The sequence below is a fragment of the Gymnogyps californianus genome, chromosome 9, assembly GCF_018139145.2.
Source record: "Gymnogyps californianus isolate 813 chromosome 9, ASM1813914v2, whole genome shotgun sequence".
Taxonomy (NCBI): domain Eukaryota; kingdom Metazoa; phylum Chordata; class Aves; order Accipitriformes; family Cathartidae; genus Gymnogyps; species Gymnogyps californianus.
The window spans coordinates 641036-782460 of record NC_059479.1 but is presented as its reverse complement, the minus strand read 5'-3'; the positions used below and the strand labels follow the sequence as shown (position 1 = coordinate 782460).

General features: G+C 50.8%; 2 protein-coding genes across 3 annotated transcripts in view; one reads left to right on the top strand and one right to left on the bottom strand.

The window, feature by feature from the left end:
* OPHN1 (oligophrenin 1) overlaps positions 1-49973 on the top strand; it is a 69957-nt gene extending 19984 nt beyond the window's left edge. Inside the window, exons 2-24 of one of the 2 annotated variants that reach the window (XM_050901897.1) lie at positions 1482-1577; positions 6145-6206; positions 8948-9019; positions 18114-18215; positions 18822-18932; positions 19688-19792; positions 20790-20919; positions 22299-22399; positions 24537-24628; positions 24753-24831; positions 26150-26183; positions 27993-28055; positions 29155-29229; positions 32225-32309; positions 32671-32729; positions 34264-34369; positions 36135-36294; positions 40366-40513; positions 41832-42134; positions 44362-44527; positions 45979-46029; positions 46844-46894; positions 47281-49973. In XM_050901897.1, the coding sequence (XP_050757854.1) occupies positions 1482-1577; positions 6145-6206; positions 8948-9019; positions 18114-18215; positions 18822-18932; positions 19688-19792; positions 20790-20919; positions 22299-22399; positions 24537-24628; positions 24753-24831; positions 26150-26183; positions 27993-28055; positions 29155-29229; positions 32225-32309; positions 32671-32729; positions 34264-34369; positions 36135-36294; positions 40366-40513; positions 41832-42134; positions 44362-44527; positions 45979-46029; positions 46844-46886 (2243 nt within the window). In that variant the 3' untranslated portion in view covers positions 46887-46894; positions 47281-49973. Of the gene's footprint in view, positions 1-1481; positions 1578-6144; positions 6207-8947; positions 9020-18113; positions 18216-18821; positions 18933-19687; positions 19793-20789; positions 20920-22298; positions 22400-24536; positions 24629-24752; positions 24832-26149; positions 26184-27992; positions 28056-29154; positions 29230-32224; positions 32310-32670; positions 32730-34263; positions 34370-36134; positions 36295-40365; positions 40514-41828; positions 42135-44361; positions 44528-45978; positions 46030-46843; positions 46895-47280 lie in introns of both variants that reach the window. The other variant, XM_050901896.1, reaches the window with a different exon arrangement.
* Positions 49974-64233: 14260 nt separating this feature from the next.
* Positions 64234-122024, bottom strand: AR (androgen receptor). The gene is made up of 8 exons (XM_050901898.1): positions 121018-122024; positions 92794-92945; positions 82997-83113; positions 75961-76248; positions 68372-68516; positions 67355-67485; positions 66634-66791; positions 64234-65611 (listed from the first exon to the last, which is right to left on the bottom strand). Exons 1-8 carry the CDS (start codon positions 122022-122024, stop codon positions 65456-65458), a joined length of 2154 nt encoding a protein of 717 aa, XP_050757855.1. The 3' UTR covers positions 64234-65455.
* Between the last annotated feature and the right edge of the window lie 19401 nt (positions 122025-141425).

Genomic DNA, 141425 nt, shown 5'->3' with positions numbered 1-141425 from the left:
TTATTTTTTTAAACAAACAGACAAATTAAAAAAAACCACCCATGTACACAGAGTTGCTCTGTTACAGCAATCTTTCCCCTGGTTTGGCAAAGCAGGGGTGTGTGAGCTGGTTGCACGTTAACATCTGTGTCGTCACATCTTCCACACTTGCAGCTTCCTGAATTTCAGAAAGCGCCGTCTCCGGTGCACCCCCACAAAGGAATCTAGCCTGGGACTGTGCCTATAGCTGGAGTCCAAAATTAGGGAAAATAACAACGTAAATCAAAGTATAAAGTTATTCCTTTGCTTTTGTTTTATTGTCTGCATCCTATTCCCTAAGGTCAGGCAAGTTCAGCCTCCTTCTGTTTGTATCTCGGGTATTTGCTGTTGGAGAAAGACTAACCCCCCCAAAAAAGCGTGTAACTTTGTGCAGGAAGATGTGGTTGATGTGAGGCTGTCAAATCCATCATATCTCCCTCTTGTGCTCTGCCAGCGGGAGGAGGATTTGTTTACTCCTGCGGTGAAGCATTACCTGTGGCTGTCATAGCTGTCACTAGGTGGGTGATTTTGGCGTTGGGGTCTGCTGGGTTGTCACTGCCCCATCCCGGCTGCGCCTCCTCTGGCAGTGTCTGCAGACGCCTTCACAACAACGGAGCCACTGATGAAGCTGTGAAGCAGCCACGCAGGATGCAAAGACACAAAGGATTCTTTTGGCTAGAAACTTCTCTGGAAAGTCCAAAAATAATTTGGGCTGAGCCACCAACCACCATCAGGAAGTGTCTTTGCTTCAAGACTGAACGTTTCTTCACCAGCAGGCCAGGAGCGGGTCCCGGGGCCATCTGCAGACGCTCTGACGAGCACGGCTTGAGCCCTCCGGCTCACTGCGCTCAGCAGCACTGTCATACTTCTCTTAGGACCTGTTTGTGTCTGTGACCCCCTAAAGAGGGGCAGTTATTTTGAGCCCTATCTTTTTTCCCCACGTTTATTTTCTGACTCTACAGATTCTTCTCCCATACAATGTAAAAATTACTTTAAACAGTGACAAGCCTGTCTGACAGCCTCCGTGCTCTGAGGAGCTGTGCTGATGCATGCGTGGCACCGGGAACATCTACTTCTCTGACAACGTTCTTGCAGCGGTGGTGAATGCTGCATTTGAAGCTGCGTGTTTTCCTGCAGGGGAAATGTGTCGGTGTCTCTTCCTGTACGTAGCAGGACATGAGGCTATTGATCGGCTGTTTGTATGATTCGGTGCGTCCATTAGTATTGCAGAAGCGTTTTCAACAACACTGAGAAAGAAAAAGAAAACAAAACGAATGCTCTCTGCAGCCTCTAATGGTTATTAACATTGCAACATTTTCTGAAGTGCTTAAATTCATGATGCCTGTGGATTTTTCTAACCACCTCACTATAGGTTTGTTCCATTCAGGCTAAATTTCTAAGACTTGCCACTTCGGTATAACAATTGCAAAAATACACAGCCTTATTGCTCTGTCCTTTTCCAGGTTACTCATCGGCAGTACAGAAATTCTCCCAGACTTTGCAGTCCTTTCAGTTCGACTTTATTGGTGACACACTAACGGATGACGAGATTAATATTGGTAAGTTTTCTTCTTTTTAATGCAAACTTTCAGTAACTGAGAAGGTCTCTCCTCTAGGAATTTGCCTGAGCTGATGATTTTTAAATGGTATCAGGAGACGGGTTTCTCAGATGCCAGTCAGCTATTCCATTACAAAGTTGAACTTTAACGGGTAGAGTTTCAGATTCCCAATTCAGCGGATAATTTGCGGAGGTTTTCCACAGCTCCAGCCCTGCTCTGTGCTCCCAGGCGCTGGGGAGGACAGCGGCGTGGCGCTGGCCTCCCAGCAAGTCCTGCTTCCCAGTGCCACGGGTGGAGTGGGAGTACGTGTGGTGCTGAGTATTGGCCACATCTCCCGATCCAGGTGGGCACTGCTCCTAAACCTGCCTTTGCTCTGCTGAAAACGCCTTAGAAAAACAAAGCTGCCCCACGCTGCCCTGAAAAAGGGACCAGGCTGCAAACTGCTGGGAAAAATGAATTGCTGGTTGTGTCGTCGTATGGAAAATAATCGCCAGCCTCTGCCTTCGTGGCAGGGGAGCCTGTGGCACGAGTGTCGTACTACTTCCCGCACGTCTGTTTCGAGATTAACAATCCTGAAGCCATTTTACATCCCTGCCAGCCTGGTGCAACTGTGCAGGTTACGTAGCTCCCAGCTCCACCCAGGGAGCTAAGCCGAATGGCCTAAATGCCCTAAACCCAGCGCTTTTCAAATTAATCCTGCTCTTGGCTTAGCTAGCGCTGTTGAATGGCCGGTGCAGGGGTGTGGGTGCTGTGATGGTGGGCAGGCGTGGCAGCCGACAGGAGGGACGACAGGAGATCCTCCAGCCTCCGAGGATCTGACCCTGGCGCGTGGCACAAAACCCTGGGGGTGCCTGCCTGGGCTGAGGGGATGGGGCTGCCCATGGCGGGGTGCACAGGGCATTAGCCCGGCTGCTCCTGGGGGCTGAATGTAGAAAAAAAGAAAAAAAAAAAAAAAAAAAAAAGGATTTTGTCAGGCTGTTGTTGAAGAGCGGCTGCAAGTGTGACATTGCTGATGTCAGGTCTCTCGGCCATCGCTGAAAGGGGAAGGAAGTAAGCCTGTTCTTTGGGGTGTTTTATTTAAAGCAATTTAAAGCAGATTGCAGCTTGCCCTTCAAAATCTGATTTCCTTTATGGAAAGTCTGCAGGTGAAACCCACTGGAAATGAGTCAGCCTCCAAATCTAATGGCAATAGAGGTGCCGAATTTCCAAATGCATCTGAAGAAGGGAGGGGAAAACGTTGCCTTATAAATGCCCCTCCTGGGAGCAGAGGGATCTGAAGCAAACAGCCGCCCAAGGAAAGGAGCGTCCCTTCTCTTGGCTGGAAGGGACAAAGCTCTGATGTCCCATGCCCCTGCGCTGCCTCTCTGCCTGCCTCCACATGCTGGTCACAGGAGGGGAGCGGAGCCCGCCAGCGGTGAGCCGGTGTGGCGAGCCGGTGCGGTGGGGCTGCGGTGAGCCAATGCAGCGTGGCCACAGTGCTCGTTGGGCAAGGAAGGCTGCTGGAAATGGTAGAGGCTGCTGGAATGGGGGGATCGTAGGCAGAGGAGAGCAAGAAGAGATCACAGCAGATGTAAAACACTCCGTGGTAAAACGAGCACGTTTCCCTACTTCTGTTTTTGTTGGGGAATATTTGTTTTGCTTTTTCAAGAAGAGGTCCCTGGTTTCCCTTATGAAAAAGCCTGTGCTGTGTTCCTCCTCCTACACCAAACCCTGCAGTGCCTGCTGGGCCTGAGCCACTTTGCAAGGCTCCCTTATTCCTGAAACAGCAGCAGGGCGTTGACATCTCCGTAGCAGCTTCCATCTCCTGCAAGGGTGCCAGAGATCTGCGTGGGAGCGTAGGAGCTCATTTGATGTGCAGGATATGGGAATGAAGCAAAACATTCACGAGCACTTCTTATCGTACTTCAGGGAACGTGTTTGATCTGTAAATATAACTAATGGTACACTTCTTTCTTTTTGTGTAGGCAGACAGCAGGCTGACACTCCTGCACATCAGGTAGTGGCTTTGAACACTGCAAGTGTGAGTCAGGACACAGACGCTGAGTTGATGTTGTCTGTCCTGAGCAGTGGTTCCCACGGGGACGTTAATAGTTGCAGACGCACCCGCATTACACAGCGGCTGCAGTCCCTCTGCCGGTCACCTGTGCGGGACCCGAATCAGCAGCTCCTTCAGAGATGAACGGAGCAATGAAATCAGGTGGCGTGCTCCTCCCTCCCAGGCACGGGAACCTGAAATCCTCTGTTCTTAAGCAGCTGATGTTCCAGGCATGCTTCTGGCCGTGGCCAGCTGAGTCACTCCCAGGCAGTTCCCAGGTGTGGCTTGGCAGGCAGCGGTTGCAGGCAGCCTCCCTGCTCTGCTCTGCAAGGGTTTGCAAGCGTCGACCCAGGCCAGTAGCGCAGGTCCATCCCAGTGCTCCTGGACACCGCTGGTCTGGCAGCAGGGTGTAGCCTGAGCCACATGTTTGTGGTGCCAGGACAAGTTCAGTGGGTTGCTCCATGACTGCAGCCAGGAAATGTGTGCCTGGACTCTTCCTGTAAAGCAAGAAAAAAAACTTATAGTGAAAATTTTAGGCACTGACATTTTCCCTGTAAGTTCAGGATTGGATTCTCTTTCTCCCCGTGATAATTCCTTTCCTGGCTCGGACTCCCGGTATGTGTGTGCACTTCAGGTTTCACATCGTCCTGAGTAACCACAGTGAAAGTCAGCATGTCGGCCCTGTGGTCGAGCACAATAAACTATTAGGACATTACATGTGCCAGGCTCTGAAGCCCTCACTCTGGAAGAGAACTCAGAAGTTACTGACTCATCAAGAAGGTTATGTTTTGATGATGCCAGCTGAGGGACTGTGTCACGAGACTGTGGTTTTTCTCTTTTGTGTCTGGCTCAGCAACTGCAGAGTGAATCCTCTAACACTGGGAGCTCATACTCGCTGGCTGTGCAGCAGCGTTACGGCTGGGTTTTAGCAGAAGGACAGGTACTTCTCCTAAGGTACCGCCTGTGGATGAGGGGAGAGGGCCTTCAGCTTGCAGATAGAGCACAAATGCATCCTCTCCCCTTATCTGTGGGATGAGTTGTTGCTGTATGTGCCTTGCTGTATGCCTGATTTGTTCCCTCGTGTGTTACCCCTCCCAAGCCAGGCGTGCCGGCGCTCTGGATGCCGCCCTGCTCAAGAGCTCTGGTGTCAGCCAGGTGCTTCTGAGGTTCTTTGGTTCATTCTCAGACAGTCTTTAAATTGCTCAGCAGTGGTCAAGTGCCTCCACGTGCTTCACAGCGAGTGCAGGGTCTGAACTGCAAGCACAAGAACTCCTCTAAGTTTTACAAAGCAAGCCGTTCAGTGCTTTACATACGGCAGCGGAAGGGTGAGCGCGAGGCCTGCCGAACCTGTCCCCAGCACGGCTCTGAGCAGGACCCTGCTCCTGGCAGCTGGAAGGTGACGAGTGGCACTGTGGGGACCTTCCCCAGCTAACTCCCAGGTAGCTCCCAGGTACACTGGGGCAATCGGATTATTCCCCGCAGGCATTCAGCACACAGCCACTCTATATGCGTAGGCAGATGTTTGCCCAGCTTTGTCTTACAGCCTTCTGGAGAACTGAGACTTTTGCAGTGCTCCTCGTTTCAGTGCTGTGAGTGCTCTTCTGGTGAGAGAGGTTTTCTCCCCAGCTATAAATTCAGCCCCTTCCCATGTTCTCGTTCAGTGAGCAGAGAGAAGGGCTGAGTGTTCCCTCTTGGTGATAACCCTGTTGGTGTGGGGAGCATCAACTACTCCTACCTAGTCTCTTTTTTTTTTTTTTTCCCCAGGCTAAATAAACCTTGTTGTTTCAGTTTGTGAAAGGAAGGGTTTCATGTTATTTTTGTTGTAGTTGGACTCCAAGAGAAGTGCTGATCAATGAGATCTTTTTGTTTAATTTTTAACATTTTCGGGAGTGGTGTCAATGTCTGTGACTGTTTCTACACCTGCTGCCTTTCCTTCGTAGGTATATGGACTTTGTGCTTCTAGTCGCTGAACGTAATTGTGGTCGTTCTGAACTGTTTTCATTTCACAGACTTGTCTTGACCCTGGAAAGCATCTGCAACTCTTCCCAGCTTGGGCAGAGGTGCTGGGCCCGTTCTGGCGCTGCCAGCAGCCGTACAGGCAGGACAGGCAGCCCGGTCCTGCCCGCAGCCCCCAGCTGTGGCAGAGCCCATCCCGCTGCGGTCCCTGGTGCCGGAGGCTGCCCCTTCCCCTCGTTTGCTCCTTCCCTGCCGCCTGCCTTACTGACTTTGTAGTACAATTCCTAATGAAAGCTAATTAAAGTCATCTTCCCTTCCCAGGGCGTTATTTCCCTCATTGCTCTGGGCTGGAGGCCCTCCTCTCCAGTGCATAAATAAATACCCCTCGTGGCCAGCCTTTACCCATGGCCTTGCCTCACTCAGTTTCTGCCAAAAGGGGCCACCTCTTCTCCGTTTTTTGGCAAGCCTTTAGACAGCAATGCTGGGGGCGCAGCCAGATTCGGGTACCCTGGCATGTGTCCCATGCTACGGTGCCACATCCCAGCTCCACTGACCAGCCTCTTCTTTTCTTTACAGCCGAGTCCTTTAAGGAGTTTGCAGAGCTGCTCCATGAGGTAGAGCTGGAGAGGTCCATGATGGTAAGGTGACCTGAACTGTGCTCTGGTAATTACTGCCTCGTTGCAATGTTTAAATGCTAAATCATGGCCAAACGGTTCCATGTACCCTGGTATGAAGCTTCCCGTCGGAGGGAAGCTGGGAGCACCGGGAACGTTGTGCTTTGTACCACGTCTGGTCCACGGTGCCATCGCCGTGGGCCCCGAGCAGCAAAGGGGAGGTGTTGGGTGGGGAGGTGGAGAGGTTGTCCCACGCAGTGTCCGAAACCTCTCCTGCATGCCAGGCAGTCATGGAGCCCCAGGACCATCTGCAGTGGGTTTGCTCTGCAGAGCCAGGCGTGTCTGAGCTGGTAACAAGCTGGTTTTGTGGTGAAACAAAGTGTTAAAGAATAAGAAGCAAGATGTAGTTTTTAGCTTCGTTTTTGCCGGATGCGAGCACGCGGGTCCCCCTGTGCCCCTGCCCTTGCCGGCACAGCTCCCGCGGGGCGATGCGCTGCTTTCGGTCTCCCGCTGCGTTGTGCCCTCTGCCTCTCCAGAGCTCCTCCAGAGCGAGTGTTGGCTTCCCGTATCACTCCTAATTCCAGGAAAAACATGAAGGTTAGGCTCAGTAGAGAGCTTTTACAGCATGCCAGGAATGTGCTGCTTGGCTCTGCTTTCTTCTGCCTCGTGCAGCCATGAGAGCTCCTGCCAGGCTGCTGGCTGGGCCAGTGCCGCAGGGGTGGCTGTGCCGGCGGAACACCACTGTCCACTCTGCGGGTCTGCAGGCAGGCAGGGAACGGGAGGAAACCATTAAGAGGCTGGAGGAAAGCAGAAAGATATTTATTAATTACATCCCAGGAACAATGGCTCCTTTGGCAGTGGGTAAGTAGGTGGAAGGGATCATTTCAGGGATCATGGATGCTTTTAGGGATGCTGTCCAACTTTTCTAAATCTTTTTTTTGTCCTCCACTTGTAGGACCAGTCCTTTACAGTAGCTCACTCAGAAGGTTTCATGCTCTCACCATGTTGATCAGCTTTAAATTACAGGAAAGGGCTGTGGCAGTGTAGTGTCGTGTCCCCTTCTCTTCCCCTCTCCCTTCTCTGGAGCTCAGGAGACAGCCTGTCAGAGTAGAAGTGGGTACGGGAAGAAACGGCAGGTCGTGTCCCAGTGCTGGGGTTGAGCTGGAGCCAGTGATACAAACTGGGGTGAGTTTGCCTGTGGATTCGTGGAGAGGGAGCACCGAGCATGTCCCAGCAAAGTGTCTTTCAGACATCTGACAGGACTGGAAGAGACATGGGCAGGCTTTCCTTTTTCCCTAGCTGCTGCTGTTGTTATTTTCTCGCTGTGACAGATAACCTGCTGTCATTCCTCTTCTGGCTGGGTCTCAGGAGAAGGATAGTCCATCATTTATTTGAGAGCTGTGTTGAGAGCGCCATCAAGCCCAGTGCTGTCTGTGGTGAGAAACGCCAGACCATGAGAAAGCCACAGCAGGGAGCCAGCCCCAGCCTGCCCCAGCCCTGCCTTCTGCTCGTGTGAGTTTGGGGCCTTCCTCATGCCTTCTCTGAGAAGCAGCTCCTGCCCATAGGGCCTTGCTCAGCTCTTACGGGTTGTTGTGCTTTGGAAAACAGCTCGTTTCAGGACTGTGGCAGCCACTTTCTAGCAGTGCACTCACCAGCATGAGCATCTGCTGTGTTCACTGGGAGATGCTAGCGACTCGACACGTCCCTGCCTCTGGGACCTTACCCATCACAGCTTTGCATTAAAGACCAGGGTGGATGCTGTGGTGGAAAGCAGGGCTAGTGCAGCGGCGTGCCTGGGCGGCAGGAGGGAGTGCGGCCAGGTTGTGCGGAGCAGAGGAGCCGGCAGCAGTGGCAGAGGGGAAGCAGCTGCAGCAGCACGTCTTCTCTGCTCCCTTCCCTCCCGTTAGAGCGGGCAGGGCAGCTCGCTGCAGGCAGGAACCCGGCTGAGCTGACAAGTAAAAGTAGCAGTCTCCAGTGTGCTTTGAGAAAGTGTTTGGTTCTGGTTTGTGCTTCTTGGAGAGATAAACAAACAGCCTTGCCTCCTGGGGCTGCTCCTAGTGAGGGCTCACCCAGCAGCCAGCGTAGTTTGAACATCCATTCTCTCAGCCCTTCCCATGTCCGATAGGGACAGCGCTTCTCTTAAAACGGGATGGGTGGCAGATGCTGTCACTGACGGGATTGTCCTGCCGGAGCGCAGCCTGCGGCACAGGGGCCACGCGTGCTGTGCTTCCCTGGGGGCTCGCTCCAGCGTGCCAGCGACACAGCGCGGGGCTGGGCTGGGCAGCCAGGTCTGTGCAGTGGAAGCGCCTTACAGGCCTGTGAGGGTCTGTCCTAGCTTTATTCTGAGGCTGGAGAGGCCAGCAGGAACAAAGCCTGCCTTGGCACAGGCGGGACCGCGGGGGGACCAGTGTCCCAGAGGGCTGCTGCTCTGGCAGGCTGGTGCCCGGGGTTTGAAGGGAGTAACGCAGCGTTTCAGGCAGAGGGCAATGGCTTGCCGTGCAGGGAAGGTGGCAGGCCGGGGCAAACCTGGCTGTCATCTGTAGATGTTCCCAAAGCCTCGTGTGCCGTGATTGGGGTCTTCTGTGTATTACAGATGGGGAAAAGTGGGTATGGATGGGTTAAGTGACTTCACCTACGGACAGAGAAGTTTGCAGTCAGAGACATTAAAATCCAAGAGTTCTTGGCTTCTAGCCCTGTTCAGCCCCTATTTAGGAGAAAATTAATCTGTGTCCTGTAATTAAACTGTTTCTTTCTTTGCACTGTAGGTACAGAACGCTAGTGACTTGCTGATCAAACCTTTGGAAAACTTTCGGAAGGAGCAAATAGGATTCACCAAGGTAAGGCTTGCTTGTTTGTTTATTTTAAATTTAAACACGTTTGTTTTTTTATTACTATGTTTGAATTCAATTTTTTCTCCTGGGTTTTTTTGTTGTTGTTGTTGTTGTTAAAAAGTAGACAGTTGTTGTACTACATTTCGACTTCATGCTTTCAGAAACTTCCCCGTTCAATGCTGGCTTTCAGCTGCTGGCACAAGAGAGCCCGTGCTGTGACTTTTAGTCTGATTTTTCAATCATAAGAGGCTCCAAAACCTTTTCCTGAATTCTTTGGGTTCTCTTCTGGCCTAATTCCAGCGCTGTCTCCGTCCTGAGCAAGGAGTGCTTGTTTCGACCGGCGATCAGGAGATACTCCCTGCTTCTTTCTCTCTTCTCCCCTTTGTTCATTCAGTGCTATTGAGAATAAAATACTTTCTTCGGATAAGCGTGTGTTAGAGCAGGAGGGAGAGAGAGCAGCAGAGGCTGGCAGTCAGAATTTGATTATAGTCATAGGGCTTTTGTTATGAAATATTTAAATAAAGCATCTAATGAGTCTTTCAGATGGACCAAACTTTTAAAGAAACAAACTATAAAAAGCAAATCCTGCACATGTTGAGCAGAAAAGATTATTTTTCCCTTGTCTGCTATCAAGAAGTCCAGGTTCCACGTTACTCGGCGGCAGCTTGAAATGGGGCTGGCTCTAAACCAGCTCAGAAATGGAGATGTTTTGGAGAACACTTGGGGCTTGGATTCAGCCCAGCCCATCTGGAGTCTTTGACGTTTAATAAATACAGGATTTGAGAAAAGATACTTGATCACCATCCTGCCCTTCAGAATGCCCCTGTACAACTGTGTGTATAGAACGCCTCTCTGAGAAGCCGCAGCAGCGTGAGCATGGCGAAGGCGGTGGCCGCAGCCGTCGACCTTGTGCTGGTGAAGCTGCCTGCGCTTCCCTGCCGGGTGCAGGGGGAAAGCCTCCTCGCCTCCTTGCCGGCGGGTTTTGCAGCAGGCCTCTGTGTTATGAACACGTGGACTTGCCCCGGGCTGAGAGGAAACTCCCTCCTGATTGATGTGTCTGCATTAACAATAGGGCCAGCACGTATTTAGAAAAGAGTCATGGGGACTAGATCAAGCTTATTTTCCCCTCTGTGTTTATGGAACACTTAAGTCAAGAGGGCAACGGTCTGCAAATGTTAAGATGACAGTATTAAAGTGTCCTTCAGGCTGTTTTCTTCTCGGGTAGCCCTTAAGGTGTGTAAGAATTACTTTGTCTACAGCCCGGAGTGCTCTCTGCTCCGAGAGTGGTGCCGCCTCCCACCCACAGGTCACCTACCCTGCCTCCTGCTCCGGAGCTGGCCGGTGCCCGGCTGGCAGGCTCGTGTCTCGGCACGGTTGGTGCCGTAGCCCCGGCAGTGGGGGGTCTGAGCGCTGACAAGGATTCACCTGGCAGCTTACAGCCCTTGTTCGGTCCCGGTACCCACCCAGGGTACTCTGGGTGGAGGCATCGGGCAGTGACCGTGGCAGGACGCTGTTCAGAAGCAGTTAAGAGAGGTGATGGAGGGTAGGGATTCGTTGCAGGTGGCTTGGAGGTCTTTGTGGTTTGGCTTTGGTTTTTGTTTCTCTTGAGGAAGACGAACTGCAAAGGTGTCGGGGACACCTCGGTGAGAAGAGGGCTCTGCTGCAGCTCAGCAGAAGTGCTGGCGCACAGGGGCTTGCAGGGGAGTGCTTTGCACCCCACCGCATTTGCAGGTGCGCCCATGCTGACGGCGGATGCACAGGGAGGTAACGCTTTCTCCAAAGCTGCCCTGCATCCTTGAGTGGGTGCGAGTTTCGGAGTGAGCCCCAGCCCACTCCAGACCCTTGCCCTCACCTCCAGTGCTTTCCTGACGGGAGCCTGCGCTACACTGCTGGCCCGGGTCCTGCTGGGCTGCGTCCTCTGGGTATCGCCTCGGGCACAAAGCCTTCCTTCACTTGCCAGCCTGCAGAGCTCCTCCGGGTCATTCGCACCCCTCAGCAGAAGGCATGAAATACAAATGAGGACTCCTCACAATGGTGCTCTGTCAGCGAGGGGTCCCTCTCCATTTCTGCTGTGCCTCCCCTGACTGGCATCACCCAAGTAGATCCTTCCTGATTTACACCAGGGGGAGGGAGGCCGGGGCCAGGCTGTGGAGCAGACCGGAGACATGACACGAGAATTTGTGCCCTCTGCTTCGTTTCCCATATTTTGGCAGAGTCGCCTTCTGTGAGATGTTTTCTGTTCTCTTTGCAAGATGCTGAAGCCAGATAGGAAGAGCCTTTGAATTGGGTCTTTGTGATGACTCTGGCTGGAGAGCAGCCAGTCAGTCTGACTAAGACATCTGAGTCTGCATTAACCCGTTTTCCTGGGGATGAATGGAGTCTCCTCGGTCAGATGGTGTGCTCCCACACAGGGGAGCCCCCGGGGTGTCACTAGGACCCGCCGCAGCCGCCCCCCTCCAGCCACCTTCCCCTGCTAGCCGCAGGCCTGTGGGATCATTGCTTTTCCCGTGACTTGTTGGTAAATGTTTGTATGTGTAGACATCAAGAATAAAAGCAGAGGATCCGGGATCCGCTGAGCTGACCCATTTCTCGGCCCTGGCGCCTTACTCTGCTAGAAAGCTAAAGAGCCGGTGAGAATTCATGGCTGGGGGTGCAGGCACTGATTTGGTGAGCGTGTAAAGGAACCGGTGTAATCGAGACTGCTGCGAGTGCTAGGAAGGGCACAGATGGCATCAGGGAGGCGCAGGCGTCGCTTAAGGGAGAGGGGGCGTGGGGTGGTCTATTTTTTCATTTCACGTTAGATCATATTCATGGAGGCTAGGCTGCATGCTCTGTCCATGCAGGCTATGAACTCGGTGGATTTTGTGCTATGTGTCGTGTCTGTTCGGCAGAAGCTGTCTGAGTCCCAGGCACGCCTGGTGAAGCTGGTGAGGTCTGAAAACGAGCAGAGTAGGATGTGGGGTGGTGGAGTTCTTGACTAGCAGGGGAAGGAGGGGTAATTAGAGGGATGTGCTCACAGCAAATGGGAATGCGAAGCAGGATGGCAGGACTGGTTGTGGCCTGAAGCCCCAAACGAGCACGGTGTTACTTAGCGCACGTTCCTCTTGATCTACAGAGCTGTGCGGCAGAGCAACGCATGTGTTTTGCAGCAGATGCAGCTCTGCAGCAGCCCGAGGAAAGCCCCTCCTCGCCCTCTCGCAGGACAGACCCCCCTCGGCGCGGCGGGCCTGGGGCTGAGCTCAGGGTGCTGCCGCAGGGGCCTTGCACACGGATGGTGCTTGTCCCTCCCTCCCTGCCGGCAGCCTCCCAGCAAAGCCCTTGGCGTTCAGCTCACATGCTGTGGGCGAGCTCTCTTCTGGGGTTGGGGTACTTTTGTTAAGAGCCTTGCTGCAGTCATTAACTTTAGGAGGATTTGAATAGAAAAAGTTTCATTCCAATTCCACTTGGAAGGAGACAGCTTTTTTTTTTTTTAAAAAAAAAAACGAAAACACAAAGCAAAACAAAAAAGTCAGAGGGGGAAAAACTTGTTTGGACTCATTGTAAGCTGCGGGAGGAATGTTTACTACGCTCTGGGATGCTGAATAAATGCAGCGTTTTTCAAAAAGTTCTTACACAGGAGATAACATGTATTCGTAAAAGCACTTAGTTAATTCTGTTATTAATAATTTCATTAATAATAATTTTAAAAGAAAGGGAGGACAGGAACTCCTACTTGCTTTCCTCTCTGGGGGAGCAAGATCTAAGGAGCATTTGAGAGAATGCAGTGGGTGAGGGACAAAGACCAGGTTAAAGTGAGTGTGGTTTTATAGAAGTGCTCTTTCTACACCCCTCAACAGCATTTTACTTTTTAGAAATTATCTTTTTTTGTATTAACTGCTGATGCATCATAAAAATTAAACTCGGGCATGAAGTATTTTTTTTCCATATGAACATATTTCTCTTTTTCCCATTTCTTCCCTCCGCCATTTGCCAGATGAGGCTGCAAGCTGAAGCAGAACCTGCCACCCATCTCACGCTTTCAGCTCCTCTCCAGCAACAGCTTGTGATTTCCCTAAACTGATTTGGGGCTTGAATTTATTCAGTGCTGTCATCTTTATCGAGTGATGGTGAACACATCACCGTTTGTGTTCATTGCTGGGTGTCCATGTTGTGAGTGCGGTAGCTCTGCTGTGGTTTCAGCAGGATTACTGTTGCCTTCATCAAAATGGGGCATACTGGGGCGGAAAATGCAGCAAGAGCGGATTCATTTAATATTTACAGGCTTTCAACTTGCAGTGTTTCCCAGGCTCTGCTCAGAGCCACATTGCAGCTTTGCTCTGAGAAGGCAGCAGGGATGGGGATGTGCGGGCAGGGGCAGGCAGGGGGGATCCCGGGAGCACCCGGTGCTGGCTGCGCACCCATCTCCCATTCATGGCTGGCTGCACGTCCTGCCGGGTGCTGATCCTCCACCCAAACCCCTGCAGGTGTGTTCAGAGGTGGAGGCTCCCGGCAGGCAAAGTGTGTGTTTCGTTTTGTTTTGTTTTTCTTTAAGAAGAAGTTGCCACGCGAGCTGGGCTCCTCGTTTGCGGCTCGCTCTACCTCTTCTCGGATGGGAATTTCAAAGGATCCTAATTAGCAACTAATGGTTAAGGGAGAGTTTTGGCAAGTCCGTTTGCCCCCCTCTCCCCCAGTCCTTGGCTGCTCTCTCTCTCACTCAGGCTGGAACTGAGCGGCTGCCGAGGGGCTCCGGCTTTGCCCCGCTCCCGGCAGCAGCAGCCGATGTGCAGGGCAGGACCCCGCACACGCAGAGCCAGCCGAAGCTGCTGGTGCATCGACTGGTGGACTGGGCAGCCTGTGCTTTTCGAGGACTCCTGCTCATTTCTAGGTAAAGCAGCATCTGCTGAAGCTTAGAGAGCAAAGCTTTTGAAGAGCACCCTCCTTTGCTGCTGCACGACCCTGCCTGCATTCAGGTGAAATTGGCTTGGTTTCTCTTGGTGAGCAAATAAAGGAAAGTTGGGTGGCTTCTTGGACTTGGCAGATCTTAATGGGAAGGTAATGCTGTCCTTTGCTGAATATTCATGAGGAACTAATTTGTGCTCATCTTTCCAGATTGTGCTTCAGTCTGGGTGGTTTTTTTGTGTTGTTTTTTGTCTTGGCTTGCTCTGTTCAGCAGCCAACAAGCTGTTAGAAGCCTTGGCTTGACAATCAGGAGGGATTTGTAGTTCATCCTGCTGCTTTTCAGTTATATGTTAATTAGCCAGAGTGGGAAATGATTGGCAAGCCCCCTTTTAGTGGCCAGAAATGCCGTTCTGCGCTGTGCTCCTTTCTGCATGGCAGCAGTTCTCCTGCAGGAGCAAGCTGTGCTCCGCACACTGGTATCCATCTTGGCCGTCGTTCCCGATCCCCGGGGAGATCTTGGTGCTCTGCACCCCCGGCACAGCTGCGTGCCCCTGCCCGCCCACGGGCACTGGCGGAGGAGGAGGCGCTCCCTGAAGGAGTTGCGGTCTGGCCTCTGAGCTCCTGCTGCAGAAAAGGCTCTTCCATTGCTCCCCCAGGCTTTTTCTTCCTTTTCACCTATCTTTCCCACTGCAGAGATGACCCTGTGCCGCAGGATGGGCTGTGTCTTCCCACGGGGCACTGCCCATGCGAGCAGCTGGCAGAGCTGCTGTGTGGGTCCCGGTTTGTGGTCTCCCTGCAGCTGCAGGCTCATGTTCTTGTGGCCATCTGCACGGGCACCGCGGCCACCCACAGCTTGTGGTCTCCACCATGGGTTCGTGGTCTGGTGGCCGTCTGCATGGGCACCACGGCCACCCACAGCGACATCACCTCTCCTGGGGATGAGATGCTCATCTCGCTGGGAGCCATACGCTCCCAGGCTGCTGCATCCAGAGGCGCGTCCCCCTGGCCCTGCCTGGCACTGCTCCCCTGCCCGCGGGCTCTGCCGTGCCCGGCTGCGGCAGCACCAGGCTCCGGTGGGCAGCTGCTCCCTGCTCCCTTGCCCTACGCTTTCCCACAGCTCCTGGGGCAGATGAGCAGCTGCCCAGCCGGAGAGCGGAGGGCAGGAGAGGTTGGTCCCTGCTCTGGGCTGGAGCGTGGCTGACGTCCCTCGTGGCCACTCCACTGGGGTGGGGACAGCTGAGTCACCCTATGTGTGCTGCTCGCCGGCGTCGAGAGGCAGGACAAGGACGCCTGGAGCGGCGCCTCGAGTGCAGGAATGCGCTTCAGCCCCTCTCCTGCTGCCCCTTCCGCTGCTCGCCTGCGGATCCCCTAAGGAGTGGGGCTGGCACTGTCCCTTGCTGCGTTGAGAGACCACCTCTGCGTGCCACCTCCGTGGGGACAGCTGGGCTCTTGTTGGTTGGGTTCGGAGCTAGCTTCCCATCACTGGGGGATTTTGGGACCTGCTGCCAGCGTAGCCATCCTCTCTGAGATGCAAAAAGCTGGCAGCAGGAGAGGTGTGAGCTGCAGACCCGCAGCGCTGCGTGGGCTGCCTGTGCTCCCGGTGCAGCTGTGTTTCCCTGCGCTTCTGTGGCCTTGGCGTTTGGTGACTCCTCATTACAGAAATGAAAACAAGCCTGGGTTCCTGGCTGCGTTAGACATGGCATCTAATGGCACAGACAGACAATGCAAAGTGTGACCTTACAGACACAGTAATTGCTGCTTCGCAAATACTTTTGCTTCTCTGGGTTTGGATTTACTTATCAGGGGTGTTAGTCACGAGGGTGGTGTTTTGTTTTGACAGTCCTTCCTGGCATCGGCTCCGCAGCTGCAGTGCTGCTTAAATTAGGTTTCACTCTCGGAGGACTCTCTGCTCCTCTGGATTTGATATGGATCTCTTTTTATTGAGGCATGAATTTGCTAACGTGGAGTTACAGTATCCCTGATATTGCAGAGGATGATACCAGAAGATACACTTCCCTTCAGGGGTCTTGTAATTACAGGGTCTCTGTAGGGCAGTAGGTGTAATTACTGGGGTAAAAAGGTTTGCTGGTCTAAGTCTGCCCTACTCCAGACAGTTAAATATAAGCAGGGATATTCCAGTTGGTGCCTCTGCATTTTTCCGTAGTAGTTGTGCTTTCACAATAGCAATGTGCAAGGATTAGAGAAACAGGACTCTCTTGTGGGGTGAGAAATCCTTTTTGTAGGAAGGCAGCTGGCAGTAACGCTTGTCCGCCCTTTGTCTGAGGTGCCTCTAAGGAACCGGTGTCCACCAACGCGAGCCTGGGTGCTGATGGCAAGCTGCTCCTCCAGCAAAGGCCGAGATGGCTCTTGCCAGGAGATCTGACCTGGCTGTCGAATGTGAGTGCCTTTGCCCTTCTCTGACAGATGCTGCCCACGATGGGTAACGTGGGGAGCTGTGCAAGCTTCATGTGCTCCAGTAAACAACCTACAAGTGTCTCCCTCTGTGCACCCACCAGAAAATAGCCTTTCTTCTTCCAGAAGCAATACAGCAGTAGCCACTATGAGCAAGGGGCTGAGAAGAAAGCAGACGGTTAGGCAGGGGCTAACCGTGCTGAGCCAAAGTACTGGTTTTGGGAGCCCTGCAGCATCCTGCTGTGTAGGACATCCCGTTAGACAGGCTGAATAGTCCGTGCCGGTGGAATGGGTAAGGAAAACTTCATGGCAGGAGAACAAACTAAAGAAAGAGAAAGGACTTTATTTAGGAAATGCAGCTTCGAACTTTGCAGTCACTACTGAATTCATGAGGAAAATAACTAATATTCATCCGTCCAGCAGAGTCCATCTGCTCTGTTTCGTGGTGGCATTGGTGTGTGTTTGCTTATTCATTAATTTCTGAATAGGGGTAAGAGAACAGGATTTCAGGGCTTTTAGGAGATAATTGTTGAAAGATACCATTAATTCCACAGGAGGCTGGGATTTCCTAACTCTGCTTTCCACTTTCTTGAGCTTTCGAAAGTTAGACAGAGGGTTTGGGCATCCTGTACGTACCCTGTAGTATGTATACACTAGTCCTCAGCTGCTTGGACCTGGCATTGAGGCTGCTGCCAGGCTGGAATTTCCTTATTTTAGCAACTCAACTGCCTCTCAGCAATCACTGATGGCTCAGTTACCGTCTGATGTGGGTATTTGTCAACCTGGCTTCTACTCATGGTTGTTTCTTGATTGCCACAGTCCTCTGTGGTTTCACAGTCATTGTAAGGCATAAGTAAACAGCCTGGTCCTCTGCTCAGCTCCTCCCTGCATTCTCTCTGGGTTTTGTTCTTAAATGTCTTCTTTTGCTCTCGTTCTAGACATTTGCCCTTTCAGGTTTGCCAGTGCAAACAACTTTTTGTTGTAGTGGTTCCTTCACAAAGTCTTTTTTTCTTAACAAATCAGTCCACGCTTCGTGTTTACGTGCCTGTGGTAGGCATGTTTGAGATGTCCAATAGGTCAGTAAGAACCAGACCATCTGCAGGAGACCTCCAAGAGGTGAAGTCTTCACATTGTGTATTGTAAAACAGCTATGTTTGAGGCAGCGTTCCCCTGGGCCGTATTCGGGCGGGGCGCTGCGCAGTAAAACTTGTGTAAGTTTTGACTGCAAGGTTTGTGATCTCTCTTTCCACCACTGGTAATAAAGAGACGATGGCTTCCCTCCCACGTATCGCCCTTCCAGTCTGCTGCTTTCGTTCTGATACTTTTCGGAAACACATGATAAAAGCTTCAAAACAGAAAACTGCCAAACTCCTAACAAATCTTTTCTTATCGCGGACATGTCTTTGACATTAAAGTATTTGCCCAGTTGTTTCTGAACTATGTGAACAGCACATTAGCGAGTGGAGAATAGGGTTTTGATGTATTAGTACGTCTCAAGTTTACTTGACACTGAAGAGATTGAGAACAATATCTCGTCGATGGGGCTTTTGCCACAACGCTAGCATGACAAAATACTTCAAGTGCCTATGCCACAAAGTATTGCCAGAGCTTGGTCTTGAGGTGTAAGTAAACCCAGTGTAGGCAATGGACTGTGAAAGCAGAGCAAGTGGAAAGTGATCTCCTGTTCTGGTTGGTTCGACCAGAATTTTTCCATGGGAATACTGAATTGCACAAAAGATCTTGGCTTTGTTGCATGTTCTTATCTGGAAAATGCCAATAACTGGTTCTGCTTCAACTCTTGCATCTCCAGGAAAGAAAGAAAAAGTTCGAGAAGGATGGTGAGAAGTTTTATTCTATGCTGGATCGCCATTTGCATTTGTCTTCCAAAAAGAAGGAGTCCCAATTACAGGAGGTGTGTATGCAGTTTTCTTCAGAGTTGGGTCCAGAAGCAAGACCACCAGCTCTAGATCATAAAAAAGGGGGGAAAAAATCATCCCTTTCAGTAACCAGTTGAAACTGATAAGCAATTAAATCTACCTAAAGCCTAGATTCTCTGGATGAGACCAGGGCTGCAGCACAGTAAGCTGTGGTAACACGACACGCCACGTTGTCCTACCTGGTGCTGCAGCTCTGAAATTGCTGGGTTCAGGTCGCAGCTGGAGTCAGGTGAGAGGATCGTGACAGTGGCCTTGTCCTCATCGGTGCAGGGCTGCGGGTGGAGAAGGAGCTTATGCTAAAATAACAAATATGCTTCAGGAAAGCCTTGTCCTTGCAGAGCGGGGTGAGGTTCTGGATCCATAAATGAAAGGGAGCCAGAAAAGGGCAGACCTGAGAATGGCCAACGTTCCAGTCTTCTGGTTCTGTGCAAAGTGTTCAAAACCTGGGCTGGACACGTTTGGCAGGCTTTTTCTTAAGGGAGGACAGAACTATTTGTGGGCTGACAGACAAAATGCTGGTCAAATATTGTCAAGCTAGATGTCACGTATTTTCTTTTTTCACCTCTCCCTCTTTCTTCCAGGCTGACCTTCAGGTTGACAAAGAGAGACACAATTTCTTTGAGTCCTCCCTCGAGTATGTGTACCAGATCCAGGAAGTACAAGAAAGCAAGAAATTCAGTATTGTTGAACCGGTAGGAGCTTTCTTTTCTTTCAGGCCTTGTTTTTTGATGCTCAGATATGCTGCCTTGCTGACAGTCGTAGGAAGGGATGAGTTACCAGGTTGGATTCGTTCCTGGGGAGTCTTGTGATGGAGCAGGAGTTAACCTTGCACACTTGGATTGCTGCAGCTTAACAGCCTTAGTGGTTTTTGCTGGAGCACCACAAAGCCACAGACTTGTTTCTCATGTCTGTAAGTCGATCCTGAGGAACAGGCTGGATGCTCTAGGTAGGTAGAAGTCTTGTTATGAATTATCTTGGACACCTTGTGTTTGGTAAGCGTTAGCTGTCTTCAGAGGGAGAGAGTTATCTGGTTCCCTTACCTGTCATGGCACAGGCTGCAGTGGTGCCAGCTCGTGGCTGTGTACAGGGACCCTGCCCTGGGTGGGTGGCTCTGCCCTGGGTGGGTGGCTCTGCCCTGGCGCCGGACGCAGTTGAGCGTGGGATCATGTAGGTCTCGTGGACAAGGAATCTGCAGATCTGCTCTTGTTCTCCCAGCAGGGTCTTTCATTTCGGGTGTGTTTTATTAAGACAGATGTGTGGGTGGTAGACCTGGGCTTTAGGGACATTGTGGTGGATAAGTCATAGTAAGACTTGCATCACTCCAAAATTGTAAGGAAAAAAAACAAATTTGTATATGTAATTTCTGAAACCCCGCTTCCTGTCTATCTTTCCTCCCATTAGAAACATAGGAGAGAAGTTTAATCTGTGTCCTTTCCCTCCTTTGCAGGTGCTGGCTTTTCTCCACAGCCTCTTTACTTACAACAACCTGACAGTTGAGCTCACGCAGGATTTCCTCCCTTATAAACAGCAGCTTCAGCTCAGCCTGCAGAATGTGAGTTCCTGCCCAGCTGAAGTATTTTTTGCATGTGACTTCTATTCTCATTCGTATTTGAATGCCTCTGGTGGTAAGGCTTTTCCATGCAAAGCAGACTGTCCATGTTTGCAATGTGGGAGGTGCAGATAAAGTTATTTCCTTCTCAGTTCACATGTATTTTCTCCTCTCCGGCACAGGAGAGTCTGCAGGTGCCACTATAGTGTTTTTCCCTGTCTAGAAGGGGCTATTGCAATTGTATCATTTAACCTTGTGCATAAACAAGCCTGAGAATTTCTTCCAATTTCATGAGATCGAAACTGTACACGTCTTCTAAAAAGGCCTCCAATCTTGATCTTAATGGTATTGGCTTACTACATGCTTTGGTAAGCTCCTCTGCTGGCTAAGAATACTCATGGGGTAAAATATCTGCGTCCTGTTTCTTTTATCCTCAGTCTTTCATGGCTGGCCCTCATTCCCATGGAACAACAGCCATAAATCTGTGCCAAGCAGAGTTCACTGCTAGCTCATTAATTGGTCTAAGTGGTGTTCCATAAAAGTGCCTTGATTTTGTACCCCGTGTTGACGTGACTTTAAAAACTATTTCATGCCAAGCAGCGTGGCATGATCTTTTGAGGAATCAACACCTTAGTTTTGTAGGAGAATACACCTGTTACCTGAACAATGATGCAAAGAGGAGTTCAGGTGCTTCCTTCTGCTCCACCTAGCCTTAAAATGTGCTAAGTTTCTTTTACTGAAAGAACAAGCGTCCTCCCAGTCATGACTCCTCAACACCATTTCCATGCACGGTATGTTAAACCTTGTCTCTTCAATCATCTTTAAGAGTCCAGTTGCTCTTATAGCTGGAGTTTTCATGTGAGTTTGTGGAGTGGCTTCTGCAGTTTGTACATTGGGGACCGATTAGTTTCTGCCAGAGCACCTAGAATTTGACCAGGAATACCTGAAGCTTGCTCTTTGCTCATGTTCAAATGTGTTTCTTTTTGTTTTCTCTTAACAGACAAGGAATCATTTTTCCAGTACGCGGGAGGAGCTGGAAGACCTGAAGAAGAGGATGAAGGAAGCCCCCCTAACCTGCAAGCTACCTGGGCAGCCCACCATTGAGGGCTATCTCTACACTCAAGAGAAATGTAATGGCTTTTATATGCACCTGGATGCATTAAAGAACGCGTGAGCCTGGGCTGCCCTGCTCACAGCCCCACTGCCTGGGCTGCACTCGGCTCCCATGGCCAGGCCAGCTTTAGCCATGGCATCGCTGTGGGCTGTGCTGCACGGGGTGTCACCGCCTGCCAGTGCACAGGGTGCTCGGGGAATCACTGGCAACTTTAGCTGCCAGCTTTCTCAGTGGTGGCACAGAGCTTTCTCCGGGTTACATGAGTCGTGTAAGCAAGGAGCTAATTGCCCTGCGCTCAAATTAAATGAGATTTATTGCTTCATTGTAGCGCCGGAGAGACCGGAGTTCTGGCAGATTGCACCTTGGCTGTGTTTTATCAGAACGAATCTGGTGTCCTGCCCAGCTTCCCTCTCACAGTGTCTCTGAGGGCATGTGAGCATGGCTGAAGTGTTAACCAGCAATGAGAGTTAAGCTGCTGAGAGCGAAACTTGTTGTGATTCTGTGCAGAATCAAATCAAGCCAAATTCAGGCTTTGACAAATACTCGCTGTAGCTTTCCATGGCCATGCAAGCATGAACACTTGGGCCACACAAGCCTGTATGCAGAGCGTGTTGTCTACAGACAGAGTAAGTTGTCTACAGACAACTTACTTTGTGAGCAGTTAATTTTTGGATTATATATACGAATGTATTTATACATGTATTTGTATGTATGTTTATCCTGCTTTTAAAAGAAAACATATAGACAGTAATTTTAGACCACAAACAAATGTTGCATGTTCCTGCATGCCAATGACTGTTTGCTGCCTCTATTTATGTTTCCCCTCTAAACTGAGTATGAAGAGAGTTGTTCCTCCTGACACTGCAACTTAAAAAAAATTACAGAAAAAATATTAGTCGAAGTATTTCATATAAAGGGGTTCAGGTAAGACAACAAAGAAAAGTGGCAATAAATCCAATGTGATATAAATAGGAACTTTAGAGTGTTTTAAAGATGCTGTTGTCTTTACTGCCAAGTTTTCGTCAACAGGAAAAAATAGTGGTGTCTGTGTGAAACAAGCATTCAAGACACGTAGGATCCTGCCAGTGTAGGTCTTGGCTGGACTTGGCCAAACCGGCTTGGCTTGCAACCAGAGTCCCACAAATGCCCTTTCACCAGCAGCGTTTTGGGAGGGTGCTGGAGACGGCTGCCGCCCTGTGCTCCTCCTGCTCCTCTCCTCCTCCTGGTCCTCCTGGCTCTTGCCGGTGGAGATGCTGGTGAGGGAGGTGTCCCCACAGGCCTGGCAGTGTCCGTCCCCAGAGAAGTGTGAACATGCGGGAAACGCCAGCCGTGCCTTGCCGGCTGCATCCAACTAAGGCACTGTCTCTGACTCCAGCTTCCCGTGTGTTTCTGCAGGGGCGCTGGGCATCTCCTGGGTGAAATATTACTGCCAGTACGAAAAAGAGGCAAAAACCTTACGGATGACGCCCATGGACCAGAAGCCTGGAGCTAAGCAAGTGAGTTGGTTTCTTGGAGGGATGTCTGCAAACATTGACCCAGCCATCAGGTCTCACCTTCAGTCCACCCACGTCTTCTCTTTCCGTAAGCAAATAGACGTACAAGTGCCACGTCCAGGGCAGTAGAGGCCAGCCCTGCTGTCGGGAGCAGTCGTCTGGCAGCGGCGGTCCTCAAGACATGCCAGCAGTGGGCTGGTCCCAATGCTGCAGCTGTGGAGGGGCTCCTGGCCACGGAGCGGAGGGGTGGGTTTTGTGTCCCCTCCCTGCCTGGCCGCACAGGCGGGTGATTTGGTGCGACCTGAAAAAAGCACCTCTGTGAAGAGAAGTTTCACCTCCCTCTCTCCTAAATGACCTGAAGCCCTGCAGGGTTTGGCAGCGGAGACGCAGGTTTGTGTAACATGAGTGTTATTCAGACAGTGCTGACTTGTGAGTTTGGTCTAGTGTGAAATTTCTGCCTTTCTAGACAAGCTTATTTTTATATTTATCCATGCAAATGGGCGGTGAACCTGCAGCCTGGTTTGCACATAGCCCTCTGGCAGTGATTGCAAGTACTTGAATTGCTCCAGTTATTAGATGAGTGCTTCCAAAAGCAGTATTTCTCTGCCTTTGCGTGTTCACACAGTCACTGGTTTGTGATTTTGATTTCTGTTCTCAGAACTGGTTACGTGTGAGTGGGACTGGTGTTAGGAGAGGAGGAGAGGGCAGCAGTTGCAGCTCTAAACTGCAATAAGGCAACGATTTGGGGAACCTTCTTTCACAAAACGCTTTGATTTTTACCAGTGTGTCTGGCAGTTCCCTGCAGTTCCTCAGCGTGACAGAGGAGGGGTAGGATGCAGGCGTGGATGATGGAGTACAGCAAGTGCGTCCAGCTGAGTCCACCCGCCCTCCTTTGCCATGGAGCGACGTCCCCCCGGGGACTTCCCAGTCAGGCGTGCTGTTCTGCAGTTCGTGATCTCATGGTCTGTTCTTTGGCAGCCCTCTGCACACTGCAGCAATAAAATAAAATATATTTTTTGGAAGCCCTTGGTAGAGACCTTGGTGAAGAAATGTCCCAACTATTGACTGGAGAGGTCTATTGTCATCTGTGCCGTAGACATGTCTAGTAAGGCCAATTAATGCAGGTAGGGGCTCGTAAAAATGTAAATTAGTCCCCTTCCCAAACTCTTGCAGTCTGGTAATCTGCACCTTCAGCTCACAGCTGGCCACACAACTTCAAACGCCACGATTACAAGCAGTGCTCTTAAAAACCCCAAACAACCAGCACACGCACAAAACACAGCCAGGAGATTATCATCACGGCATGTAAGCCGGACGTAATCTTGGAGGAGGCTGTCCTTGCTGCCGGGCTGTCCTGGATCTGCTTGATCCACTTCTGTCAGAGGTCTTGCAGATGCAGCGGCGGTGATGGTTGGGGTGATTAACGCGTTCCAGGCTTGCACACTCAACCCTAGGGTCTGGTTGGTCGTAAGGTCTCCTGTGTGTCTCTTCAGAGTTCCTTACCAAGTTGTGGAGATCTTACAATCACATTACAAATTGACTCTGCTGCAGAGTACAAGAGCATGAATGCAAAGAGCCAGAGCTCAGCCCCGCAGTGCCAGCCTCTCTTCAGAGTGCACCTACTCTAGATTTGGTCAGTTAACGTTCCTTTTCTACAAGGTATTTTGTGTAAAGCTGTTTGGACCACGAATGCTATGGATAATGGGTAGCACTGATGAGCCCTGATAAAAGGTAGGACCCAGCTGTGTCAGATAACAGACAAGCATGGTCCTGGCCTCAAAGACCAAGCGACTGCCTCATGAGGTTTGTCTATAGCGGCGTTCCTGCTCTGTGGAGGCATATTGCTTGTTGCTGAGGTATTTAGCACTTGTTTGCGGGGTAGTGCCATGAAGTCGAGAACATTTTGTGTCTGAGGAGAGGAAGCCTGCCTCACAAAGCCTTTGATCTCTGTCTTTGTTGATGGTGGGAAGGACCGTCTGTGCTCCTGGTACCAGCGCCATTGGATTGGCTGGGCATCCGCTGGGAGTCTGGTGCTCTATGGGCAGTGGCTGTACTGGGCTGCAGCCTAAGGGTGCTGAGGAACCCAAAATTTTCTCCTGTGTTTCTTTCCTCTAACCTCTGCTTTCATGTTCTGTCCTAGGGCACCTTAGACCTGACACTGAAATCCTGTGTAAGGAGAAAGACTGACTCTATAGACAAAAGGTTTTGTTTTGACATTGAAACTAATGAAAGGTGAGACACTTAATATTCAAATGGCCTCCAAACCCTGTAAACCTGGATGAAATCGCTCTTTGCTTTTTGTTAAAAACAACTTTTGCTTCATTTTCCTGCCTGTCCCTGGGTGAACTCGGCGCAGGTCTGGGACCATCACGCTGCAAGCACTCTCGGAAGCCAATCGAAGGCTGTGGATGGAAGCCATGGACGGGAAGGAGCCGGTAAGTGTTGGAGGAGCTGCTGCCCAGCCCTGAATATGCTGCCTAGCAGTGTCCTCTGCCGGCAGGTCCTGGGGAAGAGCAGTGACACAGCAGTGACACAGCCACTGGCGAGCTCTTTTTTGCAGCTGTCACCTCACTGCTGTTGCTTACCCGTAATTCAGGCATCAGTTCAGCCGCTGCGCATCCGAAATGGGGCTGCGTGCTGTTCTGCTCGTGGCACAGCTTGCAATGGGGATTTTGTTTTTCCCCTTTAAACCTCTGGCCAGGTCCAGACTGCCTAAGGACCGTGGCCTTACTGGGTCTGGAACACTCCATATTTCTGTTGCTCACAACTTGCTCTCCAGCCTGCGGGAGGTGATTTTTTTGTCTGTCGATGCTCTGAGCAGCGTTTGGGAAGTCTGGCCCAGGGGAACGGCCACCCTGCACCAGTGTTCGCCCACCTTTCTGTGCCTACTGCTGTTTCCTTCCTTCAGTCTGAGCAAAGCACAGACTCCTGCATTTTACCAAATTTCCTCTAAATGGACAGCGTGATGTGCAGTGCAGGAAAACCCATTTCTGGCTGCTCCCCTTGTCTTTGGAGAGCTGCCTTTCCCTGGGTGGGCTCGGTGAAGAGGGTTGGCAGTGAGTGTGCTTACTGGACGGGGTAGCTCAGGGCTGTGTGGCTGCTGATGCGGAGGTGGGACGTGGGAGCAGGGAGATGGGACACGGGCACCCTCCGCAGCACTTTTCTCCTACTTGTTTAAACGAGAAAGGACATGGGATAGTGTGGAGAGGGTCAGTGTGCTCGTGCTGGACAGCCAGTCACTTAGGGGGTGTCTGAGGCTCACTCGGTTTATATGACTGTTATTATGTATAAAGGATTTTTTATTTTCTATCAAGAATGGCACCCGCTGTTTATTATTAATAAAAAAATACAAAATTTATTTTTGTATGGGCTGAAGGAGTGCCTTGACACTTGAATTTTTAAAAGCAAGCAAACAAACAAAAAAACCACACCCCCTGTGTGCCAGACTGTCCAGCTGCTGTTTTTACACAGCACCTAAAGGACAAACAAAGTTTCCTGTTCAGTTTTTGGGAGACCTCTTTCTTAGACATAGGCGATCCACTGAAATGTAGGAAGTCAGCAAAAACTCATTTATTGTGTAGATAATGGTATCATGCTTAGTTATAAAATGACATTTCTTTGGGATATGGTCTTACTGTTTGTGACTGGCTTTGGGTGATGTCTGGGATGCTGCATTTTCTTTTGAAAATAAATACTGAATCACGGTGCATTGTGTTTTTGTTTCTTCCTCCTCCATTCCCTCTCCTTTTTCAGATCTACCACAGTCCCATCACGAAACAGGAAGAAAGTGAGTCATTTTTGTTGCTGTTCCTCTGAGCTGTCGAAGCTGTCCGGAGGTCGGGCAGTGTATTTCCTTGCAGATACACTCGTCCTCGATTTCTGCTGAATAGGCTGTGTATTCCCTCCGTGGTGGCAGCGTAAATTCTTTCCCTTTCATCACAGTGTCTGATACTGAGGCCAGATAAGAATGAGTTGCAATGTGCAGTTTTTATTTGGCAAGAACTAGTGGGATGCGGAGTTCAATTTGCACCTCTAAACCCCAAAATAACAGAGGGGAAGAAAGATCGGTGAGAGATTTTGAGGACATTTCCCTTAGCAAAGATTATAATAGGAAAATAGAGGTGGCATTTAGTTCCCTGGAGCTCCCATCCCACCACCTTGTGCCGTGTCTCCCCTTCCCTAAGCGGGGGGTACCCTGCCCACCGCCCCTGTAGCCCCCGGGGCAAGCTGCCGCCCCTGTGCCTTTCCCCTTTTACAGCCCATGACTGCAGTGGCTGAGCGTGCCGCCGTGGAAAACTCAGGGTCTTCATTAGCTGGGTGAAAACTTGCATTCTGTATCTTAGAGCTTACTGTTATCAGCACTTTAATTAGCTGACTTTAATGAGCATAGAGGTAGCGTTATCAGAGGCATAAGCATGAAACCTGTTGTTTGACTGTGTTTGCATTACACACCTGGAAAGAATGCAACTCAGTTTCACAAAAGTAAATGCACTCTCTTTTTAATACATTAGAGCTAGAAAGACTTCAAGTTGTATTATACCACTCAGTACCAAGTACCCAGTGGATCTGTGCTTGACGGTGTCTTTAGTCGTTCGTATGTTAGAGCTAAGATACGTCTGAGCCTTTTGTCGCTGTTGCTCGGAGAAGAGAGAATCGTTATAAACAACTTGCTGAAAATACAGTGATTTCATAGGATTCGCCAACACGGCCTGTGCTGTGACTGGAGTTGGTCCAGATGTGTCTTGTGGCTGTTTTTTCAAGTGGAATGTAGTTTTACGTTAAAAAAAAAAACAAAAACAAAACAAACAACACCCCCCCAAACCTGTACAACTCACCTCCCCCCCCCCAAAAAAAACCCCCAAAACAAAACCAACAACAGCATGGTCATTTAGGAGAAATTCAATATAAATGTTTGCACTGAACAGAAAGATATTTCGCATTATAACTTGGCCAATACTTTCATATATCCCAGAAAAAACAGCAGAAGTAGTAGCGTGAACACACAAGTTGAAATATGTGTATAGAAAAAAACTCTGACTTTCTACCTGCTTCATGATGCCTGCAAGACAGGCACAGAGATGGTCTGTGGTTAATTGGCTGGAACAAAAATCTGTGTTCTGCTTTACTCAGCATATCAAGCTGTATTGTTTTTGCTTTTTAATCTAGTCAAGTAGATAAGCAGAAATTACATGATCCTATGATGTGGAAGAGCTTTAACTGCAGATTTTGCAGTGCTCTGGAAATGATTAATCAACTCCTTATCAGACACAAATTCACATGTGGCGGGACTCTGATTTACGCTTTTATTATTAAAGACAGAAAGGGGGTAGGGAGCAATGTTGTAACTCAAAATAGACTCAAGGAAAAGTGGAGAACATATGGAACTAATAATTCCTTGTCAGGATTTAAAGAATGCCTGTGTTTTCATGGAGGGATGTACACGATGCAGATGCTCGTGTGAACCCGGCTGTGTGCTGGGGCACTGCAGCTTTGTGTGCCGAGCAGGGTCTGGATATGGGGCCTTCCCAGTAGTTTTCCACAGGGAGCCGTGTGCTGGTGCTCAGGCAGCTAACCCTGCTTCTCTTGTTTGAAACAGTGGAGCTGAATGAGGTCGGCTTCAAGTTTGTACGGAAGTGCATCAACGCAGTGGAAACAAAAGGTAAGGTGCTCGCCCTGGCATCAGGAGGTGCTGCCGTCCTGGCGTTGCTTCCCGTGGCCTTGAATTCTGTTGTATTTTCTGCAGTATAGTGGTGTTAGTCAATGAAACAAGACTTTGACTTTAACTGAAGAATGCATGTCAGAGGAGCAGAAATCCTGCGTGGTCCAGAATGTCATTATACCAAATTCGGTTAGGATTGAATTTCCACCTTTACGCTGTTTTCATTCATCGGTTTCTCATCTTTGGCTCTGAGAAAGCTCATTGTTAGGCAGAAGGAGAAGAGCTCTGGAAGTCTCTCTGTACTAGGGGGACAGGCAGGGGTTAACTGGGGTACAGGGTTATTCAGACCCATTTTGTTAAAAGCAGGAGGACAGAAAGCAGGCTGATGGATGATAGCTCACCCTCTGGTCTTGCGTGAAACACCCAGCCTGTACCGGTGTACGTCGCCGGCGTGGGCTATAGGACGAAGATAAATCACTCCAGAACAGCTGGATCCCCCAGCTGCCAGGGAAGGGTGCCTGGTTTCATTGCCAGAACCTTTGGGGGATGTGGCCAGCCAAGCCCTGCTGAAGTGGAGAGGAGCGGGGAAACGAGACCCTCCTCGCACAGCCGGGCAACTACAGCAGTTCTGTCTTTCCTAACATTGGCTAATATTTTCAAAGAACCTGCTTGAATGTGTTTGCCTTCTGTGACAATGTGAACAAATTCGTGTTAAAGCAGCACTCTCCAGAAATGGCGTATTTAGCCAGGTCGGGCTTGCCAGCTCCAGCGCGTGTTCCACGCGGTGGCTGTGCTCGCCTGACCACGGCACGATCCCGGCAGAAGGTACGCGTCCCGGCCGTGCTGGTGGCCGTGCCCACCGTGGGCGAGCGGAGCTCCTGCCCGCAGCCCCCTGCCCTCTGCCAGCCGAGCCAGCAGCAGCCCCTTGCCGCCGGGCAGCCCAGGGTGCCGGGGCACGGAGCCTGGGTGGTTCCTGGGGCAGAAGCGTTTCGGCTGAGCCAGCACCCCGACGAGAGGAGTTCCACTAGATGGGGCTTTTGGACTTCCCACCGGCTGGGGAAGACCCTTGGCTAACGCTCTTTGGCTTTCTCCTGCTTAGGGATTACTACGGAGGGCATCTACCGGACTGTTGGCAGCAATATTCAGGTGCAGAAGTTGCTGAATGCCTTTTTTGGTAAGAATTAATTATTCCGTGCAACTAGATTGTCCTGGATTTGTATTGTTTAAGAGGGATAGAGAGGATTGTGTTTCACAGTGAGAAATGTCCAGCATGGTTTTTGGTCCCTGCGGCCCCTCCGAGGCACATCTTCCCCTTCTTTTCTGGGCTTTTTTCTGCAACCTGCTCTAGTGCCTCTCCCTTTAAACTGCATTTATTTGTTGGTGGTGCAACCTGCATCTTAAGTTAAGTGAGCAGCAGCGAGATAAAGCGAGGCAGTGACCCTGGAGCAGCGGGGACAGGCCTTCTCCCATCGTGTGCTAAAAATATTCAGGCATTTTGGAGTCACGTGCTGGGGACACGTTACTGCCGTAGGCCCGGGGTGCGGGACGTTGGCCAAGGAGAGATGAGCCCTCGCCCTCTCCTCTGCTGCCTGCACGGCCAGCAGCTCCCAGCCCAGGGCCGTGGGAGCTCCCGGTCAAGCCACGGCAGCAACAGAGGGGCTGCGGACAGCGGGGCCGCTCGTGTGGTCGGGTGCATGTGGCACAGCTTTGCCAGCGTTGCCTGACAGTCAGCAATGGCAAGAATCACTGCTTACCCGGCCATCACAACTCTTTTCCCTTGATAACAGCCTGTGTCCGGATTCTTACTTAGGTAGTGCAAATGAGAACCAGACCTGAAGGTTAGCGCTTGTTAATTAGCGTGCGGGATCCTGAGGGCCTTCAGACAGCCCCGCCTGCAGCGCTGCTGCCAGGGAGCTCCTCCGGCTGATGCTGGTCATGGGGAGTGTCGTGGTTTAACCCCAGCCAGCAACTGAGCACCCCACAGCCACTTGCTCACTCCCCCCTGGTTGGGATGCGGGAGAGAATGGGAAAAGTGAGAAAACTCGTGCGTTGAGATAAAGACAGTTTAACAGGGAAAGCAAAAGCCATGCACGCAAGCCAAGCAAAACAAGGAATCCATTCCCCACTTCCCATCAGCAGGCAGTGTTCAGCCATGGCCAGGAAAGCAGGGCTCCATCACGTCTAACGGTGGCTTGGGAAGACAAACGCCATCGCTCCCAACGTCCCCCCCTTCCTCCTCCTTCCCCCAGCTTTCTGTGCTGAGCATGGCGTCCTATGGTCTGGAATATCCCTTTGGGCAGTCGGGGTCAGCTGTCCCGGCTGTGTCCCCTCCCGGCTCCTTGTGCCCCCCCAGCCTCCTCGCTGGTGGGCTGGGGTGAGGAGCAGAAAAGGCCTCGACGCTGTGTAAGCACTGCTCAGCAGTAAGGAAATCATCCCGGTGTTATCCACGCTGTTCCCAGCACAAATCCAAAACACAGCCCCATACTAGCTACTGTGAAGAAAATTAACTCTATCCCAGCCAAAACCAGCACAGGGAGGTGCCTTGTCCCATGGGTCCAGCACAGCCACCTCCTAAACCAGCCCCCGCAGACGAGCTCAGTGGGACCCTTTTCCTCGGTGGGGTATCATGGAGAGCTGTACTGGGAAGGTGGCCTCCGCAGGGTGGCCGTTACCCTGCTTTAAGGTTTTCACCCAGAAGGACTGGGGTACCTCAGTGTATGCAATGTATATGTTAATAAGTCAATGCATGCATTTCTGCTGTAAGCCTTTCTGTGCACTGAATCTTGTGTTTCATACAAGCACGTAAATTGGTGGGTAGTCTTTATACAAGAAACGGTTAAACTCCCTGCAGCAGGCTGTGGGGCTCAGCAGCGTTGCTCCGTGCTGGGACAGGCGCTCCCAGGCTGGGACCTGGCTGAGGCCGTCGTGCCCCTGCCCGGTGTCCCGCGTGGGCCAGGGCAGGCGGTGAGCCCCGAGGGTCGGTGTCCCGCGTGCCCAAAGGCTGAGCCGTTCTCGCCGTCCCTGCCTGAGGGGCTGGAGCACAGGGCAGAAAGTACACTTGCATTGATACCTGTGTGCCTCGGGCTCGCACCAGCTCCCCGTGCAGACATCTGATATTAATGTAGTATTTGAAGGCTTTTACCATTGTTTTTTACTATTGTTTACTGTTGTTTTTACTATTGTTGTTGTTGATTAAAACAGCTGGTTTGTGCTGACATATAGCTCTACCCTGTTCCCATGGAGCCGCAACTTCAGACAGCTATCTGGTTATGCTTGCCTGATGACTAATTATTTAGCCTAAGGTTTTTATTGCTTCTTGATTCTCACCCTCCCTGTGAGTAGCTCTGTGGTTTTCTCCTCTGACCCCCACCAGTGAGTGGCTTTTCATTTTATTTATATGCATTGGTCTGGTTGACCACTTGCCACACTGCTGTGTACAAACTCATGATGGAAAGTCCAACAACACAGAAATAACTGCTGCAGAAGGATTTCATCCTGAACTTCACTAAGGAGATAGATTTTTTCTTTTTTTTTTTTTTTGGTCTCTAGTCCTATTTCTTTTTTAAAAAAAATCACGCAGTTTATTTCTTTAGTCCAGCTGCCCCCCATCCTCCAACCATGTCCTTTACTTCATCATACCACAGAAATGATGTGGTTGTTCGGTGAGGGTAGGCAGGAGCAAAGTGTACTTCCACGCTGCTGTGCCTCCTCCTCTGAACTCCCTCCTCTCCGTGCAGCAAGAGGGAATGTTTCCAGAACAGCCTTCAGGGCAGTAGCTGCGAAGGAGGGATTGGAGCTGGACACTTAGATTACTTTGGATATCAGAAAGCTTGTCTTAGATCTGTTGAAATGTGTCGTTTTTGCCAGTCTTGGCTGAGCTGGGAAAAAAAACAAACTATAGAGAATATGCCCTCACTAACTTTTCACCACTGCTTAAATGTTACCTTCTGTTTCTTCTTTTGTCCCTAGTTAGCACTGCTTCTCAGCCTTTCCCAAAATACTGACGCTGGTACTGTTGTTCTGCTTTTCCCAACCGTGAGAATCAGCAGCTTTCTTCATGTGCTGCTGTAGCTTCGTTTGTCTCGAGAGCATACCCTCCCTGAGAGCGTGCTATTTATTAACAACCTCAAAATGGACCTTATTTTAAAGCCATTTTGTTGTTCCTCCAGATCCAAAATGTCCAGGGGACGTGGATCTCCAAAGCGGCGATTGGGACATCAAGACGATTACCAGCTCACTGAAGTTTTATCTCAGGTAGCACTGCAGGTCCCACCTGCCCCGAGTGGGCAAAGGAGCTCGGGGCTGATCCAGGCGAAAAGCGGAGTGAACTGCCAGATGTTAACATCTGGCTGTTGAGAAGGGCAAAGAAGTGACAGAGGCTTTGGGAAGAGGAATGGATTTTTTAATTTTATATTATTTTTTGAGAAATATGCCTGTTGTAGAAACCCCATATCCCATGGGGAAAGCTGTTTAAATAATACTGGCTGGGGGGGAGGTGCCACCGAGAACCGGTGGTGCTGGAGGGTGAGCAGGTTTGCCCGTCGGTCCTTCGAGATCAGTCGCGAGTGGGTCGTGCCGCCCTGCCAGAGCTCAGTTTTCTTTCTGGTTATTGCAGGAACCTGTCTGAACCCGTCATGACGTACAAGCTCCACAAAGAGTTGGTCCTGGCTGCCAGTAAGTCCCGCAGCTGCCCTGCCCATGGTCCCTGGCCCTGCCCTCCCCACCCACTGTACATCAAAATCACTTGACAGAGCTCTGCCAGCCCGACACCGAGGTGTCCGGCTGCTTCGCCCTGTAGAAAGAGGAGTGACCCTCTCTTCTGAGTGCTTAATTGTGCAAGGGAGGTGGTGGTATTTCTTCCCTTCTTTCCTTTGCTATTGCAGTGCTCTTCTCTCTAACAGGGTTTCATGCTCCTGGAGGGTCTGGAGAGCCAGGGGATGTCAGCTAACCTGAAATCAGCACAAGTGTCCCAGAAGAACTGTTTCTCGATAGTATTAATATATTCATTTTAAAACCTGTGAGGGAATGGGATGTGCTGTTGCCATGCAGATAAATAGGTGCTCTCTTTAGGTTGTGAAATTTGTCCTGGGATGTTGAATCCAAAGTGTCTACCAGTACATGAAAGACATTTTTCTGCTGCAGCTCTTGGGACTGCACCACAGCCAGCGTTAACGGAGATTAGCCAAGTAACATGGGTATACTGACAGGGCATCGCCTGTGCTAAACCGACCAGTCCTCAGCTGTCCTGTTGTTATGGCCATTTCAAATAACCCATAATAATTCTGAAGTGGCTGCATCCTTGGAGCGTGTTGAGAGCCAGCATGCTGAGATGGAGACTAGAGGGGTACAGGGAGTTGGTCATCTCCCTCAGCGTGAGAGTACTGCCATTTGGAAATCCATGGCACACTCAGAAACACCTTGGATTAAAGCATCCTTCACGCCCCCATGCCTCCTTGAAGTCAGTGGCAGGTTAGGAGAGTGCCCGCCTCTCCTCAGTTTGGACCTCTGGAGAATTAATAATGCTTGTTCTTTCTTGGAAAGGAAAATTTTCCACTACCTACTGATTGTGCTCAAGCCCAAGATTTATTAGTTTCAGAACTGGTTAAACCAATGATGGCTGGGTATGGGCAAAACCATAATCCCTTCCCTACCCTCCGTCAGAAACTTGCACCATTAAGCTTCCCAGCTACCAAGATCCCACACTATTCTTTTCACACCGAGTATTTTATTGTTTCTTGGTAATTTATGCTTCTAAGGGTGACCTCTTTGGGTCAGGGACTCAATTTTTTTTCTCTGCAGGACATTTTACCACGTTGTTCAGTGTGACGGCTATCTGGGCTGGTAAGATACCCAGCAGAGAGGCCGTGTGTTCCCAGCTGTGCTGGTGCGTGGGGCCGGGTGCGAAGGGCAGTAGCCGGCTGTGCCCAGCCTGTTTCCCCGGCCATGCTCAGAGGCAGAGTGCAACCCTGAGCTCCCTTTCAAGCTTCATTTCTCCCTCTTTCCACTTCATTTTAATGGTTTGTCACAATGATTACCCTGTTGCTATGTAATCTCACTTTCCTTCTGCTTCCCATCACCGGGTTTGGCCAGCCAGCCCTACGTTGCAGAAGGAACAGCTCCCACAGATTTTCTTTGGCTTTATCTCTCTCTTATGTATTTACGTTGAAAGTGGTGGGCACAAACTTTTCTTTGTGTTACTTCTTTCCAGAATCTGAGAACCTGGATTACAGGCTGGGAGCCATTCACGCGCTGGTCTATAAACTACCTGACAAGAACAGAGAGATGTTAGAGCTCCTCATACAACACCTTGTCAAGTAAGCAGATGTTTTTCTCTAAAGCCAAAGTAAGGGGGATAATGGAATCAGCAGAACTAGCCTTTTTTTGTGGCAGGTTTGCGAAACTGTATCCACCACAGTCCCCCTAGGAAATTATGATTGGACTGCACAAATGGTATGATTATCCTTGCTACCCACTGCATTTTGATGCTTCTCTTTCTAATTGCCACTTTCATCCCCTTTCTGACAAGCACCAAGCAGGAAATAATTTTAAAATTAAAATACCCTCTGACAGCAGAGCTATAAATTGTCACCTCTCACTCCAGTTAAGAGCAACGTTAGGTCTGGGGTTTGGGAATGGCTGTAGGACCTGTGCCCATGGGCTGAACGTGAAGCATGCTTTGGTTTTATCTCCAGCTCTATGGATTCAATGTCCTGAGCCCTTAGAGCCGCACGAAGGCTTGAGCGTGTCAGTCTCTGCTCTCATACAGGCGTGTTGGATGCTTGGTGGCACTGAGCAGTGCTGCATCGACGTGCTTCTGCCAGTGAGCCACTGAAAAAGTCTGTTACTTGATGATAATGGCACCAGCACTGCATTGGGAGATGGGTATTTTCCTGCCTCCTTGTCACACCGAATGCAAAGGCTCAGTGTGGAAGCTCTGCCCTCTCCACCCCAGGGAGGAGCAGGGGTGCAGCAGGGAGAGAGGCTTGTGACAAGCTATGCTGAAGCTCAAAAGCAAGGGAGCAATCTGTGTGCAGGTCAGGAAGGACCAGGGCTTGCAGAAGCAATGGCTTTTGTATGACAGGGCTTGCTGTGGACCTTCGGAGAAGTCGTTTTCAAAACTAGACTTTCAGAAACAAGCAGGGCTGATCTGGGATTGTCATGCCCTGACACTCGAAGGCGAGTGCTTGGCCCTCGGTGCCATGCCCCCTCTTTGGGGCGAGGAGGGCTGGCTGGGGGATTCTGCCTGCTGTACGGTTCCAGCCTTTCATGCACGTGTGTGTGTGGGTTTTCCAAACCTTTCTGCGTAAGTGACAGAGCTGAGAGTGGCGTGCAGTCCAATGAAGCTAACGCTGCGCTTGTGGTCGTTGTGTTTATCCCTTAAAGTGTTTACGCTTTAATTCTGTTCCCTCTCCCCTTTGTGCTGACAGAAAGCCCTTTAACAGCAGAGTTACAGGGCAAACCCAGAATTCATTATGTGTCAGCATCAGAGTCTCCTCTGATCTGCTTCTGGAAACAAGTAGTGCCCGCCTAGGTGGTTGTACTTCAGTCAACAATTGGTGCCGCTCTGCAGGCTTGCACGTTCCTCCAAAGCTTGAAGGCTGCTGGACAGAGAGCTCTGTTCTGTGAAAACGGTGGTTCTCAGAAAGAAGATGCTGTGTAGAGATTTATTGAAAACCTCCAAAGTGTGCTCCCTACGTTAAGTCCTCCTCCTTCAGAGAGAGGAAAAATTAAAGCCAAAAGTCAGTTCTGGATAGATAGGATATTCAAATTTAAATGATTCCTTTTGTGTATGTGTTGCGCAGATGACTTTTGATTGCAGAGGTAAAAGAGGAGTGGGAAGGGATCAAATAAAAATGCTGTCAGCATGTTGCTGTCCCAAACAGTTGTCCTGGCCAAACGTGTGTGTCATAGCTAGAGACATGTTTTATCTCTGGTACGGTTGGGAAACAAATTCTGCTGAAACAAAATTAAGAAAATTGAATGACTGATTCTTACTGTATCCTTTTTTATTGCTTGGAATAAGATCTGTTTGAAAAAAAACAAACCAAACCCTATTCCTTCTTTGCATCCTCTCCGCAGCATATGTGAGCACAGCCGAGAGAACCTGATGTCACCGTCTAACATGGGGGTGATATTTGGACCTACCCTCATGCGAGCACAGGAGGACACCGTGGCAGCGATGATGAACATCAAGTTCCAAAACATAGTGGTTGAGATCCTCATCGAGCACTTTGGGAAGGTACAGGTGGCAGCCCCACAGCGGCTCCACGCAGCTCCCGCCTGCTCCATCGTGTTCGTGCAAACTGTTGCTGTGGCAACGATGTAGAGCTCTGGCTCCTTTTTCTGGAGTCTCCTTAGGGGCTGGGATTTTTTTTATTTAATATACTGTTCTGAAATGCTTCAGAAGGAAGCAAAAAGTGTAGCAGATATGTTCCTCACAGTTGCTTTCAGCTAGTTCCGAAGGAAACCCTGAGTCTAGGGATTTTTGCTTTTCTTTTTAAATAGGAGGAATCTTTATTGAGAAAAAAAAAACCTATTCTATGCCTGGATATTACAGGACTTTATGCTTTTCTTTGCTGGAGACAGGAGCTAGACCAGAGCATAACTGGTTTCAGTGGGCACAGTCCAAGATGAGACACTATACAACTATTAATACAGGGGAAAAAAAAACAAAGCAGACAAGTCTTGAACGGTTGATGAAAATAATTCAGCTGTGCATACGATCTGTTCAGATCCAGGCGTAGGGATGGCAGGGGCAAGTCTGGGGAGGGGGAGCTGCTGCCTGGGGTGGAGCTGTCAGAGAAGACTTCAGCAGGCGGCCGGTGCCTGTTGTGTTGGGGCAGTGCTCTGGCGAGGGCTGCAGCAGCATTTGCCTTTCATGGGATCTTTGCTGAATATTTTTGTCTGAGAGCATTGCCTCAATGCACAGCCTGAAGATTCCCATGTAGACAACAGCTTTGTCACGTGGCGTTTTGTCTCCTGATGGAAAGCAGAATTTTCCACTGTATTCTGTATTAGCACTTTGTCCTTGTGATATCTGATATAACGGCTTAGGGTTCTCAGGGTGGCTGGAGGATGACAGAGGTGTATGTTAATATTTAAAAACTCGAGCAGCATTTGCATTCCAATCAGCAGATCAGGGACCAGATTGCTTTCCTGGTAACAGCACTAGGTTCGAAGCAGTGAGTTTGGTCCTTCAGCTTTTCATAATACTTTACATTACAGAGTGTCCAAACAATCTCTTGTGTCTTAGAGGAGGGGAAAGTTTGAAGCCATCCTTTAAGGGATGTTGCTTGCGGTAGGGAGGATGGGGTAGCGCTCCCAGCAGACAGGGCAGCACACATGCAGAAGTGAAGCTCCCTTTTCGGGAAAGGAAGAGGAGGCCGAACCTGAAAGAGCAGGGTTCTTGCAAAAGTGGATGTGGAGTCAGAGCGACCAAACGGGCACCAGATGAGTGGTGTGGGAGTCGGTTGTGGTGCCGAGGATTGAAACCAGAGAAATGGGATGAAAGAGCTCAGAGAGACTTTTGAGCACCCACACAAGAAGCTCATGAAAATCACATGCCAGTTTCTTTGTAGGTCTCTGCAAACGCTTTTAGTAAGCTCCTGCAGCAAAACAGTGAATCGTTTGTGTGTTGGGATCCTCGCACAACTTGCTCCAGAACTGAGCCTCTGTCCTCCCCTCTTGTACAGCCTGCGGTGCAGGCTGAGTCAACACATGATTTACACTGCCACCTCTAAGAGCTGGAATTAAATCTTTAATTAAGCCAGACATCTCGTTGCTTGCTTTTAATTTCTTCAGCGATAAGGTTAAGTTAGTAACATTTATTAGATGGAGCTTGTAAGTTCAGCATCAGAGTTGAAAGTGTCTTGAGCTCACACATGAGCAAACACTTTAAATGAGTCTGGATATGGTTTATACCGTGCAGTATGAAGACTCTAAGGACAAAGTAACTATTCATGAAGTCTTTGTGGATAATTACTGTTTCCACAGTTTGTGTTTCAATGCCACGGTTAAATTAAATAAGTTGATTGCTCTGGAAACACCTTCTTCACTGTACAAACCTTCTAAATATGAGGGTCTGTCAATATCTTTGTACCTTCAAGTTGTTTAACTTGGATTTTCATTTAGAAGGCAGAAGCAAAGCAGAGGCTGCACCCACATCTTAAAAAGAGTAGTTCGCGGTGGGTTTTAGCATGGTTTTCAGATGTTGAAAAGCATCTCGTGAAAACAGCATTCTGTGGTAGCTGTATAAGCATCCATGGGGAACTTAATGCTTCTTTTTCTTTAAAAAACAATATTGGATTCTTGTCAATACATAGGAATGAGGTTGATGTTTCCAAAAAGTTGCCCTGCTGCAGATAATCCTTTGCTATTTTAATAATACATGAGCTGCTGCTTTAAATCACAGGCTGTTCATGTCACAGCAAATTCCTCTGAATCCAGGCAGGGGGGATGCACCGGACCTTGTATTCTGGAGTGGAGAAAATGTACTGCCCCTGCAAAGGGTAGAGCCCCTGTTGGCATTAAGCGTGAGCAGCCACGTCGTGTCACCGAATTGGGAAAGAAAAGCTGCTGAAATGGCCAGATTGGCGTTCGGAGCTCGTCTCGGTCTTTGCCCTGAATGCATTGTTCGTCCTCTCTTTGTGCAGAGTAGGGCAGACTAAGCCAGGAGCAAAGCCCGAGTACCAGCACATGGTATTTATACCGAGCCTGCTGAGTGAAAGCCTGGGCAGACTAGGCTGGGTGCAGTCCAGGTCCGACCTTGCCCCTGCGCTGCCCAGGTAAGGGAGGTGTGGGGAGCCCGGCTGCCGGTGCCCACCCTCCCCGTGGTACATGCTGCCTGGTCTGTGGGATCAAGAAGATTAAAGTGGGGGCGTGTTTCTCTCTGTCATCCCCCATCTTGATTTCCCAGAACTGCTCTTTGTCTGGGAGAAGAAAGAATATGCTTTTGGTTTGAATTACGAAAATAGTGTACTTAATCAACTCAGAATGTTAAATTTCTTCATTTTAGAATTTTTCTGGGTGACACAGTAAAATTGTTCTTCCATAACAAAGAGTGCACCAAGGGAGCAGTGACCCTGCTCGTCGGTGGGTCTGGCACCAGCTCTCGTCCTCTGGGCTTGAGCCATCTCCTGCCGACAGCCGGGAAGGGACCAGCTCCGCGTTCTCCCAGGACGGACAGCACAGCCTCGGGTCTCGGCAACTCGTGCCACCCCGTCTGTAGTAACTCACCTTCAAAGCCTGATATAAATTCAGTTAATATTCATGAGAAAAACACAAGAGTAGTTGGTTTTATGTGGTGTTTCAGATCTTCAGGAGACTGCCCAGAAGCTTAATTCTTTTTCAGCTCTTAAAAAAAGCACTGGCATAAATAAGAACCTCTAAATTAAACCTAACCAAATAGGTGCCATATGACCAGTGAGAAAAGGAGATAAAACTCCTTAGTAGCATTGTTTTTATGCCAGTATTTCATCCAAGATAATTTCATAGTGCCACACACTTCCATTGTAAGCCAAGAGCTGAAGGGGTTTTTAGCATTAAATCTAAAACAATGCAGCGGTTTGTTCGGGTGCTTTCTGTAGATTGTATCGCCTTGCAGGTGTGGAAATCTTGATGTTTCTCAGAAAGTGTCAGCTTCAAAGCGTCCTTCATCTGCTCCAGGATAATTTGCTTCAGCACATTTTGTCTGTATTTGTGATTTTGCTGCGTTAATTAGTTCAGCACTGCGGTTGCTGCAGTGGGTGTGCGAGGTGCAGAGCAGGCAGCCTGTCTGTAGGAAAGCCCGCGGCAGGACGCGTCTGTAGAACCGTAACTAAAGCATCAGCCCAGCTCCAGCCCCTCTCTAGCCCCGGCAGCTGGGGCTTTCCCGGGTGCTGCCGACCCTTGAGAGCGGCTGGTCCGCACCGTCTGTCCCTCTCCGGAGAGGCTGGGGGAGCTGGGGTCGCAGGGCTGGAGCAAACGGCTGCGAGGGCCCTGCCAGGCTCCCGTGGGCCACGGCTAGTCGGGGTGGTTGGGAGTAGCCCTGGCTTTTCCAGCCCTCCTGGGTTAGTCAGAGGTGTCTCGGGCCACAGACGGCTTCTGTGCCTGCCGGAGGGCGGAGAGGAGAAGGGCAGCCCTTGGCAAAGGCAGCGGGCGGCCGCTTGCCGTGCAGGAGCTGGGTCTGCGCTCCTGGCGTGGCTCAGCCTCCGAACTCCATACTCTGCTGCGAGGTGCCTTTTAATGACACCAGGTTAACGAGGCGAGCCTCTGAGGATGTGGTCCGATCTGGTGGGACGGGAGGGTCATGTAAACGTGTCTGCCTTTACAGATCTACTCTGGCCCTCCAGAAGACACCGCCGCCCCCCCGGTGCCTCCTCCCAGGGTGGCTGCTCGGCGGCACAAACCCATCACCATTTCCAAACGTCCTCTGAGGGAAAGACCCGTCTTCTTCGGTGCTTCTGTGGAAGAAAGTGGAGGTCAGTCCAGCTGTTCACTGATGCCTTACCTGCTTCTCACCCCTCCTGTTTCTTTTAACACCTTTCCAGGAGTAATGGAGATAACAATAGCAGGACCACACTTCCCAGGCCGTGAACACGGCAGACAGTGAGGTCTGTTGTTCAGTGAGAAAGGAAAGCAAAAAAATACTCACACATAGGTTGCATCACCTCACAACTCAATCTCCATGGGGATTTCTTTTTTCTGTTACTTGCAGAGTTCTCCATTAGCTAAACTAAGACTGGTTCTTGCATATGAGAAGCCCAGCGGAAAGGTTTTGCAGCTTCAGAGGCAAAAATGCGAAGTGATGGAAATGCAACTGAGGAGCAGAGTTGGTGGGATGGGAGCAAGTGTGCCCGGGCTGGGGGTGGCTGCGTGCTGCTGGAGTCTTGTCCTGCCTGAGCGCATCAGTCCCGAGAGGGTCTGTAGGGCTGGCCCAGCCACTGGCGGTTTTATATCCAGAGCGAGAGCTCTGAAGCACTTTTTCAGGACCCAGTGATAGTATTTTCTAGACCAAGTACAACTCTGCTGTTAAATTCATCTGATTGTAAGGAAACGGTAAGGCCCTTGTTATCATGTCAAAGGGCACTTCAATTTAAAATTATGTTTCTCTCTGCACCCGATTTGCTCTAGTTGTCATTGCAAGCTGTGCCCTAGATCACATCGTCACCGAAGAGGTGAAAAGTCTTTTTCTCTGTTACAGTTTTCAGAGCTTTGATGATGTTTTAGGCTTAATACTCCAAGTGTACTTTTTGGCAGTGGCAAAACATGAGTGATTCAAATTGCTCTTTAAAATCACAAGACTGCTCATGTAGCTAGAGATGGCCTTGCATTTAAATGTTTCTCCGAACTGGGAGCCAGAAGCATTAGTGTTTGACTGCACCAAGGCTGCAGGGTGCAATCAGTTTCATAGCAGTGCTTCTGCATCCTGTGCCTGGGTCTCTAGCGCAGCAGGAGGGATGAGATGAATGATTTTTGGAGGGACGTAAAAGCATGGTACACAACTTCTCATGAGCAAGAGTACTGGAAATTTAAAAGAAACCCGTAAGTATATTCTGTGATATTCAGCATTGTTTCAGTTTTCTGTATTCCTCAGCATTTGCGTGAGCCACTCGCTATTTGTGTTTGGCTCAGGGTGAGGGTTTGCCGATCCGCACGCTGCAAGCGTGCTTGTCCCTCGGTACTGCAGGAGCTGTGCAGCGCTCAGGGAGAGCTCTGCGCTGCTGCGGGGCAGAGACCACCACACCTCCACGCTGCTTCCTAACCTGATGGCTGTCTGTCCCCTTGGCTCCGCAGCAGACCGGCACGGTCAGACCCCCAACGGCAGCGGCAGCGTCGGCGCCGAGGCCCCCAAGCCGCTGCACCGCAGCCGCCTGCCCGCGCCCCGGCTGGGGGGGGACGAGCCGGGGCGTCCCCCCGCCGAGGGCCGGCCCGACCTGCGTGCCGAGGCAGAGGTGGGGAAGCTGGTGGCCAGGCTGCAGGACGGAGGAGTGAAGCCGGCCAGCAAGGCTGCCAACGGGGTGGTGGCCGGCCCTGCCCTGAGGACCTCCACGCTCCAGGCCAGGAGACCAGCTCCCCGGCCGGGGATCTACGGCAGAGAGGGTGAGTGTGCGCCCGGGGCCGTGGATCGCGCCGGGGTCCCAGCCGAAGCGAGGCAGAAGGAATGCCGTTCTCCCGGGGAAAGCTCGAGGCGCCCGAGCCAGCCCTCCCCACTGCGCATCGTGCGCCGAGATGGCTGGTGCGGGTGGTGGGCTTCTCGCCTTGAGTCCTCTTGATGTAGCTCAGCAAGAGGGGTTGGGAGACCAGAATAGCTTGAGATGCGGGCACGGGCCCACAGCCTGAGGGTTTGATCAGGCCTTGGCCTCCTGAGTTGTCCTGTTTTATTTCAGACAGTGGGTACTTTTGGTCTGTTGCTTGCTGGGGGTGCGGCTGCTGCGGGGTTTCGGAGCAGCCTGCAGAGCCCGGTGCCAGTGCCGGTGCCGGTGCTGCCTCTCCCGTGCTGAGCCAGGCAGATGCCACTGGTGTCAGATGAAGCAGGCTTTCTATGCAGTAGCTGAGAGCCTCTGCTTGTGCTGAGCTCAGCCTAGCTCAGTGGACTCGTAAAATTCAGGCTTGAGTAGCAATATAAAGGCCATTAAACCTGAAGCAATTTGTACCCATGCTAACCAGCCCTAGGCAGTCTGGATTGTCAGCGCTCTCCTCAGCAGAGACGAGGAAAATGGCAAAAGTCACTTTCACATTTTAATTTCTGATGGTTTTATCTGTCAGGCCCCCTGTGACGCAGCTTCTGGCTTACCAAGGCTTTACTGGGAACATTTATTTCAACGGTTCATCCGTTGGTGTTAAATATAGATAATGATTATTATTTGTATTCTAATAAGCTTTATACAGAAATTTATTACAGGTAGAAATAATTAGTTTGGGGCCAGATGTGAGCTGGCATTGTCCGTTTCAGTGGAGGAAGGCAGGTAGGTGTTTGTGTATCTGCATGTCTGTAGACATTCTCCCCTGCAACGGCAGGGAGCCGTTTGCAGGACAGTACGCGTTGCTGTAACAGCGGGTATTTGGTGCTGACTTATAAAATACTCAGGACGATGGTCATAACTAAAGAGTTTATGGTTTTGTATTATCACACGTAGCGTGCTGACAGCATGTCCTGGAGCCACAGCGTAATAAAACTGGCTCTGTTGATCCTTGAACATTTATATAGAAGAACACTGAAGTAATAATAAAGTTATATTACATCTGTGTTGATACTTGCAAATCAGTGCTAGAACACTGTATTGAGCTTTTAATGTGCACAGTTTGGGGATAATTTTAAAGAACTGGAGAAACCAGGAAGTATAGGCTGAAGGATTAGAAAACAGGCCTTTTACAGAGAAATTCAAGTTACGCGGCTTACCAAGGAGAAAATTTAGGATCAGAATTTACAAATGCAAGTATGGAAGAGAGCTGGTTAAGGACTGGTGTTTGAGCTAGCACACCAGGGTGTAATAAGGTTCAGTAACTAAGGGGTTGAAAAAGCCTTGGTTAAGTAGTTGCAGCAATTAATTATCTTACCAAACAGAAAAACATCTTTAACTTATTTCTAATCAGAAACAGGACTCTCTAACAGTGGAAATGTCTAAACCAAAAGGGCAGGAACCCAGCCCTTAAGATGGTTTTGAGCCATATAAATGGCCAGGCAAGAAGATCACAAGGATTGCTGTTGTGCGGAATTGCGCCTTGGAGGGAAGGTGTGGGGTCACCAGGGGTGTCAGGTAAAGTCTGACACTTACTCCTCATTCACTTAAGCCTTGAAGACTTTCAAGGCTTAAGTGAATAACGAGGTTGGCTGGATCTTGGGGAAGACAAGCAGCCGAGGCAGGAACTCCTGCGAGCAGAGCAGAAAGCCGGGGGAGAGGACAGGTAGTGCCAGTGTCCGAGATAAAAGCTCGGAGAAGCAGCAGCCCTGGACTCCAGGGATCACCCATTTGTGCTATTCCTCTCGCTTTTGAAGAGCAGCACTGCACAGGTTTTGTTTAAGAAAACTTGTTCCCAGGCAATACCATCTTTGCAATCCGCAACTATATCAGGTTTGTCATCACAGGGTCCAGCATCAGCCCCTCTTTCTAGTGCCAGGCAGGCTGTGCTGGGGCAGGCAGAATGGGAACTGCCTTTTCCTGGGACTCTTTCCCTAAATTCTGGCTACTGGCCACTGTCAGAGAGAGGATGTTGGGGCAGACAGACAGACAGAACTAAGCCCACTAACTTGTTCAATGCCTCTTCATAAACATTTAGCCCTCTACCAAAGCTTCTTACTCAGTATTTGTAATCTTCAACCTTGCAGGCGAGTATGACGGTGTCCCGAAGCCACGATCCCATGGCGATAAGCCTGTGATAACGCGTCCCCCCGTGAGACCTCCGGACCCACCGTGCAGGACTCCTGTCCCTCCGAGGCTGGAGCAGAGGCCGGATCTGATAGCAGGAACAGCAGAAGAGATGCCTTCATCCGTGTAAGTCAGCAGCCCTTGGCAGGCGCACAGTACCCAGGGTGGGCAGCTTGGTCCGAGGGAGCTGCCGGCACCCGGGGGCTTGGGGAGCATGCAGGGGGACGGGGTCAGCTCAGGTGGCAGGAGTAGGAGCTGGTGTCACCTACCAGGAATTTTGGAAGAGGAGGAGGAGGAGAAATACCACATTGGTATCCAGTGCCGGTGGCATACAATGGCTGGAGCCCATGGACGTCCCCTTCGACACGGGTGCAAGCGCGGGTTTGAACGTCACGTTGAAGAGCTGTGCAGAGGGCACGGCCTGGGAGGGGAGCGTGGCCTTAGCAAAGGCAAACACATGCAGGCACAGCAAAGCTCTGAACCTTCTCAAGTATAGCCCTGGGGCTGAGCTTTGTCCCATCACCTTCTCTGCTATTTCTCATGTCAGCGAAGCTGGAGGGCCCCTCCCTGCCTCGCTCTCAAATGAGATGCTTCCCGGGGAAGGATGAGATCCAGCTTGGATCTCTCTTAAGGAAATTGGATGGAGTTCAGCTTCATGATCAGGTTTCTTTCAGGTTTTAAAGAGACAGAAACCCTGCTGGCTTCAATGGGAATTAAAAAAAAGAAAACAGGGTGACTAAATACACGGGGATCTCAGCCCAGCAGCCAGGACCGGTTGGTGGGGAGGCTGTAACCTGGGTGCTGCCGCAGAGCTCGCTGCTGCTGCACATCCAGCAAAGATGCACATTTCGTTCCCCTGCCATCCTAGCAGGGCAGCACCCCAAGTCTGTGCTAACACCCCTCACCCAGGGCTCTGCCACCGTGCCGCAGCCCTGGGGTGTGCGGGGGCCACCCCGGGGCCTCACCCTGCCCGTAGTGACACGAGGTGCAAAAACATTTGTCATGAACTGAAGTGCCTCTGTACTGTGGAAGAGCTCCCCAGTTCGCTCTGCCCTGGCCCCTGCTCTCTGCAGAGACCCCCCCAGTAAAGCCGCGCTGTGCAGCTGATGCAGGTCCCGCATCTCCACTCCTTAGTCCAGCAAGGGTGCTGTGAGGCTCAGCTCCGCGCCTGCGGGGCAGGAACAGGCCTTGCCTTTGCTCTCCTGAATCACTTGTTAAACTTTACTTTCTGTGAGGACAGCTGGAAGCTAAATATGAAGCACATAAAAACTGAAGGAGAGGCCCTAAAAAGTGATGGATGCAGGTTTATAAAGCAGCATGTAGGAGCAAGAGCATGGAAATAAGCAGTCTAGCTAAAAGCGATCAAGGGCTGCCTGGCCAGGGCGGTGTGAAGGCAGAGGGGAATGGAGCTGGCAGCACGAGGAGCGCGGCTGCTGCCGCGGCAGAAAAGACATCATTAGAAAGTGATGTCTTCAGTGTCTGCTAATCCTTCTGCTCTTTTCCCTGGCACGGATGAGATCTAATTAGCAAATTGCCTTATCAGATAACTGGAGTGACCTCTCTTGTTCTCTTTGCAGGGTGGCCTCTAGGACAAAGTTCTTTGAGACAGCTTCCCGAAGAACAAGCAAGTAAGCCTAGCACTGGGAAGTCGGCATGTAAATAAAAGCAGCCCTGCTGCGTAGGGCGCTCCCTCTGAGGCAGAGCGAGTCCCCTCAGGAAGCGCCAGCCCCGACCTTTCTTGCCTCTCGTACTCGTGGGCAGATGATGGGTCTCAGCTAAAATGCTGGAACTAAACAAAGAGCACAAAGTGTAAAATGTGAATCCAGATACAGACTTGATAAGTTAAATGTAAATCTGCTAAGTAATAAACCTATCTATGGATTCCTTTTATCATGTGTGTGGATCTAAGTCAGCGTAGTGCACGTTGTACTTACTTCTCAGCCTTTCTGAAGAGCAGAGATAGGATCATGGGAGAGACGAGGAGGGCTGGTTAGATCACAGCAGCTCATCAGAGATGCGAGACCAGAGAGTGGATGGTCCTACACACAATGTATGTGCAGGCGTAGCTCCACCACAGAGAGGTACGGTGTGATGGAGTGATAGCTTGGGCACCGAAGCCTTCGGGCTAGGCTGGGATGGCAGGGCTTTGAGTTGCAAGCATTGTGCTTCGTGGCAGCAGATTTCATTTGTAATAATATCTGCTCAAATAAGCTTCAGCTTCCCGCTTTTAAAGATCACCAACCTCTGCCAAAAGCAGAGCAGGTTTGCATGTAAGTGATAAGTGTTGTCTGTTAGTGTTGACAGTGAGTTCACTTTTTATATTGAAAAATATGTCCCTGACCTGACTGTTACCCAGCCCTCTATTTGCATTTGTGGATCTGAGTTTGAATTTGCTTGTTGCATTAATTTTTTTCCTGTTTTCTTCTACTTCCTTATGTGCAGTTCTTCATCACCACAAGGCAGGATCCCAGGTGATGAGAGCTGAGGCTAAAGGTACGTGTTTATGACAATAAACCAAATAATAAGCCAGAAGCACAGATGTAACATAAACTCAGCATTTATGGGGTGGTGGAGTCCAGTGGAGGCAATGGGAATCTCAAAAGAAAGATGAGGAGAAATGTCCTTCCTGTGGGAGACCCTTGCAGAAGGAAAGATAACAACTAGAAGTGGGCCATGCTCTTTGTTGGAGGTGGTAGTACGGCAGGGTGGAGTAAATCAGCCTGCTCTGCCCTTCCTGAGCCTCCTCGCTGCAGCGCTCAGGGTAAACGCGAGCGCCGTGCAAACGGCGGTGCCGACATCTGGGCTTGCTCTGGTTGTGGTTTTGCCATCGCTGATGAATTTACACTGCTGCATAGATCATGCTTGTTTTCTTCCTCCAGACTTTGTAACCACCTCAGCCCAACCAGGAGATTTTCTGTGCTTGTGAAACGGACGTGTCACAGCTAAGACTTTTCCAGTTCCAGTGCCCCTGGAGAGCAGCTATCTTACCGGACGATAATTTCAGAGCATGCTGTCATAAGTGGCTCAAGAAATTAGAAGAGAGGGAGATAACGATGGAGAGAAGACCCTACCCACACGTTTGTGTTGAACTGTTCCCAGTCCTTCCGCCACTCCTCTCTGCGCAGGCTGTGAAGGATGCTCGTGTGAGCCCTTGCAGGTGACCGGCAGCGTTTGCAGGGCTGGGTGAGCACCGGCGGGCTGTGGAAGGGACAGCGGGGGACGGGAGTGGCCGTTCACCTGCTCACTTTTTAGGACATGCACCTTGGCAAGGGTGACCTTGGACAGACATTGGAGTCAAACGCAAGGGGCTGACTCCCTGTGCTTGGATGCAAGGGTAGAACGACTGGAGTTTGGCTTGGCCCCCCTTGCCATGAGAAGCTCCTTCCTTTATGTTATGTTTTCCTTGCTCAGTAAGCTATAGTGTGTTTTTCAGTGTGTAGGAGAGCAGTGTATGTTACTGGAAATGCTGCTTGTGCTAAGGCAGGCAGGACAGGAATTGGGGGGACCATCGCGCTTAGCTCTGCAGGACGTCTCTTCATCTCCTCCCTGGCGTCAGCATGCCTCTGTCCTGGGAAACCGCGCCGGCAAGTGCGGCTGTGCCGGGGGGCTTTGCCTGACCCGGGCTGCATCCCCTGCCTGGGGATCAGCTTTCCGGGCAGTGCCGGTTGGGTCAGCAGCCCCCGAAAGCGCAGCTGGGAGAAGGAGGCAGCAGGCGCTGCTGCTCCTCCTCCTCCTCCTCCTCCTCCCGCATGAGCCACTCTCCCACCAGATCCGCTTCCCACAGGCCCACCAAGAAGTCTGTGTCCTGGTGTTATTCTGGTGGGCCAGCACAGAGGTGGTGAGGAACTGAAACTCACTGAATATGGGTCAAAGCCCACCATTTTTCTAAGAGGCACCCAGTTTCTTGTTTGCTTTTTACATTAATTTCCAATCCCAGAGATGTCCGGTCTCTTCTCCTCAGCAGCAGCCGTGCAGATGATGCCCGTTGGTCTGGGAGGTTTCTCCTAGCCAGGACCGCCGTAGTACCCCTTACCAGTAGAGGCTTACTTGTGGTTCCAGCTGACACCAGGGCTCAGTTCCTGAGCTGTAGCGTTTACCTGTAAATAGGCAATGAGCGGCTTCCCTGCTTCCTCGCACCAGCCCGAAGGCGGCTTCCCTATTTTGAATCATTTTCCTTGGGTGCTGGGAGCATTCCCAAACCAGTGGCCAAACATCCCTGTTACCTGCTTCCCGGGTGCTCCGTCCTCTCGAGCGCGCTTTGTGTCCTGCCTGGCGCAGGTTTGCCGGTGGGATGCTGCCGCGGTCCTTCCCGTGCTGTCTCCTGACGCTTGCCTTGTGTGTGCATCTAGCGCCTATCTGCTTTATCGCTGAATGTAATTCTGGCGTTCACTGGACACACACGTGTCGTGTCAATGGTGCTTCCGCTCCCTCGGGCTTTGGCGGTGCCCCAGCTGCTCGCTCCTGTACTCCTGCTTTGAACAGTGGCATGTAAAAGTGGCTTTAAAAAAAAAAAAAAAAAGAATGATACCAACACCTAGACTGTATTACACACACCGGCATCTCAGGGCTTTTCAAAGCTACGGTGAGCCCTTTCTGCTGCACCCTTTCGTGAGTGGCCGGGAGGCGTGAGCAGCACCGAAACAGAGCGCATCGTGTTTTTCTGATCAGGTATCTAAGAGAGCAGGTAAGATGGAGCTGCGAGCCAGGGAGTCTGAAGGCAGGAGAGAGGTGCCCTGTCCAGCCCGGAATGGCTGTGGTGGCTGGGCAGCCCCTCCGGCAGCCCGGCAGCGGAGCCACCTGCCTGCAGCACCGGCAGCCCCCGGTCTCCTGCTGCCGGCAGGCACTGGCACCCGAGCTGCCCTTTGGTGGCTTCGTCACCCTCTTGGGGTGGCTGTCGCGGCAGTGTCAGGCCAGTGGTTCCTCCACAGAAGGCCAGCATTTCCCAAAATGCCTTCCCCTCTCGGGAACTGTGCTTTGAGGACCCCTCGAGGCTGTCGGTTTGGGAAGCGCACGGGCTTCCGCGGACACGGGCGGCTCTGGTGGTGGCACCCGCCACGCTGCACGTGGACGCTGCGCAGCACTGGCACCCACGGTACCCGTCCCGTTGGAGACGGTGGCTGTTGCATCCTCCACGCCGCTCGTGTGCAGTCAGCCTCGTGCTCGCTGCCCGGCACAGACCCTGCGGGGCAGAGCTGGGGTCCGTGGGAAGAAAGAAATCCGAGGGAGTTTGCTTTTATGTCTGACATGGTGAACAACGGAGGGAAGCAGCTTATTAGAAACGTATTTCGTTGTGTCCTTTTAAAGTCATTTGTCACATGTGTGTCTGTGCTGGTTTTCCCTCCTCCGTGCACACAGCTGAACGCTGGGGACCAGCGGCAGAGCGGCGGTAGGGTGTTCGGTTGTGCTGGTGGAGGCCTGTGGGGCACAATCCCTGCTGCCAGTGCCACAGGAGCAACACAGCCGGGAATGTGGGATTCGCCCCGTGCAGCGCGGCAGGGCCCCCGGACATCAGCCGTCGGAGCCGTTTTGTCATGTAAAAGCGTAGATTACTTCAAGTGTTTATAAAGTTTCCGTGAAGTAAAAAAAGAAGAGTCCAAGTGTGCTTTTTTTTCTTCTTTAAGCAACACCCCGGCGTTGCAGGTGCTGCAGCCATCCTCTGCTGCGCAGATCCTGCTGCTCAGGTCCCGCAGGCAGCGCAGGACCCATCCCAGCATCCCGGGGACGCAGCCGACCCTCCCTGCGCGTGGACAGGGCACACGAGCGTGGCTCGGGGCAGTGGGTTTGCACGGGGATGGGTTGAGCACGCACCCCCTTGTCCTGCCTGTTACAGGGAGGCATGTTTGACAGTATGTGTTTTTTAACTGTTTTCTCATTTTTAACTTCAGTTGCCTGGTTCTTGTTCAGCTGCCTCTGTCAGCATAAACACCTTTCTAGTTATTTATGATTACTGCAGACACAGCACCAGCTTCTTTCCATCTATCCGGCATCTTTTTCCCCTCCTCACATCTGTTTTCCCATCCCTCTCAACTCTGACGTTGTGCACTAGCATTTGCTTTTCAGGCTTCTTGCTTTTATTTAACAGAGAGACCTCTCACAGGAGAAAACAGCTTTCTCTCTTAAATGGGAGTCTTGCACCCTGCTTTTGAGCCTGAATCGATGGAGAAGTGCCCGACCGAGGTGACCGCGCAGGAGCTCGCAGCAGCGCGCGAGGTGCCAGGGGAGGGAGGGTGTTCCTGGGGGAAGCGTGGGGCGGGCGAGCTGCCCCCGCCGCTCTGCAGCCTGCACGCTTTGCTTCCCTCCCCGGAAGGAGATGCAGCCTCTTTCCACAAGATTTCCTAAATACACCACTCGCTGCTTTGTTGAGGGATTTTTTTATTTTTTATTTTTTTTTTTTTTAACCTAGCTGCAGGTCGGGAACCGCTCCGGCAGTTTGAGATGGATGAATTCAGCTCTGGTGTCTCTGAGGGTCTTCAGCTGAATGACGGGGAGCATTCTCACCTACGCCCTTTTTCAGGCCGCTAATTGCTGCATTCTTCTCAGTATCCTTGCTGCAATTATTTTGTACCATCCCAGCCCTAGTTCAAGGGTGCTGTGCTTTGCAGCATGAGTCCAGCTTTGCAGGCTCGGAGCAGGTCTGTGCCTTGCCCTGGCTCCAGGCCCCTGAGCAAGCGCCCGGCTGGGCACCGTCCCCACCGAGCACGATCCTGCCTTCCCCTTCCCCGTTCAGCATCGCTGCGCGGGGCCTGAGACCCCGCTTCCAGCAGCAGGAGCGGCCCCCGGCAGCGGCACGCAGCATGAGGGACAGCTGGACATGGGGTGCCTGCCCCCCCGGCACCCCCAAACCACCGCATCTTTCTTCCAGCCTCGGGAATCGCTGGTGCCTGTTAAGCCCCTGCACCATCCGCCGCCGGGGGGAGGAATGGAAAAGGAGTCCCCGAAGCACCTTCCCCATGGCAGGACTTACTGCAGCTCGGTGCATTTTGAGAGTCTTGGCCTTTCTTCTCCTAGCAGAGAAGCAGCTCACCCTCCTGGCAGGGAGCACGAGAGAAGTGCTCGTTTCTTCATAGCTGCGCTCTGCCGTTAGCGGTGGGCGAGCGCTGGCCGAATCAGATAGTTCATGCATGAGGCTCATGTAACGTGCAGTGCTTCCTTTGCTCCCTTTTTGTTTTTCTTTGTCTCTTCGGCTGGAAAGGCTAATCCTAATAACGTAAGCTGGCAAGAGCCCACAGTCCCAATCAAATTACTACAGCGCACGACAAGGTGGGGAGCCTGGCAGAGAACTCTTCCTCAGCTCCTCCAGCCTGATGGGCAGCTCGTTACAGCGTGAGTGCTCGCAGGGCTCAGACGGTGAAAGCGCTCCCTCGCGAGGGCTCCGATCAAATCCGTAATTAGGAGAGCTCAGCCCGTGGGGTGCACCCTCTGGCACAGGGCCGGAGCGGGGCCAGGGAGGGCAGGAGCGGGCAGGCAGCTCCGGCTGGCGCTGGGACATCACCGGGAGATGCTCTATGGCCCCGTGGGTCCTGCCTGCCACTGGCACAGGCAAGGGCATGACCGTGTGTGTGTCCTTTTATAAATTAACCTAATCCCATCTTAACCACAGCTAAGTTTTGATTAACCCCCCGAGCTAGAATACAGACTGCAAAATCTCATTTCTCTCGTGATTAGAAACCTTCTCCCAATTTTCATGCCGGGAGAATTTGGGGCTGTTATTGCCGAGTTGCCTTCAGGGTACTGAAGGACAGGGTGAGGGTTTGTCAGCAATAATTTGGGGAGGGAGATGGTGATAGTGAGATGGGAACTGCCTACCGGGACTGCAGTCGCAGGACGCTGCTGCAGCCAGGAGCAGGAGATGAAGAGCGAGGCCGGGGCCGGGGCTGCGTGCTGGGAGCGGTGCGGGATGCAGGGAAAGGCTAGATAAAGCGTGCAGGGGTGGGTGGGCTTGGGAGCGGCCCCCATCTGCCCTCCCATCACCAGACAAGCGGCTTCTCCGGGTATCGTTGTGTTTGTGGTACCGACCTGCGCCCAAAGGGTCCGGCTGCAGCCGCAGCTGCTGCCACGGGTGCTGTGGGGCTGGCAGAAAATCTCACCGCATGATTCATCCAGAGTCGCTTGGGCTCTGGGCTTGCTGGTAAAGCATGAAATGCTTCAAACTTGGAACTAAACAAAGATCTTTGTTAAAGCTGGGAAAAACAAACAGCGGCATTGCAGAGCGGCGGCCGCCCCTCGGGGGGGCTGGCAGCAGGCACAGCCCGGGGGGCACGTCCCACCCCGCTCCTGCGCCCGGAGCATCCCCTGCCTGCGAGGGACACAGGGTCTCGATGCCCAGGTAGCGTGAGCTGAAGCAGCAGCTCGAGGGTTTTTTCTTTCTTTTCTTTCCTGGCTCCTTGTTTCCCTGAAGTTTCCTTTTGGGGCTGTAATTTTTCCCGGGATGGATGCCTTCAAAACAACAGTGGTTCAGCGAAAGAAACTGTTTTCTTTTTCTATTAGCCCTTGTAGTAAACGATTACAGATTGGAACGAGCACCGAGGCACTATCCCAACAATTCTGGTGTCCCAACCCGCAGGTGCCTGGTTTGCTTTCTTAAGGAAAACGTTTTGATTTCATCTGAGCAAGAAAAATATTTTCCAGCATAAGTAAAACCTTGTAGGTTTTTATACAGAGAAAAGATATCAAAACAGGAAGTTTCAAAGCTTGAGACTGGGCCTCAGTGAGGAATTCCCCGAGGAAGAATTTGGAGAGGTTAAAGGCACACTTCAGTAGACACATCTATATGATAAATTTAGAATTGAAATGTGTTTAGTGGAGCACTGACATCTTAAATTTATGTGCTGCACAGAGACCCATAAAGGCGCAGGAATCCACCCACACAGGACTTCTTGCAAGATCAGAGTCTTAGTTTTAAGCTCCATAATTCTCTTTGGCCCAACTCGCTGCACAATTAACCAGCTGAATGCTCTGATTTAGGACCAGCTTTCTACACCGGGCGTTTTCTTGGCAACCGTCAGCAGCATTACTCAGCCTATACATCCATAAATCAAGAGTCAGGCCACCAAAATAAGTGCTGTGATGGGCATAAAAAATCAGGAGATGCTTTGAACCAGTAAAAGCTGCAATGTGTTTCATATTTCTTATATTTTCAGAAGTTTATGGAAGAAGTGCTTTCACAGCCTCTATCGGAGCCTGTGAGAGCTCCTAAAAGGCAGAAGTTCTGAAGATTCTTGAAATCATATATAAAACGTTGCAATTCCCATGGAGGCTTAGAGAACTACACCCCTTTGCTCCCGCAGCGCGTTGCCCCCCAGGACCTCCGTCCTCCCGCAGGTCCGGCATCCTTTGCTCTGTGTCCTGCACACCCTGGCTCCTCCCCGGTGCCTCGGCCCTGCGGGCTCATCCCGGCACCGTGTCACCGCACCGTGCCCCTGCGGTCGCTCTGCTCCGGCGGGGACGGGACGCGGGGCATGCAAGGCCCTGCTCACCCTCTCCTTGGCGTCTGCCCGCCGGCGGCGGTGGGAGGCGGCAGCAATTTTGGGTAAGGAGCAAACCCCAGAGTTGGCTGACGTTCCGCATGTCAAGAGCACACGAGTCGGCGTGACCCCGCTGAGGTCTGCGGCTGCTGCGCGAGCCACCGGAGCCCGGGGCATGCGGCGGGCAGAGCAGCTCCCGGCGCCTCTCCCAGCGGCGCACGGCGCTGGGTGCTCAAGTCAGGCGGGACGCAGGAGATGCCAAGCGTGCCGAGATGCGAACTTCAACAGTAGCGAGAAACGGGCGACCCCCGTCATCGAACCACCGAGTTTCTGGCAGCTCTAGCATCCCTGCAGTGAAGCAGCAATGCCTTCTCCGCGCTGGATGCTCCTCGCCCAGTGCATCACGTACCGGTGCTGCAGAAGGGATCTCCTGAGGGGTAACACCTTGTGCAATCGGCCCCTGCCCCTTCCCTGCTGCTCCCCGGGCAGGGATGGGGTGAGCTGCAGGGGCGGTCAGGAGCTGCCCCGCAGGAAGGGCAGGTACAAAAGGGGGGCTGGGGGCCGGAGTCCGGGCGTCCCCCCCGGAGCAGCCAGCCTGGGCGCTGCTGCAGCCGGACTGGGCAGGTCACACGTCTCCTCATCAGAGAGACGGCTACGCGGGTGAACCTGATGACTTTGCCCCAGCTCAGCAACGCATGCGGACAGTGCGTGCTGCCAGCCTCGTTGTTCATCTCCGCGCTTTTCCTGACAGTAAGGATGATTTCTGTGTGAAGCTGGTGTGTGCATGCATGGTTAAAAAAAATCAACACCCCAAAAGCCTCATACCAGAGGCTTGGCATGGACAGCATATTGCTGCGCTCCCGCTCCCGTGCCGGCTGTAAGCTGCTCTCCTGTTAAAACCTGCACCTGAAAGCACTTCGTGGTGCTCCCACAGGGATTGGGGCTGGGCTGAGCAAACTGCTGAGCTGGGCAAGAGAGGAGCAGCGAGCTGCAGGCGCCCATCGCCACCTTCGCTGGGGCCTCGGGTGCTCCCGGGGCCGCCCCGGGGGGCTCTGCAGCAGCGCTGAACGCAGCCCGGGTACCGGAGCGGGGCAGCGGGATAGCAGCAGCCAAGCTCTCTGCGGGCTCTGGGTGAAGCCTGGAGTTTTAATTAGTCTGGCCTGGAGGGAGCTGCAAAAACTTATGTTATGCAAATTGGAGAAACTAAACTGAATTTAAAGGACTGTCATAATAAACAATTAATTTGCTCGTTACCAGGCCCTGTGGCCTCAGGCTCACCATCCCACTCAGCTTCTCACAGCTGGGAGTCCTTTACCACCAGGCTTTGTATAAACGGCAGCCCGGGGCCATTGTCTGCAATTGCTTTAAGTAGTCCATAGGCAGTTTAGACCCATGGCAAGCTAGTGTCCTGGTGGCTCCTGGTCCCAGTTCTGTTCTTTGACTGGGATGAAGAAGTGCTGTAAGATACTGTCAGTCACAGGACAGCTCGACGGCTGGATTCTGAACCCTTAGTGCAATGCAGAGGCACGACGCGTGCGTGGCCCAGGCTGCGTGCGCAGGCACCAGCCTGCCGGCACGGCACGGCACCTACATCGCTCGCCCTGCACTCATCCAGCCATGGCACTGAGCCCAGCTTGGCGAGGGGGACGGAGGAGCTGCCGGGGCCGCCGGGGACAGGAGACTGTGACCGCGGCTGGAGGAGGAGCAGGGGAGCCCCCGCCGACGTGGGGCTTCGGCAGCAGGTGGGTGTCCCGTGGGGCATGCTGGCCAAGCGGCGCGCTGGGGGTCCCCGCGGTTGGAGTGGGTTTGGGCTGCGCTGCTGACTGAGGTCCATCCACATCTCCTGAAATAGTCCGGCATGCAGAGCATCTCCCTCCGCCGGCTCATCCTGGTGCAGCCTTAGAGGGTGAGCGCAGCCCGAACCCTGATACAACTGGAAGGCGTGCAGGGAAACGGTTGCCAGTGCAGCTGTGTCAGTATGCGCAGTGCTCCCAGGGCCCCTGGGGAGGTAAACCACTGTCAAAGGGTGTGTTTAAAGCAACTCATTATTGTTTTAGGAAATGGAACAATTTTTCTGTTTTAAGCATTTCCCGCTGGCTGTTCTAAGGACAAAGGCAAGCAAACTGCTTTAAAGCATGGAGCCGTTTTAGGGCTGCTTGACATGAGATGTCTTCAGAAAAAAAAAAAAAAAGGCAGCAGGACTGGTTCCTCACTTGGTTTCTGCTGCTCGAGCCCACCCTGCAGCAGACGGGCCCCCTGCCAGGCAGGCACAGCCTGCTGCGCCCCGTGTGCTGCCATGTCCCCGAGCAGCCCCGCTCGCTCGGCTGACGGAGCCTTTCAGAAAAGGTCCCGCTGCATTTGTTATCATCGCAAAGGTCCAGAAAGGGCACCCGGCAGCCTGCCTGGGACAGGGGCTGTTTGCTAACTGGGCCAGGAGGGTTAGGGCCAGGAGAGGTCTCTGTAGGCAGAGACCTACAGAAAAATGTACCTGGCAGTGTGAAGTGGAGCTCTGCAGCCCTCTTAGACCTCCCAGCAAGTCCTCCTCCCTGCTGAAAAGTGTTGCTTTTTCTAAATTGAATGGTTATTGTGGATATTAAGTGGGTTTCTGCTCCAGAGCAAGACCATTGCCAAGGACAGAGCGCTTGGCCCGAGCGTTTCGCCCTTCCCTCTGGAGGCTGGGCTGCACTGAGCCCCCCAAGCCCCCCGTCTCTGCCAGGACGGAGGGCTGGGGTGGCTCTCGCCTGGGTCCAGGGAGGGTGGCTTCGCCCGGCAGGAGCTGCGCATCCCCCTTCCCTTTGGGCTGCCCGAGCCCTGGCTCTGCCCGCACAGCGGGTTTGGCGGCTTGGACTTTGCTCTCCTGCGGTCACAGCAGAGATGAAGACACCCGAGCGCCAGCCACTGCCCTGAGGACAGCTGGGAGAGCCCGATGGTGCCCTGCTCGTGGTCCCCGGCCCCTGCTTGGCTGGCACAGAGCGTGCTGGCCTCAGCTAGAGGTGATGCTGTGGGGCAGAGCCAGGGCAGCCCTGCCAGCGCTGGTAGCGGAGAGCTCGCAGCCTCCCGACGGAGGTGCTGGGTGCTCAGCAGCCGCAGCACCTCCCTGCCAGCCCAGCTGGAACGGGGGTGTGCTCTGGGCAGCAAAGAGGGGAAGACTGTCTTTTTTTGCATGACCACCTTCATGAGATTTCACGGGAGTTCTTGTGTGTCTGCCCGTTTCTCTGTGTGTAGAAACGTCACCCCGAGACACCGCTCACCGACGCAGTGTCAGGCCCGGTTCCCCAGGCTCTTTGCTCGCCCGCCCTGGAGCCCTTCCACACCTGCAGCCTCCATGTCTCCCTTGCCCAGTTGTCTTCCTCTGGCTGGGGCATGATGAACAACCATCAGAGCCCATGGGGCTGTGATCGGTGCAGCGTGCACGGGCAGCTCTGTGACCTGGTTAGGAGGCAAACAGGCCCTGGAGCCCTTTTTTTTGTGTGTGTGTGAGTGTGCCTGTGTGTGTGTGTGTCTGTGTCTGTGTGTCTGTAAGCAATCACAAGGACTTCCCAAAAGACAGACCAAAGTGACACTGGCAGCTTTATCTGGACACCTTGTGCTCTGAATTCAGAGCCAGGGCAGAGACTTGGCCAATTGCACAGTTATTAGTATCAGAAAGCGTCCCTGCCAGGCATTCACTGGTTGTGTCCTACCCGGGCGTGCTCAGCTTTTGGCAGAGAGTAAGGACGTAAGAAGGAAGATGTTGGCTGAACCCATCCTGGACTTGCACACTACGATTACCTCCTCCTTCCTCACGGTAACCAGACTGTGTTTGGAGAGCTCGGTGCTGTTCAGTTGGAGAGCAGAGGCTTCTCCAAGGGCTGCTCTGGAGCCTCCAGGCACGCGGCTCAGCACCAGCACCGGCACCGCGCCGGCAAGGCGGCAGTCACCAGCTCTGCCAGACTGCACGGCTCGCGCGCCGTTAGAAAGTCAGGGGTAGCAGCAATTTCCATGTAATCTGTAGGTGTGGTGAACATTGTGGTGGATGGATGCACGATGTGCAGCAGAAGTAACAGAGCAATACTAGTTCAGATAAAGTTAATTTGCCCTTTTGGCCAGACCCAGTCCTCTGCAGACACTCAGACTCATTTCCTTATGGTTCTCGTGCAGGCAAATACTGTGCAAGGCACACAAGGCTGGAGCCCATTAAGGGGACAGCGGCTGGCGTAAGACCGGGAGATGCGTAGCCATGTGAAGGACTGGGCCCGTCACCCCACGCCGTGCTGGACCGGCAGCTCCTGAATGTCCCGGGGGACGTTGGTGGCCAAGTAAAAGTCTGACGGGGGACACTGGAGCCAACATGTTGACAGGTAACCGAGGCAGCACCACAGCCCATGACCGGCAGTGGATTTTTCAATGATGTCGATTTAAGGTGAATTTTGAAAATAACACGTTCATTTTAAACTGTGAGTCAAATAGAGGGACGGGACCAGATTCTCTGCAGATGACTAAACATGACACTACTCCACATGGGCAAGGCTTGTTGTACTGCTAAGTACATTGTGCTTTCAGCTTGCGGGCTATTGGTACATGTACCGCTGCCGTGCAGTTATACACTAGACATTGCCAGCTATTTGTGGACTGATGAGGTATTACTTTTTTTCCAAGCTCTTTGGTTTGTCTCACGGTGAATAAAATCTTGACCCTGTGCAGTATTCACATCTGCGCCTTGAATTAAAAAGCGGGCTGATAAGCAGTCTTTTTTATTACTTGGAGAGCATAGGTCAATTTTATAAAGAAGTTCCAGCAGAATGGATTTACAACTGCTCGTAAAGATACTGAACACAACAACAAAAGGAGGAGGACACTGGCCTTTATTAGCTCCTTGCTTTGAGAAATACATTAATCAAATGAAATTCCATTTAAAAGACCCAAAGAGGCATATATGAAAGGATTAGTCAACTGATGTGTAAATGAATTAACAGTTCAGACATGTGATTAATAGCAAAATCCGACTGTGAAAAATAGCCTATGAATGACCCAACATACAGCCTCATCCACTGAAAAACGACCCACTTACTCCTGGCATCTTCAATAGCTAATATTTGTCACACCAGATAACATTTTTCATGCACATAACTGAAACAAAAGCCAAATACACGCACAGAGCAGCGTTCCAACAAACGAGATTCTGCCTTTATTGTACTTAGAACAACAACAGATTTTAAGATTACAAAAAGAGCTGAACACCAAGCGTGAGGGTCTGCCCTGTGGCACAGCACAGGCCGAGTGCTTGCATGGGACCCAAGCATGGACTAAAACAGTCAAAAAGTGAGTATTTTCCTTTCCCCTAGCGTAGTGTGATTGGTTTTGTCTTTATCCCAGGTGCCAGACAGGCTCCTCTTTTTGGTTACGAGAACAGACATCCCTCAGTCCCGCACGGTGACTTCTGAGTCATGGTCGTCTCCTGGGCATCCGCCACCGCATCTCGCTGGCCAAGGCAGCCGATGTCACTGCTCTCCAGTCTCGATGATGTCGTAACATTGTAGGTCTCTATTTTCCTTGTTCAATGTATTCAGTTCCAATTTAAAAAAAAAAAGAGCAGTGGCAACAATCCAACTAACGTCCTTCTCTAGGAGAATTTGGCCTCAGATGCTATCCATTTGGGCAAACCACTGCCATTTCTGAAAGGTGACTGACAGAGACTGCAGTGTTGCAACCGTAATACACCTGCAACCGTAATAAAATGATATGTGTACGCTTCGACCTCATTGCACATCTTGCAGAGGATAAAGGTTCGTAATGCAGCAGCAAAGTCCCACCGAAACAGGGCAAAGGCTTTTTCCATGTCAGGCGTAGGAAGCTGAAAGCTTAAGCCCTCGCCTTGGAACCGCTCGCCTTGGAACCGGGCCTAGGGAAATAACCACGTTATTGTACCTGGAAGTCTTTCTGCCCGTTCTGTAAGCTACTTGTTCTTTTCCTTTTGGTAATCCCGCGGTGCTTGCTTCACGACTTTGCTCAGCTATGGTGAAACGAGCGATTGCAGAGACATTACGCTTTGTTACTCTCATGAATATAGCTGTGGGCTGGGAGTCCTCCCCCGGCAAAAAGGCACCAGCAATGAGCTTTTTGGCTTATTACAAAGAAAATAAAATATATCAATATAGAGAACTCTTTTTATTACAGGAACATGTTAACAAATAAAAACAGCATTAAATCGCTACAGAACACAAAATACCCGGCACAGAGAGCAGCTTATTATAAATTTGCTGTCGTCGTTTTACATGTGGCGCAGGTACTTACTTTTTGAATCACAAGTGCAGGTTCCCCTGCCATTTTAAAAGGGAACAAGCCGAAGTCCCTCCGCGCTGCCTGGCGGCGGGTGAGCGGGCGTAGGTGGGTGCAGGAGGGCTGCAGCCTGCGCCGCTCTCCCCCAGACCCCCGCCGTCCCCCCGTGAGCAGGCCGGAGCACCCTGCCCGCCGCCCGGCCGTGCCCAGAGCCCTGCGGCAGGTTTCCATCCCCGCTGCCCCGGGGCGGCACACGCGGTCCCAGCCGCCCCGGCGCTGGTGACCCCTGCCCGTCCCCCCCGCCACACCGGCGTCTGGCGCAGCTGCCAGTTCCCGGGTACGCTGGCGTTTGTCCGCGGGGAACCAGGACGTGACGGTGCAGAGGGTGACTCGGCCAGTCGTTACGGTGCAAGGAACTTGTTCTGTGCCTCTACAAGTCTGCTTTGAAACAGTTAGAGAACACCTACCGCTTTAGAATTCCCGGATTCTGCCCGAAAGTGCAAGGACACTTTGTGCAGTCAAAGAGGGCAGAAATAAAGGACACTCCGTCGTCCCCCAAGTGCAAATGCTATCCCTGTCTAAGCAGAATCAGCTACAAGAAAGCTGGAGAAGCAGATACCGACACCAGACTGGGCCAGTGTATGCTCCGTTCATGCCATGAAAGGATGGACCTTTGAAAACTGGGCAGTACCTAACCAGAAAAAATTATTAAAAGTTTCCATTAATATTGGCACATACTGACTCACCTCCTGAAAAATATTTAGTTGCAATCAGTGCGCAATCATAAAAGAAACTCTCTTAGAGCATTACATTAAATAGATATCTTTAGCAATATAAAATGGGGCATGCCTTTTTTTTTTTTAATATATATATACTTTTAACATATATTATGTTATTGAAAGATCTAGGGAGAGAGATCAGCGAGTGGAGTGACAGCCGCACGTAGCAGGGAGCTGCAGAGACAGCCTGTGTTGGCAGGTGACTCTGCAAGGGAGGCCAGCTCTTCCCAGCGGCGCTGCCGGCCCCTCCGGCTGGGAGGCAGGTGACCCCTCGGGTACCACCTCAGCATCCCTACGGACCGTGGCAATGACCCAACCGGCACCGCGCAGGCCAGAGCGACAAGTGTGAAACCAGCACACAGCAGTAAAGGCAGTGAGCGTCCTGCCTTCCCTCCGCAGGGCTGACTCACTTGGTATTTACCTTGCCGTGCACGGTGTGCAATGCTTGTTGCTCTGGCCTAACTCCGTTTTTCCTGAAGCCAAGCACAAAGGGCCTCTTGACTTCTACGGGAACAGCGTTCAGATGCTTGCCAGGCTCTCCAGAAGCACTCACACAGTCCCTCCAAGCAGAGAGCTGCTACCCTAGCTCTTACTCTTGCTAAACGAAGCTCCCTGCTGACCGCGGATGGTGCTGCCAGGAGCCGGCTGGGCGAAGATGGGTGAAGGTGGGCGAAGGTCTGCGGTTGCTGGCCCAGGAACGCTGCCTGCCCGGGCATGCAACTGCACCGCATCATCTGGCTCACTTCTGGCATTACACAGGACTGAGGAAGAGTTCCTCCTGCGCTAACTAAAGGCAACCTCATCTCGCACCCTTTATCTCATGAAATTGTACCCTTCCGTGCAAAAATGCTGCTCCCGGGCCAACACCAACATGCGTGTTCCTTGCCTTGCATCCGCTGCCTTCGGCGGGAGCTGATGGTCTGAGCCGTGACCCAGATTAAGCCAGCGCAGAAGCCCACACGCTTCCTAGGTACAAACCAGAGCAGAGCCAGTGAAACCGCAGGGGCACTCGGAGGTGGTCTGCGCCCTGGCTGCGCGAGTCAGCGACGCCAAGGGGGTCCCCTCTCCCGGGCTCGGCCGTCCTGAGGGAAGCCTCAGGGACAGCTTCTACACGATGGTGAAGCTGGTAAAACTCTCTTTGCTTTATTAAAGCAAAAGTAGACAAGAAAACGCAGAAGAAAACACAAAGTACAAAGATATATGGCAGGACCTGGGCTTTGGTATTTCTTAAGCCTCTCTTCTCCCCAGTTCCTGCAGCAGCCCATGAAAATAAACAAGGCAACAGTGTTAACTCCCCCAGCAAATACACACAGAGGTGCTAGCGATCCTGGTTCCCACATCCTCCAGTCATCCCTCTAATAATATCATAAAAAGACAACTTTGGAATAAAAAAGTTGCAGAAGTTGACTTTGACGCTGAAGAGACAGAGAACATGACCCCAGCGCCCCACGCGAGTGCACAGGGCTCTGGGGCACCCGCCGACGAAGGCAGCCCGACTGCTCCCCTGCCCCATCGGCCGGCGGGTACTTCACGGGAGCTCCCGCTCCCTTCTTAACACAGACGCGGCTGGAGAGGCTGCACACACGCGAGTTGCACGCACTGGCAGGTGAGGCATAGGCAGTATCCCCTTCTAAACCATTTGTCATTCGCACTATGCTCCCAGCAGCAACTCAGTGTATGCAAATCCCTATTGATTTCTTCCCAGTCTCCCAGCAGAGAAGCACCCAGCAGGATACCACCACTCTCATTAGCTAATGAAAACTTTACTGACACGAGCTTGTGCAAAATATAAAGCTCTCCAAAGGAGCTATTCCGATTGCTCATAAACATCCTCCGGTTGATGACAGAGGTCAGGGCATTACCCACCCAGCTGTTCATTGCACTCTTCTGCTAACAGCCAGAAAATGTTCAAGAAGAGAGGAATGCACCAGCAGGATTTTACTGGTTCATTTGCAAATATTAGTAGATCATATCAACATTTAAATTGCTTGCAGACCTCTAAAACAGGAAAAGCTACTGAGAACACCGTCCGGTTGGCTGGCATTCAGGAAGGTTATCTACGGATTCTGTTGCCACCTACATGAAGGGATTTCAGGAGGAAGAGCACAATCAGAGCCATATCTACCAGGGGAGGAAAATGCATTACAAACAACTGTAAAGAAAGATCCGCCCCTTCAATAGTTTTGGTTTTTTTCCCCCTACCCCTTCCCTTAATGAAAATCCCATAGCATGATTGAAAACTATCAGGAAAATTAAGTGTTTGTTTTACTGAGAGTTTGCAAAGAACCCAGACATACCATGAGGGCTTTGCCTGAAGAGCTGACGGTGATGCTCAGCTCGTGAACGGTCCAAGCAGCAGAAGCATCAGTGCTGTTTTCTGCACGACACATATGTGTCAATCAATTGGCCTACCCCTCATTCCCTTCGCTTTCAAAGACATCTGACAAACACAAGTAGCTGGCATTACGCAGGGGGAACACGGCGCGATGTGATGCACGTGTCGGATCAGGTTCACCTCTCCAGACTCGGGCATTTGCTTGGCGCTCGTGGCGTCTCTGTGCCGCAGGACCCCACCAGCGCTCCGGATGGGCACAGTGCTCCGGGGGGGCACAGCTCTGACACAAGCTCCGCTCCGTACCGCAGCGGCGAAACCACTGCCCGCCAGCGAGCCGCGTGCAGCAAGGCACGGACTCGCTGCTCGCCTGCGCCGGCACGACGACTCCTTGCAGATCTCTGTGTCAGCAAAGCCAGACCGTGGCACAGCGCCTGACGAGAAGTATTACCCTGGGAAGAGCCTGTACGTGCCGCGCTCGCCGACACCCCCGGCCGGGTCTGACGAGGCGGTTTTGGTGGGCTCACAGCTGTGCGGCACAGGGGGAACTGAAATACCGCGGGGAATGCGGGCTTGGCCACTTTGTGGGAAGTGTAGCCCACCAAATAAACAAATCTGAACACGGGCATCGGGTGGGCCTGCGTTTCCTTCTCAACTTGAGGTATGAAACGGAGTCAAGCCGGTGCTTATGCCTGACAAACCAAGCCTGCTTTTCTCAGATATTCCTGACTGCCGGCAGCCACCAGCAGCTGCAGACCCCTCAGCCCGTTCACCGGCTGTGGACCGAGTGCCCCTGTTAGCCAGGGCGCGTTTATCCGTCCTCACGGCGGAGCTGCAGCCCGTGCTGGGCGCAGGCTGTGCCACCACCACGCCACGCGGAGCTGCTGGGGACGGGACGGTGCGTGGGACGGACGGCATCCCCCCGGGCTGCGATCAACCACGGCAGTTAGCAGGAGCCGTGCGCGCCGCTCGGAAGCGCAGAAGGTCTCCTCGGCGTTTCCTTTGCAACCCCCTGCAGAGCCACGGCAGCACCAGCCGGTTACCACAGCCACCTCCCAAAGGACAGGATTAACGGCAGGAGTCCCGTGGCCTCGCAGGTCCCGCAGATCCCGGCCCCGCCGCTTTGCTCCTGGGACGCTCGTCTGCTGGCATCAGAAAGAATAGTTGGGACAAAAGGAAAATAAGTAGTGTAGCTGGAAAGCCGGGGTCTGCGGACACCCAGCGGGAGCAGAGCTGGTGAGGGGCTGGGCCGGGAGCTTCGGGTGCCCACAGGAGGAGGGGAGACCGTGAGGTCTGAGGACATCAGGCACTTGCGGAGGTGGGCACGGCTGTGTCGGAGGAGCAGCAGCTGTCGAGGACGGGAATGGGACTGCCGAGCGCCCGGGCGTCTGTGGGGCAGAGATCCACCTTGACCGGCCGTAGGAAAAACATCCTAGGTGGAAAACAGTAGCCGTCCGCCATCTTCGGGGATTTCCGAAGGTCATCTTCCACCTGCAGCCCTTTCGCTGACAACCCCGTAATGCTCCATCAGCTAAGATTAACGCTGGTCCGTGCTGCTGCGCCGGCAGGTCTGTGGGGCCGCGGGTGGCGGCGGCAGCGTGCTGTCCGGAGCAGGTCCCACAGCGGCTGCGTGGCAGCTTTCTGACCCAGCAGCAGGTCCTGTAAATTCATCAGGCTGCAAATTCATCTCATCCCCCCCAACTCCTCTCTGCTTCTCTACTGCAATATTTTAACTTGTCTGCTTCCCAGCACTGTAATGCAAATAAAAAGTCCCGAAGGAGGGTGGTAAAGTAACCCACACCCAAACTTACAGGTTCAACCTGCTTCTTGTCTTGTTCCGTTTTTAAAAAAAAAAACCCAAACCCAACAACTGCTGGCACCTCTCCCAATCTCCCATGGCCCTGGGCCACTAAAAGTCACTGTGGAAAACACACAAACGAGAGAGCGTAGACAGGGTGCCGCTGCCACCATGCCACAGCCCCCTGTCCCAGCACAGCGAGACAGCCAAATCCAGGCAGAAGCCGTGGCAGGTAGTTCAGTACCTCAGGAAAAATAGAAATCTCAGGAATCCCCGCAGGTAGTCGTGTGTTACTGTCCATCTTCTTGGCACGCCGCCTCTGTAGAGGGGATTCCCCAAGGCACTGCAGTACAGTAGTGCAGAAATAACAGGCAGGAGATGGCTGAAATGGGGGTGGCAGAGCTGGGAGGTCCCTCCAGAAGATCACTGTGCGTGGAAGTAGATAGGCTTGACTTTTCCAGACAGGATCTTGGGAACCTGCACAGAGATGATCTCGGCCATCATTTCAGGGTAGTCCACGCTCACCATATGTGCCTTAATTAAAAGGTCAAATGTAAACTGGTGCAGATCCTTGGCAATCTGGGAAAGGAAGAAAGTTTGTTAAACGAGAAGTCCCTGGTCAGCGATTTCTCGGGGAAGATACCGAGCAGACGTTAGCAGGTAGAGCAGGTCTGGGCTGGACCTTGCTGCAGTGGGACCTGCTTTGCTCTCTTGCCATCGCTGCCTTGCTAGCCGTTATCAGATGGCAGGAATGCATCCCGAGGACGAGCGAGGGAACTACCCAGCCTGGGAGCATATAGCGTGGGACCAAAATTGCCATGGTCCTTCACACTCAGACATTACTGAGTCCCACAAAAACGGGGACGTATAAAAATGGCACTTTCTTACTCCTACAGAAACTTGTCTTACTGTGTGCAGATGCTGCTGACTTCACTTATTAAGAATTACTTTTTGCTTGTAGATATATAACTGTATGGGCATGGAGCTGAGCCCCAGGAAAGAGGAAAGGTCTAGCTCACGTTTCACCAGTACCACTTTAAGTCACAAATAGAGAGTTTGTTTTCACTGCTGTAATCAGAGAAGATTCATTGGGGGCACTTGAGATTTTGAGCTGTTCTGCTAGGCTGATGACGGAAAAGTGTGATCTACAAAGAGCTTTTCATTGCTAAAAAAGGAAGCCCAGAAACCCAACCACAAGAGTGGTTATTGCAGGGAGTGACAGACACAGATAACTTTCACTCCCTCAGTAGAGTCAGTGTCTGTCTTTTCTCTGTCGCTTAATCTGGGAGCACACTGCAATACTGTCCCTGCAAAGGTGTGCCAAGAGTTAAAAAACAAACCACAAAGAATCACAGAATCATCGAACAGCCCAGGTTGGAAGGGACCTCGAAAGGTCACCCGGTCCAACCTTCCCTGGGAAAGGGAGCCTGGATGAGACTGTCTAGCGCCCTGTCCAATTGCATCTTGAAAACCTCCAGTGATGGGGACTACCACGACCCTGGGGAGGTTGTTCCAGTAAATCATTGTTCTCCCTGTAAAAAAGTTTCTTTCTTATATTATTTCTTATGTGTATAGATAGACATTTCACTGTCCTCTCTTACAGGATGCACGGAGTCCAGGACCTTGGTGAGCTGGTAAAATCGCCGAGAGCAGGAGGTAGGGTTCTTCCTCTTGCAAGCGATGATACGGTCAAGTTCCTTAATGTAATTCATTCGAAGTTCATCAAAGAGCTTCTGGTTCTTCAGGCCATCCACTGGAACTGGACGGAACGTGGGAAGGAAACAGTAAGAGTTGCCCAGAGAGCGGAGAGAATAAAAGAGCAAGAGGAAGGCTGAAGAAGTGGTCAGTGCAGACCTAAGAGGAAAGATCTGCCCACCAGCTCTGCTTCTGCTATGGCCCTCTCTCTGATCAGCTTGTTGGACTACTGCTAACCCAAGGACCCTTGTTCAGCACTCGTTAAAAAAGAGAGGCAACGTAACAAACTGCGGCGCTATTTTCCTGCTCAGCAGCTGATGCTCGGAGGTCCCCGCGATGACAGCAGTTAGGCTGAGGAGCAACCTCCTGCAGGAGCTGCATGGGAGAAACGCTGCCACGTGCAGAGGTGGGATGGGCTGGCTGCAGGGGGGCTGCCTGGTGGCACCCTTACCCTTGGCAGCTCCTCGTCTCTCAGCAGCTCAGACTGAAGCAGAGAGGAGAACATCCACAGCCATCCCTTGGGAAGTATGAGTACATGCACATGCACCGGGAAAGCACCAGATACCTCTAGGGCGATACAGCGTACAGCAGCTGGAGATCTGTTGAGGAAAGGACGCGAGTACTTACTAATACTGAAGAAGAGTAGAGCCTTCATACAGAGAAACTCCTGGGGTGTGATCTGAAGCCAGCCGAACTCCTGAGAGAGATGCCGCATCCTGACGCATTGGCTGTACATTCGGGATTTGTGCATCCGGTACCTGGCAGGGGAAGATGCGTAACGCATGGCAAGGAGATCAAAGCGTTGCCTGTGTGACGTGGGGGGGAGGACACACTCTGCCCGACCCAGCAATCCCAGCCTCGCCGGGCACATCCCCGCTGCCAAGAGCCTGAGCTCTGTCTCGGGGGATGCTGGCAGCAATAGGCCTGCACGCAGGAGGGGAAGGTTTTCCAAAATGCCCATGTGTAATCCTCTTCGTCTGGGAACGGATGACTACCTGGGATTTGCAGGGTTCATTTGACCCTCTGCCTTCCTGAAGAACGAGTGCAATGATTCACCAAGCGTGGCTATCCGCGAGGGATAAGAAGCTGAGCTCGGAGCTCTTGGAGAGAAGGTGTGGTTTTGCTCGCTGCTGTGCTGAGTTATTGTTTTTAAGCTATTCTACCTCAGTGTCAACAAACCCTCCCCAACTCTAAGCCGATGGTACATCACAGAGAACCCATCAGGAACTTACAATATACGTTTGTTTCTGTTTCTGCTCGCTCCAGCTGACCAACCAAGCTGAAAACAGGAACTCAAATCCCTTAGAAAGAAGGCAGGTCTGTACGGACCGGCCCCTCACACCCAGCACCAGCACTTGCTGCTGCCCTCATGGAAGTCAAACCCAAGGCAAGGTTGAGGGAAAGGGAAGAAGGACCAGGAGAGACATCGCAACTCTCCTTATTGCTCCTGGAGATCACTGCAGAGCAATCAGAGGGGAAAAGCAGGGCCTTCCTACGCTTTCCTGGTCAGCTCTGAAAGCACGATTACTCAAGCTGTACATTTCATAAGCAGACGGGAAAGTAAATTCCTCATCTTGTTCCCATTTCTCACCTAGTCTGATCCAGAAAAAGCACAGTATTATATTGTTGTTATTTTGCACTTACTCATTGAAGACCAAGTCTGGAGCAAAGTAAAGCATCCTGGAATTGACGTTGGTGAAAGATCTCCAACCCATAGCAAAGACCATAAGGCCCATCCAAGAGTACTGGATTATTGACATCTGATCATCCACATGCAGGTTGCGAAATCCTATTTAAAAAAAATGAGAGGGCTGTTACAAGTTAATATTGGGTTCCTGCAGTTACCAGGACTATTTCCATGCAGACTCCAGCTCCCTTGCAGCGCTCCTGTTACGACAAGGTGCTCCACAGCCTAACCTCAGCTCGTCCCGGGACACACACACGCAGCCGGGTGCCACAACCGCCGTGTCAGCAGCCAGGTGCCCGCACCCCGACGGGCAATCAGAAACAGCCAAAGCACAAAACTGCAACTGGAAGGGGAGAAAGGGGGTCCCCCGACACAAGGAGGGGATAAAGACCAGGTGAAAAGCACAAGCAGCAAAGCGTTTTAAAGGAAGGCAGGGACAAGTGGTGATAAATGATATCTTCCCCCTAAGAGACTCAAAGATCTTCACAAGTTGTATTTGAAGGCTTTGCAAGACCCAGTGAGGTGAACAACCGTCATTCTGCAACTGACTGCACAAAAAAGATGCAGCAGGATGGGATTCGGTGACTTCCTAAAGTCCTGCAGGATAATACGTCCAACCACGGGTGCTGAGCAGGTCCAGCACCCCCAGCACCAGGCTCGCCCTGCCACAGCCCGCATTTCGGGCACTAATGAGACACCCCGACCCACTGAGCCTTACTGTGCCATACGCTCTGCAGCCACGGCGTAACCCCCAGAGTCTCCACTCCAAAACATTCGCAATTACCACGTGAGACAGTGTGTCAAAAGTAAGTGAAACAAACAGCCGATGAGGATTTGTTTGCTTTGTTCTGCTAACAGAAATAAATCAGCTGAAGGGGAGCGGGAGCCCCAGCAGCAATACAATTAACCAGATCACATCCTCCAGGCACTGAGGCAGAAACAGGCCCTCATTAACCAATTACCTCCTTTGGTAATTCTGGCACTCAAGGAAGTAAGACAAAAAACTCCCTTTATTTTCAACGCGTTAGGACTTCACCAAATTTAAGCAAATGGATTTTAATGTGTAATGCTCAGACCCAGCAAGTAACCCCGAGGCTTCATGGCACGGTTAACAGACTGCTTTGGTTTCTCTGTCAAATACACAATGCATTTATCTAATGACTGTGAAAATGAATATGAAAACCTCTGCTGAATCGCAAGCTAAACAAAAATATCAATTAAATTCAAATTAGTATTCCCAGATGGTGATTCACAGTTAAATTCCAGGCATGTTTACAATGCACGCACCGTCACCTCCAACACGATACTTTTTTCCAGATACTTGTAAGCAGTCAAATGTAAATGGTTTCAAGAAAATTGTATGTTATTTCAATCAAATATTAAAGCAATTCTAACACCTCCAGTGTATAATTATAAACCATTGAGGCAAGCATCTGTCTCTTGCTTGGGAAGCTGTCAACTCCAAATGAGCACAAGTCATGTTTTATTGCTGACTAAACTTGCTTTACATTTGTACATTTTCCTTTCAGCTTGCATGTCACCGGACTAAAAAGCTGAAGCTTGCACGCAAGTAGCATCCTACCGAACCTGCACAGGCGATTGCCATCCGGAGGGCTCTCGGCTACCGGCTGAACGCGAACCTCCTGGCAGCCAGGCTGAAACTCGTTGACAGCACACGAGTATAGACAAGGCATCTGGGCAACTCAAGGACTTCATAAAATCAGTCATACTCATCTCTAGGACATGTCTAAGTTAGATTTTTCATATTTAATTACAGTACTGCATGCTAGGAAAAAGCTTTCTATTTATCCAGTAAATTTGTTCAGAGATGAAGTCACTGCCTAGTAAAACCTAAGCCATTCACAGTGACTGCTTCCTTGAATTTCCTCCTGCTCCATACTTGCCACCGTTCTCCTTCCTTGCCTAGACTTTCTGAAAAGATTGGAAAAACTTGAGTTACTTGAAGAGGAGCCACACCGCTGGCCCCTGTAGTTGAGACTTTGCAGCGAGTAGGCAGTGAGATGGTGCAGGGAACGCTCCCACGCTGGCACCGAGTGAAGAGGATGAACGTTTTGTCGGTCTGCTACACACTCATCCCCCCCAAAGCCGTAAGGTTGTTTTTTTCCCCCTTTTAAAATTGCTCTTTGAAGGAAAAACGTATCCTGTCCTCTGCGGGAACTGGCAGACCACGCTCTATTAAAAAACAGAGTGAACATGAAAGAGCAGATCAAACTGAAGACTGATGGCCAAAACTTCTTCCATAGTTTGAAGGAAGCTCCGGAGAAGGCTTGGCACAGCCCTCCTGACAGGGCGGCGAGGACATACACCCCAGCGTGCTCAGGCAAACGAGTTCCCCAGGAAAGACGCTCTTAACCACGCAGACAAGAAAATCCTGTGAATACAAATGTATTTATGATGGCAGACACTCTGTCTTCAAAAGAGATGCAAGAACTTCCCACTGAGAAGTTGGGCCCACGAGGTGCTGTAGGGCCAGAAATGAACTGCAAGCCAAGGCATGATGGAGAGGATGAGGTGGGGGAGGAAGAAGGCAACCGGAGGTCTCTGATGTTTGGTTTCCCTCGTGCCTATATTCTGGGAGCGAGGCCCATAAATCCTACCACCAAAGAGGAAACCTACACTCTGTAAGTGACTTGGAGACAGAAAACATACCCGTGAACAGCGAACTCTGTGAAACTTACCCCTAATTTTTCACAGGGCATCCACCCCGCTTTTGCTGGGTTCAGCATCCACAGGACGAAGCCATGGGAAGCACCGACACCTATGGCAGAACCTCCTCCTCCTGCTCGCCCCGTCGTGATGCTGCAAGCACTGCCCGTGCCCGTGCAAACCAGCGCCAAAGCCGCCTCTGCAGGCGGCCGTTCTCGTCTCGGACTGGCTCCCCCTTAACCACCGCGCATCAGCTTTTCAACGCATTTGTGAAAGTATTTGTTGCACCTAATCTTTGCTACGAGAAGGATTTTGGTGCACTTGTTCATTACCTTGTAATTATGTTCACTAAAAAAGCAATATTTGCGCGAGCTTTATCAGTGTTTAAGGAAAGGTATTTGAACACAAAAGTTTTGTTGTTACAGGACTTAAAGTTTGCTTTCTGCTTGCCCACAAAAGCAAGTTCTAGAAACACAGTGGCTGGCCTTCCAGTTTCTGAGCTGAAATGCCTTGAAACAAAGCTGATTTTCAGAAACCAGATACCTATCATTTCCTGGAAACCTCCCCGCTCCAGGCATCTTAGATGATGTGTGGCCAAAATCACTGTAAAAGAAAATAAATACAAACCTAATGCCACAATATATTGTTAAACTTTTAGTATTGGCATAGTTTGAAGAGACTCAAATGAAGATATCTTCTACAGAAAGAAATCATAGCAAAAGTAAAATTAAATTTACTGATGAGTTGAAAAAGACCAATGCATAACCTTTTCCTTGTGAATAATCTTAAAGCAGCATAGTTCAGAAATAAATTCTTTATCTTCTCTCTTGATGCACTGCTGTGCCAGAATGGTATCTTCCTAAAGAGATCAGCAACTGAACACCTCACATGTTACCATAAAGTAACATTTGTAATATAAACAAATACTCATTTTGTATCTGGAAATTTTATTGTCCAGAGAATGGAAAAAGATGCACAATTCATTGTATCCTTATAGTTAAAGCATGAGTTAGATATATTGTAAGGCAGCATATCTGAAACAGAAAAGCAAGCAAGCAAGCAAGCAATGGCCCAGAACACCCATAAAGCCCTAACTAATGGCCACTACACAGAGACTTTGCAGTAGCTCTGATAAATAGGTCCATCTCCCACCATACCAGGTGGAGTATTTCACCTGATCACGTGTGCACCGAGCTGCTAAAAACGCCAAGGGTGTTCATCAGCCTCACTGGCAGCAGAGCCGCAGCCTGCCCGCGCCCCTGCACTGCTCTGCCATGAAGCAGCCCGTCCCCATACACTCGCAGTCCACTTATTTTTTATAGACTGATTTCCTAACAGCTTCAGGAATGAACTGAAGACTTTTCATTTGCTGCCAGATAAAATGATCTTTAAACTAATGGGTTTGAGTGCTGACCTAAATTAACTGTAACACCTCTACTGAATTTGTATATATGGAAAAGGGAAAACACTTACTCCTTCCACTTGCCTTGAAGTGGACAGATTTTATGGATTTAATCTGATTTTTTAATTCTGTATTTCAGCAGCTTTCTTGGCAAGCTGTGGTTATTTAATCTTTCCTTTCCAGGGAAACCACAGTTTGATTCTGCCTTCTCCTATGCAGAATTTAAACTGCACAGGGTCCAAAGGGCCATACATTACATTTTCTCCACTGGACAGAGGCTGATATTGCTACTGCAGGCAAGCAGGATTCAGAAATGCTCCTACCTGATGCAGTCTTGTTTCTCGGATATCACTGAAACCTCGCTGGAAGAAGAAGTGCAGCAACACCTTGCTGCATATTAATCATTCCTGGTATACAAGTGAGGTTCAATGCAGGATGCAAGGTTAGTAATCACCTAATAACCAATATTAATCTATTGCCAGTATTATCAGGCTGAGGCTACCTCTATTACAGGTGCAAGTTCCCCCTCGTCCCACCAGCAGCAGTCATTGGAATGTAAAACCTTTGCCCCTTTGCACTGATATATATCTTAACTGACACACAGGGCTGCTTAGGCTTAGTTAAGACAATGCTTGTGCCAGACGTGCTTCGTTAATGGGGACAGGGGAAGAGGGGATAACATTTCCACCCTTACTGTGGACCTACTGAGGACCACGCAGCACTGCCAGCAGGCAGCTGACGCCTGCTGCTGGGCTGCCTTGCTGGGCAGAGCACAGAGCGAGGTTTGCCTGCTCGGCACCAGGAACACCGGCTGAGACGCGCTGCTTTGGCTGTCGGCCTCGGGCACTGTTCCCCCTCACCGCCGAGGCAGGCTGTGCTGCTGCGCGGCAGCGGCCGGTCAAGCCCTCCGGTCCGCTCCCATTGCACCTCGCCAGCAACGGCGTTCATTAAACAGCCACCAATCTCCCAGCAGACCGTGTGAAGATCTTTCTGTTTTGATAAAAACAACTGCATCCCGCTGTTTTAAATTGCTTGGGTTTTGTTTCCATTACTTCTCCCCCTGCGTGCATTCGCCTGCATCGCCCCTCTGCTGAGCTCGCCGAGCGCCAGGCTGCCTAGCCAACTTGCAGACCCAGGAACTGAAAACACTTCTGCTTTATTAACCAAAATATAATTTAAATAAACTATAGATAGCAAACCACCTCTGGCTACGGGGTAGGATTCTGCACGTTCACCCAAAAAGCGAGGCGGCCGCAGTGTGCGCAGGGAAGGGCAGTGTCTGGGCACAGCCACCCGCTCCTGGAGCCGGCCCGGCGCTGCCAGCTGCACCCGTCCCTCACCCGGCTCCCGGGGGAGCACCAGCGCCAGAGCAGGCAGGACCCAGCCATGGATGAGATCCACCTCGCAGCGGCAGCGAGACCGCTGCCCAAGCGAAGCGGCTGTGTAACCACTGCCTGGAGCACCAGAACAGCTACGGTGCTGCGGTTGTTTATTCCTCCCCTGGAAAACATCAGCAGAATGACTAAGTGGCGAATTTGTGGTTATTACTGTTGGGCTCTGGCCTTGGCACATGTCAGGGAACCGCTAGAGAAAGCTGGGGAAAACAAACTGGCTTTGCCTCTCGCTCCAGGCACGGTGATGCTAATGGTCAGGCCAGCAGCAGCTCCGCAGCCGGCGGGATGGGGAGGGCAGCCAAGCAGCATCCCACCACGGCGCGCCCACGCAGGAGAGCTGGGCTCCGTAAGGGATCCCCGGGCCTGCGGAGGGGGCTGCGGTCATACTGCAACTGCCCAGAGAGCAGTGACCGCTCAGATGTGAGAAGATCAGAATTAATTTTGCCCAGATGCCGTCGCTGGCACAGCAGGCGCCGGCCCCGGGAGGCAGCGGTGCAGCAGCTGGCACCGCCGCGCCGCCACCCACCATGGGGTCGGAGATCAGGGACAGTACAGGAGAGAAACGCCTTTGATAAGGGAGCGGTTATGATGAAAAACGTTTTTCAAAGCACTCTCCCTTTCCATTAGCACTACCGCAGTTTTACAACCTCAGCCCCCGGATTGCCGGTCTGGTTTGGTGGTGTCTCCACATACTTTTCTGAAGAAATCTTGATGTCTGATGTAGATAAGCCGGAAGAGAAAGCATGATTTGTCCCTGGTTTCACAAGCTAGGTGAACCTTTTCTGACTCCAGAATATAAGAAATAGAATGGGCTACTCTGCATTTAAGCATATTCAGATTAACACCCCTCCTGGACCACCAGTCAAGCTACTTCCAGGGGAACTGCTAAATTTCTGGGAACGTCAAACATCTGACTACAGTTCATCACCAGGTTTTGGCATGTAGTGGCAAACTTATTTTGCCTCGGTTTCCTCCTTTGGTCACATCACCCTGCACATAAAGAGCAGGATCCCTGTTTTCTGCGGCATTTCCTGAGGAACAGGGCCATGGTGAGGATGGCAGCTTGGTATCGTCCCCACGCCCCAGTCTCAGGGATGCTGGAAGGTGAACTGGATCCCGCTGCGCCCAGAGTGATCTCAGTCTTCTGCAATTTCGCTCATTCCGTTGGCAGGATTACGACACGCAACGGGCAGCGTGTTACAGACCGGTAACCTCTACGCTCAGAACCAAGGAGCGTATCCAATGAAGCACACAGATCACCAGGATGTTTTCATTTACAGCACCTGGTAACTATTACCATTTGGAAACTTCCCGACCCTACTGTACTCCCGTATCACGACCCTGAACGCATCATAAATATACTCCATCAGCCTGTCACACAAGAGCAACCTGACTGCCAGGAAAAAGCCCTTTGGGATTTTGTATCTCTCTCCTGCTATTTTACAATTAACTGGATTGTGAAATACAAAAATGGTGAGAAAGGATTTCTCCCATCTCTCACGCCTCAGCTCCTTTCAGCCCAGGTTCCCCCATCTCACTTTCACATCATGAAGTGGCACACTTCTGATTCACCTGGGGAATTTACCCTTTTCTCCACTTCACGCGGGTTATGGGACGGGGCTAATACTTGTTTAGAGAAGACTTCTGCAGGTCTGGTGGACACAGCTCTGCAAGTGGAGCAAAATCCCCGCAGGGAGAGGGGGAAGAGAGCAAGACCCTGAAGCCCTGACCAGCAACAGCCCTTCCCGCGCGGGGAAGCAGACGCATGCCTACACAATACTGTGTGCCGGGGGTTATCAGCGGGGACAGACCCAAAAGCGCAAGTCTCTACACACTTTGTCACCCCCTAGTCACCTCTCCCATCAACCAGCCACCCAAAGGAGACAAACCCAATGCTGCTTCAGCCTGCTTTACCAAGATATTACACAGACAGCTGCCCCGTGAAGCTGCTCCCCCAAGGAACCGTGTGATGGTGGGACACAGGCTGCAGACCACCTCCTCCGAACCCACCCCAGGCGATGCACGCGGGGGGCTCTAGGAATGTGCCAGGGAAGGGACAGGATTTGTTAGTTTTCTTCCTCACCTGGCAAGGCCTTTGCCCATTTGACCACGTAGACCAGCTGCCTCTCCCCGAGCTCATTCAGGCTGGTCAGCAGGTTGGAGAAGGAGTCCGGCTGGCTGTTGTCGTGGCCGGCACACACCACGCCAGGCTCAATGGCCTCCAGGACGTTGAGGAAGATGGGCTGGCACTCATACCCATCAATGCGTGTCATCACCATCTTGGGAGCTTGCTCCTCTGTGGGGCTGGATGAGCTGGCTGCCTCCACATCATCTTGTGTCTTCAGGTTACCCAGCTTCTTCAGCTTGCGGGCTGTGGAAATGACACATTTTAGTGTGACGCTTAATAAAAAAAAAACCTTGAGGTTTCTTGGCCTCCAGCTCCATCACTTATATTTACAAGGAAAGGGAAACTGATGGCCAGCAGTAGCTACTCCTTCAGTGCACGCCGCCCAAAGAGTGCCTCGGCATCACAGACCTCACCTAAGGCCAAAACGGAGCACACACTGCGCAAGGAAATCCATTTCCTCGTTCATCTTATACGGAAAAGAACAAGCATCATTCACATCCCCAGCCGTGACCAGTCTCACATTAACTCCCACTTAGAAATGGAGAGGAAGAACAGGGGAAAAGAGAGAAGAGGTGACTCGATTCAAACAACTACTCACATGCAATTAAAAAGGGAAGCAACGCAAGCAAATAAACTCAGTAGACGGTCACATTCCAAGGAAAAAAGCCATTGCACTCGGATGCTCAAGTGGGATTGTTCCATCCCAGGCCAGAATGGAAGCGGGCTGCAACCGAGAGAAATGCCTTCTCCCTGCCCGGGGCTCCTGCAACCCCTGCTGCCCTATAACCAAGCTCTCCCAGCCGGGTCACTACTCTACAAATATATTATGAAAAATACATTTTAAAAGCTAGCAGGTGGTTCCACGGCCGTTTCCCTGGAGTCTCCCCAGCTAACCCACCGACAAGGAGAAGACTCGAGCAGGGGTGGCCTTGGTCTGCCAGCCAGCTCCAAGAGCAATGCCAGCAGAGTGGGCTTGTGGGGCTGGGACTGCAGGCAGCCAACGACTGTGCCCATGTCACCGCGACAAAGTGTCTCTCCTGCGCACCCGGCTCTTAATTACAGAGGCTGGTCTGCTAGCAAGATACAGCAGGAGCTTCAGGCGCGTGGCTTCAGAATTCTTTGAGAGTCAGCGTTCACCTAATTTGATATCTACATGACGGTGTTCAGCACAACACAGGCTGGCAGGCTACTGCAGAGAGGAACAGCTTTCACCCCTTACTGACTCCAAAAACCTTAACTAATTAGAGAAAAAAAGCCGATCATTTAATTCAAGTGGAGAATATAACATCAAACCAATTGTCCTTGGAGTTTTGGCTCCTTCATTACATGATACTTATCTCAAATTTCCTTTCAGCTGTAATTAGAAAAATAAGCAGCGAAACATAAAAATGTCAAGTTAAAGTGTAGCTTTGTAAATCAATTCAAAACGTTGATCTTTAGGTAATGTACTTTGGATGATCTGTATGAGCAATTAAGACAGGCTGCTCTGTAAAAAAGGAGGAGAAAAGAGTAATAAAAATAAAAATAAAAGAGAGCAACAGGAAAACAGGGCTGCAGTGCAGCGTGACATCCTTCAGCCATCGCCTGCTCAGGTGGCAGGCCAGCCAGAGCATCGAGCCTCCCCTCTCCCAAGCCTCCAGAAGCCGCAGGCAGCACAGGCAGCACCAGGATCCGGCAGACTCCCGACGCTCTCCTCTCTAAGCCCCGGAGAGCAGATCCCCCGGGACAGGTACGGCACCGCTCTCCCTGGAAGCTGCACTCGGGTTTTGTTTTCGACAAGCAGCACAGAAGGAGAGGAGCGCAGAACGCTGATCCCACGTTCCCAAACAACGTTGTGTGCATTCGGGAAGGAGGCACCGGGGCTGACTCCACCTGAGGCAGAAACCAGGTCTCATGGTCGTGCTTGGCACTGGACCTTTAGAGACGGGAGTGCTGCTAGGAAAGAAAAGCTCCCCGGCTTAAAAGAAGAAATAAAAACCGAACCTAATCTTCCAAAGATGAATAATCAGTGCCCATCAGGTCCTGTGCATAACTGGAGCCAAACCCACACTGTATAAAACACACACATGGTTTGGTTTAAATGTTAAATTTTTTTCTTAAAATCGAATTATCTTGTACTAAAAGATATTGAGTGAAGTAAGAAGAAAGCAAGCGAGCAACCATGCTGGCTCTGAGACTGCAGCCGTAAACCAAACCCCTCCGCGTCGGAGCGCAGTGAAGGTGGATGATAACTGCTCTTATCAGAGGAGCCCTATGCCTGTGCTTTCCAGGAGCAGCTGTTCCACAGATCACTGAAATACTGATGTTACGAGATGGAGAAAAGCTTCACAGGTAAAAAGCAGCTTATATGTAGTCACCTGTGCAAAAACCCTTTTTGGTGGTAGCTCCTACTCAGCAGCTACCGGGAACAAAACCAGAAATAAAAAAAAATAGCGATCTGTTATACTTCTAGGATGAGCTAAGCTAGGCAGAAGTCTATACTGTACTTCTCCAAACCAAGGTGGGACAAACCCCAGCACGTGTGACTGAAAAGAGGCGGCTGACCGGCTCGGCTGCGAGACGGGATGAGAGCACTCGGGCAGCCTGGAAATGCAGCTGCTGGCGCAGCACAGCCCCTGCATCAGACCCGCAGCGCGTCCGCCGTTCGGCTTGGGGCTAACTGAGACGATATCGTACGTACTTGGAAAAAAGCTTAAAGGACCTAATTGCATGGTATCACGATAAACTGTTCACCAGCGCAAGAATCCCTAGGGAGCACACCGTACAGCGATTATAGAAGCGACACACATTTTAAGCAACTTAACCTGCCCACCCTCCCGCCAGGCGTTTCTGAAGCCGGTGAAGGAGCGTGCTGGGCTCCAGCACGGATTTTTCACGAGTGCTGGACTCGGGGAAGTTCTGGGGACCTGGAAGAAAACTGCTTTTGCACTAGCAATGACAGAGAAATCCTGCCAGCCCCCGGCACCACACGCTGATTTCAGCTGCAGGCAGAATGTCAGAGAAGTTGAAACAGGACTTGACTTATATCCTGTTCTTTAAATTTTTTATTAACATCAGCATGTGGCTTGTCAAAACCAGATCCTGTCAAGCTATCAATCTTTTCTGGCACGATAATTTTAGTTGATAATTATAATAGTACTGGTATAGCAGACATGTTTAAGAGACCTGAGTCAGTCTGGCCTACATGAATTAAAAAAACCCAAACAACATAAAATCAGATGGTACTGCTGAATGGTTTTAAATCACCCAGGTGACATCTCAAAAGCAATTATAAATGTCAAAACATCAGACAGGTTTGTTTCTTAAGAGGGATGTTCATGGCCCTTTGCTGGTGAACGTCTACATTCATTCCGAAAACAACATTAACCATTTCTACTAAAAAAGTCTGTATGACAATGCATAGATGGGAAAACAGTAACAAACATTAAGGACTGATCATTGAACAGATTGATCAAGGTCTGCTGACAAGCTCAGTCTATTAAAGCAAAGTACATTTCACTGTAAGTAGATATATCGAGCAACTGAAAAAGTGAGCCATGTTCAATGAATGTCCAACTCCATCCTCGGCAGCCTGAACTCGCACCGAAAGCTGACAGACAAACGCAGAGGCCTGAGCTGGCAGGACAGTTCAGCGGACACAGGACTAACAGGATCCCGTGCCATGTGAAGGAGGAAAACACCGGCCTGGAGAGCATCTTACCACCGCCTTGAAGCACTGATGTTGCTGACACTGGGAAACTGTGATTAGACGTTCACCGTACGAGGGAGGCGTTGGCAAACTGCAGAAGCCATAAGAATAGTAAAGACTAGACAAAGCACCTCGGAGCAAGGAAGTAAAGAATTTTTATGCAGAAGGCTAAAGGGTTATTAAGTCACAGCCAGCAAATACCCACTGCGGGGACAGAAATTCAATAAAAGTAGGTTTCTCAATCTAGCAAGAAAAGCCATAATGAAGATCCAGTTGCTGGAAATCAAGGACAGACAAGATGAAAAATAAGGTGCATCTATCACAACACTGAATGTAATTAACTACTGCAATTGCGTGGCAAAAAATGTGTTAGATTCTCCACTGCTGGAAATGCTTACATCAATATCAAACGCTTTTATAAGACACGAGGTCTATTTTAACCACAGCAACTGGACCTGAATTAGGACTAAATACAGGTATGATGCATGCCTTGGGCTTTCACAGGCTATCGGCAGTTACTACAGTAGTTTTCCAGCACTGCCATCAATGAACTGAATTTCACACGTTTGGGAAGTTTTGCCCCAAGACAGGACCCACACGGAGCGCAGTCACGAGGCTGAAGGTGCGCAGCAGAGCTGTTGGCCGAGACGTCCAGCAGCACAGGCGGGCTGCCAGCTCCGGCCAAGGCGCTTGGCTCTCACAATGGGGACAGCCTACGGGACCTTGCACGCCAAGATGAAAATGCACTGGCAGCAAAGGAACAGGAGGTGCCTTAAACCCGGAGCTCTGCAGTTCAGCAGGAGTTGCGCTGGCTGAGTGATGTGCAGGGTCCGGACTGGAGCAGGACAGAGGGGTCTGGATGCCCGTGTGTGCACGGGGGCCGGCAGGATCCGCGCAGCCGTGCAGGCACCTGCGCTCGCAGTAGGAATCGGTGCTGTGGGAGAGGGAGGACAGCGCACCAGCAGAACCGAGCACACAAAACCGACATTATCACTTTTTTTTTTTTTCCTTTTCCCTCTCTTTGGCTCTACAGTGTTGATCAGGAAAGAAGATTCTGTTTAATGGATTTCAGCTTGCAGGTCAGAGTGATCTCAATCAATAATGAAGTGCTTCGACATATTGCCATTCTGTGCCAAAGCAGAGAGTCCTAAATAAGGAATTCAGTGTGTCACCTCCTCCTCCCATTAAACATACTGAGAGTCTGCTGGTCACAGGCAGCTCTATTATACCCCACAAGTGACTGGTAATTAACAAGCAGTTAAAAACAACTGTTTGGAGCTTGGAAGCATTTTCAAATGCTCTGCCCCTCTACTGTGGGAGAAATAACTGTGGACAAACTCATAGCATGCATGTTTTTAACAATTGCCTTTAAACCGACATTCAAAACAAATGTAAAACAGACCAGGCAGAACAGGTCAGGGTGACCCACAGAGCTTAAAAAAAAAAAAGGGAGGGGGGGGCTATCAGTATTAGCATTAATTTTGTCAGTGTGTCCTGCAGAAGAAGGTTACACTGATGCACGTCTTCTCTTACTTAAGGAAACTTCACCAGAAAAAAGCACTTAAAAGTAAGAGCATGCTTGTTTTGCATGGCATTACGAAGCCTTTCTGCTGGCTGCAGACCAGGGAGCTGGGTTCGGCTCCTCATCCCCGTCCCCCGGCTCGGGAGCCCAGCAATCCCACGGGGAGGGCAACGGCGGCATCCCGGTCCCGACCCTCCCAGGCAGAGAAGGGAAGGGTCCCGGAGGAGTCTCCCTGCTTCCCTGGGAAGCCATGGCTACGAACAGCCACCAGCAGCCATGAAAATGACTGTCATCAGGAACTCCTGCAAGAAGGCGTGCGGGCAGGCACGGCGCCGGGACAGGCTCCTCTGCCCTCGCTCCCTCCCAGCTGGGCTGGGTGACCGGGGCTGGGGCAGAACCGGTGAAGCAGATACCGGGGAACTGAGACGGAGGTAGCTGCCTGGTAACTTCAGCATGCAAACTGCCTGCTTGGTTGCCTCAGGTGAATTGGGCACCTCCCTGCTGCTGCAAAACCGTGGTGTGCCTTCGCACGTGCCCACGCACATCGCTCCCCAAGCGCTGCCGCAGCAGCACCCTGCCGTTTGCCGACAGCTCGCCTGCGACCGAGGGGGAGCGTAAGCGAAGAGCGGTCAGAGCCAGCGCACGGGGGTGACGTTGTGAGGTTTGAGGACTGCATTACCTTTTGGGACGTTTGTTTTTTCTGCTTGCTACCAGGAGGAAAGGAGCGAGCTGCACATCTCTGCACGACCGCCCCCAAGAGCTGTGTCCCCACCGCTCAGATTTACTACCCGCTGCTGCAAAAGCAGAGGGGAGAGGCTGGCTCCTGCCCTGCCGACTGGACGTGTTTGTTGGTATCTGAGCCGTAAGAACTGTTCTGGGAAGAAATACAATTAAAACTGCTGCTCCTCAATGAGCAATAAACCAGAACCATTTCGGTAGCAAGTTCTTCAAGGCAACGTTCCAGCAGCCCAGCAGCTAGCTCCGGGAGGCTCTGCCCATCCCAGCAATGGTGAAAGTATTTAAACTAAAATGTTGGCACATCTAACTAGCCAGGGCTGCCCCACTTCCCTCTGCGCTGTGCCTGACGCTGCCAGTGGCTTTCCTTTCTGTATCACCCGTGACTCCCCTCCGCTTCGCTGTCAGGGGCCTTTTCACCGTGGGTCAGGTCCATCAGCCCCGTTTTTCAGGGTATTTTCCTCCTCACTCTCACATCAAACGAACTCAAAGAAGAGCCACCCAGTGATCTGCATTGTAGCTTCTAGATTTTGAGCAGAAAACCTCAGATTTTGGATACGGGCACTCTGTCAGGTTTTGGTAGAGCTACAGGGTTTGGAACAGAGACAAACTGTAACAAGGATCTTTACCAGTGATACAGGAGCAACTTCCATTCAGCGAAAAAAACCACTGGGGCTGTAATTTTATAAAGAAAAATGCTCCGTTCTGCCTGGGAAGAATCATCTTAAAATGGGAGTGCTCTGCTCAAAGAGGCTTTGCTGTAAGTGACAATCCAGCTAACCCGACTGTTTACATTTTTTCAGATTAACAAGGTTTTAAATTAAGGAAAAGAATGTTTCCTGAAACTCAAACAAAAGTTTAATGAAAATTCACAGTTTTGGTATTAGAAACCTGCAAATGTTTCCCAAAGCTCATTACGCTCCATCAGCCTCATTTTTTCAGACACTTACTGACTATTAATATGCCAAGTACATTCGTTATCTGCAGGATTAGCCCGGCTGCCTCAGCCCATCACAAGGACCCTGGGGACATTACTCAGACAGTACCTCCCAGAGTCATCCCAGCTTCGTAGCACTTCCGCAGGCGGCAGGACGGGCAGTTTTTCCTTCTGAACTTGTCGATGGTGCAGTCGTTCCGGCTGGCACAGAGGTATTTCTGTTTACCTACAAACATCAGAGGAAACGGCAGATGGGTGGTGGGTACTGACCAGACCAGGTTTGCAAGGAGAAATGGACTCAAGCTTTCTCAGTATCACCAGGGTCACTGGCATCGCGAGAGGAGAGGAGAGGACAGGACCGTATCAGTGCTGGCTTCCCAGTTCACCCCCCCACAGAAAATTTATGTTGGAAGTTGGTATCTTTTGGGAAAACCGCACAGTTCTTCCTCTGCTGCCACAGGAGTGGTTCATTGCCAGATATACATGCTTTGTATGAAAGCTGGCTACCCGAAACGCAGACGCGGTCACTGCTGTTTTTCCATACTTCAGCACCCCTTCTCTGCCAGCAGCACTGCTCATCCTCACAGGCACACGGCAGAAGCTTTTAGACCAAGATCTCCAAGGAGAAAAATCACTCTGCACTGTGCAGCACAGCAGAGGTAGTCAATAGATAGCAATTAAAAAGTAATGAAATACGGATAGTTTGGTTCTCATTTTTGAAATGTCATACATCTATTGCTTGGCTTTTTGCTGTGACGAGCTGTTTTTCTCCCAGAACGCCTTCAAAACACAGTTTGATCCTCCTGCCACGGCACTTACCTACAGTTTGCTGAATATAGTCCCCAGACAGTGCTTCCCTCTACAACCACGACTCTGCAGTGCTTTTTGGGGCTGAATTATTTTTTGTGCCACCCACTAACACTAACTGGGTTTGTTGTCTGCAAGTTACAGACCCCGGGGTTGGGGAGCTGATCACATGGGGAGCTGCTGCCCCACAGGCTCTGCCGCCATGGGTCTCGTGCCAGGCTGGCACCAGTCACCTTGTCCCCTGGGCTGCACTCACAGCCAGCCAGGGGGAAACTGGGACCAGCGACTCCCCGTAAGGAAGACCCTGCACAGCAGCAGGTTTACGGGGGCTTGCAGAAAATTCAGAAGTTACTTATTATCAGACTAAGCAGTATCTTAGACTCACCTTTCCACTTGTTTAGAGAGCAGCCCTCAGAGCTCCAGATTTCAGCTTTTTTTTTTTTTTTTAATGGCCTCATTTGCTAGACATGCCAAGAATGAACTTTCCTTCCTGATTCACCATGTGTTTTCTTGTCAAGTCTAAACACGTTTACTGGATCAGGATTTATCTGATGTTCTTCATACCATTCCAAACTAAACCAGTCTCAGTAAATAAAAGAGCTGTGCATCTCTCAGATTCTGCGTAAGTAGCCTACATGGGAAATCAGTCTATATCCAGCTTAACCTTTATTTATCATCCTGCAGGTGTTTGCTTTCTATATTCTTGTAGGAATAGCCCTTTGGAGTGATCAGAGATCCATCAAAAGGACGAGGTTGAATCTAACCGCTTAACGTACCAGTTTTGACAAGAGATGCACCAATTTTGGTGCATGGATTTAACAACTCCCCACCTCCTCCACACACCCCCACAACTTCTGAAGATATCAGAATCAGAAAAAGTGGCAGCTTTTTAGCAACCTAGCATCACAGACCTCACTGGCACCGTCTCTTGCTTCCCCATCGCCCTCCCAGCTTTGTTTCCTGTGCCCTGGGGATGGAGGAGCCCACAGAAGGTGCCCCCGCTCCTCCCCGGTGCTGGCTGCCTGTGGCCCACGGCTGCGGCTCTGCTGGCACAACCAGCCGCCTGCTGCCAAATCCCACCCGCAGCCTCCCATCACAGGGTCGCAGAAAAGTCGTTAGGAGGCTCAGCGCATAATCAACTCCTCCTCACGCTCCGTGCGCACGGGGCTACGCCAAAGGGCTGCAAAAACACCACACGTTTGAACTTCTTAGAATCGTCCCCATTAAAAGCTGATCACTACACCACCCCCAGTGCCTTAGCTGTTAAGACTGGAGACATAATGGGGCAAGAGTGCATTACCTGCAGCACATGATACCTTGCTAAATCCTTTTAACATTATTCTCATCAGCACCGCTTCTCACCTCCCTCCCCTTGCTCATTACCAGTGTTAAGGACACTTAAAGCAGCCTCAGAAGCAGCGATTACACCAAATCCCAGAGAACACAAGCACCATCCTCCCTTTCAACAGTTCATTGAGGAGGATGAGTAATAAACAACTTCAGCTGAAACTGGGTTACTTGGAGTTATTTTTGTGCTATGGGAAACGAGTGCTGAGGCCATACTCTCTCCACGTGACCTCTTTATGTCCATGCATCAAACAAGAATGGATGCCCTACCTTCTCAGGCATGGGCATGGAGAGCTGTAAGGTGATTTTGCTCTCCTTCCCCTCCACTGCACAGCACTGCAGGATTCCTGTCTTGTGACAACGTCTGACACTGGGATGCCCCAGAGCCCATCAAAACTACCACGAGTATAAAATGTCTGGGGTTGGGACTACCGGGAAGGCTCAAGCCAAGCCCACGGGGCCAACTCGGTCTCTGGCCGAGGCCATTGGGCTGCCGCGAGCAGTGCTGCCCCGGGAGCATCCGCACAACCCTCCTGCTCTCCTCTCGCCCCTCGGCTCCAGCTTCTTCCCTATCTCACCTCCCTAGTCTAAACTACAGCATTTTTGCAACAATAATAGCTCAAAATCTTTGAAAAGGTCAAGCCTCTCCTGTGAATAGCTTTAGTAAGGGAAGGCGGCACAGTCACTGCCCGAGCCCCCCAAGGACACTCCAGGGTCAGGCACAGCTCTATCTAAATTCCCCTGCCATGAGGAGGAACATCCACCAGCCCCAGCCCCTTCTCTCCCCCAAGCTCCGGGCAGCGTCCCGATGTGCGGGCTCGTCCCCCACCCTGCTCTGTCCCCCCAGGCGCCCATGGGCACCCACAGGAAGGGAGCAGGGGGACGGATGAGATCTGGGAACCGGGTTCAAGCCTTGCTCGATGAGGCAGCCGTGCTGTTTCCCATCAGCTCCTCAGCAGCATCCGCCACCTCTGGCATCGCTGGGAAGGGACACGGAGAGGGAGCGATCTCCCACCAGCCGAGGCCAGGCAGGGTGTCTCGGCGGCTGCCGGCCCTCCCGGATCACTGTGCACAAACCGGGCACATTAGAAGAGTCTCTACGACAACATTACCTCCCTGCCGATGGGCTCGGATGAATGCAAGCTTTTCAGTTGCAGTCAACAACTCACCCCACAGTCATGGTACAGTGATTTTGCTAAAATAGCAAGGGCCTGCTTCCTGGTTCACAAAATAAATTCTTTGGGGCAGGAACCAATTTTCTGTTAACAGTACATGCATAGTCTGGCACAGTTTATTTTAAGCTGTTAGCCATTAACAAAAAGGGAAACAAATGGTCATGCAATGGCTATTCATGAGTCTGCTTCTGCTCAGCATGAGAATAAGCTGCTTGCTCATCTTGTCCTAATTCCTAGGGATGTAGAGATTCCCCTTTTAATTACTGGAGAAACCCGGCACCCTCATCACTGCTATCCCCAGCCGCGGATACAGTTTGTGAAACGCACCCATGACCTGGGAGAAGGAGCACACCGTGTCACTGCCCCAGCGAAGCCAACCGTCCTGAACCACCTCCGCTCGTCCCATCGACCACGGAGAACCACGACGGCTGGGACGCTCGCTGCCTCCGGCATGGACCGACACACACTGCCACACCACGCATCTCTGGTGGATACGCCAGCAACAGCAGCTCCTCTGCTCCGTCCACACCGGCGTACACCGTCCCTTCTCTCCAAGCTGGGAGCGGGCATCACTTGACACGGACATGAACGGCTCTGTCACCTGAGCACAGCACGGGCGCACGGAGGAGAAGGTGCCACTGGCTGTAAAAGCCCAGAGAACAAGGAAGGGATACAGACTGGTTCCATCTGTCTTAAGTGACTTCCCATATAGAGAGCCTTGTTTTTAATTTCAGGGTAATTTGCTCTCTTCATTTAAGAACAAGCTGAGACATTCACAATCAGCTGTTCTTTATTTAAAGATAAATGCACTGTTTTTTCTTTTAGAGAAAGAGTTTAACACTGGAATGATTTTTTTTCTCCTTTTCTTTCCTGCAAACAATAGAGATGCTTTCTCATATTACTCCAAAGCAGAGGCTCTTGCTTTGCAAACCTGTAAGTACAGGTCTAAACTTTAAACAGACTCTCCTATTTTACCCAGCAGTCTTGCTCCTTGCAAAGCCAGTCACCCAGACTGTCTTTACAATGGGGATGTCGGCAAGGCGCCAGCCTCAGATATAATTACCCAGTTGACAACAACGCAGATGTATGCCTAGAGAAGACCCCTCTCCTTCCCTGCCGATCCAGATACCGTTTGACATGTATGTAGGTGAGAAGTGAAGTTACAAAGGTCCTCAGCACCCCTCTGCTATGTCAGACCAGCACAGGAATCCCAGGAGATCAGCCGGTGCAACCCAGGCTCTTGCAGGCTGCTGCAGTTCCCCCCTTCCCTGGACACCACACATACGCTGCTGTACCACCGCCCCCTGCGCTGGGAACACCCCCGGCCGGCTCGGGCTCCCTCCTGTGCCACCTCACGCCAGGCAGAAAGATGCTTCTGCCATCACCGAGTCTTCCTGCTCGTCACCTGGGACTGCAATGAACATCAGGAGCAGAGGGGAAGAGCAGTTCTCCAGTCTCGACTGAAAATAAAGATTTATGGTGAAGGATTAGTTGCTCAATCCGGGGAAGTTATTTAACTAAAAGCCTGTTGCCACATGAGTTGCTGTGCCTAGAGTAGCTTCCTCTTCCAGGAAGCAAAGTAATCTATGCAAACATCTGGAGTAAGATTTACAATTGTGAATGTGAAAACCCACTAAATGCCTTTTGGAAAAGAGATATATCCTTGTATTTCAGGGCATAAACCAAATTCTAACAGTTGGGGGATAAGGCCAAGCTTTCTGAGAAAGCAAATCCCCCGGGGTCTCAGGTAACCACAGGGTCCCTAGTGCTCTTCTGTAAAAACTCTGGTCCCCATCGCTGTCACCAGCTGGGCTACGGCAAGAGCTGAGCCTGCGGGTCTGGTGCTGGGACCGCTCTGAAGTTCCCACTTTATGCCCCCACCAGAAATAATCCAAGAGGGCACAGCTATGAAGCTCTCAGAACCAACACTAAGCCACTATTAATAAACTACCTTTGCAACGTTGTTTTCTTAGTAGTCACCTGTATTTACCAGAAGACTAAAGAAAACAAAAGGAAAGCATCCAGCCTCAGTGACACAGAGCAGGCTTCAGCACCGGCTCCACTTCTTCTTTCTCAGGGCAGCGACTTCAGCAGCCGGCGGTGGCAGGGAAGGCATGCTGGCTCTGTGGGAAGAGCAAAGGGGAAGCTCTCCAGGGAACCAGAAATGATGGTCTGCAAGGGAAAACATTAGCTAGCCAGAGAAACGCAAGCATAGGAGTTACAGATGTTGGCGAACTAACAGCATGGGCAGGTAACAGCTCCATACAGGAGGCAATCTAGCAAGAAGCCTGGAGCAAGCCAAGGCTAAACGACAAGCTTTAAAAGTAAGCAACTATAGGACTGTGCAAATTGAAAAAGCTTTATTTTAAAGATGCTTAAATCCAGCAAGCAAAAATGTTTTAAGTGCTCCGTGCTCTGGCAACAAGACAAAACTGTAACGTTTTAACTCCTGAGCCTGTTTGAAGTCAAATTGTCTGCTTCGGACTCCAACCAGTGTCCTGTCTGACAACTCACTGACTGACAGCTTGCTCGAGCGCAGGCTGAAGCAGCGAGCAGCTGCCAGTTAGCAGCACAGCGCAGAGAGCTGCCACCCCTCAGGGCACCCAGCGAAGCGGGTGCTGACGTAGCGGGTCACCCACAGAGAAGCACTGCTGCACGGGGCTGGGGGGAGCTGGTCTGCGGACACCAAGGGGAGAGAAAAGCAATCCCACGTGGCAGGGAGCACGAGGGACAGGCAGTGGGCTGTGCCAGGAGGGCCTGAGCTTTCAACAGTCTGGTTATTCCACCTTCTGCTCTTCCCACGGATTTTTAAGGCCAGTAATACCCAAAGGGTAGTGAGAAACCCACCACGGAAGCAGGAGCATCATGGTGCTGCAGCACCACGGAAGTCTTCTGCAGATGCGACTCTTTTGCATACTGTCAGATCAGCCACAAGAGAAGGAGGAGAAAGCATTTTAAAACATGGTGATGGTCTTCAAAAACAGTTCACTTCAACTTGTTGTCATCTTGAGAACTGGCAAGAAACTGTTGAGTTGGCCCGGAGACATTTCTCTGGTGCAAGGCTAATCCTCAGCAGGTCAGGATATAGAACAATAATCCATATGGAGAGTGACTGAAAGGGAATCAGAAGAGACTGCACAGCAGTCTGGCTGTTAGCCCTCTAGGAAATTTGCCAAATACCGTGTTATTTTTTTCATTTAGCGCTCTGCTATTTAAAGGCAGTCCCATCAGGACTGCAGCCTAAGGCGTCCCAGCCCTGCGCTGCCAGGAACACTGCACAGAGGCAGCTCTGAACTGGCCAAGGTGGCCATCAGATCTCATGCAATCTTGGAGGGACGAGGAAGGTCTACCATTTTTCAGGGATGGATGCAGGGGACACAAAAATGACTCCCTGGATGGGATGGGACAACAGGAACCCCTGGACTGCCAATTGATTTGGAAGTGTGTGGTGTTTGAAGTGTTTTTCTGTTTCAGGGACAAGTGTGGTATCGTGAGGACCAAACCCTAATGCCTTTAACTCACCTGAATCATCCTAACCATGAGAAGTGATGCCCTGTCTACCTGTGTCGAGAAAAAACAAAATCTGTGCTGAGGTGGATGCACTTTTTCTTTACCAAATCTTTGTAACTGTAGGAGACAGAGGAATGAGAAGGAGGAGACCTCCTTCGCAGGCTGCGAGTGAGTCTGGCAGCAGAGGAGCAGCAGCACTTCTTGCCGGGGCAGTGAGCCCCAACCCTCTGGACCCCTCAGCGCTTGGACACCAGAGCGGGGTGACAGAAGGGGAGAGACAAACGCCAGGTTTGTTTACAAAAATGAGGCTGGCCACCTTGCAAGTGAGGAAGTCCACATCAGAGCTGAAGAATCTGCAGGGTGCATTTTAGAGGTGGCCTGTGCATAGCCTGGACATCTTGAGAGATTCTATAAATCGAGAGAGCTGACAGAAAGAGATCAGGAAAATATTCACGTCTTTTCTGTTAACTCTTCCAGCATCTTTCTGGAAGAACTGGTTGGACTTGAGCTTGCAGAAAACCTCAAATCTGTCAAAACATTTTATCAAAGCAGGAGTGATCTGCTCTACTGGAAACCACATGAATGCCTCAGCATGTTTCAAAAGGGAAGAGGACTCAATGTCATAACTTTTTTTTTTTTTAAATCTTTTCCCTTTCTAATCCCTTAGAAGGCAGTGTATGCCTACAAAACCTTCTTAAATATCCCTGAATTACTGCCAAATAAGTTCAGTATTATATTAGGCAAAGAATACGAGAAAAGAAAAACTACGTGTCTAGCTATTCCCCATTCCCTCCGAGGTGATCTGTTTGTGCTGCTCTTCAGTTCCCAGTCCACTGCTTCTCCTACCCATCGGAGGCTGCTGGTTTACACCCGTAACAGGAAGGTAACGGAGGCAGAAGAAAAGGTTTCTTTTCTCATTGGGGAAGCTTTCTGATCGGCTGTTGTAAAAAGTTTCCAAAGGTGACCTAAGGTTTTCAGAGATGCATTTTATGGACTTTAAAACATGAGAACACACCGAAGGATCAGCTTTCAGTATTCAGTATGCCTCCTCCACTTCAAGAAGGAAAGGTCTGGCTGGAAAATCATCACGAGTTAGGATAGAAATCATCACCTACCACTACCCTGGCATTCAATATTTATAAAGGAGCCTGATTTATTGTCTCTTCCCCAAAATAAAGACTCCATCCATGTCCCTCAGGGTAACATAGGATGAAACCTCCCACTCAGGCAGGTCCCCCCACACCGCTGCCACTCCTCACTGCAGACACACTTCGCTCCACGGTCTCGTCCAGAGGAAAGGCAAAGGGCTGCTGCCGCCCGACCCTAACGCGACCGAACACTTCTAACCCTCTGCGATACCTCGAGGCTTAAAAACTAAGAAGAGGCATAAATACCATTTAAGTTATTGATACAACACAATCAGGAGAGGGAACACCACCACAGCGTATGATCAAGAGCAGTGCAAGCAGCCCAGGCTGGCTCCTCTGCCCCCGCAGGCATCTCACAGCCCTCACCCGCCCGCCCGCTGCCACGCAGGACGGAGCCCACCCTGGTGTAAAAGGAGGGGCACTGCTCCGGGACTCGCCAGCCGACACGGGATATTTCATCGGCACTTATCTAGAGAGATCCAAGACTCCACTTACTATAAATCAACAGTAACTTGCTGACTTAAACAAGCATCTGTTATTTACTCTGGCTGCACAAGCCAATCCATTTGGCCTTACACAGAATTGGCGTATAGCAGAGAGACATATCTGTAAATGACTTACTTGGGAAAAATATGCCAAATTTATTAACTATTACTATTATTTGACTGTCCTATTAGGGCAACAGGATGCTGTTGTCCTTTACGGCACAGCCCCAATTCTTCCCTGAACCAGCGCTGCCAAATTCACTCCTGGCACGCATGATGAACGAGGGAAAACGCGACTCCGAAAACACGCAGGATAATGCTAGAATTAATCTAGAAGCAGTGCTCTGACAACGGCAGGTGAGCACCCATCAGTTTGGGACCTCCGCTCGACAGAGGGGTGACGTAAGGTGCAGGAGGGGAAGGTCACGGCGAGACAAGCCAGAGACAGACGCCTCCATCCCCTTCGCTGGCCACCAGCTGGGAATCGTGGTGCCTCCCTCTCCCAGGGATGCCACGGCCTGCAACACCGACTGCCAACGCTGTGCCGGTGCACCCGATAAATTATGTTAGCACCGAGGAAGAATGGCTCTTAACTGCAGTTAGAAACCAGACATTGCTGACCCACAGCCCAAGGAAACAGCTGGGCGAGGTCCTTCTACATGCTAATTACCAAGGAAAGATGGTGCAAAGACCTTGCTGTTGAGAGGGAACATCTGGGCTCACACTTCTCTCTGGAGAGCCTAGCACTACAGAGCTGGACGTGAAGGAGAAGTTGCTTTCTCGAGGGTTGGGGAGAAGGATCATGGACACCAAGGTCAGAGCATGGCTCTTGACAGACGGTTCTGCTGTTTTGCAGGTATTGAGAGAAGTGACCCTCTGAAAGGGATGCAAGAGAGGAAAAGCATCCCCTGAATTTGGAGTTGTGGGTCTGAGATTGCAGGAGGGCTGATGGGAACTTAAAGCACCCTTGAGAGTCGAGAGGAGAAGCAGGAACTGACTGCTCCGGGGTCTCACTAGGTCACTAAGATCATCAGGCATTGAAAAGGATTGTGTTTTGGCAAAGTGGTTTGGCTACTTTTTGAGGGCAATCTGTAATGTGGAATGACAAACATAGGACAAAGAAATCAATTTATCTTTGAATTTTCTCCTTTACTAGTTTAAGAGACCTTAGAAACCCACCACACTTCGTCCCCACCACTCTCGCCTCAGTCCCCTTGGCTTGGCAGGCTCCCCAAAGCAAGGCTGCTTAACCTTTTTCAACAGGAGGAAAACATATCACTATGCTGCAAACGCCTCCAGCACTTATATGTTAATGACTTGACTGCTGATGAGAGAACTTGTGTCAGTAGCACTTGACTCTTAGGCAACTTTGGCAGAGAAAGCCAACACTTGGGAGGTGGGAGTGGTTTTCCCTCCTCTCTCTGTATGCATTACCTTCAGCCGCCCGTTTGAAGAAGACTTTGCAGCTACCACAAGTGAGGGCTCCATAGTGGCACCCAGATGCTTCATCTCCACAGATCAGGCAAGTCTTTTGAGGTGGAAAGTAATAGTCAATGGGCAAGACATGTTCACGGCCAGTGTCCAACCTGCAGCGTAGAACAGAAAGAGAACAAGGGAAAGGGTCAGCAAACGAGGTTAGGACGAGCTATGGGCGAGCGCAGCGGATGGCGCCTGGGAGAATGTTCATGGCAAAACCCAACATTTTGGTGATGGGACAAGCCAAGCACGGATCAGAAAGGAGACAAGCAACGACTAAGCCAAACCTCGCTCTGCCCATGCAGAAGACCATGCTGGGGTACCCCTCCTGGCATTGCCCCTAGGTACAATGTGTGACAATGTGTGACAAAGCACAGGCACGGTGACAGCACAGCCTAGAAAGAGAAGGCGACTGGGACTGGCTGTTGCAGTGTTCATGTAATTTTGGCTTCAACAGTGAGGCTTGTACATCAAAAAAGGACTCTGCATGCTCATTAAGCTACGTGATCCCACTCCATTAAGGTCATTGTTGTCACTTCTCTACAGATGAATTTATCCTTTTGATTCTTAATTTAAACAAATTAATTTTTCCTAAGCTATCAAACTCCCTTAAGCTATTCTTTTCTTCTTGCTTTTTTGTCTTGCTTGTTTTCTGCCTATTCCGTCTTTCAATACCCAGCAAGAGCTGGACTGAACCTTCTTCCAGGATGCCTTGCTCATCCACATGACTACTAAATCCAGCCAGAAGCCTCTGGTGAAAACATAAAGCATTTGCTGTGAATGTGTCCCAGTAGACTCCTGTTTATACCCATCCCATGACTAAAGGCGCTGCCTCTGCATCTCCCTGTCACACAGCGTACATTGAGATAGAGCCACCGAGGTCCCTGCCCTGGGACGGCCCCATGGGCAGAGCACGGCGCTGCCAACCACCGAATGGCAAAAACAAACCTCAGAGCCAAAAATAAAAGTTGCAGGGTCTGCCATATAATAATTATGATTAAATGCTGGAGGTGGGTCAGCGTGGATTACGGAGCTTCACATTTTCCACTTGCCAGCTCAGTAGTCCAAAAGACCCATTTTGGGTTTTCCCTCTAGGTAGCTGGAGACAAGGATGGGGATGGGAACCAGGTGTTAGCAGGGGCACAGCATGGACTCCCACGAAGACCTGGGGCCATCTTTGCCTGTTGCTGCCTTCCCCAACCCCCAGTTTTGACATAACCTCTTCCAAGTTCTGCTGGGGAAGCACGAAGAGCCTTCTGCAGCCCTGGCACAACCCGAGCAGGCGCCAAGCACGATGAGAGGACTGCGGCGGTGCCGGGGTGCTCGGGAGGCAGAGCTCCACACTTCCACCCCTCCTACCGCTCTCCGGCCAGCACAGCCCGCAGCTCACATGGTGCTGCAAATGCGGGACCGGATCCCTGCAAGCCGGGACCCTGGGGGACGACTTCACCCGCCCATGCCGCGCTGCACCACGCTGCCCACGCACACCAGGCTGACGTAGTGCCAACCGGCCGCGTTAACCGCAGCACCGAGACGCTCCAAGAGCCAGCCCTCCTCTCCGACTGCATATTCCTCGTGCTTCCCTCCATCTGCATGCCCAAACCCTTTCCTCTTGGCTGGTACCCGTCCTGCCGCCTCCCTCCCGACACACATTGCCGCACGCTTGTTTGATCAGATCCATGGAGAAGCTGCTTTTTCGGAAGGCATGGCAGCAGGAGAGGCGCTTGTCAGAATCACAAGTCAAACGCATGTCCAGGCAGTATGGGGAACAATAGCATTTTGAGTTATTCGCTACAACCTGCTTTTTATCGAAACACCAGATGAGGCAATTAGCTTCGAACAGTCAGTAGGTCACCACAACTTTTTGGTCACAATTAGATCTGCTTTTGGTTTCTGGTATTGTTTGAATGCTTACAGGTGAGCTCTTAGAAATTGAATTATATTAACAGCGAATGTGACAATGCCAGGACTTCTTGGAAAAATTCTTTCTACCCAGAAAAGCCCCATTTGGGCCCACAGTATGAATAAAACCCAAAATCCACTGAAACAGAAAATAGCCCTGGGAGAGATGGCAGCCGGAACCCATACCGTGAATCTTCTGAAAAGTCTTGCAACTTTTAGAAAAAGGGGTCAAACAGACCCCAGGGCAAGGGAACGCTATCCTGCTTCTCAGCCCCTCTGCCCCGAACTGCTGCCCGTGGCCAGCACCCCTCTGCGTCCGCAGACAACTCTGCCCATCCGGGTACCACGCAAGCAAGGGGACATCTCACACACCAAAAGAGCGGCTGGCAACACCGAGGTTTAATTCAGGAAAGATATGCGTGTTGTCTGTGCTAATCATTAGCTTTTCCAGTGGGGTTTCCATCTCTGCAGTAAGTTACAATGCACAGCGCTGCTGCCCTGCGCTTGCCGGGCTGCGACTGCAGCAGGCACCGGGGCAGGCAGTCCCACGCGGTCCCCCACCTCTCCCACCCCTCTCCCCACTCTCATTTCACTAATCCCAAAACATCGGGAGATCCTGCAACCTGCACTCGCACAAGCAGAAGTCCCAGGGACATCAGGACTTAAAACTACTTACAGTGCAACAGCTTAAAGAGCAATCACTCTTAAGGAGAACTGTGGCAAGGACAACGATGCACTCGCGTAGGGGCAGCTGCCTGGTTATCATTTTTTGCTCAGATATTTTAATTCTGGTAATAAGAGTAGCTTCTTTAGTCCCAACTATCCATTCCCTTTCATTCTGCTTCCCAAGAGACATAAATTAAACTGAGGAGAGAGAGGTTTTAAATGAGAAAAAGTGCTTCCTCAAGAACAGACAAGGAACCAATATTTGACTGGTTTAAATCAGACCATAGGCTAAGAATACTTTCCGGCGCAGACAGGACTTAAGGGACTGTTGCTGCTGTTATGTGAACAACTAGCTGGGACGCTTAATTTCAATCAAAGACTAACTCTGTTACCAGCGTACTGGTGCAGTTTGCCTTTCACACAGGTCAGGGCGCTCTGCTGAAGTACGGCTGTCTTTTCTAAGCCCCTCATACCTTGAGAGTAAAGCATGAAATGGGACAATTATTGGTGAGATCAAAACCCAGGCTCACCTCTCTCCTCTGATCTTGCTGTCAGTTGTGTCCTTCAAGAATGCTGCTATCTTCTATTCCTCATATGAGAGCTATGTGGATCCTACCTAAACAGTAGGTTAACAACTGGAGCAGCAATTTTGTCCTCTATTCTTAAGGCAAGAAACATTTTGAGTGATTTCTCATCTTTTCAGCAGCAGCAATCAGAATCAGTGACTCATCTGTAGATGTTGCTCAACTATCCTTCCCTGACAATCTCAATTTCCAAGGCTTTTCTTGAATTGCTGATTAAATGGAGGAGATACAGTCGGCTGCAACACATCTGCCATAGTTAAGTCCTGATGCAACAAACATCTCCCTGTCTCGCCCTCCCCAGCATCCCGCCCGCCCTCCCAGCACAATCCCACTGTCCCGTCCCCAGCAGGGCCCAGGGCACCCCCTGCTTCCCCCCGTGCCGCGTCTGCACAAGCACCCTACGCTACACAGCCTTGGCACTCAGTTTGAGGCGCTACTGTAGAGCGGACACTACTAAGAAATAACCAGCAGCAGATATAAAAGCCTTGCTAAAAATGCTTTATTTATCCAGCAACTTTTTAGATTCCAGCAGTACCAGACCTTTCCTCTAATGACCCGTCACCTTTTTTCTCCTCTCTACGCAATGAGAAATCTGAAAAGGGCTAATTTATCTTCTTCCATAAGGCCTTCCATTCTGTGCTTTCCCTGTTCCTTGCACTATGTATTTCAGATAGGAAGTGAGCAGAAGCGACTCTCACAGCAGCAGCTGTTGTGATGACAGAAGCAGGACCCCCAGAAGACCTTGGAGTGTTTTTGAGGCTTAATTATTTAAAGCTGCAAAGTAGGTTAGGCATTAAGGCCTGAGTAGCTTTTTAAATAGCTGTTTCTGCATGAGAAGAGTTGTGCAAGTACAAATATACCTTCATGCACGTGTGTATCTAGTGTACCTATACGTGTGCATCTACCTATGAAGGGTGCTGAGCAGAGCGTCCCAGAGGCGCCCAGCCTCTCCCCGCAGACCCCTGTGCGCTCGGCCAGTCTCGCCCCCAGCTGCCCACTTACGGAGGGGAATCAGAGGGAGCTGGCAGGCACTCAAGGTTAATCCTGGCTGGGAGGCAGGCTCCTCCCGGGTGTACCGCTCCTGCTTTCGGGGTTTGCACAGGGCAGCAGTCAGCCCCGCCGTCCCATCGGCTCGGGAGAGCGATGGTTCAGCAGCTGGGGAGCGGCTCGGCTGCAGGCTGAGCCCTGCCGCACCGACGCGACTTCCAGCTCGCTCCTGCACCTTTACTACCGGCAGCCACTGTCCACAGAGCGGAAGGATTTGCCCAGGAACGCCCTTGATTTTAAAAAGACGCCAATTTGCCTTTTCTTTTTTATTTTTAGAGGGAAAATTGTAAGAAAAACATAACTTAAAACGTGGGTGACTTGGAGTGAGCCGTGATAATGGTACTCCTAACGATCTGTTTTCCAGTTTCCAAGAGACCTTTTAAGGACTTTCTCAAAATACGTAGGTAATAACACTGCAACGAGCCAAAAAGATGGCTTACGGTGGCTGCAGGGGCGTGGGGACGGGCAGGTTTCTGGGCAGAGCCCCAGACCCCCACCTGCATGGGGGTCCCAGCGACCAGCACCGTCTGCAGCTCCTCCGCCCCGGCGCAAGGGACCGCAGGGGTGGCTGAGCAGCAGGCTCACGATGGGCTGCTCAAAAGCTTCCCTCCGAGAAAGGCCTTTTACTCCGTCGGTACCTGCTGCACCACCCCACAGAGCCACAGGAATACTGAGGTCTGACAAAAACAAGCACCGAGCCCGCTGCGGAGGGCTCCAGAATACGCGACCGTAATTAGTTTGCACAATATATGGCAAGTGCCACACCGCCTCAGAAACGCAAAGCAGGGAGATAGCGCGGCGCAGGCAGACACAACTGGTGCAGCAGTGACGTCGGGCAGAGATTCCAGCCCTGGTGCATGGCTTGAAGGCCAAGGTCAGGGCTGCTCACAAAGGAGTACGGCGGTTTTCAGGGGGGAGAAGAAACAACCTCAGTATCTCTCTTACAGCTATAGAAAGAATTTTACCGTTGTTTCAGAAGGGTTCTTTAAGGAAACAGAGAGTCTACTGAGCTCCTGCCACATGCAAATATTTCTGTAGAGTAAGAACTACAATTTTGCAATGCAAGCACTTGTTTGTCAATAGTTAATTTCATGAAACAGCCCGGATTTCACAAGACACCCAGAAAACCAAGGGCAATCATGGATAAGAGAAAAGTCAACCACTTCTCATAACCCACAAAGAAAGTTTCCATCTCAGCAACAGACGGCACACGCTACACAAAAGGAGCCAAGGCTCAACTGCCCCCCCCCCCCCCCCCCCCGCCCAGAACTTCTGACTCCTAAGACAGACCATGAGAAAGTATGTTTGCTGCTTTATCTGCATGGCTTCTGCAGTCCACACCTATCTGCTTGAATAAGATTAATTCATTAAGCAATTCACCATGCTAATATAACACAATGCATATTCCTTACACTCCCTCTGTTTTCCATCAGTCTGACATAACTGAACAAACACAATTTCCACCTCCTTCACTCTTACATTTGACTACATTTTCCATGTTAAAATTACTCAAACAATTGCAGCAGAACGACCCACCAGACTGAAGTGAAACGTTGCAGCATTGTTCCCGACACGGCTGTGTCCTGACGGCTGGCACAACCTCCTCGTGGCATCAGCTCACTGCGAGAACTGCTCAGTGCCAGTGCTTGCACCAGCGGGCATGGAACCTGCTCCGGGATTTAGCTGCCTTGTCCAGAAACATATCTGCTAAAGCGCAATGCGGTGGATTTGCAAACACGGGGACTCAGCTGGACTGGCCTTCGGAGAATCCCTAACTGGGATTTGCCTGCCCACCCATGGCAGCTGCCATGCACCCCAGCTCATCCCGGCCCGACCAGCCATCAGCTGGGAATCCCTGGAGCAGAGTGCTTTTGGTCACACACCTTGCCCTTTCGGGAAAGTGGCTGGTGGTTTTGCACCTTTACAACGCCATGTCTAAAAATCTGCCTGGCCATAATGCTCAAGAAGATGCTGAGCCATGAACTGAATAAGCACTTGCACACAAACTTGGATGACACAGAATCCTGTCCAGTCATTTCAAGTACTGTCATTTCCGAGATACTGTGATGTTATCAGTAGTAAATGTTGTCTTTAAAATGGCATCATCTGCACATGACATTTTCAAATACAATATTAAAAATAACTGGCTTTCCGTCAATGGAGCTGCGTGGCTCATACCTGGACAAATGACTGGTCTACGACTCACATCGAGGTGCAAGACCCACGTTTAGCTAAGAGCACGACTCTTCACTTCAGGCATGGGTCTCATGTCCTCTTGCACATTCCCGTTTTGCTGCCACTGGCTTCAGCCAGAGCTGAACTAAATCTTCAATCCACAGTCGCTAAGCCGCCCTGATTCAGATAACAAGGCCTGCATGGAAACTTTAGAGCATCCCATCTGTTAAAATGCTTTGAGCAGTTTAATCTATAAACATGCAGCCTTGTACACTGAATTTATTTCCTTTTTTCTAAATAGCCTTGAATATGTTTCTAAACTGACCATGCCTTGTTTTCATGTGTAACTGCTGGAGGCGGAGAGGCAAGATAGCATCTCTAAGAGAGCAGAGCATGGTGCACAGTGTGAACAACAGGGACAGCCCGTGGTAAACACATATGGGAACTGGATCCCCATTGGATTTAAATAAACATTAGCAGATGACAATGGGTTTTCCAAACATCCCTGGCAGTGAGGGCAGGCAGAACTAGCACGCTCTCAGGAGAAGGTCCTCCCAACAACAGCTCCCAGGAGCAGCGGCGCGGGGCTCTCCAGCTGAGACGGCAGCAGGCAGCAGAGACAGCAGCGGGCAGCAGGGATGGCAGCGGGCAGCAGCTCAGAGGCTGCCTCCCAGCCCAGGGGGCACAAATAACTTCAACAAGCACAGGTGCACAAATCCATTCTCAAATCTCCCAAATTAAATTCTCTTTTTTCTTTTCAAATGCTCCGTTTACTTATTTTGACAGTTTATTTTTCACACGCTGGGTCCCAGCCGCATCTCAAGCCCCACCTCTACCAGCCCAGGACCGGGTAAGCCCACGGCTCTTTTTCCTTTTGCTTTCCTCTGCTGCGCAAGAAGGCTGCTCCAGCCCGGAGCTGCACCGAAACCGGCTGCCGTGTGCCCCGTGGGACGGCCTCGGCCCCGGCACCCAGGGGACAGTCCCAAACAGCCACCCTGACCAGCCGAGCCACTGCACACCTACTGACGGGGCGGACGGCAGAGGCCATGTCATAACCCAAACCACTGGGGAGTCTCCCAATTTTAATGGCCATCATTGGCTCTCACCTTCCGGTCGTCCCTGAGAAAGCAGCAGAAAATGAGGTGAAAAAGGGGAAAGGAGGCAGGTATGCTATACCTGAAATGCAAAGCCTGGGCAAAGCCACTCTGCAGCCTCTGTGCCACACAGGCGGCCTCTGCAGTAGGCAGCTGCCTTAATTTTGGATACAATACTGAGACCAAAACTACTGCCTCAAAACCAGCTCTCCAGCCGGTGAGCTCGGGGAGCAGCTTAAATAAATCAGCTCAGAGAAGATGAAACACTTGATTTCCCCAGACAGAGAAGGGATCTACGAAAAGAGACGGCATAAATGTATTGCAAGGTTACTTAAGATGGGAACTCACCTGATTATGAAGCATGAAGGGGACAAAAAGCAAAACAGGAGTAATGCAAGCAGGCTTCAGCCCTGACGAGCACCCCGAGGTCATCAGCGCTGTACACCATATCGTCCTGGTGACTGCAGAGTCACCTGGAGTCTCCAAGGACAAGACCTTGGTGTCTTTGGTGCACAGAGCGCCCTACTTATTTCCCAAGGAAACAGCCTGTCCTGACTAATATTTAAGTTAGTTTAACCCACACCATAATCTTCCATTCTCAAATCCGTCTCCTCTGCTGACAAAAATAAAATGTGCCTATAAAGAAAATCACAAATAACAAGATACTCTTGATCCACATATTTCATGCTCCAAGAAACACTGCCATCATGCCAGATACTGACTTACAGTCCCCTAGACAGCACCCTGGCTGTTACTGTACTTGGCAGAGTACTACAGGCTTGCAGTACCACGCACTAGCAGTCTGCTTTTATAGGAAGACATTTAGCTTTTCCTCTTCGAAAACTAAGCGCAGTGATAACTTATTAAACACTTGGGAAGAGATGATGCGAGCTCCTCGGGGGCTTTTCACGACAGTCAGTCTGAAGTACAAATCTCCAGAGGTAACAAAACGTCTCCCTGCCTGAGCCAGCCGAGACCCCCCTGGCCAGGGCCACCCCTCGGCAGCCCACGCGTGCCGGGGCTGGGAAGGGGGACCGGAGGCGGCCGGACCCGCCGCTGGCCGTGCCAGCAGCACGGCTCCTCGCACCTCCAACAGCGCCGGTGCAGCGCTCCCGGGGCAGGAGGGGTTCTGCCAGCAGCAATCCCCCTCCTCTCCCAGGGCTTGCCGGGCTCACGGAGATCAACGCGGGGCAGAAGACCAAAGCTACTCGCTCCACGCGCCCTTCACGTGCAGATTGATGTTCCTTTTGTTTTTGTAGGACACGGATCTTAATGCCAGCGCTGCATTTACAAATTAGACAAGTAGTCCCTGCTCCTGCTCACAAAGCCTTTGTAGAACAATACCTCCTCCGAGACTTTTCTTTTCACTGGCAGGATATAGGGATAAGGGGAGGCTTGCAAAGAGGCCGGGTGGTCGGCCAGCACAGACAGACCTGTGTCCGGTGATGGGGCGCAGCCAGAGCACCTCATGTGAACCGGCCATTTGGTCCCTGAGGCATCTCGGCAAATCACTTGGCCAATCGACAGAGCACTGTCATGTCTCAAACTGGAAACAACAGCTGCTGGCGGGAGAGATGATACGGTACGCCAGGCGCTGGCAGGACGGGGGGACAGATGTCAATGCCACATGCAGATGCCCTGCTCACCTCTGCGCTCGGGCAAGGAGAGAGCCCCTCTCCAACCCACGGACATCTCCTCCACAGCCCAGCAGCGGGACAAGCGCCACGAACCTCATTCACCAGCGCTGGCTTTCTAATACAGAGCGGGCAAGCTCAGGGCCTGCATCCCTCTGGGCGCTGCCAGCAGAGCACTTGTCGTCACCTCCAGCCCACGGGCAGCAGCACCGGGTAGCCGACCCTCAAGCACCTCAAGCATCTCAACCCCGCTGAGCCCCTCAACGAGGCTCACCCCGAGTCACGCTGTCTCTTTCCGAGAGCCGGGCTGAGCCCTCCAGCCGTCCCATGGCAGGGACCGGAGGGGCTCACCTTCGCCCGCGCCCTGGAGGAGGATGCCTGCTGGAACAGGGCTTCCCTCGTGGTCCCCCCAGGACCTTCAGCTAACGCCACAGAATCTGGTAAGGTACTGCAGGAAGAAAACCAAGGTGGACTGATTTAAATCAAAGTCATACAGAACTTCAAATGTAATGAGAATTTAATTTGGCAACAAGGATCCCTCTACTTAAATAATTTTCATCTTTTCTACATCTGTCTTTTGCAATGATTTTCCCTAAAGAATGCATTCAGTGATTTTCCCTGAAGAATGCATTCAGTAACGTTCCCTACCTTCACATTTTCTCTTTGCAATGTGCAGGATGTGTTCACTTTAAGTAGAGCCACGCTGATGCCTCTGCAGAGGATGTGACAGTTCCTTTCGTTAGCAAGAGCCTTCTCCTGTTTAGCAAATACACTTTTTTTTTTTTTGAAGCAATTATACAGTTTGTCGTGACTTTTGATTTTCCATTCTATAACTTTGAAAATGGTGTATGACACATTTCTCATTTATTAGACGCTGGGTTAATATTTTATTTGTGATATGTGTCAAGTTGCATTCAAATGGATCCATAAATTCAACAGAAATGTAAACATTTTAAATTGCTCTTCTGGTAAGTCACAACTGAATTTATCAAAGCAGACTGTATTTCAAATCAATTGACTACTAAAGCCAAGCCAGGCTTATTTGTGAGCTGCAAACTCTGCTGACTGGCCCTTTTCGAAGGGATCCCCAAGATTTAATAGCCGTTGGATACCACTATCCCATGCCTCATTCTCTACACGGGTTGGAAGAAAACCTCCCACATTTTCTGGCTTTTTCAACTCTGAGTAGGTCTCAGTTTTGAATGACTAGCCCTTGAACTGAACTGGCTGAATAAAGTGGATTTTCTCTACTTTCCAGAGCTGGTTTAGCAATGCAGCAAATTCCTGGTGCTGAGGTGCTGACTTCTGCTGGGAGCCTGACCTCCTCCGAGACGCCAGCAAAACCCATGAACCACCGACCATTATATTTTACTGACCTCCCATGAGTTTCACAGACTCCAGTAAACACAGGCTTCCACATTCTTCCGTGATGAGAAAGTGGGAATACGGCTCCACACCTTGCCTCACCTGCAACATGTGCTTAACAGCATTCCTCCTACTTACGGACGATGAACTGCCCCATCAGCCCTGCAGCCGGAGATGGCATCTGCCTCTGTTCCTGCAGGAACGCGTGGAAACCCATCTGATAATCCCACTCCCCAGTTATTCCACCAAAGAACAAGTCAGTGCACAGAGGGGCTGCAGACCGGAGCCCTCCCTGCCACACTCGGACCTCAGACCACCAGTACAACTTCCATAGCGGGAAGGCTCCCAGCCGGATTGCTGAGGGATGTCAGGATTCATTTCCAGACTCAGATATCTAAAACACATAATATTTTCCCCACTTCATTTGGCAGTGGAATTACTGCTAAGGAAATTGGTACCGTGAATTCTGCATTTTCATTTCTCTATTGGATGAAGCATGAGCTGAAAACAGGCAGATGGCAGACAACGGAGGAATCCAGCATGGAAAAACGAGACCACCACAAATACTACTTACATCGGAGGCACCCGACTGGGGAGGCACACCATGCGAGCGAGACCTGCTAGCACGGGCAGCAAAGCAAAAGGCGGCATCGCTGCCTTTCAGAGGGCCGCTGCTCCGGTCTCTCCCACCTCCCCGCTGCCGGGTGGGCCAGCACCCTCCTCCTCCTCCTGGCAAAGCACAGCGGCCCTGGAGATGGCTGGGGAAGAGAGGAAGAAACGGAAACATCCAGGTCAGGGAGCAGCCCCCGCCTCCTGCCCTCGGCCCCGCAGCATCCCCTCTCGCAGAAGCGGGATGCCGGGACTCGCCACGGTGGCTGTGCATCGCCAGCCGTGCCAGCTCCTGCGCCGCGCTCCCGGCACAGCTGTGGGCAGCTGCCGAGAGCCTGCGGTGGGGTTTTGGGACTGGCCAAGGTAGGAGCTTCAGCTAGTCCCATAACTTACTGGCAGAATTGGTTTATTTTTAGGCATGTTTACACCAAGACCAAACCTTTGCAGAGACACAGCTGCAGGGGCATAAAAATGCTTTTCCTTATTATGTCTGGAAATGGGTATAAGCTGTATCTGCAAAATTTCTCTTCAGCTCTGCTGGCAAACCGCTTGTCTTCTAGAGGAGACTCCACAATTTATGCAACAGTATCATCTCCCCATGCAGTCAAAGCAGATCATGCTTTGAGTCATCTCGTAAAGAGTAAACACGCAAATTATAACGAAGGTTTCACGTATCTATGGTCTTCTTGGCACTCTTAGCCCTGATCTCAGCAACAGAGGCAATGTAGAGGTGTATTCCTCAGCATCCCGCAGCAACCGGCTAACGTCCAGCCGGGTCCTCCTGCTCCGTGGCCTTGCCTTCCCGGCGGCTGCCGTAAGGCCGCGCGTGCCCGCGGCGCACAGCTGCCCACACCAGCCGGCTGCGGCGGGACCGCGGCACCTCCGCGAGGCTGGGCTGGCGGGGATGAGCAGCGAGCTGTGCTGGTACAAACCCCGGCGGCATGCTCAGCGAGCCCAGGGCATCCCAGGCCGGCACAGCCCTGGGAAACGGTGCCTTGATGCCAACACGTTCTTTTAGTGACACAAGGCACGGACAGCCGGAACTCTCGTTTTTGGGGCTGAAAGCATTTCGTGGGAAATACAGAGGGCAGAACCCTGCAGCAGCAGCAATCGACTGATCGCAGGGGATCCGCGTGCGTGGGAGGTACCCCCGTAACGACAAACAGACACTGAAGTTTGCAGGTGCTGGGCAGCGATGCCCTGAGAGAGCCGAAGTGCTTTTGCAATCATTTACGAGCCCCGCACCCTGTCTGCTTCGCCTCTGCCTCGCTCTTCTGAGCGGGTGAAGAATGAAAGCAGCCAGGAATCGTTTTCTTTTAAGCCTGCCTGCAAATCAAAACACAGATGCCACATCTAATTTTAGGCCTCCTAGCCTTGAGAGCGTTCTCTTAATTCTCTTTTAAGCGAGCAGCAAGATAGTCATCTCGGGACAAAGCCGCCGAGGCAGCCGAGCGCCCGCCTTGACCCCAACTCTTGGAAAGCCAGAGGGTGCGCGGGGGCAGAGCCCCATCCTCTGCTCCGGCCATGAGGGCACGGCTCTGCCCTGCCGCCCACACGGCCAGGATCAAACAGATCACCGCTGATCCCAGGGGATCCCGCAGGACACACAGAGCCCCCTCCGTTAACTGGAAACGGGCACGCAGAGGGACCGGCCCGCCGCCCTGCTAACCTCCGGCTGCCACCTTATCCCTGCCGGGACGCGGACAACTGTTCCAACTCAAGACATAATTCAAGTTTTAAGCACCAGCGTGGCAAAACGGAGGGTGAGCTGAACAAAGGGAGAACGGCTGCCCCCCAGGCCCCTCTTAGCTGGCACCCTCAGCCCAGCCTCGGCACAGCTACGGGGGGAGGATGCTCCATCCCACAGGCACCCCAGCATTGCCCTGCTCTGCTCCCCCTTCAAAGCCACCCTCCGAAACGGCCAAGAACCAAGGACCTGGCATTTGGCACAGGCTGTGCTGTAAACAAGAAAGGGAAAAAAATCCCTGTGCTGCTATTTTTTTTTCTAACCATTTAAAGATGTTCCTGGGGACTCGGGAGCAGACTGGGAAGTAACGGATTCCTCTGCAAGTGGAAGATCGTATTATCAAGGAAAGACTTTCTTCTCCAACCACAGAGGACACATAAAAACAAAGCAAGTAACTGAAAACCAGAAAGCTAAATCCATGTGAACAGGCTGAGCTAATCAGAATGATCTCCCACGTTCTGAAGCGTACGAGCACGAACAGGGACAAAGCCCGGAGCCAGACGAGGATGGGACGCGGTCCCCATGGGACCCACGGCTCCAGGCTTCGGACCCAAGCTGGACACGTGCCACCCAGACCTGCCCCACTAAACGGAGCTGGCACTTCCAGACAGCGGGAGAAGGGACAGGGGGTGACCTGGAGGGCTAGTTCTCAACTTTGTGTCTGAGCAGCGAGAAGCAGCGATGCCGGTTTCGTGCCAACCCCTGTGATGTCCCTGCGCAGGGGCTCACAGAGCCCCGTCCAGCTGGGGGGGACCCGTGGCCAGCACTCCTTCCCACGGACGGCATGGTGCAAAGCGCCCCTTTCTCCACGTCTCCTCCACAGACAGTGTCTGCAGACGGGCTGCTGCAGGCACCGGGGCAAGGGATGGAGACGTTATTTATACAAGAAGAGAATACGCATACAAAAACCATGCGTTGTGTCCACGGGTAGAAGACGACGCATGCCCACAAATGCACACACACAATCCAAGAAAAAATGTGGATCATCTGAACAATATCTGGATGAGGTATTTCACTTTCCAGTTAATGCACCTAATTGCGACCCAGATGAAAGCAATTAACCTGATCTGCACACAAATTACTTTTCTCCTCTTCTCTCTTTTATAAGAGGAAAGAGGAGCTGCCGAGATAGCCCGTCCAAACCCTCCCCAGCGGCACGTCAGAAAATGCGCGGACGCTGCTGCTGCCCGCTCCAGATAGGCGGGGAGGGGGAGGAGGCAGGAGCCTTCGCTCGGAAATTACTGATACAAAAACTTGGGCCTGGACTCTGTTCTCAGCACACGGGCCAAGGTCAAAGCATTTTTTCTGCCATTTCTAACCACCAAAGAAGCTAATGCAGCTAAAATATGTAACACCAGTCAAACTGCTGAAGGGTTGGTGAGAAAACACCAGAAAAAGAAGTAAAGTATCATCTTGGGAAAGACAAGAAGCAGCCCTCTAAGGCCTTCCCCAACCAGTGAGAACACGGGGGGAGAGGAAGCGAAGTCCAGGGTTTTCCCACCCCGTCCCAGCAACTGAACATGTCCCAGTGACTCTATAAAATGTATTTGAGGAAATGTGCAGCCTCCCCTCTGGCATTTGTGGGTATTGCTCCTGATGGCAGCAATTCCAGGAACACCCAGCGGGACGGTGGTCTGGCGGCATGGATGAAGATGCTGTTGTAACGCGGGATTTACCCCCGAGGCTCTTCCCAAAGCCGCTGGCTGCAGCCAGCCCCAGTTTCTAGTCCCCGCAGGAGCACGTCGGTGTGGAGGGAGAGGGCACCCACCAGCCTGCACCCACCCAGCACGTACCCACCCATCCTCAGACGATTCGCCAGCACATCAGACCCCTCCAAGATCCGGCAAGAGCTTAACCCCGAGCTTCGCAGGCAGTGCTGGCACCCCGGATCAGGCGGCCGAGCACCCAGGGACATCCCTCCCAGTGCCGCCTGTCAAAGACACCTGGCTACAGACATTAAACGCGTTGCAGATAAATCATTACAACTATGACCATGCACAGCGCGCGAGCAGTGGCCGGGACACCGCACGGCACGCTGAAGCGGCTCTCCACACTCTGCACAGCACGACCAGGGCTCTGCCGGCCCAGGCGCACGGTGAGCGTGTCCTGGAGGCAGTCCAGCTTTCCATGGTGCAGACCTGCCGAAGTCTACTACAGTTACGTACAGTAAAACGTGCCTGGCTGCCCTCCCCGGCTAACTCGCAGGACGGCTGCCTGCAGCGCTCCCTCGCTCTCGCAGCAAAGGATGCCCATACAAACACTACTGGTGCCCCAATACTGGTGGTTCTGCACTGACTTTCTAAGCTTTATTTAAGACAGATCTTTTGCTCCCAGAGCTGTTTTGCAAGCGGCAGCCACCTTGCCTGCAATCTCAAGGAGCTCAGTGTGGTCCACGGCATCACACAGCCCCTCGGCAGCCCCATGCCCCGGGCAGCGCAATGGAGGCACCCAACCAGCCCTTCCAGCAAAAACACGGGCTTATCCACTGCTCTTCACTGGGGATTGTTATTTATTTAGTACGGTGTGCTCCATTCCGCTTTTTGATTGCACAGGAAAGTCACCAGGAGACCTGCAGAGAGTTTGGGGTGTAATTCACCCTGTGCGGATACCCGAGATGCCCGGAGCAGGGCGGCATCCAATTCCCGCCCCAGTGGGACGGGTGTCCACTGCCCAGGGAAAGGGCAGCAGCTATAAATACTTGTAGAGCTGGGCTATATTTTTAAGATGATTTCTACTACTGCAAAATCACTTAATCTGTGGTCTGTGTCCTAACAAATCATTCTTACTGCTTCTGACGACGTGTCAGCATTTGACTTTGTTTGTTCTCATTATTTAAAAAGGCCTTCCCAGATGGGGGGCTGGGGAGTTTCAAACCACAGAGGAGCGCGGGTGACCTTGCTCTTTCTGGCTTCTGCTCAGATTGCATTAAACAGGAAAAAAGCAGCGACAAGAGAGCAGCGCGAGGCAAGCCTGCCCTCCCTGCCCATCCCATCTCCCCCTGCCCGCCGCCCGCGCAGGCACCCCAGGAGTGCGGAGGCTCCTGCCCGGGTCTCCCGAGGTGAGATGCTGCACTCCCGTAACCCCTCTCCTGCAAATACTGTCCCAGTGCCCGGGAGCTGGACGGGGTCAGACGTCGCCGAGGACAGCACTCGGGTCTGCTAAAGTAAATGGGACTGCTGACAGGGCGTAAAGTCCAGCGCACAAGTACGCTCCTGCAGGACTCTCTCCCAAAACCGAGTACAAAATCCAACCCGGCCCCCGGGAGCCCAGCTCCCACGGCTGCCAGCGCCCACGGCCGTTCATACGCCCTGAGGGACTGCTGCCAAAGCCACCGGCTCACAACAAACCTCATCTCCCCCCATCTACAGAAAAGGAATAATACCTATTTTGCATGGTTGCCTGGAGGCTAAACGAATTGCTGCTCATAAGTGCTTCAGAAGAAAAGTGCCATAAAAGCACAAAGTACTATTACTGGCAGGATTTTTATTACTGTTAGAGGATACATTGAACTTCACTTAAAAATACTCACGAGAAGAATCGGGGTTGTAATAATTATTTGTAAAGCAGCATAAAACACAAACACACGTTGCAACAACTGCCAACGCTGCCTGTTGCAGGCACCTCGCCCAGGTGAGTAAGGCGTCTCACCACCCAAACAACACAGGGCTACGGGGCTCTCCCAGGGCAGCTCCTCCTTCGCTTTGCCCCACATCTGGAGCTGGTGGAAGGATTAAGCTGTAGCTGGACGTGGATGAGTAGCACAGGCAGATCAGCGGAGAAGACAGACAGCAGTGGGTACAGCGAAAGGGAATATGGATGAAGAACCTCCGTCACAAGTCTTTGCCATGACAACTGGGTCAGTTCCTTTTTATTTTAATGAGCTTACTCGTACCACTATTATTGTTAAAAAATAAAGCCAGTTCTGGTCCACACAGTGTACAGCGGCTATTGATACCAGGGCCACCAGCCCCTCCGAGTTAAAATCCCAAAGGGACCAAACTGCTTTCTTCCACCGCAGGAAAACAAACAGAGCCTGGCTTCTCCGCGGCATTCAGCCTCAAACACCAGGTCAGGGCTGGACGAGGTCACTCCAACTCAAAAGCCAGGAATGCTCATCCACGCAGATGCAGCCAGGTCCCCCCGTATAGCATACCCAAACCTACAGATAGTTGCCAACCACCCTCCACAGACCCCTAAAGCAGTCCGGAGGTCCCCAGGGACCCGTGGACTGACTGAAGGCTGCTGTGCCAAAGCTTCAGCACGACGCTTGCCACGGCGCAGCAAGGCAGCCGGGGCTGGCAGAGCACGGCACCCCCAGCCCAGCAGCCCCACCGCCCCCCGTCACAGCTGAGCTGAGGCTTATCTCGCCTCCTTCTCCCACCGTAACTGCCGGCGCTGACTTCTCATGGCCCTGTTGTCACAACCAGCATCTCAAAATGCTGAGAATCACTGAATGACCATCATCTCTGCATTTTTTTCCCTTCCCCTGCATCAATACTGCCCTGTATTCCATAAATCCCAAGCCTTGAAACACCTCCCTCCCAAAAGACAGATGTTTTCACCCGGTCAAGAGCGCAGCTCACCTGCCCAAGCAGACTCCAGCTTGCCCGGCTGGCAGCTTCCTCAAGGTCCAGATTTAATGCCCTCCGCATGAACTGCAAGCAGAGGATGAATGCCTCCCACAGCCTCAGCCTCGGCTCTTGGGATTTCCACCGGGACTGCAGGAAATCACGGGGATCCTTTGCCATCGGCACACGAGCCCGGTAATAGATGAGGCTCCCTGCCCCACTCACCAGCAAAGCCCTCAGTCAGCAGGATGCCGCTGCTGTCAGCAGCACTGTCAGCCATGCAGAGACACATCAACTTCTTCCACAGGCTCTTTTGTCTCGAAGCAAAATTTACGCTTTCTGCTGCATAGCACAAATCTGAAGTTCACAAGACAACTTCTTTTATAGGCTTTACCTTTTTCAAGCAAACACTGCTAACAATCAGACCTGATTTCCTACCCCTGGATCCCAAAACTCTTTCCAAAGGAAGGCTCGCCACTCTGCAACTGCAGCCTGTGAAACTGCGGCCTCTGGACATCCAAGCTGAGGCTCCTGCCACTCTGCTCACTCAGGTGCTAACTCAAAACTGTGAGTGATGGGGCCACTGGAAGTGTATTGTTCTCACCCCTAAGGACGTACACAAAATTTAAGATTTGCTTCTCACTCCCCAAAATAAATGAGCATTTTTATTCAGCTTTCTGTCATACGACCCATCTCTGCAAAAGATCTGAATTACAAGGGACCTACAAGAAAATGAATGTGCTTTTGTGTATCAGGTAAAAGTTCTTTGTATCCTCCTAGTGTTCGTATTCAATGTCAAATCCCAAGTTACACTTTGTACTAATTAATTTAAAGCTCTTACGCAAAGCAAAACAAGCTTCTGCAAGGACCCGTACGTGTGCCAATACCTGATGCGTGGGGGTACCTCCTGCACTGCCTACACCCCAGGAGCCCGCGCCTGGCTCCCTCGCCCAGGGAGCGTGCTGCAGAACGCCGCAGCCATCAGGGCTCCCCGGGGCTGCAGAAGAGAAGCGGTGATGGTACGCGCACGTGCAACACGGTGCTCCGTACGGTACGGCACAAGCACAGCATCCGTCATCCAACAACCAGACCCCACTGAGCAGCGTGCCAGGCCCAGTACAGACTGAGGGACCAACCCTTCGGGCTGGCTGGTCCACCCTCGGCAGCCAAGGATGAGAGGGAAAGGAAGCGGGACCCGGATTTGGTCGTGCTCCCACCTGAGGCGAGCTGTAGCAGGGCAGGGCAGGGATGCCCCGCGGGTGAATCCTGGATCTCAGTGTCGGTGTGGCAGCATCCTCAACACCCGGCAGTACGACCACTCGGCACTTACCGCATCCTACCGGTGTACTGGGAGGTAACGCATCCACTGCTGTCCTCAAGACTTCTTCAAAGAACACTAACGAGATCCAGACAGTGGTCCTGTGGCCTCCCCTCACTCATCGCCTGCTGGACCATGAAGCCTGGGCTATAGGGAAGGACCCTGAGCAGGTTATCGGTCCCTTTAAGTCCGTGCTGCTCCGCAGGTTTCCCACGCAGAAAATTTGTAGTGGCCGGAGGGGATTTTCCAGGCATTCCCTGCTGGTATCTGTGCCAGCCTGTGTGGGAGAAGATCCAGCTGAAGCAGAGACTCACAAAGGACACTGCCGGCCGTCTTCTACCGCCGTGGCTGTGCCCCGCAGACGCCAGCAAGGTCCACTCTGGAGCTACCTCTGGTAGCAACAAGAAGTTGCAATACCGCAGTTTGGTTTGCAATCCAACAACTGTGAAAACAAGAGGAAGACAGTCGGCAGAGATAGGATGGCATGCCTGTGCTGGCCAGGTATTAAGAGGTGACATGCCTGTATCTGCCTCTTAATTGTTTACTGGGCATAAATGCTCCACTAAAATGGGAGACAGGACATCTGTCTCTTGTGCACGCTGTCTCCTGGCTGTCTTGAGGAAAAGAGCGAGCTGGAAAGAATCCAGTACCCACAGAGAAAACTTTGCCGTTGCTGCATTCCTATGAATATGGTGTAGAAATGGGTTCATCCAAGGTGAGAGGAGATCACTTCTGGCAAATGCTCACATCTTACCTAACGATAACAACAAAGGAAGGTGCCCATGCCCTCTGCGCCATGTCACCAATTTGACATGGCATCAAAGAGCAGCCTCTTCCAAGCTGACACAAGTCAGTTGGTCTGTCCGAGATGACTTTGCGGTGTTTGCTTTGTGTCGGTTTCTGGTGCAGATGTCCCTTTTGCAGAAAACGTTCTTCAAGCCAGCAGCAATGCTCTGGGAAACCTTAAGAAAAGCTGAGGAGCAAATGGGCACTGCTGCCTGAAGTTCCCACTCTCTCTCTCGTTGTCTCAGGGAGGTGGTGCCCCCCAAAATGGTGCTGGTATTGAAGTGGTGAAGATGCTGCATCTGCTACACGTGTGCTGTGGCAGAGACCTGGAACTCTACAGCTGCCTATGCAGTATTTTCAAAAAAAGAAAATTCACTTCAAATTGCAAAAAAAATTGAAATAAACTGCACAAGAGGAGGAAAAGACCATGTCTCAGCCCTTCAGGCAGCTAGGTTCATCTGATGCTTCTTGCTTAGCGTTGCCTTCTGGCTTATAGTGCCGTGCTGGTTTTTTTCCACCTGCAAATGTGTTCAAGACTGCTAACACCCTGAAAGTGGTACAGGGGAACGCAGGGGGAATAGAGCAAAACGGGCAGAGCTGATACCTCTCAAGGCACGCAGATCATCTTGCAATATACCAAACACTGAAATCCTCCTGTAAAAACTCAGGTGCATGCGGAGGTGTAAGGCTTACCGGGCTATTACGTCAAGATTTCTGAGAGCTGTAACGGCAAAGGAGGGTTTTGAGGAACGGCACGACGAGGGGCAGAGGCTGCCCAGGACCTCTATGAAGAGCTGCAAGGCAGCGTGCTCACAGGGTACGCTCACAAGTGACCGTGCACCAGCTCAGCTGCATCACGCTCGCCCGGTGCGGTTGCAGAGGAGCATCTGCTCCCCGCCGGCTGCCGCAGGGGAAGGTGCCGGCTGGCAGCCCCCCGGGCTGCGGGCAGGCCGGCCGAGCACCGTGCAGCGGGGACACGCTCCCAGCCAACGCCGCAGCCCCAGGGGCTGCAATGGTCTCATGGGCACGATGCTCCCGGGCCTCGTGCTGAACGTCTGTGCAAGGGGGAACTTCGTTTTTTCTATATGTTTCCAGTGTTTAACTGTCAGAGTCATACAACCGCTGCACAGATCGTTGGGATCTACCAGAGCAGCTCAGAGAAACAAATGGTTTTTACTAGAAGCAGTAGGAAGTTTCCCACAGAATAGTTTTCTTTCAGTAAACGCTCATTTGATAAATTTAAAATGTTCCACGGGATGATAAAATAATACCATTTTTTCCTTTTATATTTAACTTTGTAATTTTAGTCTACAATCACAAGCGGAAAGTATCCATTTCAAACTAAACAGCCTACTGAAGCAGCCCAGCGGACAGCCACTGGTGAGCATGCCAAGTACAGACTGAAAGCCAATTAGAATAACAATTGCCAATACAGAAATGGCAAATTAGGACAGCCATTTTAAAATTAGCAATTTATAAAATATGAATGAAGCCCAGTGCTAAGACAAAAATGTAATTAATATGAATGACAGAAAAATAGAAAGCAGTAGTTCAGTTCTTTGTATTACAAATTATTTTTAACTTTGTGAAATGAAACTGCTTTCATCATACCAGAACAAAATGGTCCCATATGACTAAAAAAATTTCCAATATTTTAGGAAATCTTAGAATGTCTTCCCGCAATAAATGGCAACATTTCCAGCTTTTCTCCCAGTTCAGGAGCACGCTTTTCCCTCCCCACCATGCACAGACTCTGACTTCCGATCAGCTCCAGTTTTCACCGTGCTTTTTCCTTGAACTGCCCATCTGAAATTTGCTCTGGAAGTCCTGCATGCCTTTATCTTTCATTTGCCTGAGAGATGCAATTCAAAGGTGCCACCCTGGCATGGACACAGAGCAAACTGTTGTCTCCTGCCTGGAGCTAAGCGTGGCCTTGGAGGGTCCTCGGAGCGGAGGCGAGGGGAGTTGCGCATCCTCCGGAGGGGCTGCCCGGGCGGCGGATGGCATTCAGCGTTCACTGCCTCGCTACAGTGTTTCTGCTTTAATTCTTGCCGGGATTGTCCCACACCTTCCTCGGCCTGAAGCGAGGGGCCGGAGACAGAGACTTCCAGGAATCGCCTGCTCCGTGCCACAGGGACATGCCAGCAGCAGCGGTACGCTCCCGACACAAGCGCCCACAAACCCGCCGGAGGCTCCCGGGCTCCTCAGCACGGCACAGCATGGCACAGCCCCTGCCCCGTGCCGATACCTTCTACGCCACGATGCCCGCAGGTGCTTTCGGCAGCATGGGGATAGATCGTCACCGAGCGCCAGCAGCAGCACCGTCCTCCCGCTCGGCATGCGGTGGCAGCCCCAGAGGAGACACGTCCCGAGGGAGGGGGTGATCCTGCACCGGGGGCTGATGCCCGTCCCTGCGGCGGTGATCCTGCACCGGGGGCTGATGCCCGTCCCTGCGGCGGTGATCCTGCACCGGGGGCTGACGCCCGTCCCTGCGGCCTCCCGAGAAGGAAACGTGGCTGGAAAGGCGCAGCCATGCAACCGGCGCGGTTTTCTTTCAGATATGGCAATATGCAAAGCCACAGGTTCCTACGCGGGCTACAAAACATGCTTTATCTCTCCTTCACAATCAGTATATTGAAATATATTGCCCTTTTGACCTCAGAAAAAGCACCAAATCGCTACCGATTTTTAACTAGCTCTCTTTGGCTGGAATGAAGTTCTCAGAACACAAAAACCAATGGGTTATACTATAGACTGGCTGCAAGAAGTAATGTAAAGCACAGCTATCATCTGCGTAACAAATAAATACCAGTGAATACTGCAAACAGCAGAAAAAGTGTAAAAGCTGTACAAGTAGGAGAATAGCTGTCGTGGGCAAATCCTTCACAGCTTCCTGCCCTGAAGTCCTCAGTAATACAGGACAGCGTACACAAAATGCCTGTATAACTCAAACCCACCAACACTCTTAAAGCTTTTTATGCATTATTTCTTTGGTGAAGTTTTCTGAATTCTCAGCCACTGTTTTCCACGCCAAGTGTCATGTAGAGCTTATCCTGTCATTGCAACCAGCACTTAAGAGAAACCGGGGGGAAAAAAGTAATCACTTTTGATATCAAGCATGAGACTTTGGAACCAGTTTCCAGAGGGTGTAAGAGCTCAGAAATTCAAGACGTGGGGAGAAGAGGATGGGAAAGCACAGAAGAGGACGGGGCAAAGTCTGCCCTTGAACAGTTTTATAATGAATGGGTGAAAAGGCAAAGAGACATTTTGTGTTGTAAGAGCGGACGGGCAGGTCCCACACAAACACACCGCGCGTGTATGCCCTCCATAGCCCGTCCCTTAACAAGGTGATGCATCTCCCCTTCCCAATGGTAAAGGGAGAGCTGGAGAGTGGGAGAGCCAGCACGGGAGGGAAGAAAGGGAGGGGAAAAGGAGGAGAGCATTTTATGATACTTGGTATATGCTATGGAAATACTAAGAAACCCCAGAACCAAAATCAATTGAGTGGAAGGAGCAAGCTGGCAAATAAAGAACACGGGAAATGGTTATTTTTCCTTCACTCATTGCCACAGACACAAATCCCAATATAATGGCAAAGGCAAGGGCTGTGCCAGCCGCTCGGACAGAGCTTTCACCACCTCCAGCACTGCACTCGGGCCGCTGCGCCGGCAAGCACAAACCTAGGTCAGCATGGAGAGTCCCAACACTTTTTTAACGCCCATGGGCTCAGGCAGCGTGTTCACACAAGGACCATGATCCTTCCAGCCTGGAGGGTTTTCTGGGCGGTTCTGGGCATCTTCAAAAGAAAACAGCCAGACTCTCGGTGTGTCATGCCACCAGGACCCAGGCTCCGGATGCGGATTTCAGTGTGCACCCGGCATCAAGTCAAACAGCCCATCGTTAGAAAGGGCCACTTGCTGCTCTCACACCACCGCGGGCTGAGTCGAGCTAACTAGCCGTGTAAAAGGATAATCTCACTTATTAATTTAAATGAAAACTAACTCATGGGAAAGACTATACAAATCAGCACCCTCAAAAGGAAATGAAAACAAGTCAACTAGCTAAGCATTGAAGAAAATAAATGAGCTTTGGCTTGCACGTCACAGTTCTTCAGATAGCAGCTCTCAGGAGCGAGAAAAAGGAGCCGCAACTTCTGTGCTCCCAGCACAGCCGCGGGGAAGCCGGCAGTGCCCATCTCTGCCGCTCTCCCTGGTCCCGAGGGGTTCGCTGCACCCACTGCTATTCTGCAAGAATAAGGCTCGAGCAGAACTTGAACATCCCGGCTACTCCAGTCATCCAGCCTCAGCGCATCACTTGTTTCACAACCTTAACTCAAGCCGTGACAGATGAGCATCTCGTCACAGCCTGGTAGCGCGCCAACTCACATTTAAAGGAGTCCTGAGTTCTCTAAACCAGACACAGCACTGGTGCAGGACTGGCGTTCTATTCTTGTTTAAAACAGCCTTCTTGTGCCTGTCAGTAGGGACAAGAATTGAAAGGTGATGAGGAAGAATTTTTTTGTTATGCTTTCTCTTCTCCTTTTATCAGGAACCATCAAAAAGCTTTAGCATGTCAACCACTTTCCCAGCCAGCCGAGGTTCGCCATCCATGGATCCGTACCAGCAGCTACGGACCATGAGTACGTATTACGAAGCTGGCCAGAGGGACAGGCTTCAGAAACAGCATTCTTCCACGCACGGCTTGTCTTCAAAAGAAATATTTACATAACATCTCCATTGGCCTGAGCAGAAAGGTCATACTGACTGCAGCAGACGGGAGGGTCATCCCCTTCTCAAGGGCTTTTGAGCCCCACCAGTGAAGAGCTGAGGGTCCCCCAGACCTCTCCTGGGGAAGGGGATGCCAGAGCAGCGGCCGGGCGGGCGCAGGGCGGACGGCGGCTGGGTACGGGCTGGGAGCAAGGGCAGCCCAGAGAACGGCCTCCTGCCTTGCCTCATCTGTTAGTGTAATAATCCGCCCTTGATCTTTTTATCAGAATCTTATCTCCTCCTTCAGTAGGTAGAAATTATTACAGGTATTATCTGTAGGCGGTATCACAATTACATAGCTGGCCACAAAAAGATTATATAGCCATCATGCCAGGTGATACATAAACACATGGCACTCTCCCAAGCTGATTACAACCGAACCGAAGAAAGGAATCTGCAGGTAGGTGCGACCAGCGAACGCAGGGATACCAAACAGCTAACAGTAGTAATAGCAAATGCCACTTAAAAAACGTCTGAAACTACACGGACAGCTAGATTTTTCTGAGCCAATTACCCCCTAAATTCTTTTATCCCCTTTGTTTCCGTTGCTTCAGTAATAGCTCCTTCTTTGATTCCATTTTAGCTTAAACCAAACAGGCCTACACCACTCACTCGGTGCTGTGTTTTGGTCTTACAAATCATTTTGATGCCGTAACCTTGGACTTATTCTATCAATGCTGCATCTCACTCTTAAAACAGGTTACTTAGTCACCTCAAAGACTGCTGGTAATAACTATGCAATAACCAGAGCACAAAGATAAACAGCTACGAGTCCACAGTGTAACAAAAGCTTGTATTAATTTGGTAATTATACTGCTAATTACTGGCACAATCAGGTACGCCATATCAAAAGCTTTAAATTAAATCAAATTGTGTCAATGCCTACTTTGTTTCCTGCGTAACGTTTCGGTGCCTCTAAACCCAGGCAAATCCCCCCCTCCGCATAAGCAAAGGGGCAGGCAGCAGTCACGGACCTGCACCGCTCCCAGCAGCCGTCCCAGCCCGCACCCTGAGACCACCGACCACGCCGCAGAACGGCGAGGAGGGCTCCTGCCGAGGCGGCACCGTAATTCGGTCCCGGCGGATCCGTTGGCTTCCGAGGCAAGCCCCGGCAGCTGGCAGCACTTGTTTTACGAGCTGTGCAAGCTGCATCCCAGAGCAAGGTGGAAGCCAGCACCTGATTTTTCATTAATGGTCCCTCAAGCAGTCCAGCCCCCCTCTCTCAAGGCTTCAGAAGTAAACTCTTCTACTCAGAACCCCAAACCCCAAATTGATAGTAGTTTATGTAAAGGGAAAATGTAAACAATTCCCCCCAAATATTAAGAAACTGTTCATGCCTTAGTGTCACATATGGGGGGGGGGTCGTCTCTAACTTAAAAAATGCCTACCTATACCTGACCCAGACTGCACCAGGCCAGAGCTGGAGTTTTGAAGAGAGGTTCACCTTGGAGGGAAGAGCTGCGATCCCGCTAGCACAAAGCGGGACCGTTCAAAAAGGGAAAGAACTAGGAGCAACACACCTTAAAACGCTCCTTATTCTTCAAAGAAGACTGGGCTGCGTCTGGAGCTGCCACTGCCAACACTGCAACGGCACGGGGATCTGAAGCGCGGATCTCCTTAGGCTGGCAAAGCTGCAGTGAGCCCACAGAAGTGCCTTCCACCGCTCTCAAAGAAAATGCTGAGACTACATTGTCCAAGGCTAAGAGGGTAAAGCTTTCTGTGCAATGCCACGTAGGGCAGGAACTTAAACCTAGCACTGGAAGCTAGCAGGGGAGTACAGGTCCAAAGCAGACCATCCTTCAGTGAGGGAACTTTACTATAAAGCGTTTGAGCTCCCATGCCCCTCTTTCTTCACAGACGCTGCTGCCTGGGAAGCTGGTACGCGATCCGCTGCCACCAGCTCCAGCTGCAGCAGAGGCTGCTCATCGCACTGGCACTATTGCATATCCAGGAGAAAATAAAAAGCCACGGCAATCGATAGGCAGCACACTGTAAAGTTAATGGAGACACTGCGAGGATGAAAAATAAGCCTGGCAGCGATTAACAGGTACGGCTTTAGCGAGACCACAAAGGAGCGTTCCGCTTTCCTTACAGCATTTTAAAATTGCATCCGAACACAGAGAGGTGTATAAATACTGTCAGTCCGTCACACCCTTGCAGCAGCCGTGTAATGCTGTACGAGAACGGAGTTCAAAGGACAAGATAAGGGCATTTTAAAAGCCCTCTGTGCTAGCTCCGACTCCACTGATCCCTGCAGAAGTCTGCCAGCGGGAGCCCAGGCCCCCTCGGAGCCGCTGTGCCAGGGGAAGCGGAGACACGGACACAGCACGCTGAACGGAGCTGCAAGGAAGAGGAGGATACAGCACTTCCCACAGGAGTAAGGGAGATGTCATTTATCTTTAAGGCAAGACTCGAGCAAAATTTACCTGCTGCCCAGTTCCAGCCCACACGACTGCCTGCTGAACACCACGTAAGCCCAAACCTGTTTTCCTTAACGCAACGTTCCCTATCTGTGTGCAGTTCTATTGCACAGGCTTCGCAGGCAAACAAACCATCGCAAGGCTGAGCCTTCCGCTACCAAAACCCTGCATCGTCCATTGACAGCATTTGGACAGTAGAACTTTTCCAACTTTATTCACCCCTGCTCACTCTGCACTGATTTCAGCAGACATTTATCCCGACTCCAGAGGAAGACACGCAGGGTATGCACAACTCCTGCCGCCGGTACGACGCTCAGAGCTGGACTCATTTTGACCCGTCCTTACTTTTATCCCTTGTTTTTTGCCAAGCCCTCAATTTCTTCCTAAAATCCTGAAGTAAATTATTGTGTGGATGACAATCACTACACTGCCCGATAAAGCTGTGAGCATTGTAAGGCAACAAAACAAGCACAGAAGCACGAGCAGTTGCCCCGTGCTAACTTAAAGGGAAAATCTAATTGTTCGTTTTAATCTTTGCTCCCACCAGACAGAGTACCACACGGTGAGCACGTGGATGTGAAACTCCAGCGATGCAAACCCAAGCTGAGGCCATACCAACCACTTGTGGCTGGGGCTACCTCCCAGCCAGCAGAAAAATCCTTCTGCAGTCACGTTCTCGCTCCCGTTTCTATCGGCTGCAGCGATTCTCTCACGCAGTAATGCGTTTTGCCATGCTGAAAGGTGCTGATGCAGTATGCCCGCTGGTTTAGATGGTGTGTACCTATTTTACAGAGACAATCTCCTTTTTTGAGGTTAATCCACCAGGAAAAACTACTTTTGATCGAATCCTTCTTCTCAAACAAACCTTTCCTCCTCCACTCTACTCCTCAATACTCTTCTATCTCTACTTTAAAACACATTTTCTATCTGTACTTAAAACAGAACTTCAAACCACAGGCAGTATTTCTCTGCCTATACATTCAGCAGTTTCACCTTGTTCTGCACAACTCATTCCCCATGTGTCTAGCTCACGGCGGAGCAGGGCACAGGGAGAATCTGAACTCCATCTCACGATCGGTCCGTGCCTCAAGCGCAGCGTCCCGATCCCCGCACGCTTGCAGCGGCCGAGAGAAGGAGGATAACAGACGCGTAACGAAACGAGATAAATGCAGTCAACCCGAAGGGGACGGTGGAGAACACCGGGAGTTTAGCGCAGTGTTTCTGGCAGAATCTTGCCCGATAAGTCACGAGTGGCAGCATTTCGGTAAAAGGGAAGGCTCCGACAGCGGAGAGGTGAATCAAGCCGGGGGCAGCCAGGACAGAGGCGGGCTGGACCCGCGGCGTTCGCCGGGGCGGCTGGGGGGGGCGGCGCGGGGTGCGGGTGCCGGCGGGGTGCGGAGTAGCGGGGTGCGGGTGCCGGCGGGGTGCGGGGTGCGGGTGCCGGCGGGGTGCGGGGTGCGGAGTAGCGGGGTGCGGGTGCCGGCGGGACGCGGGTACTCACCGGACGTCGCCGTAGGCGCCGGCGTAGCCCTCGGCCCAGGGCCCCAACTCGCTCTTGATGCAGGCGGCGGGGGCGGCGAAGGGCGGCCGGCCCGCCGGGTACCAGCCGTCGGCGGGGAAGTCGGCGGTCTCGGCAGCCGGCCCGCGCCCGCAGCCGAAGGGCCCGGCGGGCGGCTCGGCGCAGGGCCCGTAGAGCTGCCCCTCCTCGGCGAAGAAGGCGGGCCAGGGGGGCGCGGGGCCCGGCGGGGCCATCTCGGCGCCGTAGCGGCACGGCGCTCCCCAGCCGCCGCCCGCCGCCGGCCCCGGCGGGCTCTCCAGCTTGATGCGGGCGGGCGGCGGCGCCGCCAGGCTGAAGCCGGGGGGCGGCCGCGCCGCGGGCCCCGGCGAGCCGCGGTAGAGCCCCGGCCCGGCGGGCGCGTCGACGGCCAGGGCGGCCTCGGCGCCCGCGAAGGCGGGCGGGGCGGGCGGCGGCCCCGGCGGGGCCCCGGCGGGCGGGCGCGGGGCGCGGGGCGGCCCGGCGGGCAGCGCGAACATGCAGTCCTCGCGGGGCAGCGGCTCGCCCGGCGCCTCCGGCGCCTCCAGGGCCAGGCCCATGGAGGCGGACACGGCCCTGCAGAGCTGCTTGGCGCTGTCGCCCAGCGGGTCCTCCTCGGGCGCCGGCTCGGCCGCGGGCGGCGGCGGCAGCAGCGGCAGCGCGCCCGCCTCGCACAGCAGCTCCCTCAGCTCGCCGGCGCAGGGGAAGGGCGAGCCCATGGCCGGGCCGCCCGCCGGCAGCGCCTTCCCGGCGCCGCGGGGCTCCGGGGGCGGCAGGCAGGCGGGCGAGCCCGCCGGCGGCCGGGGGCTCGGCGGGCAGGGCGCGCACGCCGGCGGCTGCTGGCTGGTGCCCGGCTCCTCCCGCGGCGCCTGGAAAGCCTCGCAGACGCTCTGGAAGAAGGTCTGAAAAGCCCCGCGGAAGGTCCGGCCCCCCGCCCGCGGGTAGACGCGGCCGACCCCCAGCTGCACCTCCATGCCCGCCGAGCGCGGGGCAGCCAAAGCGGCAACGGCAGGCGCGGCGGGGGCGGAGAGCCCCGGCAGGCGCCCCCCGCCCGCCCGCCCGCCGGGCCGGCTAGCGGCCGCGCTGCCCCGCGGCGCCCATCCCCGCCGGAGCGGCGGCGCGGGGCGGGCAGCGGCGGGCGGGATGCTCGGGGCGAGCAACAGGCAGGAAAAGTTGGAGCCGGGGGAGAGGGCAGGCGCGGCTGCCGCGGGCAGCTGCCTGCGGTCCGTGTGAGCGGCGGGGCGAGCGGGAGGCAGGCAGCGGGGGAAGGAGGTGCGGCGGGGGAGACCGCCCCGCGCCGCCGGCGCGGTCCAGGGGCTCTGCAATGATTAATCCGGTAACCCGCCGGGGAGGAGAAGCGGCGCCCGCCCTGCCCTCGGCTCGGCTCCGCTCCCCCTCCGGCGGCGGTGGCCGGGCCGGGCGGCGGGGGCGGCGAGCGGAGCCCCGCGGGGCGGCCCCGGAGCAGCGCGGCCCGCGGAGCCGCAGCGCCGCCGCCGGCTTTCGCCGCAATTTCTGGGCTCGGCGCCCCACCGGGGCCGGCCCCCGCGGGCGGAGCGGGACGGGACGGGACGGGGACTGCCGGGCCCGGCCCGCCGGGGGACAGCGCCCGCCACCGCGGCCTCTGGGCGAGCGCCCGGCCTGCTTCCCCGCGCCCCGGCCGGGGAGAGCGGGGGCGCGGCTGCGGCTGCCCCGGTTCCCCTCCTGCCGGCGGGCGGCCGAGGGGCCGGGGCGGCCCCGGCTGCCGAGGGAGCGGGGTCGTGCAGCCCGACCCGGGACGGCTCCCCTCCCTCCCTCCGCGGCTCGGCTCGGCTCGCTCTGCCGCCTCCCCGGCCGGCAGCTAGTGGGGTGCGCGCAGCTGGGCGGAATTCAGCAGAAAAAAAAAAAAAAAACAACAAAAAAACCCGCTCCTTTTCGTTCTGCGCCCACGTGGTCGGTGCTCGACAGCTTCCCCCGGGCGGAGGGGCTCTCCCTAACTCGGCATTCGCACACCTTCCACTTCGTGCCCGGGGGAACCAGACGCCCTCTCCCTGCCCAGCGGGAGCCTTTGCTCCCGCCTTCTCTGCTCCGCATCTTGCCGTAATCCCCGCTCGCCACCAGCAAGGAACAGCAAGCAGGTCGGTGCCTCTTATGCGTACCACCGCTCCGCTTACGCACGGGGCTGGAAAAGACCAAGCAGCTAGCAGACATAATTAGTGTAGGACCTAGCATAAACAAGGCTTGAGCTCCCCTTACTGGTCCTGTAATAACAGTCCTAAAGCAACGACTTCTGGCAGGCGCCATTCCCAGGTAACCTGGTAATGGAATCGTATTCATTTGAGATAGCTTAAAATAAGCCCATTAATTTCAACCCCTTTGGAGACAAAGGGAAAAAAGTAATAATTTGTTGCAAATGGAGAAGTGGAGCCAGTCGGGGAAAACAAAGAATCGTGTCCAGCCTTTTAAAAGCATTTTTACAAGCCATAGAAGACAAAAAAAAACTCCTAAGTACAGCCAAGCAAAATCTGGCAGTGTCCTCCATACTGCCTGAGTGGCCAGAGAACCCTGCCTCCTGTCAGCAAAGCAGCTGGGGAAGGCACAGGGTTGGTGCACAAGGCGGGGATGGCATCGCTGCCCGCCCCACGGGCCTCGCCCTTAGCTGGCACCGGTGGGGCAGGAGGGCGGTGGGCCCGGGCTGCCGCCCCCCGGGCAGTGGTGGGCCCAGGACTCTGCCCAGCTCTTCCCGGGCATTGGTGAGGAAGACCATTTACAGAGAAACCTTCAGTATGGATGCAACACCAAGGTGGGTTTTAATGACAAGTGATATAGCCCCTAAAATAATAAAGAAGCGCAGCTAAAACCGGAAAAGGTAAAAATAAGGGGAGACACTGTAAAATATGTGCAGGGTGCCTCTTTAAGCACTCGTAGCTCTCGGCGATGCCACCTGCATCACGGGAGACGGGCCCGGCTGAAGCTCGGTGTGGGCTCCCTTTCTGCATGTGGCCCAGAAGCTCCAGCCCTGCAGTAACAACGAGCTGCAGCTCCGGGTATGAGGAAAGGGAACACGACAGGAGAGGATCGGAGAGGTGTTTCAGAGGGATGCCAAGAAACCCGTAGAGACAAGGAGGCCCTTTATGTGTCCGAGCGTTAACCACGTCACAAATTGTTCTTCGCCTACCCACAAGGGGAAAAGCCTGCGGGTGCAGGATGCCTTTTCATGGGGTAGGCTTGTGCGAGAAGTGTCTCCTGCAGAAGGAGGGTTGTCTGCATCACTTTTTAAAAAGCTGGTATAAAGACTTAATTGGATTTTCTGAAAGATTAGTACCATTAGTTCAAAGAACTTCCTTTTTTTTTTTTTTTCCCTGGACACAGATGAGCGTACGAACTCACTCTTCCAGCTATGCAGTCATAACGATGGCCTAGCTTTACTGCAAAGCTGCTCTGCGCTTCAGAAACGATGGCAAAAACCTAGAGGCACAAACCCAGGATTCACAACTGAATCTTATTATGGTATCCCCTGTAAATGATGAACACCCCCCCCCCCCGCCCCCGTCCCGGAAAATTAGCCGTTGCCACAAATCCATGCAGTTACCTGCCAAGTGGATGCGGATTCCAGTGTCTTTGCACTTTCAGCCTCCAATAGTTGTCAAGCCTCTGGAGTAAAATATACGGACTCTGGAAAACATTAAGGGGAGGATTGTCATGATTAGCATCAAGAAATGTATTGAAAAAAAGCTGAGGATCGGAGATGTAGTGTAGTATCACTTAAGAAATAGACGGCTTTGTGTTTTAAACAAAAAGTGGGTTATTCACACGTGCGATTCTGACAAGCCGTGTAAAAACGTTGTTTGACACCACCATTCCCACCAAGGAAGAAATGTCCTCAGTTCGTACGCACTGAAAACACCACGAGCTGTGAAGACCTCGGGACAAGTTAGACTTTTTATGTTCAAATAGCCTTTTCTGCCTGGGATCGGATACATTTGAGCCTCTGCTTGTGTCTCCTGGCTCTCTGTCTCTCGGGTTGGTATCTGTCCTGCCGCTCTCGGTGTTCCCCTGGCCTCTCCTATCTTTGCAACATCTGCAGGTGCCTGGATTTTCCCACAATCTGAAGTGTGTTGCTGGGGGTTGTGAGGTGCTAATCACAACAGACAGGCATAAAGACAGACAGCAAAATGGTTTATGTTCTTCTCAGTTTACAGAGCCAACACTTTAATTTTGACTGATTGTCTATGTGGTTAAGATGCATTATTTTCGAAGCAATTTTGTGATTAGATCTTCACATAAATTTGAAGAAGCTGGTCATTTTTCTTTTCTTTTCTTTTTAATTTCTTTCCTGAAAAGGTATCTTGTGAGCATTTTGTTTTCCTGGCATTCGCATGTTTCTTTTAAAAATTATTTAATGTGAATGGATTTTTTGGGTGCGTATGTGTATGGCTGTGCATGCGATTTTTTAAAGGCTTCATGTATTTTAATCTTTATACTTGGTTGACAAAGAAAAATCTGTACTGCTAAGGCACAGAGAGTGTTTTACTTGCAGTTACTATCTTACAAATATTAAGATGTAACTTTCTTTAGTGTTTCAAAGTTCTTTTACTAGTTTCATTAAAGCTGAGTTAAACCCTTTCCATAAAACCATTTTCTACAGTTTAGAAGTCAACCACAATCTCAGCTTACATCTTAAATTCTGAGAGCTATATTTTAACACAGTAAAATAGGCATCATAGATGGAAAGACCAGGCAGAACCTACGCAAATGTATATTTTTTCTGTATGCGAGCTAAGCTGTAGTTTTGATTATCAAACTAGTGAAAAAAGAGCAGCAGCATGAGCCTATGCATGTTTCAGAAAAGTGCCTTTCTCTTAGATGAGTGTGCTTTTCTTTAGAACGAAGTTGAAGAACGTGTTACGGATTGTTTGCTCGGACCTTATGCGCGGCTGTCAGTGGTTGAGGCTAAGGTATTCATGCATTTGATTGCGTTTGATTGCTAAAACATGAAGGCGGGCTGAAAGTATTTTGTTTCGCTTTACTGTCCCACAAATACCGAAGCGTTCTTTTCTAACGTTCCAGTGGTATTTGGTTTTATTCATTAGATCTGAGTGTAAGAATTACAATACATTGTTTTGTGTTACATAAAATAACATTAAAATCAGTAATCGGGGCGGACATCCAATCTGAAAGTACTGCAGTTTAAATCAGATAAATAAGTTTGGGGAGACGGACGGGCGTATCGCCTGTTTTGATAGAGCGAAGCCGAGTGCGGCCGGGCCGGTGGCACCGGCCCCGCGCGGGGCCGAGCTCTGCCCGCGGCTCCTCGGGGGCTGCCGGCGCAGCCCCCTGCCCCTCTCTGCCGTCTCCCCGCAGTCGCTTATTTTTCTAACTGGCTAATACATCGTTTAGATGGAAAATTAGCTGTGAGTGAAAACAGATATTTTCTCACAAGCCAGTTCCATTCTAACTGAGGTACATGTGGCTTGTATTATAAAATAATGACTTACAGAAAAATCCAGCACGATGGGCTTATCTGAGTATTTGGTGGAATATGTTCTTTCAGGTTATCAATCACAGCTTCGTGCTGAGAGAAGAAGGGGAAAGGCGGGGGGGCGGTGCAGAAGGAGGAGGGCATTGCTGAACCACGGCTCGGGGAGCTGGCAGCATCCGTTGTGCGTGCTAGGTGAGCAGGCAGCGAGAAGCCGTCCAGCACAGCCCCGCTGCTGCCAGCGCTCATGAAGGTCTCCGCGGGCCCCCGGCTGCTTCTGCAAGGCTCTGCTCTCTGTTCCCGGTGTTGTGAAGATCTGCTGCCTCGGTTTTCTCTCCTGTTTGGTCAGGAGGAGGCACAGCTGTTACTCCGTTTTGTTATTCTACGTGTGTGAGCCGCCCATCGACATGGTCCTTCCTACCTGGAGTTCAGAGAGATGTGAATTTGTATAGCGGGGCAGGGGAGCGAAGAGGTACAAATAAAGGAGGTGTTTCAAAACTAAAATACGTACAGTGCATAAAATGTAGAAGCATCACCTTTTCCTTTATTTTATGAGCAGTTTACTGATGTAAACTAAATGCATATTGATTACTTTTTTTAAAAAATTGACACCCTAGATTCATGTCTAAACTTAATATAGTTTATAAAAGTAAGTTAAATTAAACATGAAAACATCGTATTATTCTCTGTATTTGCTCCCAGGATCATAAAGACATTTTTGTCATTTGCCTGGTGGAAGTCACTACTTGAGGACCTTCAATTAAAGTTTATTGAAAAGTTAAACCATCATTTCCAAGTGTCTTATTAGGGGTCAGAGGGAATTTTTCATTTTAGTTTGTTCAACTAGTCCAGTTCACTATCATCTCACGCGCGCAAAGCTGGGAAAGGCAGGACAACCCTTCTGTTTCTATCCTATGGTGTCATGGTTTAACCCCAGCCGGCAACCAAGCGCCACGCAGCCGCTCAGCCCTCCCGCTCCCAGTGGGATGGGGAGGAGGATTGGGGAAAAAAGTAAAACTCATGGGTTGAGATAAGAGCAGTTTAGTAACTAAAGTAAAATAAAATATAATACTAACAATAATAATAATAGTAATTAAAAGGAATACAACAACAACAACAAAAAGAGAAATAAAACCCAGGAAAAGACAAGTGATGCACAATGCAATTGCTCACCGCTCGCTGACCGATGCCCAAGCAGCGATCCGCTCCTCCCGGCCAACTCCCCCAGTTTATATACTGGGCATGACGTTCCATGGTATGGAATACCCCTTTGGCTAGTTCGGGTCAGCTGTCCTGGCTCTGCTCCCTCCCAGCTCCTTGCACACCTGCTTCCTGGCAGAGCATGGGAAACGGAAAAATCCTTAACTTAGGATAAGCGCTACTGAGCAACAACTAAAACATCAGCGTGTTATCAACATTATTCTCACACTAAATCCAAAACACAGAACTGTACCAGCTACTAAGAAGAAAATTAACTCTATCCCAGCTGAAAGCAGGACATATGGCCAAAATGGGATGTGAATAGATGAGATCTACTACTTCTAAAATCAGGAAGGAGACGGGGACCATGTGCAGTCGATGCAATGCATTACACGTGGATAGCGCTTTATTTATCTAATAAAGTACTTTTTTACATTTAAATAATAAAGTTTTTATGTACTCAGAATTTAATAGCACTTTCTTTAACTGTAAAAACAATCTTAAAATTCTGCACATATGTTTTAACTGGTTTTAAATGCAGCTTGATGCAGCACACAAAAGGAATAATCACACTATAATTAAGAAATATTTCATTCACTGTTTTTTAATGTAATAAATGGTAAGAAAAATCTGAAAAAATAATGCTGAACAAGATACAGTTCAACGTTTGCAGTTTGTTTCTCTTACCTAAATAATTAAAACTCTTGATATTGATTAACCTTCTACTAGCCTGACCTGTACAGCAGCATACAAGTTATTTAGATAACCAGCGAGCCGTATGTGCATTGAATAGAAAATAAAGAGCCACCGAATGAGGTAGCCATGTGCTTAGCTGTAAAACAAGATGTAGGTTTACATGTTCCTTTGGATGTTTGGGATGGGAAGAGCACCAATGCAGTGCACTATGTACAGTTGCATGAATTGCAACACAAAATAGACAGTTAATAAAGGAACCCATTTACAAAACCTTAAAGATATTTTTCTCTGTTCTCTTCATTTAAAAAATCAGTTTGCATGTATTTTATTATTTCACCTATATGTATCTTACGAGCAGTTTCTCCATTAAAAATATTTAAAAAGAACACATTCTTCTTGCTTTTAAGTTAGGCACATCTTAAAGATATCCAAGAAAATGGAAGCAAATTGTTACTTCATTTACTTCATGTTAAAAACCTTTATGGTTACCGTACAGCTGGATTTGTTAAACTTGCTCATAGAGACCAAGCATATCATTAGAATCTCTTTGGCTACAAGGCAGTATACCCCTTACAGTGCTAAAATTAAAAAGGATTTCTCATAACCAATTACTTATTACTGATGTCAGATTAACAGAAAGTTTGCCCAAATAGAATACATGAAAGTTTAACATAAAAACCTTTGGGACTTTAAAACCAGCTCCATGTTAGCTATATTGTATTCCTATAGCTTCTGTTTTGGTACTTATTCAAGCTTGTCTGCCAGTAAAAATGTCTGATATTTGCTTTCTAATGACCCTCATACAAGACCAAATCATTTACGTTTTAGTTTATCCTAAACAATGTTAAAATATTTATTTATCACTCAGATACGGCAAAAAGCAATATGAGGGATTTTAGTTAACATTTGACCTAATAAGCTTCCATTTTTCCTTCCCAAGCCCCTCTAGCTTCTTAGTCATTTTTTTAGCTCGTCGTTTTATCTTTCCTAGGGATGCTGCTACCTCTTGTCAGCCGTCGGGCTGCACTTGCTGCCCGTACACTGGTGCCTCTTTGGTTTCCAGCTGCGGATGGCTCTTCTTGTTAGGAATCAGTTGGTGAAAGGAGTGAGAGCAGATCCTGCAAGAACAAAATGTCAATCTATAAAACATAATTTGTTTCGTGCACCATCGCTTCCTGACTGGTCCTTCCCGATCAGAGGGAGAAGGCACCGCCTGGGCTCCGGCACTGCCAGAGGGACAGGCAGGACTTCCAGCAACACGTTGTCCCTTCGCTTCCCCGAGAAAGGGCAGCGTTTGCTTCCAGTGCCTGGGACGGAAACTCACGTGCAGCTTCCTTCTCTGCTGGAGCTGCTTGTGCATAAAGACACAGACGGAAGGGATTAAATATCTACTTTAATTCCGAGCTTTTAAGCATGCTTTATCCAAATCACCCGTGCATTTCCCAGGGTCCCTGTGGTTCGCGGCACCGTGTGCTGTACGGGGTGGGCCTCGGGCACTACAGAGCCCCTGCGCGGAGCCAGGGGAGCCGCCGGAATTATTCTGAAACTCAGCTTTGCTGGTCTCCCCCCTTCTGCTTGAGAACCCACCCAAGCACTCCCCACAACCTCCACCCTCCTGCCACACCACCCCCTCTCCAAGCAAGGGCCCCCTTCCCTCCTCCTCCTCCCAGCACTCTGCCTCCCATGAAAAAGAAGTAAGCAAACAACTTCTCTCTTTCCATTTTCATGCTTTTATTTAGTGCTACCGACCTCAAAAAGACAGTTAAAATTGAGAAAATTTAATTACGTTAGATCCAAAAGCATGACAGTATTTATACTGTATATCACTGCCCTTTAGAACCCCAGTCGTATTCACATCTTAATGACTGACCTCACTTGCCCATGGAAGGTGCTTTAAAAAGAAAACGTAGGCTATTAGCCAGCAAAATGTGTTACTGACAGTCAGCAAGACTAAACCTGTCACAGTGTTGGTAACACCACTCCAGCCGTTACATAAACGTTTCCTACGTTTTTTCTGTAGCTTGTTTCTGCATTACTGATACCAGAGGGACTTTTGGCATTGTCTGCAGTAACACCTAGAGGCTCACAAAGTTAAAAGTTTGACTCTTCCAGCTCTTATTAGCACTTAGCATCCTGAATCCTTACAAAAAAAATTCAGTTCCTGAAATGCTGCTTTTTGTTACACTACCCAAAATGGTTCGGCTGTTCTCTCACCCGCAGCATCCCTCAGGAGAAGCCTCGGCAGGACCACACGGTCACCGTCTGGGGGAGCAGGCAAGAGGAAGGTGGGGGAAAATCACCAGTAGCGAGGTGGGCAGACAGACAGATTCCTACCCCGTGGAGACAAACGCCAGTCAGACCCAATTACCTGCTACTTCTGTTTGGTGTGACAGGGAAAATCTCTCTGCAGAGACTTCATTTTATTCATCTGGAACGTACACCTTCTCTTGAAAGTCAGAGGAGGTAATTCTTCAAAGAGGCTGTCCCCGGCAAGCAGCTGAATTAGATCAGGAGTTTTGTAACAGGTGAGAATGCTCTCTGGAGACATTATACAATTGCTCATGCCTAGAAAGATCAAGGAGACATTTACTTTTCAGAATGGGAGGAAGAGAACAGTACAGGGTTTCTTGCAGTAGCTTGATACACACTTGTCAGGTGTGGCAGTGGAAATGATTGCACCAGAAGATTATAGATACATGGGTGAGGTGCAGTGTGCAACTGAGATGCAAGCTTTGCAAATTTAAAATAGATTCTCATCCTTGTGCAGTATTTTAGCTGGCTGAGAGAGTTGCCTTAAAGTTAATATTAAACACTGTGACAAGGAAATGCCAGTAACACCAGCCTATAAAAGATGGTATGTACTGAGAGCTGGGACTGGCCTCCACTGGTTAAAGGGGGGTTCCCAGGATTTACATATGTAATCATACATAGAGCTAACTATGTGCTGCAATTGCTTCAGTAAAAAAATCCTTTGGGATGCCTTTTCTAATTGTATTAACTAGGATTCTTTATCTTATTAGCCTTTCCCTTTTGTATGACTTCAACATGCTAGAGTATGATTTGGCAGCAGAGTCTTAGTACCTGGGTAGGTGAGAGTTAAGAGTCTGAGTATCTCACACTGTAGGAACTTGCTCCAAGGAGATGATTGCAGGGCTATTCAGTGCAACCCCCTATATTAGAATCTGGCTCAAAATGTTCCATGCTCTGTAGATACAATAGGATGACAGCTATAAATACTCTCCAGGCTGTGCTAAAGGACAACAAACAGTAAATTGAGGATGCTTTGTTATTGTTGAATGCAACTGTCATAGGAAATTAGACAGTTTCTTCTGCCACTCTGACCACAGACAGAAAATTTTATTGTATGCAATTTTCAGTTTCTTTCCACTGTGAAGTCACACATCTTCAGTGAGGTGTGCCTGTCTGCAGCATACAAAAATGCTTTTAAAACTTTTAAACTAACTGCAAGAAATTTGTTCAAACCTTGTCTGTAAAATTTCTATTTCAGCTTAAGCACTGAAATCATCGTTCTTGTTTGAATATTTTAGATTTTATCATCGAGATTTCAGGAACCAAAAATTGCAGTAGTCATCTCATTTCAAATCATTTAGGCCCCGGTATAGCAAATAGTACGCATATGCTGTTAAGCTGAGGCAAAAGAATTGTTATGTTCAAGTCTGTGAGGCCTCTATGCTTAAAGTTCAGTGTGTGTCCACCATGCTTTATTGGATAAGGGCCTTGCATGATGAGGGAAAACTTACTACCTTCTGTGAAAAGATTTTTCTGTATTATTTCAGTGATTTGCAGTGGGGCTTGCCGTAACAGAAAACAATACAAAGAAGGTGTGACAGGCATTTGCCGTTTGGGGTATAAGTAACACAAACAGCATCCAGCGCTGACTTGTTTGGTCTTAAATTGAGTCCTTCTGCATGGGAGCTCTGTCCTGGTCTTACTCGTGTATTCACTTGCTGTGCTCAGGGTTCATCCCCCTAACCAACACCTGCCCACTGAAGCCAATGGTGCCATTGAAATGTGGGGAGCTCTTTGGCTGAGGAGAATTATTGGGCACTGGTTCAAGACTGTGACTATTTAAAAACCTAATTCTGCAGTTCTACAGGGGAAACTTGGACATGCCAGTTTAGGAGGGGTCTGAAGAAGAGTGTGCAAATAATTCATCTGCCCCGGCACCTGCCCCCCCCCCCCATCCAAGCAGTTCAAAAAACAAGATTCAACTCTCTACAACTTTTGCTCCATATAATTGGCAATGCTCCAGTTTGAGCAGTGGGCTGGGTGCAGGTTTGAAGGGTGGGTAAGAGTGTCCAGCCAAAACCAATGGAGAAAATGGGAAAATAGGTACCATACCATGGTGCAGGCTTCCCCTACGCTCGCCCACACACTCTCCAGGGGTCAGCTCTCCTTGATCACAAGCAAGTTCATTCCCGTGGCCACAGTCAGTGTTTGCCTCTCACTGAAATTGCCAGCTAGAGCTATTGGAAAAATATAAAAAAAAAAAAAAAAAGACAAGAAGCAATTCTAATGAACACGGTAGTTTCATTAACATTTACAACTTATTAATATTCTAAAAGACTCAACTGCCAGGAAGAATTTCAAATTAGTGTCAGCCCGTCAGTGGTATTTGCTGAGATACCACCCCTGGGAGGAACTGGATGGGAATTCCCACCTTCTTTCACAGAACCACCTTTGCTGTCCTCTCCATGCCCCCTGGATACACCGGATATCTCCCTTTTGCTGTCGCTTTTTTGGGGGGCTCTTCCCTCTCTCCTGCGGGGAGCAGGTAGGCAGGCAGTGGGTAACTGGGGTGGCTCTGCCATGGAGGCAGCTGACTGGAGCAGCCAGTGGGGCCAGACCATGCGTTTTACACCTGGCCCAGGGCAGGGTCCCTGAAAGCATGAGGGGAGCAGGGAAGGAAGGAGGTGGATTGTAGCTCTGCATCGCAGGGTAGCCTGGCCCACATTTGGGATCTCTAGCGTGCTCGGTTCCTCCCAAACTATCAGCATTCAGCAGAGTCAGTGGAGAGATCAGTACTGACTTCTGCGTGCAGGATGGGTGCAGTCACACCTCGCTTCACTCTCTCCATTCAGGGTTCAGTTTGCTCAGCAGGATGCAGGGAGTTTTCAGATTTCAGGTAGCCTCTGACTTACCGTGGGGAAACATACACTATGGTTATAAAAGCAAAGTATTTTGAGTGTATTCCTAAGATGTGAAGGAAAAATCAGTGGAAATACAGAGGGGCTAATCCTCATTCAAGGAAGGTTCAGATCTGCAGCCTTTAGAAATTTCATCTCTTTGATCAAATAGGTAGAAAACTGTCAGACATCTCTGCTTTTCCCATTCCTGCGGTTTCCCCATTTGTGAGCACCAAAATGCTTTACAACCTTTCTCAAATTGAACCTCAGTGCAGATCTGGGAAGAGGGAGGCAGTGGTACCACTAATTATCCCAGTTTCCCACCCAGGGAAACGCGAGGTGCCCGTGCAGCAGCATGACCTGGTGGCAATCCGGCGGTGAGTCAGTGGCATGGCTGGGAACAGCACTCACAGCTTTTTTCTCTTTCTTGTGCTCTGACTCCAAGCTTTTTCCACGTATGGCTTATCGCAAACCAGTCATGGTTAGAAGAGTTATCCAGGCTGGATAGGGCCTTGAGCAACCTGGTCTAGTCGAAGGTGTCCCTGCCCATGGCAGGGTGGTTGGAACGAGATGATCTTTAAGGTCCCTTCCAACCCAAACCATTCTATGATTCCATGATTCTATTTCGTATTTCTTCTCCCTCAGTCAGTCCCAGGGACAGCTTGCTTGATAAACAGAGCAGGATTCTTCCAACTGACAGGACTGCCAGGTCAAAGAAGGATAAAAAAAAATCCAGCTCGCTTTTCTCCCATATTCCCCAACCCTCACTGACAGTGAAGGAAAGCAGAGTTCAAAAGCCTGCCTTTCTCTAGCTGCGTTGTCCTCTCTGCTTTCCAGAAGGCAGAGGAGAAACCTGGGCTGCCCAGCAGAGGAGGCAAACAAAATGTCCTGAGAGAACAGTATGAGAAAGAACTTGTTCCCTGGCCCTCCTTCTGCTTTAGGCATCATGCAATATTTTGGAGATGACCTATTCTCAACTTGAACTTGATAAGGCTTTGAATTTTATTTTCCCATTCTCTCAACAGCACATATTGAGGTAATTTGTATCTGTTTGTAAATATTTTTTTAAAGGGTGAATTTTAAAGTCCCCTACAGATACTTATAAGGGACCTTCACCATAGGCTTAGGTTTGATCTGTGGATGTCACTGAGAGTTCTGTCTTTCAGTTCAGAGAAAATCAATTGAAATGCACGAAGAGGAAAAAAAAAGATGATGGACTTGATTCTGCATTACTGAACAGGCACTTTGTCTGACTTCATCACGAGCAGAATGAGATCTGACTAGGGGCAGGGGGAGACGCTGCAGAGACCCGATCCAGCAAAACACTTCAACACATTTTCATCTTTAAGTATACAAATAGTCCCACTGAAATCTAGGAAATATTCATGTGCTTAACGGTAAGTATTCACTTAAGTGCTTTGCTGGATCAGTACCAAAACGATTATTTACCAAGTGCTGTCAAATACATCGGACACCAAGAATATACTTTTTCTGAGAAAATCCTTTGGCTCAGAATATCCTGTCTGAGTGCTCCGAATTGCAGCAAATAACATTTTTCAGATAGATAGGGGACATCCATTAAAAACTTTCCCCCTAGACTCAAAATTAACAGCTGTTCCTTTGTTTTGTTTCCTGAAAAAAAATTCAACACCAGGTGATCTTTAAGAGCACAAATCTACAGCCATTGAGAGCTCAAATGTTATCGCATTCCTGTGGAGCTTGCCAGGAGCAGAATCAATCATTTTTTGCCATTAATCTCTAGTAAAATAAGGCCAATGATAGCACACAGTTCAACAGTTTTGCTTCCACTCATTTGAGGCAAGTTGCAGGCATAATCCATTAGCCAGTTGCTTATAGTATTATCTTGATTGTACTGCTTCTTTTTTGCTAACCCAGCTATGAAGTGATTAACCTATTTATGATACAGCTGCAGAAGACCTGCCTTATTAATGTCCCATAAATGTTGAAATAATGAAGTCCTTTCCAACCACAGTAGGCTGTATGGGAAAATTAAGAATCATTCTTGCGGTACCTTTAAAATAATGGCAAATATTCAAAAAGGATCTAGAGCACAAACGGCATCCCGCTCTCCACCCGGGCAGAGGCAGCTTGATTAGCCAAAGGCACTTCCAGCCTTGGTGTGAGTGCTTGTGCCTGTGCGTATTTGAACCTGTTACTGTTCCCACCTAATTATGACAGGGAAGCAAGGATGCAGCGGCAATGAAGACCACGTAATTTGAGGGAAAGAAACATGCGAGTAGGTGAGAGAGATCTTATTTGTACCTCTTCCGGATGCTGTCGCTGAGGGAACCACGATGTGAGCTGATGGGTTATTAGGCTCCAGAGAGCTGGTACAGCAGCTCCAGAGCCCCAGAGACCTCCCGCCAGCCAGCACCTACAGACGGTAACAAGGCAGAAGTCTGTAGGAAACCAGGCTTCATTACTTCTGCCACCCACAGCTTTTCCTTGTTATTTGATTGAGCCTCTTATTCTTAGATTGCCTAGTGCCACACAGAAGTAGCACATTCCTTAAAGTTTTAAATATTTTGGCCATTTGTATCAATCCTGGACTGCTAACTTTGCCTTGTCTTGTCAGATAGATGTGTGAGTTCACGTGGGCGGGTTAAGAGGCTTTAAAAATTGTCTTTGCAGATGGGTGCAGAAAATGTTTTAACTTTCATCTATTTTAATTCTGAAAGGCAAGAATGCCTTACATCTCTCGTTGCTCAGTATGTTGCATCCTTCTGATTTAGGACCCTAGGATGCTTAACTCTCCCCTCTACCTCTCCTTGATGTCCAATGCTCACGCTGCTTTTACCCAAGAAAGCCCAAACCTCACATGCTCCTGGGAGAGGAATTGCCTGGCTCCTTGCCACTGCCTTCAGTGAGTTTTGATCATGTTTATGGCAGAGATTAGTGAGAGGATCCTGCTCTGTCCATCAGTCGCCCTGCATGCCTTGTCCCGGTGAGAGGGGGGAATTGATTGAGCATCATTACCTCTCAAGAAGAAAGCACTTAGGAAAAGATGAGTTTGATCAATTCCAGGCATGCGGCAGGATCCACCGGCCGGTCCCTGCCCAGGAGCGGCATCAGGCCAGCGCCAGGTTGCTCAGCAACCGGCAGCATCCTCGCACAGAAAGCGGCAGACCTGCACTGTGGCTTTCAAATGCCTTTGTTCACACGTTTTGAAACAAATCTTACTTTAAATACAGGACTAAGCAGATGTCTTAGGCAGTATTTCTGGAACAGTTACAATCACCTGAAATGTTATTCTTCTCTTTTTGCCCAAATTCATCTCTGTCACCTCCAAAGAATCACTAATGTATTTTCCTTCTCTTACAAATTGGAGACAGATTTTCAGAACAGCTTGTTCATGCACCTTAACGAAATGACCGAAGTGCTTGGTCCATTTGATCAAAGGCAATCATTGCGGTGCTGAGAACTTGAAGAAACTTCATTCCTAATGAAACACACATTTGGACCATTTATCATGTCTTACACAATTGCATTTTGGGCAGAGTTTGAAGTTCCTCAGGAGCTGGGGAGGTAATACATGGGGTTGTGACTTCTAAGTTCCTATATGAAATCTGGTGCAAGGCAGCAAAGCTGACAGATCCATTTTCCCAGTGTACAGCTGGGAGAAGCCTGGGATGAGGCCACTTTCATTGCCGGACAGGGATGACCACCTAAGGCGAGATATCAGAGGTTGATGGAGATTCATTGGCTCCACTGAAGTCCATGGGTGCTTTGCTGCTGCCTTCAGCAGGCCAGCGTTTCATCCAGGCTTAAATACATAGTTGATGTTAGGTTGTTGCTGCTTGTTTGAATACTTTGAAGATCTCAAGGAAGCATCAGAACATTTTCCTTTATCTGAAGTTTCTAATGTTACCGGTCTTTGTCCCATCTTAGCAGGCACAGCTCTTCCTCAGTACGTCTCGGAGGTCGTTTTAAGTTCTTATTTCCAACACTGCTATTTAAAGACCCTGTAACATATCTAAAGAATATCATAGAGGAAAGATGTGTCATGGCTCAGCTGAGAGTGTGATTGAGGCGATTACGTTGTGTTGATCGTAGTATGAGCTGCTGTGGGAAGGAAATTGCCCATTGGAAATTTCAGTAAAACTACACATCTGTATCACATTGTTACAGTACAGGTCACAAAAACTCTGATGCAATGTTCTAGAGGTGCAAGACTTTGCACAATTTACTTCGTAAGCATATTTTCATTGCTAATTGGACACTGAGGAGTCCATTCTTTCATCAGGTAAATATATTGTGTGACTGAAGAAGTAGTTTAACGCGTCCTAGATCTTTATTAAGACTTGAGGCAGTGTGATACATTTACTCCTGCACTAACATATTTTGCCTTTCCTGAAACTCTGAATAGCAGCGCACACAGATTGGAGCACTGGAAGCAAAACCTTGCTCAGGACAGAGCTGATCACTGCTCCAGGCAGCTGGAATGTTTCTAAGGAGGAGCGGCGACTGAGGACAGCTATACAGATCCACTATCACAGAGCTTGCTGATAACACAACCGTTAGCCAGCAAGAGACTGTAAATCTCCCAAACGCTATGACAATGTATTTAAGCTGCATGTGAGGAGAACTGATTTTTCTGATTTTGTTCCCTTTAGTCCCCTTATCCATCCTTCTTTCTGAAAAATCTTTGCCCAGGCAATTTGTGATCCAGACATCAGCAAGCCAGCGACCAAATGTGCAAATGCAAACTCCCCGGTTGTTTAAGCTATCTATGCACACTGCACCGAGATAACCTGCATCACTCCCATGCCAGTTTTAAGTCATTCCTCTTGAATCTTGAGTTCTCTCTACAGTCTCTCCATCTACTGTGTTTTCTGAGCTCCTTGCCTCCCTTAACTGAGCACAGAGCTCTTCCTGCAGAGCATTGCATGGGCCGGTATGAAAAGCACCCTTTGTCCCTTACAGAGCAAGGCAAGCTTCTGAAGTGGATAGTTTCTGTCTCTTGTTCTTCTCCGTAAGTGGCTCCTTTGCTGACTAAGAGACACCCTGGAGCACTGACCTGGAGGCAGCTGCAAGGTGGCTGGAGGAGCTGAGCAGCTGCAACTGTATTCCACACTGCAGACCACGCAGCACCCTGGAATAACAGGCAGCATGGATCAGGTGTGTCCTTGGGCTTGCCCCTGGTCAGGTAAATCCAGGCCTGGCTGGTGTGTACTGCTTATGTGCCCTTTCTGAGGGACTGCCCTGACTCTCTGAAATAAGGAAGAAGCATGCTTGTGTAATAGAATAAAAGGAAAACTAGAATAGTGCATCCCCAAGGGAGACAGTAGAGATGAAAAGTATTTGGCAAGGGAAACCTCACTTAGACGACCTGGAAAAGAAAGCCATAAATAGCAAAAGTGTTGTAAAACACAGGTGTGGAGGGTTGTCTCCCCCTCCTCCCTGTTGTTTTTTTACAGCTACTAAGCACAATGATGGGAAAAATGCCAGCTAGTCTGCAGGAGAGCTATTTACACACAGCACTGACACATCCGGGCAACAGCTATGCCAACCGTTTCTCACCCCACCCCACCTATTCTGAAGGGACATCCCGCTGAGGGTGACGTGACAGCGAAGGCCACCACAGTGGTTCCAAACCCAGCTTCTTTGTGTGGAAAGTTAAAATGATGGTGGTCATTCATTAGATCCACTTGTGATGATGAGTTTGTGGTGGGGTATCTGTTCACCAGAAACAGTACTTACAGTCGTCTGTCTCCAGTGACCAGGACTGGATGGTCAGCATCCCTGTGGGTACCTCAGGTTTCACCCGCAGATTTGACAGAAAAAAAGCACGTCATGCTCATGTACGAAAGGGAACTGTCTCTGGGTCATCCACTGCACTGATGCCGTACCAATCACTGTAGGTAACAACCTCCTTGAAGTTCCTATCGGTCTCAAGTCTTCATTTTTTAAATTTTCTGTAGCATAAGAAATGCCAGAATGCAGCAGGGTAGCGTGCTTCTCATGGATTGAGGGTCCACATCTTAAAGATTATAATTGAATTCTTCTCGTGCTGCACAGAAAATTGTGCAATCTACAACATAGGTATCCTGAGGTGATACTGCATAGAAAGAATGAAGAAATTTAAGGATGGCAAAGATTAGTGAGTTCAGGTGCAGGTACAGATAGATCGTCATAAAAAGATGTAACAGATTTTGTCCTGCTAATAGTAATATACTATTGACTTAAAATCACTATATGGGTAGTATAGTGTCTCCGAAGTGTCTCCAGTGAATCAAAATAAAGAAATCTTTTGGTGCAGCAATCTGAAGTGACTAGGACAGATGTAGCACAATATCCTACCCTTAACAGAGGTGAGAATAATTTAAAGAAAACTCTGAGAGGCTGGATGGGTTTATGTTCACCAAGTGTTCTTCTGCCGTACAAAAGTAACCTGCTGGTGAAATAGGTTTTCAGTGATTTGCCTCGTACTGCCCTTCAATCAGTATTGAAAAGTTTTGGCTTACGGTACAAAAAATTGTTAGTGACATCATTACAGGGCAGTAAATCTTGGCATAAGGAGGCAACAGAGACTTCTAGCCTTTCTGCATCCTGAGCAGTATTTCTAGAACACTGCTCCCATGGGGAGAGATACGTTGTGTTTACTTCTTAGGCTTTATCTTTGCTGCTCCAATTCCAGCCTTAACAGCGCAAGCATGCGTGTGCGCGCACACACACACACACACACACACACACACTGGAGTTCTTTCAGCCCCTGTGAATGACAAGAACCCAGAAAATGAAGGAGGTGCATGCATGCGTATGCATTACAGGAGATAGCTGGATCAGACAAAGCACTTTGTTTCCACGTTTCTGTTTATCAGTAAATCTCATACTGTCTGTACAGAATATGTCTAAATCTGGGGACTCAGTAGCACTTTCCATCTCTTGGGATGGAACGGTTTAGCAACGTCTTAACCCCACAGCAGGACAAGGCTGGTGCATGCAGTGCCCTACTGCCAGCATCCTTTTGCCCTGGAAAGGCAGCTTGGGTGCAGGAGCCAGGCGGGAGCCCTGCCACATTTCAGACAGGTTCCTGCACTGAACAATAAGAAAACTGCCATGCCAGGCACTGTAGGGCACACCTGCCTTGTAGGGCACAGAGCAACGGACATAGCAGGAACTATACGGTTAGCAGGACTGTGCAATCAATATGTGCTTTGATACATGGCTGAGAAATATCTTACTAGGCTTTAAAATGTTGTGACATCTCAGGAAAGGCTTTAACAGTCAAACGCAACCTTCTCAAATTCATGTCTTCAATGCTAGGTTTGCATTTGAACGGCCGCAGTCTTGTCCCATACTGGGAAAGGAGGTAAGGAAAGCTGTTAACAGTTACCACCCTTCTCTTACCCTTTGGTGGGCTGAACAGAGAACAGAAATGCTATGAAGTGGAGTGTTGGTCTGTGCTTTGCTCAGTCAACAACCAACGTTTATTGACTTTAAAATTTTACATACTTGTAACTGGAACCATATCATCCAAAGCCGCCTTTTTAGAGCTGATTATTGCTCATCATGTGATGTCCTGGGTACTTTCATAAACTGTTGTTGCAAGTTCATTTGAGGAGTCTTTTTGTGCTTGTAAATTATTGGCAGATGTCTCATTTTTCTGAAACATCAAGAAACTGGCAGCTTTACTGAAAAAAAAAAAGAAAGAACATTTTTGTTGTTGTTACTGTAGCTCCCTATTAAACAAGAAAAGTCTTCAGTACTTGCATATATTTGTATTCTGTTGTTTTTCAATTTTTCCCCTAAGGAATGTGGCCTTTTGATATCAAGCCCTGCTTTGAAAGCAGAGACTAGAAATGCCATCTCTGTCCAGGCAGGTTTTGAAGTCCTGACCTATCCTCGCTGTGGAG

What these genes read in the sequence shown, in the direction of transcription:
- AR (XM_050901898.1), bottom strand. Translation starts at nt 122,024, where the DNA reads ATGGAGGTGCAGCTGGGGGTCGGCCGCGTCTACCCGCGGGCGGGGGGC. An exon ending in GGCGCCTACGGCGACGTCCG is followed by an intron (nt 92,946 to 121,017) that starts GTGAGTACCCGC and finishes TCTACGCTGCAG; the next exon opens with GTTGGACACTGGCCGTGAAC. An exon ending in CTTCAAACGGGCGGCTGAAG is followed by an intron (nt 83,114 to 92,793) that starts GTAATGCATACA and finishes TGATGTTTGTAG; the next exon opens with GTAAACAGAAATACCTCTGT.